The following is a 144,179-nucleotide window of genomic DNA, read 5'->3' as shown; positions in this document are numbered from 1 at the left end:
GGAATATTAAGCAATTTAGATTTAGACGTAACATCAGCTGACCAGGATTTTAGCCACAGAGCTCTGCGTGCCTGAATGGCGAATCCTGAATTTTTAGCCGCAAGTTTAGTTAAATGTACTACGGCATCTGAAATAAATGAATTAGCTAACTTAAGGAATTTAAGTTTGTGTGTGATGTCATCTAGTGTGGATGATTGAAGTGTCTCTTCCAGAGACTCAAACCAAAATGCTGCTGCAGCCGTGACAGGCGCAATACATGCAAGAGGTTGCAATATAAACCCTTGTTGAACAAACATTTTCTTAAGGTAACCCTCTAATTTTTTATCCATTGGATCTGAAAAAGCACAGCTATCCTCCACTGGGATAGTGGTACGCTTAGCTAAAGTAGAAACTGCTCCCTCCACCTTAGGGACCATTTGCCATAAGTCCCGTGTGGCGGCGTCTATTGGAAACATTTTTCTGAATATAGGAGGGGGTGAGAAAGGCACACCGGGTCTATCCCACTCCTTAGTAACAATGTCAGTAAGTCTCTTAGGTATAGGAAAAACGTCAGTACTCGTCGGTACCGCAAAATATTTATCCAACCTACACATTTTTTCTGGGATTGCAACTGTGTTACAATCATTCAGAGCCGCTAATACCTCCCCTAGTAACACACGGAGGTTCTCAAGCTTAAATTTAAAATTTGAAATGTCTGAGTCCAGTTTATTTGGATCAGAACCGTCACCCACAGAATGAAGCTCTCCGTCTTCATGTTCTGCAAACTGTGACGCAGTATCAGACATGGCCCTTGCATTATCAGCGCACTCTGTTCTCATCCCAGAGTGATCACGTTTACCTCTTAGTTCTGGTAGTTTAGCCAAAACTTCAGTCATAACAGTAGCCATATCTTGTAATGTGATTTGTAATGGCCGCCCAGATGCACTCGGCGCTACAATATCACGCACCTCCTGAGCGGGAGATGCAGGTACTGACACGTGAGGCGAGTTAGTCGGCATAACTCTCCCCTCGTTGTTTGGTGAAATATGTTCAATTTGTACAGATTGACTATTTTTTAAAGTAGCATCAATACATTTAGTACATAAATTTCTATTGGGCTCCACTTTGGCATTAACACATATAGCACAGATATCTTCCTCTGAATCAGACATGTTTAACACACTAGCAAATAAACAGCAACTTGGAAATACTTTTCAAAGTAATTTACAAATAATATGAAAACGAACTGTGCCTTTAAGAAGCACAGAAAAATATTATAACAGATAAAATAATTAAGTTATAGCATCAATCTTTGTCAGAATATACAGTTTTAGCAAAGGATTGTTCCCCTCAGCAAATGATAACTAACCCAGGCAGCAGAAAAAAAATACACAAATAAACGTTTTTTATATCACAGTCAATACAATCAGCACAGCTCTGCTGTATGATTACTTCCCTCAAAAAAGACTCTTGAGATCCCTGAACTCTGTAGAGATGAACCGGATCATGCAGGAAGAAAATGAACCTCTGACTGAGTTTTTCTGATGCATAGTGAAAGCACCAAAATGGCCCCTCCCCCACACACATAACAGTGAGAGGGATCAGTGAACTGCTCTAATTTAAATCAAAACTATTGCCAAGTGGAAAAAAAGTGCCCAAAACATTTTTTCACCCAGTACCTCAGAGAAAAAAACGTTTTTACATGCCAGCAAAAAAACATTTTACCTCAATAATTAATTGTCATTTAAAACCTATTGCAAGTCCCTGCAAAATAGGTTAAGTCTATGTATACAGTTTAAAAGCCAGAGAAGTACCATTTCCCAGAAAACTGAAGTGTAAAATATACATACATGACAGCCTGATATCAGCTACATCTACTGCATTCAAGGCTGAGTTTACATTATAACGGTATGGCAGGATTTTCTCATCAATTCCATGTCAGAAAATAATAAACTGCTACATACCTCTTTGCAGATTAATCTGCCTGCTGTCCCCTGATCTGAAGTTTACCTCACTCCTCAGATGGCCGAGAAACAGCAATATGATCTTAACTACTCCGGCTAAAATCATAGAAAAACTCAGGTAGATTCTTCTTCAAATTCTACCAGAGAAGGAATAACACACTCCGGTGCTATTATAAAATAACAAACTTTTGATTGAAGATATAAAAACTAAATATATCACCATAGTCCTCTCACACATCCTATCTAGTCGTTGGGTGCAAGAGAATGACTGGAGGTGACGTAGAGGGGAGGAGCTATATAGCAACTCTGCTGGGTGAATCCTCTTGCACTTCCTGTAGGGGAGCAGTTAATATCCCACAAGTAATGATGACCCGTGGACTGATCACACTTAACAGAAGAAAAAGTTACCTCTGGGCCTGAATTAGGGCTATAGTTTGGGTATCTTTGTCTATCCTCCCGCCTGGGATCTTGACTCTCATTTCTGTCCCAGTCCTTATAGCTGCTAATTTGTCTCTGTAATTTATTTATTGCCTGTTCGTATGCTTTTTCAGCCTCATGATATCTAGCTTTTAAAGTTTTATTTTCATCTTGGCACTTTTTATATTCTTCTTCGAAAGCTTTAAAATCAGCCATTAATTCCTGATTATATTTATCTAAGTCAGAAGCCTTTTGGCTAGCATGGAAAACCTCTGTCTTTGCCTGAATAAAGGAACCTTGAAATTCTCGTAATGATTTTCATCCCTTAGCCGCCCTAATTGTCTGTTCTGTCCTGCCATTTGGTTAGACATCTCACAGCTCAAATACATTAGGATCGGCCAAGTTTATAAAATTAATTCATCACGCCCCCTAAGTTCCGTGCATCTATTAAGTTGCAGTAACATTTGGTATAATTCCCCATCTTCAAACCACATATCTTTAACTAAATCTTTGGCCTTATCTTTACACTCATTAATATACCTGGAGACATCGTCCCCAATATCAAGTCTAGTCATGATGCGATTCATGTTGTCTAATTTGAGTGTTTTTTTTCTGAATCACTTCATTGACGGATGACCTTGGGGAGGACACAATTTCATCTTGCACAGAAACGCTAGCATTACTTTTTGCTGAAGACATCGTTATTTTAGTGTTGAACTTAATAAGATAAAACGCTAATACAATTTTGATCAATAAGAGAGAGGGGAAAAAAAATTATATCTTCAAAATATCAATATCAATTTTGAAATATGAAAAATTAATATTTTTATGAATTTTGAAATATGAAAAATTTATATTTTTGATACATTTTTTTATATGAAAAATTAATATTTGTATTAATTTTTCAAAAATAAATTTTTAATAATATTTCAAAATATTGATATTAATCTTGAACACGAAAATCAATATTTCAATTATCAAAAAAAAAACTTTTATATTTTCAAAATATCAATTCGAAATATGAAATTTCTTCTCTCTTCAATAATAATTTCTATTTACCACAAATATACTATATCAATATGATAATTATTTATAATATCTCAGCAGTGCCTCCAAATAATATGTCAGTATATTTATAAAAATCTTAGCAGTATTCTCTAAACAATGTGTGAGCATATGGCAGGGAATATATTTAACAATCTTTCTTTAGACTGAACCCACAATCAATATACTTCTACTAAGACAACAAAATTAATATAAATATCTGAATTCTTTATTATTAGTAAATAACTATGAACATGTTGATACATAAATATTTGTCAATAATTTGTTAAGAATATGAGTCAATATTATATGCGTTAAAACAAAAACTATTTAAAATATGCTATGCAAAGCTCATGCAAATTTACTTTAAAACCAGCTTTTCATTCAGAGCTGCATTTAAAATATTACAATGAGACCTAAAATAGCAGCTACAAACATTCAGCAATATAACTTACAGTTTAATTTTACCCTGTTAATACGAGGTTCCAAAATCTTTAACAGCTCAATACCCCAGCAACACAATTCTAACAGTGCTAATTCAAACAATAGGACAATCTATACCTCTATTAAAACATCAGAAATTATATATATTATTTATGTAAAAACCCAATTCTGAGTTATCACTCTATAGTTGTATAGATAAAACAATTTAGCATCAAGGATATGTATTTAACAATATACAGACTGAATATAAACTACAATATGAAACTGCTCCCCTTAAGTTTTTCCACTATATTTTAAACTACAGCTATTATGCATATATCTGTGTTAAAATATTAATTGCAACCCTCTTTCTTTTTATATATATACGTTACCGCAATGACCGAAATTGATAGTTCAGTTACCAAGGATTCCTGGTTTCATCTCAGAAAATATATAAGTAAATTCTTGCAATCACTGAGAAAAAGGTAGATCAGCTTGCTCAGAATGAATGTATTTTGGACGCCCAGCAGTGGATCATTCAAATCAGCAAAATCTGTCTGTCCTTTCCTCTTTCCTGCATTCACTTAAATAAGTTTTTTACTCATTTATGAAACCATGGAAGTGGCCCTATGAGATCTGACCATCCCATTGGTTAGGTGGGATGTCTATTTGGATTGGCCCTCTGTCACCACGGAAACATATACTTTTTTTTTTTTTTTTTGAACAGCTAAATCCTTTGACTGCTATACCGGTATCGGCCCTTCGGTGGCAGCAGACATACAACATAGCAATGCATTTAAACACATCTCTGAACATTTAAAAAAAAAAAAATGTGTAATAATTGCCATAATTCCCTCATATTAATAAGTTCGCAATACCAATCACAGACAGGTAAGATCACATTACCTCTTTGGTCATTTTGATATGAAACATGTGTCTAACATTATTTATATTGAATAATTTCTATTGCTAACTATTCAATTTTTCGTATTAAATATATTATATTTTACTGCATTAGTAAATTTCTTTTGTTAACATTTATATTTTATTTAGCCTAACAGAAAATTTATATTTCAATATCAGATGTCAATATTTCATAGTCATATCACATCAAAGTAACTGCCATATATCCATCTCACTATATTTCAAGGGATGTATTTAAAACTTTATAAACATTTATTTCACATTCATATGATATGACTTATTTCATCCCATGTATCGTCCTGTGTGTGTCATCGCTTAGTTCCACCTGGAAAACAGGAAAGCATTTTATATATACATATATGGGTTATTTGAATTATTTTAAACATACATGGAAAACTGGCATTGTTCCCTTTGCAAAATGTATTTAATTCTATTTGAGTCACCTTCCCCCCAGCCGTATGTCTGCAATACGTCTTCCTTTGAAATCACAAAGATTTAGGTGACAAATTCCAGAGGGCCCTTGAACACATTCCTTTCTCTCATCACCAAATGTCTTGGAGTTATAGTTCCTTTAGGAAAAAAGTGTTTGTGTGCTTTACACAGCAGGAGGGTGTGCTTCAAAGCTTTGCTAACTTTCAATCATAATAAATGTGTATCCAGCTAACACTATTTGGCAAAGGGTTTTTTTTTTTATAGTAAATAGAATTGTTGTTATCCAAAACTTATGAGACACAAAATACAGATGGTTTTAGGGTAGATATAGGGGTCAGGGATCATCTGATAGAGATTTTAAGTTCACACCTCAGTGGGACATCTCTAGGGAACAGTCTTTGTTCTCAGATGTGGAATACATAGAGTGTAATGAATGAGCAAGTTCAGACTCACTATTTGATAGATTTCATAATTATTATCTTATATTATATATATATATATATATATATATATGTATTTTCCACTGACATTTATAGATGCCCTGACATAGTATAAAAAACAATCTCATTACTGCAATTCTGTATCTCATCTCATGTCACTCTTCCTCTTGCTTTTACTAACTGCTGGTGACATCTCCCCTAATCCTGGTCCCCAACAACTGCCTAGATGTGCACATCCATGTGTACCGTCCCATAGACTCAGAAAATAAAACTCTGCCAACCTGACTCACATTCCTCTTGCATCAAAAGCCACTACCCCTTTCACTTGTGCACTCTGAAACTCTCGCTCTGTTTGCAAAAAGCTCACTTCTATACATGACCCCTTTATCTCTCGCTCCCTCAACCTTCTGGCCCTAACAGAAACTTGGCTCTCTACCCTAGACACAGTATCCACTGCTGCTCTGTCACATGGGGTCTCCACTTCAGTCACACTCCTAGGTCTGGTAATAGACAAGGAGGTGGTGTAGGTATTTTACTTTCCTCTCGTTGCACCTTTCAACAAATACAACCCATCACTTCCCTCACATTTTCCTCATTCAAAACCATGGTTTAAAACAATGGTGTGGGTGAAGCGCTGAATCTTAATCTCCAAAGCCTCACTATAAAACTATCCCCTTCCTGGATAGTAACAATTAGAATAATAGATTTTAAAAAGTGGGCGCTTAAAGCAGGAGATTCAGTAGATATGCACAAGTTACAATTTCCTCTGTAGGGAATAGATCAGACTATGGGGGATGATGTCCAAACTACTGCCGTTCAGAAATCTTAATAAACAAATCTGATATATTTAAATATTTTATTTAATATATTTAAATGTTTCAAGAACAATTCAAAAATTCAAAAACACTAATTAATATTCAAGATTAAAACAATAATTCATATTCAAAATCTAAAACAATATCCATTCACTTCCAACTATAGTTGCTCTTTCAGCCGTACACACACTCCCTCAAACACTCCCTAAAACAATATAGTAAAGATGGTTATAAAAACAATATAAATGCAATAACAACAGTATAAATGCAAGCTTGAATAAGTGTCAAAAACCAGAAGTAGCAATATATTCCCAAAAGGGATCAACAGGTAATATTGTCTATTCCTGATAACAAAGTTGTGCACAGTATTTTTACACAAGTCCGCTACAGCAAGGTGAGGTGCCAGGTCTTAGTATCTTTAAAATTGATTAACCCCAAATGAGAACAGCCGTCGGTCTTTTTTCACCGGCGCTGTATTCAGTTTGCAAAAAAGGGGGGGTAGTCCGTAAGACTTCAGTACTTTACGAAGATCTCCGTTACGGTCCTGTATATTTAGAGGCTATCCGCCTTCTTACCGTTACTCCACTGTATTTCAGCCGTTCTGCTGCAAACAATTGACCGCACACCGGCGGCTTCCAAGACTCCTACGTCACCTGGTATCCGGAACCTCCAGGTGAATCAGACTTGCGCAAGTCTATTACGAGGTGTAGGAAGACCTCTAGTCCTGATTCTGTGACCGCTCTTTAGTACTTACACAGTACGCGGTTGAAAGATCCTCCAGTCTTTGTCTATCAAATAGACTTGTAGCAGAAAAAGACAGTTTGTTTGTGTAGTGACAGGGTAATTTTTCTACGCGTTTCAACCCGTGTGGGTCTTTATCAAGACCCACACGGGTTGAAACGCGTAGAAAAATTACCCTGTCACTACACAAACAAACTGTCTTTTTCTGCTACAAGTCTATTTGATAGACAAAGACTGGAGGATCTCTCAACCGCGTACTGTGTAAGTACTAAAGAGCGGTCACAGAATCAGGACTAGAGGTCTTCCTACACCTCGTAATAGACTTGCGCAAGTCTGATTCACCTGGAGGTTCCGGATACCAGGTGACGTAGGAGTCTTGGAAGCCGCCGGTGTGCGGTCAATTGTTTGCAGCAGAACGGCTGAAATACAGCGGAGTAACGGTAAGAAGGCGGATAGCCTCTAAATATACAGGACCGTAACGGAGATCTTCGTAAAGTACTGAAGTCTTACGGACTACCCCCCCTTTTTTGCAAACTGAATACAGCGCCGGTGAAAAAAGACCGACGGCTGTTCTCATTTGGGGTTAATCAATTTTAAAGATACTAAGACCTGGCACCTCACCTTGCTGTAGCGGACTTGTGTAAAAATACTGTGCACAACTTTGTTATCAGGAATAGACAATATTACCTGTTGATCCCTTTTGGGAATATATTGCTACTTCTGGTTTTTGACACTTATTCAAGCTTGCATTTATACTGTTGTTATTGCATTTATATTGTTTTTATAACCATCTTTACTATATTGTTTTAGGGAGTGTTTGAGGGAGTGTGTGTACGGCTGAAAGAGCAACTATAGTTGGAAGTGAATGGATATTGTTTTAGATTTTGAATATGAATTATTGTTTTAATCTTGAATATTAATTAGTGTTTTTGAATTTTTGAATTGTTCTTGAAACATTTAAATATATTAAATAAAATATTTAAATATATCAGATTTGTTTATTAAGATTTCTGAACGGCAGTAGTTTGGACATCATCCCCCATAGTCTGATCTATTCCCTACAGAGGAAATTGTAACTTGTGCATATCTACTGAATCTCCTGCTTTAAGCGCCCACTTTTTAAAATCTATTATCCTCATTCAAAACCCACATGATTCGCTTATTCTCTCCTCTCTCTATACGTGTTGCAGTCATATACCAACTCCCTGGCTCCTCAACTCAATTTCTAGATCACTTGGCTGCCTGGCTACCTTATTTCCTTTCTTCAGACACCCCTGCCCTCATTCTTGGCGACTTCAACATCCCTCTTGACAATCCCACTGCCTCATCTGCAAAACAACTTCTGCAACTCACTTCCTCTTTCGGTTTGTCACAACGGACTGATTCTCCCACTCACACAGACGGTCACTCCCTTGACCTGATCTTTAGCTATCGATGCACTCTCTCAAACTTCACAAACTCCCCCTTTCCTCTTTCTGACCACCATCTCCTTGCTTGCAACTTATCATCCCTCCCTACAACTCCCCCTCCTTCTACTCCTCACACCAAACTTCACAGAAGAATTATGTCATTAGATCAGCAACAGCTTGCTAATTCCCTCAAACCTCTCCTCTCATCCTTATCCTCCTTTTCCTGCCCTGACCAATCTATCTGCCACTATAATTCCACCCTTACATCCGTCCTTGACAATCTGGCCCCTTTTACCATAGCTCAGAAATCACACACTCATCCTCAGCCTTGGCATACTCCTCTGACACGGTACCTACGCAGATGTTCCCGTACTGCTGAGCGGCATTGGAGAAAATCTCGGAGTTCAGCTGATTTTCTTCAATACAAATTCATCTTCAACTCCTACTATTCTGCCCTTAGTCTCCATAAGCAACACTACTTCTCTACTCTAATCTTTCTTCAAACCCAAAACGTCTGTTCTCCACTTTCAATACTCTTCTCCGCCCTCCCCACCTCCTAATACAACTTCTCTGTCAGCTCAAGACTTTGCCAGCCACTTCATTTACAAAATCGACTCCATCAGAAACTAAATCAGCTCAACATAATTCCATTCTCTCACCCTCTCAAATGCTCTTAATCAACCACAACCCACATAACCTTAAACTTAGCTCATTCTCCCCTGTTACTGAGGAAGAGGTTTTGTCATTTATACTGCGCTCTCACCTCACTACCTGTCCCCTTGACCCTATCCCCTCACAGGTACACCCCTCCCTCTCTGCTACCATTACCCCTATACTCACACACATTTTCAACCTCTCCCTCAGCACCGGTATATTTCCCTCATCTCTGAAACATGCACTAGTCACACCTCTCCTCAAAAAACCTTCCCTTGATCCTACCTCCCCATCCAATTACCGCCCTATTTCCCTCCTCCCTCAAAGCTTCTCGAAAAACTAGTATATGCACGCCTATCCCATTTCCTTACATCAAACTCCCTCCTTGATCCACTGCAATCTGGATTTCGTCCCCATCACTCCACAGAGACAGCAATTGTTAAGGTTACCAACGACCTACTTACAGCAAAATCAAAAGGCCACTTCTCTCTGCTTATCCTCCTTGATCTGTCCGCAGACTTTGACACTGTTGACCACCCTATTTTGCTCCAAACCCTCCAATCCTTCGGCATCTGTGACACAGCCCTCTCGTGGCTCTCTTCCTACCTGTCAAACCGTACCTGGGGCCTCCTCTGCCCCGTCACCACTTTGTCGGAGTACCGCAAGGCTCGGTCCCCTTCTCTTCTCAATCTACACGTCATCACTAGGTTCCCTAATAAAGTCCCACGGTTTCCAATATCATTTGTATGCCTCTACTTCTCTGCACCAGACCTATCTCCTTCCTTGCTAACCCGTGTCACTGTCTTTCTCACATCTCTTCCTGGATGTCCTCTCACTACCTCAAGCTAAATCTCTCCAAAACTGAGCTCCTTATTTTCCCCCCGTCTTCTAAAATCTCTACCCCCAATCTCTCTATAACTGTCCACAACTCCATCATTACCCCTACCCCGCATTCCCTCAGGGTCACATTTGATTACTGCAATTCTGTCTTCTCTGGTCTCCCCACCTGCCGCCTAGCTCCTTTACAATCCATAATGAATGCCTCTGCCAGACTCATCTTCTTTACACGTCGCTCTTCATCTGCTGCACCTTTCTGCCAATCCCTTCACTGGCTTCCTCTTGCCTCTAGGATCAAACACAAAATTCTCACTCTGACATACAAAGCCCTCAACTGCACTGCTTCCCCCTATATCTCAGATCTTGTCTCCAGATACTCTCCCTCCCGTCTCTTGTTACCTCATCACACTCCCATTTACAGGACTTTTCCAGACTGGCTCGCATCTTGTGGAACTCTCTGCCTCGCTCCACAAGACTCTCCCCTAGTTTTGAAAGCTTCAAGTGCTCCCTAAAGACTCTACTGTTCAGGGATGCACGCAACCTATGCTAACCTTTCTTTATACCAGTTCCACTCCTCCATCGCTATCCCCTGAACTCCCTTAGCATGTAAGCCTAAGAGACCAGCTGTTTGTAGATCACCTTCTTAAGAGCTGGCTACAACAGTGCAACTCTTGGCAGGGCCCTCTACCCAATTGATCCATATAATTGTTTTGTTGTACTCCGCCTTTGTTTATAGCGATGTGGAATCTGTTGGCGCTCTACAAATAACTGATAATAATAATAATAATAAAAGGATCAGACAAAGAAGGAAATATTGTAATCTGGCCCCTGGATATGTACTTAGATGAGGCCAATAAACAAGCAAGTGATTCTAACTGATATAAAAGACTTATTTTTAATCCTTCAGCTACATATTTGAAATAATACAATAATCTAATTTTAAAAGCAAAGCATGAAAATATAAACAACAGAGAAGAAAAATATCTGAATCAGACTAACCCCAAAACAGCTACAATATATTTGATTCCTAAAGTTCATAAGAATATCAGAATTCCTTTAGGCCAACCAATCGGATCCGGAAATGGATGTCTTACTGAGAAAGCCAGTCAATACTAGGACAAAAGACTAAGAAAATTTGTGGAACAATTATCCTCGAACGTGAGAGATACAACAGATGATACAACAGATGTTCTACAACGTTTGGATGGCCTTCATGTGTATACAAAAATATCGCTAGTAACCGCAGACGTGAAATCGCTATACACGAGCATAGAGCATTCTTTAGGATTGCACACAACTAAATTATGTTTAAACATGGATGATACAGCATCAAGAGAACATAACTCCTTTATTCTGGATTTACTCCAGTTTGTTTTAAATCACAATTATTTGTCTTCAATGAAAGATTCTACTTATAAATCAGAGGAACGGCAATAGGAACAGCTTGTGTCCCTACTTATGCCAATCTGTTCCTCGGATGGTGGGAGCAGGAATACGTTTTTTTCTTATGATAATGCTCAATATTGTGATCAGATTCCACTCTGGATTCAATATATTGATGATATCTTGTTCATTTGGGAGGGCACTGAAATTGAACTCAAGTCCTATCCAAATAAACTAAATTCCAATCAATTGAACGTCAAACTTACATATGATTTCAGTCAATCTGAAGTAAATTTTTTGGACGTAAAGATACAGAAAAGAGCAATGGGTGAAGTAGAAACAGACTTGTATCGCAAAAGCACAGCCACCAATTAAATTCTACATCATACAAGCTCAGAAGCAGCAAGCACATTAAGATCTCTCCCAACTGGCAAGTTCTAACGAATAAGAAGAAACTGCTCATCTTTGGAAACCTTCAAAACTCGAGCTTCAGAATTGGAATCAAGACTTAGGGAAAGAGGATACAGCAATAGAAGCCTCAAGAAAAGACAACTATAGAGCACTACATACCACAAGAACACAATTGTTACAACCTAAATGTAAACCATCTGATGATACAACCAGACTAATAACTTTTAATCATCAAATGTCAACAATTAAGAGGATTATCCAAGATTGATGGCATATAATAAAATCAGACCCATATTTAGGGCCAATAGAAAGAGACAGTGTATCTATAAGCTACAGAAGATCGCCAAATCTTAAAGATAAACTAGTTAAGAGTAATTTTGTTAAAAGGACTCAACGTACAAATTTTCCTGGAACATATCCATGCAGGAATTGCACTGTACTATCATTGACCGATTTGGAAAAGAACATATTATCAAAGATCATATAACCTGCAATACCAGTGGAATCATATATACACTAATTTATACATGTGGATTATATTATGTATGGATGTCAACTCGCCCCATGAAAAAAAAGACTGGGAGAACATCCCAGTAACATCAATAACGACAAAAGAGATGTTCAACAAGGCAAAAAAAAAATAACAAGTGTAGCCAAACATAACTCTAATACAAAGGACTTATTTTGCTTCGGCTTGGAGAAAATATCTTTAGGAATAATAGGTGGAACCAAGGAAGACTCTCTATTACCAGCAGAATGTAAGTAGATTTACATAATGAACTGTGTTAATCCAAGAGGGCTTAATGAACACAACAACTTCTGTTTTCCTCCCAAAATAACTAACAACAGATAATAAACAATTCCTACTCCAAATAAAACTATGTTTAAAATGATTTACATTACAGTTTAAGAAAGAAGTCAGATGGTATATAATGTAATTTCATACAATCTTAGGATCAAACATGGTCCAATGAATATTCCATCTCATGTAATTATAAATCAAATATAATAACATACTTTAACTGTGTATTATTATTCAGAATAAGACAATAAATCCAATACCAAATAACATAATTGGTATTACATATCTGAAAAATCTAATTGAATATTCCAAAGTGGAGATAATAATTTTGAAACAGATAGATATATCTGCATTATATTTGCCACCATCATAAATAGAATATGTTTTTGAAATGTATAAACAAATCAGAACCAACATTGACACAGTTCCCTACTCACAATCTAAAATTGACTATGTAATTAGTCACAATGACACTTAGCATCACAAGACACTATGCATTTGTTATAATATCATCTCCATAATTTTTATCACTTCATAAATTTAACACAATATTTAACTATTGTAACATACACAGGAATATCTAGACAAATTGTTACACTGAACACAATATGTTATTATTACAATCAAACCAATTGCAACAATTATTTCCTTTATTTCTTCACGTCACTATGATTGACACTTCCCAGACCCAATCACTAATCCCCATTTTCGTTTGAAAGTTTCACTGTTTTATTTCCCATTTTCACTTTTTTTCCACAGATTAGTCACTTCACCTATTAAATGGTTCTGAAGTACACTTATTATTTAAATTCACAATTCTATTAACACTGGCAAGTGAGGATTTCAAGAATAATATTTTTTTCCCAAACCAGTCACATTGCAATTCTGATTGGCTAACATTAAATGAGTGAAAACAGAATTATCCTACAGGAATGGTGAAACAATCAATGAGGGATTTGAACCAAATCGCAGATAGATACTCGGAAATTTACAATTTTAGTACTTATAATGAGATTCAAATCACAATAATACCATTATCATCAATAAAAGAAGCCAATGCACTTTACCAATTTCCTAATAGTATTTCATATATGAGAATAAGTCACTGTACTAATAATGCAGATTTTTAACCAATCGCAATAGTATATGCGTAATTGACAATCCTTTCGACTAATCAGCTTAAGCCAGACCCTATAAATTATTGCAAGAAACGCGGAAACAGCGCCCTATGAAAAAGCCATGATGGCAAAACGCGTTAGTGGCATTTGGGTGTCTTATATGTCATTTTTAAACGCATAACGGGATCAATAGTATAATAACGAGGGTATGGGAAAATGATGGGTTTTCTTTATTAATCGATAAATTATCAGTATTACCCAATCTGGCTATTAAGCGATACAGCAATTAAGTCACCAAATTGGGAAACAGTATATACAAGGGGAATTATAAATCCCAATCTTTATTATAACACCAATTTTGTTATTCTTATTTATATTGATTTAGCCCATCATAACCATCATCCAGATACTGTACTAGATCATCCCATTTTTTTCTTCCCCTCCACAATACTATAGAACTCCCTTGGGTGTTTTTAAACTCGTTATTTTTTGTTCTCTTTTGTTATTAAGGAAATGTAATAAAAGTTAAGTTTTAATTAACCACATTCTTATGACCATACAACGTTGTGAGTGCAAATAAAGTAGTGCCATTGGCCTTCTGCAAAGTTAAAACTGTTTCAAATTTTGTCAGATTGTCCAAGAGACTTTTATATATTTCTTCCTGATTACGATGTTGTGCTGTTTTTTAATTATTTCACCCCTTATATAGCTCTTGTAGACATCGCAAATTAATTACAGCAGATGTTTCCTTGGGATCATTTAGATAGAGTGTAATTCTTTTGGTTATATATTTAAAGGGCCAGTAAACCCACAAAATAATGTTATATAATTCTGCACATAGTGCAGAATTATATAACATCAGCTTAGCGCAAACTTTGTACCTTAAAAGATTAAAGTGAAAAAATGCTACGAAATTTACTTTCACAGTACGCCGCTCCTGGCTCTACTGAGCAGGTGTGTTTGTTTTCCTTAAGCCATCGGGCACGCTTGTCTATTCACAGCCGGCCCGATCGCTCCATTAAACTCAATGTAACTCGCTCCTGCTACCAGACCAGAGCGGGAGCGAGTTACATTAAGTTTAATGGCGCGATCGGGCTGGCTGTGAATAGACAGTGTGCCCAATGCACTTAGAGGAAACAAACAGACCCGCTCAGTAGAGCCAGGAGCGGCGTACTGTGAAAGTAAATTTTGTAGCATTTTTTCACTTTAATCTTTTAAGGTACAAAGTTTGCGCTAAGATGATGTTATATAATTCTGCACTATGTGCAGAACTATAAAACATTATTTTGTGGGTTTACTGGCACTTTAAGTATAAGGGGGTCTGTAAAACTTATATTGTTTAGCTTCCAAGAGTTGATTTCTCCAGGTTTTTGGGGTCAGTTAAAGGAGCTTAGTACCATTGCATGGTCTGACCAGGTAGTTTGGGATATTTTGGTGTCTAATAGAGAAAGTAAAAACTGGTCACATAGGATGTAATCTAAACAAGAGTATACTCTCTGGGGTTTGAGAAGTCTTTTGTTTTTTTGGTCAGTTAGTCTCTGTACATCAAAACATGGTACAGATGGGCAACCACCATGCCCTTAAAGGACTACCCACTGGTAGATGCAGAGAGAGCCCTAGTCCCTGGTTTCTTTTCACTTGTGTTGACAGTAGAATTCAGTCATACTTCCCAGAGTGTTAAGTTTGCTTGCGCAAGCACCAGCGCTGTGTTTAAGGTGCCCTATCTCCCAGCGTCCCTTACCATTGACATAGAACCAACAGCAGCACAACGTGCCACTCTCTTCTATAAGTGGGACGCACAAGCCTATAGTGCCTTTAAGAAGTTACTAGTGGCTCCAAAGGCTTATCCGCCTAAAGGGCGCATTAATTTATCAGAAGAGGCAAGTCTTCACGCTTTCTCGTCTCAGTTTGATGTAGCATCATTCAGCGTTGACATAATCAGTCCAGGCCCGTTAGCAGGTGAACTGCGGCCAAGATGAGTGTTCATCGTACAGATCAGACCTCCAGAGTTCGCTCCTGCATTGTCGCTATTATGGACCAGCGTAGCATCCACCTGGAATGCGGATCCGGACCTGATTCGAAGGGTTAATGAGCACCTGCCTAGTTTATTAAAAAACCAATACCTTATGCAGACTTTAGATAAACATTTTCTTTTGCAGGAGTTGATACTTGCAGTGTCGTATGATGATCTCGAATGCCGAGAGGGACTATTAGGAAATCTTAAGTATGTGATTACAAGATCATTGGTTTTGCTCGCAACACAATCTAACCAAGAGTGCTTAATGACTTACAATCACCTTCTTGCCATTACAGACACCTACCGGTCAAGGGTACACTTTCTCCTAGCTGCTCTAGTGGAGGATATACTACAGAAGTGGGAGATCCCTGTGCTGGACAAAGCAAAAATTTTGATAGAGTCCTTAGACTATGCTGCAAAAACTCTACCTCGTGACACCTTTTTTGACGCACTCAAATCACTTTACCCCCATACTATAGGTAGAGTCATTCAATACCACAACCAGGACCTCACTTCAACATTCCACGAGATTACAATTGGAGCTGTCTCTGTGCTTCCCCATACTCTCACCTCTATGCTTGTCTCCCTTGCTCAATCTCTTCCCCAGTTGTGTCTGGAATTATTCTCCGTGTCTAAATGTTTCGTCTTTCCTGAGATAGATCTTAAAGAGGGTGCCAAGCAACAGTTCCATCGAATGCGGAAAGAAGTTGCCGACTCTTCCCAATTTGACTATCATGGGAAACTCATTGTGAATGTCTTCAGAGCTGAGTACATAAGAGGCTTTATTCGCAAGCACAACCACTGGCCTCCTGTTGAAATGTCGGGGGACTGTAGTAAAATATTAAACAAGGCCCGACTAAGAGGTGAATGGCCCAGGCCGGGCACCTGGAAGTATGCTGATTTTGCCCATGTGACATTAGAGTATATGGGCCACACACTACAATTCGAACCAGATGGACAATAGTATATGCGTAATTATTGAGGACAGGAAAAGATGGACATATGAGTACAATAACGAAGCTTATAAACAGAAGCATAACAGCAGAATGAACCATCTGACGGAGGATAGGGGGCACCAGCGACTGATCCTTTCGCTTTCAAATGGAGATCTGGACGATATTGAGGAGAAGGTATCAGTTTTCCTCAAAGGAGACATCCCCTTTGATGATCTCATCACTGTATTAGTCCCTAAAGAAAAGGAGCTTAAAGTGAAAGGGAGATATTTTGCAAAACAATCCTGTAGGATTAGACTATACCAAGTGCTGGCTGAATTAAACCTCAAGAAATATATCATGCCTTATATCAGGACTCACTCTATGACAACATCAGCTACTCAGCTCAGTCATGTCCTTGACCGAGTCTCTCAGCAGATAGGATGCAAAAACGCATTTGTTGTGAATCTTGATTTCGAATCATGGTGTAACACCTTTCGCCCAGAACTTCAAGACCCACTGTGCAGAGAGCTTGATAGAATGTTTGCTTCGGAGTGCTTTTATCAGGTAGGGTCTTGGATGCCGGTTGCCACCACATTTATAGTGCAGGATCGCTATAATCCTCCGAAGCAGCAAGCAAACGGCCTCCCTGAGGAGGATGGTGAGACATGCCTTCATGGAGCTTTAACAATGGGAGAAGGCATGAGACAAAAACTTTGGACCCTGATCACAGGATGTCTAGAACTTCTGGTCCTGGAGGAGCTAAGCATGACAGGGGATATCCTTGGTCAGGGTGATAATCAGACACTTGTTGTAAAGACTCCTCATTACATGACTAAGGATCAAGCAGTGACAACGCTGCTCAGTACTCTGAAGCGGAGAGCTCTTGACTGTGGCCTAATCTTAAAGCCTGAGGAATGTTGGGCAAGCGATGTCTTGTACGAGTATGGTAAACGACTTTTCATGTTCGGGGTTCCAGTGCCAAACTTTTTGAAAATCTTCTCTAGACTTACAGACAGCATAGAGTGTGTGTACCCGAACGTGTTCTCCAGGCTATCATGTTTGAGCTCTAGCTGCTTAGCTGCATCGCAAGCAGACTACACTCCCTGGCCATCCTTGATTGCTAGCCTTATTGTGTATGCCATCGAAATAGTAGTGCTACTACTTCGGAAAATCAGCTCTGACACTAAGCTCATTGCTGCTCTTGGCCTCATTGGTCCTCACTTAGGCGGTCTTCCCTCCCCTGCAACCCAGCCCTCAGTGATGTTCAGAGGACTGGCTGACCCCCTCACATTCCAACTTACCTTACTTAGGACTGCTATCTCAGTTGGAGTTTCGAAGCAAAAAATTCATCAGATCTGTAAGCTGTTCGTCCCATCGGAACCAAGCGCTCTAGCTCTGTGCTCAGATCCAACATGCCTAAACATACGCCCCCTCCGCAGGCCTGAGGTGGTGCTAAAAAATTGAATAGAAGAATCCATTGGTGACATGACAGGGTCTTCGAAGGTTTTGAGACTTATGCAGATGGACATAACAGGGAAAAGCAACCTACTCGCCAATGACTTGTTCTCAATGAGCCCTCCCTTCCCTCGCCTTATGAGCTACATATTCACTAAATCCAATGCTTCATATGGCTTATCCATGATGGATAAATTCCAGAAGTCCAGCACAGTCATCGCCATAAGTCAGGCAATGACTATGAGATCTCTTGCCCAAGCATCACGGAACTTCTACGACCAAGTAATAAGGAGCATCCTGACTCCCAACGGATCAGGGATCAACATACTTGATTATTTAGAAGGTTGCAGCGTTATTGCCGCTGACAAGTTGAGAACAGACACATGGGGAAAGAAGTTAGGAGTCACGATGCCCTTCCTAGCAGAGCAATTCCACATGAAAGAATCTGCGAGCAGCTCAGAGGTTGGAAGCTCCATCTTGTTTCGTCCTGAATGTCCTCTATCCCCTAGAAGCTGGACAGAGAGGGGCAGCAAGCCCTTGTACATAGGGTCCAGAACCTTCGTTAAAATCAACAGAGGTGCTATATCTGGACTCCCGGAAGGGAAACTCGGGAAGATGGCAGAAGATGTGATCGCAGCTTGCGATTGGATTAAACTGAGAGGCTCTGTGGGTGGGAATCTGGATGCCCTGTTCAAAACCCTTCTCATTGAGAAGTCAGTGGTACCACCTGACTTGCCAGTTGTGATAGGAGGCACTATCACGCACCGACTACCCACATCATCTGATGACAGGGCAGGCTTGGCAGGGTCGCTGAATGCAATCTCAACCAAGATAGCTTTCACAACTGACTACATGTTCAACTATGCCAAGTCTCAGGATGATCATACTCTTCACTTTCAAGCTGCTTTCATACATGGGCTCAATCTCCTGGCATCCAAACTCCACTATGGCTATGTAGAACAAAAGACATACTACCTCACGATCTCATGCTCCAGCTGTACACAGCTCATAGAAGAGAAATCTTTCTCTCTTACAAGAGAACCCCAATATCCGGGCATCCCGATGGACTCACTACCTATAGAAGTCATCAACATGCCGTCGGGGTGGTCTGGAGACCCAGCTCTTACAAATTAGGAGAAGAAATCTTTCTCTTGCTGATGCAGGAAACCCGGGAGTTAGACACCATCCTGGATTCCGGGCAGTCTCCTAAACACTTAGAAAGGCTTTCCTTCAGTCACACCGCCTCCCTCATAGCCACAATAGTTGTCCTATCTATATGGCATTGTGCGTCAAGATACCGAGGAAGAAGCCAGCAGATAGTGGAATACATACATGCTGCAATGTATGTGCAAGCCTCTTCCCCGACGTTAAGATGGTTTGTTCAGTTTTTATTCTCTCTCCAAGACGCGGAGGAGATATTCTGACTTGCAGGACGACTACGTATTATAGATATGGTTCCGTTGCCCACCATGCCCATCAGAGATTGCCTTGCGGTGAGGATTATTCTAGCTGGCCTTAAAACGATCAATGCTGGCCTTAAAACGATCAATCCTGAGACTACAAGGCTCATGAACACGTATAAGATAGACTCCATTGAACGAGCAACGCTAGGAAGTCCAGACCTGGACTCTCTAATCGGGATGCAAAGGCCATTAGCCTCAAAGATAAGGGTTCCTCGTGCCACCAAGGAAACATTTACCTTCATTCGAGAATATGGATGCCAGAACCATAACCCTGTCCACTCCATCCCTTTATCAGGGAATTGGTTGATCGCTGTTCTTCTCAAAGCATATATGGTCCGAGACAACATTCAAGTGCTGGTATGCAGCCGCTCAACACCACCCGAGGTTGTCCTAGATCTATGCCACATCACCAAGGTTGTTCTGCATGCAGAGGGGGACCCAACTACATTAGAGCTTGTAAAAAATATGGATCTTTGTGGTGCAGCAAACCAGAATTTAATGTTTGATCTCTCACTGTCGACACTCTCACATGCTGCATATTACTATGACCACACTGGAACAATGAAAGGCCACATCCACTTTCTCCCTGTTAAGGACTACTCCGTGGAAGGCCCGTGCAGCACTGCGCTAACTATGTGCCTATACCACCATGGCTCTCCTGTGGACCTCAGCGGCCTGGCGTGTGCCCCAGTAACAACTGCCAACCTGTGTAGGTCAGTTTGCCCTATCTTAGAGGGACTTTTTGATACTCTGGTCAATGACTGTACCTTTGCTCTTCACGCATTGGCCAACTATCCCTTTGCAGCAAACAGGGCAAGGAGGGGACAGTCAGAGTGGACCAGAGAACACTCCATGGCTCCAAAAGTCAAGCCCCTTGTGAGCCAGATTCATGCTTATCTTGAACTGATCAGGAACACTCTTGGCAGGAGGTCAAGACCGACCCACACCTACAGTGTCTGCAAAGGAGAAAGAGGCTTCCGGCTTGCTCTGGCGGGGTATGGGGTTAGACTGACTGTGACAGCAGAGACACTTGACCTAGTTGTAGGACGTAGCAACTGTGATTGGACTCATCTTTCTCATTTGTTGTAAACTGTTAATTGTAAAATCTTTGTGATTTACTGTATTAAGGTTTTATTGCCTGTATTTAAGAAAAGAAAAAAAAACATGGTACAGATTGTAGGGCAAGCCAGTTAGCTTTTATATTCTTCATTGTTATATATGATTTCCCTGAAGATGTATCTATCTCACGGTTGAGAGGAAAATTAAATTCTCCAGCTGTGAAGATGGGGCCTTCGTTTATGGCTAATAATTTAGTCATTGCTGTTCTGAAGAAAGTAGGGTTTGGTCGATTGGGGCATATAAGTTCATAAGCGTAATTTTTCTACCATAGTAAAGACCCACCAAAATCAGAAGTCTTCCCTCTTCATATTTTATACTTTTTAATAATTTGAATGGTGTTCCTTATCTCATAAGGATACAAACTCTATTTTTCTTGTGTGGACCTGAGCTAGTAAGTAAAGTGTTGGTCAAAATAATACAATGATTGTTTTGGTTTGTGGTGTTTCCTAAAATATGTCTCTTGAATGAACACCATATCTACTGTATATGCCGCTTGTGGAAGTCATGTAAAGCCATTTATCTTTTCTATTCGGATAGAAATCATTTCACATTTTGGATGGCTATAAGTAAACAACCTGTTTGAGTGGGGTCAGACATACTAGAGAGATAGTGAGGTATATCTCCACTATTGTGTAGCTTAAAGGGGTCTTCAATTTTAGAATCAAGGATGTATGTGGATTACTAAAGAGGGAGGTTTCTCAAGGGGAAAGGAATGAAATGCGAGTGTACGGTTAGTTGTGCAGGTAAAACTGTAGAGGACAACAGAAGTCAAATTATGTATTATAGTAATTATACGTAGTGGCCAAAATTGGGGAAACCTTTTGGAAAAAGTGTATTTTTGATGTTTGATGACTCATAACACCACTTTTGAGTAATACCATAAAATTATATATCAATGGAAAAATAATTTAATCAAGAATGTAATGTTCAATTATCTGTATTCTATGAAAAGTTATAGCCAAATAACCAGAACAAGTAAGCACAACATGCTTATGTTGATATGAAGTAGCTTTCCTTCATTTGGATGTAGCTAATGAGCATGAGTATTAAAAAAGCCAATCAGGTGTCATGTTGTTTTGGCAATGTGCCAATAAGGCCACAGTAGGATTAAGCTATCGATGTCATGTATTGGAGCTTGAGAGGAGGACATTTTGTCAGTGTGTTATGTGATTGCTATCAAGTTGTTTTTTTTTTTTTTGTTGTGTTCTTTCATTTTGTGAGCTTGTAAAACGTAATAAAATTAAAGAAATGGCACAAAGAGTTGACTGGTCACCCAGAAAGCGATGTAAAATAGTACTATTAAGGGAACAAGGCTACAGTTATGAAGAAATATTGGTGGAAACGTAATCAAAGGTGGCATTTCTAAATTTCTGAAACGGTATAAGGAGACTCAGTCACTACAAAACCAGACTGGTAAAGGCAGGAAAAGGTGCACAACAGCAAGTGATGATAGAAGAATTGAGAGACTGTGCCTACGTGACAGAAGAAAATCATCTGGGTGTATACAAGATGAAATGGCGAAATGCAATGTGAAATTGAGTGCAAGGACTGTTTGGTGCAGACTGCAGGAATTTGGTCTAAATGCTAGAATGCCACGAATAAAGCCATTTTTATCTCTCAAACAAAGGTTGAAAAGATTAAACTGGGCTAAAACCCATGTTAACTGGACAGCGAAACAATGGGACAGTGTTATTTGGAGTGATGAGACCAAAATCTCCCTGTTTGGTAGTGATGGCATAAAATACATAAGGAGAAGAATCAGAGAAGATTTGCATCCTGATTGCATTACACGTACCATGAAACACCCAGTTAGTGTTATGTTCTGGGGTTGTATGACATCTAAAAGGTGTGGGCAGAATTTATGTGATTAATGGGAATATAAATGCCCAAAAATACATAAATGAAATACTGAAACTGAAGCCTTCCGTATGTGATCTTTTCCAAGATAATAAAGCATTTATATTTCAACATGTCATGTTGCTGCTGTAAGCAAAAAGTGGTTTCAAGATAATCATATTCCACAGCTGGAATGACCTGGGAATAGCCCAGACCTTAACCCAATCGAAAATCTATGGAGCCGACTAAAGAAACTTAGTCAGAAGCAACCCAGCAATAAATCCCAATTAATAGAAGCAATAATTCAATCTTGGTTTCACATTATAACAGCTGCAGAATTGAAAATTTGGTTCACTCTATGGGAAGGCGTTGTAAGGCCGTAATTAACGCTAATGGTTACCAAACTAAATCCTTCATAATAGTTATTGCATTACAATCTTGATTAAATTATCTTTCCCTTGATATATAATTTTATAGTATTACTCAAAAACAAAAAATGGTGTTATGAGCCATCAAACATCAAAAATACACTTTTTCCAAAAGGTTTCCCCAATTTTGGCCTCTACTGTAGTTTTACTAAATACTAGGTTTGGGTGTTAGAGAAGGGGTCTTTGAGTGGCTAGGCAAGGCTGCTTGTAGATTATTTCTTGAGTCACTATTTACTACGGGCCCTTTATTTATTAGCTAATCGAACTTAGAATCTTTAAGGTGCATAACCTATAGAAATAAATACTTTGTACTGCATCAACTGTGTTTTAACTTCAACATAGTAAGAAGCTCTGGCATTAAGAAAAGAATAATGATTAATAAACTATTTATATGGTTCAATCCTAAAAAATGGTGAACATCAAAGTCTTTATTTAGACCTCCAAGTATTAAACTCCCTCCCAAGAGTGTAAATCCATTTAATTTCTGTTCTACTGTTATATACTACATAACAATATTATGGGTTACAATATTATTTATTATTTACTTATATAGATTTCAGTAGTAACCTCCAGTAATACTATGTAATTTTGTCTTTTAGAACATCTTAGCGGTATATCCTAATAATATTAATACATCTCAGGAGTGTCCTCCAAACGTGTTAGTATGTTTGATTATGAATATTAATCATTAATATCAGTAAAAATATTGCCATCAATTATCGATATTAATATTTAATAACACTGAAAAATATTTCCTAAGTTCTGACCAGTTAATCTCTATATACACATTGATTATATTTATGTAGAAAATAGGGTATTGATTATGACCAAATATATATGTCTAGTTGCTACAATATTCTATATAAAGCAAGCTATCAAATATTTAGATTAATCAATATTCAATTTTGTCTGGTACCTCAGTATTATGGACACAATATTTCTATAGATAACCTTAACTCAAAATGGATCGCTTATTAAATATCACACATGAATTATACTAGAACAATTTATAAATAGTCAGAAGTTTAACCAATTCAATATATATAGCTTATTTAACGTTTGGACTCACCTATGTCCAAATCTCCCAATGAAATCTTAGCCTAATTCCAACAATCTAATGTGATTTCCAGAGAAATATCATTCACTATTTTAGACACAGATAATCTAATATAATTAAATTAAATAACCAGAGATTTATATATTATATTATCAATTCAATATATATTGAATAATATAGTATTAAATAATTCTAATTTAGCCACAACTAGTGCAATTTCTAAAATATATCACAGTAAATAAAACAAATGTATAAATATTAATGCCTGACCCTTTTCTCAATAATAATTGACTTAGCGCTAGTATATTTAATATATGAAATACACTGGTCTATTTAATACTACTGTTGCAACTATAAAGTACCTCTTTAAATACCAGCTTCAATTAAACTACAGCAATAAAGAATATCTTTGATTTAAAACATTAAAAATACAACAACATCAAACCGCTTAATACATTACCAGTAAACCAATTTGAGAGTTCAATATTCCAGATGTTTCTTATGGTCATATGTGAAGGTATTACTATTTTGCAAGGGTAACAGGTCACAAAGTATCTCTCTTGCCCAAAGAGAGTTTTCCAGTCAGGGTTCAGAGAAAGTAGGCACAAACGGTATGTATCTCTGTTTTACAAAGTGAGTCTGTCTTTCTCTTGCATAGCGTGAAAGCCTATATCAGTGACTCCTCCTTCATTCTCTAATCATTCCAATGGAAATTCTCTGGGTACGCCCTTTGAGTCTGAGTTTATCTCTCATTGGTTACTGGGAAATGCCTCTCTTGACAACCAAATACCTTTTGGTTGTAGTTCTTGGAACGGACCACGGGGGCAACAGAGATTGTAATGTAGTTTCAATTGTAAAATATTGTAATGTTATCCCAATTCTATATATCTTTTATAGAAATGTACATTTAATAAATTTGTAATTTCATAGTTTTACTAAAATTATCTGGTCAATACATGGCCCATCTAATTTAACTGAGCATCTAATTTTAAGACCAAACATGAGTATATGTTAAATCTGTAGTATATAAAATCTGTAGTATATATATATATATATATATATATATATATATATATATATACATATCCTTAGTGTATGTCTCACTACAATTTCCTACTTATAATATTTGAAGAGTAGTATTTTAAAGTCATATTTCTACGAGGGGACTTAGCAATTGTAATTCAATATTTCCAGTACAATTTTACGTCATATACATAATCTGTAAGTAAAAGTCTGATGTATTTAATCCTATAGCCATATCTATATTTGAGCATCATTCTATTTTAATATAAATACAGTATATTCAATATTAAGTGTACACCACATTTAAAATTGAGTGCATACAACTATATAATTCATAGCACAAATAACATAGGTATTGTTCATTTCAGAATTTGGAACCTTTTGTACAATCTAAATATCAATTGCCAAACATTTCAAACATCTCCAATACATTTAGTAATTTAATTATCAGACACATTTAATATAGGATATTAGGCATTTCTCTGAGACTTATATGTACTTGTACTAGCACATGCATAAGTCTTGGTAGATTGAATATGTTTTCAAATTATGTGGACAATTGATTTAATCTGAACCTTCAACTTCCCCTTTTAATATTAAAACATTTGGAGCTGACATAAGATCTTGGTTTTGTATATTGAAACTCAGTATGTAGTAATCAACTCTTAAATGATAAGGGTTACTTTTGCTGTCCATCCTGAAATCGTGCTAGCTTCAAAGAACTGATCACTTGTAGACTGTCTCTGTCACTACAGGGGTCTGTGATGAACTCTTCAGGCAGGAAACTCCTTATATGGACGTAAAAACCTGAGAATACACAATGTGATAAGGTCCCTTTGAAGTGTGCATATTTGAGACATCCTGGTCTGTGAAGTGTATCTTACTCAGTAAGGGGGTCTGTGTCACACACCTCAGTCATTTACAGATGGTCAAAGCACTTTATATAATACTGAAATATTATGTATATTATATGTTGAAATATATATACTATATATATATATATATATATATATATATATATATATATATATATATATATATACGTTGATTGGAGTAGCCATGTTAGTCCAGAGATTTAGATATCAAAATAACAAGAGTATTGCATTGAGCAATGATACTTTTTTTATTGGACTAACTATACATTTATAAGATGACAAGCTTTCGGAAGAGTTCCTTCCTTTATCAAGTCTGAAGCAGACTTGATAAAGGAAGGAACTCTTCCGAAAGCTTGTCATCTTATAAATGTATAGTTAGTCCAATAAAAAAAGTATCATTGCTCAATGCAATACTCTTGTTATTTTGATATATATATATATATATATATCAATTAAATATCACTCAGCAATACCCTGACACTACCTAACAAGTTAGAAATATCTCCTCCTCTCTAATGAGTTTTATACTTTTCTAATGCCCATAAATGTAGTTATTTATTTAGGGTCTGTGTTATATACTATATTAAAATGGTGAGATAGTGAGTGTTAAGTAAATCAATTTTTTTATGTTCCTAAAATGTTTGTCCATTCTTTTACTGAGCATTCATGATGTACATCCTATGTATTGTAGTTTACAGGAAGATCCTAATAAATATGTTAAAATTTGAGCTACATGTAATTAGCTAGAATTAGCTCGTTTTTTTATCTGTGCATGATTCGAACACTTTTTCTATACTTTCACTCTTTTTAAAGGACCTGCATCCCAAACACACCCAGCAATTTAAATAAACAGTAATTTCCTTATCTAAGTTTTTTGCTGGAAGAAGTTTGTATGAAACTGTATTTTAATTTTAAATGCGATAACTGGATATTCGATATGTTACTATAGTCTATATAATAGAGTTACTTCATAGTAAGAAAGTAATTTTGGGAATGCTATTGATAAATAATTTAGAAAAGTAGAATGTGTGTAATTAAAATAAATCTATATTTGCATTGATTTCTATTAAGAGAGCAGCATCAATAGCATTTTGGATACTATTCAGAGAAATAGTAGGAAGATACTGATATGAACGGATTAGTATTTGTCTAAAATATCTAAAATGTCTGATGTATAATATGAATACGTTTACAGTTTTAATTCTTTTGACATTTGTTTGTTTCATTCATTGTTTATGTATATTGCAACCTTTCTATGATGTATCATCAAGGGAAGCTGGTAAGATCAATCCCTGGTTAGTTTTAACCAATCATGAACAGTTTTAACACATAAGAGGCCTGATTGGCATTTAGACCCTAACTATGATTACTGCTATACAGCTGAAACACGTCAGTGGGTCTAGGGATCACCATACCATACTTTCCGACTTTGCTGTGATAAAGCCTTATATGGATTTTAACATGTCTGGTCAATAAGTTATATTTTATTCATCGTTGGAAGTGCTTCTTAGCTTGTTTTTTGAATGATTGGATACCAAGTGAGCACAGCGTCGTATCACAAACCCTTGCTAAACTATCACCTCCCACTTTTCCACACGTGACCAAAATATCCGCAACGTCACCCACCATAAGAGGGGGGCCAAAAGAAGGAAGCAGAGACGAGCCGGCTGTATAGCATCTGCAAAAAGGAGCAGAACCTCTGGAAGTATCCCGGGAAGCAGCTATAGACATCCGGGACAGAGGTAAAGTTAGCTAGTACAGTGACCGGAGATTCGTTCGTAAGACTCTCTGATGATCAGCTCAGCCCTTCGGTGTGTATGTGGGATGCTGTAAAGCTTGCCATTATATGCGATGCGGAGCAATAGTGGTGGGAGTTATTGCAATCAAAATTTAAGTTTTGCAACCATAAAATTAACAATTAATATTAAAGCTTGTGCCAAACGTGGTTGTTTGAAATACTGCTTAAATGACATAAGATATTCTTGTTTACACTTGGTCCCATTCCCTCTCCAAACTGTCCCATTTTATAGATGCAAATATTCCTAAATCCACACTATCCTGAAATCCAGACCTTTTCCAGTCCCAAGCAGTTTGGATAAATTATTTTATACCTGCGTATGAACACATAAAATACATCAAGGTTGAATTTAACTACAGTACACTATCACAGATATACGGAAATGTTGATTCCTTTAGCACATACGAATTTCAGTAATATATGAACACTTATAAGAGACATCAAGGTTGAATTTAAAATACAGTCCATTGCATTTAAATTATAAGAATATTTTTGCAATGTGTTCACTTGTACAAAAATTCTTCTTTTAAATGCTGCTAATAGTTTGGTAACAACTTTTGCCATACATGCTGCTCACTGCTAATTTTGCAGCAGGTTACCAATTTATATGTGGTGGGTCAAAAAAGGTGTAAAGCATGAGTGGGAAGCTGCTTTGTTGTTCAGCTAACATTTTTTTTCTACTTTGCATTTTCTTACAGATATGAAAGATGCCAACATCCTAATCTACGGCATCCTCCTCACACATTGATTGAATAAGCTCTTCTTCAGGAATATTATTTGGTGGTAGCTCACATATGCACATTCTCCCCTTGAGCATGCTACGAGTAACAGGGCATATGCTATAAAAATGCTTCAACAGAATAAAATACAACCTTTATGTCTGATTAATTGTAAATGCCCGCAACTTTAGCTCTTTCTGGTTATGAAAATCAAAATGAAACTTTCATGCAATTTTAAGACTTTTAACTTGTTCTCTTGCAATCTTTTGTTGAAAATCATACCCATATAAGGTCAGATACAGCAATGCACTACTGGGAGCTAGCTGGTGATTGATGGCTACACTCATGGCATTGTCTTGTCATTGGCTCAACAGCTAGGTACCAGTAGTGCCCCATTTGCAGGTGTATAACACAGTTATATACAAGCAATAGTGCAATATTAAAATGATCTGATTATATTTATTTTGTTAAATATTTGTGCCACTTTATAAGTAAGAACAACAATCTAAACAAAGATAATGGATTAAAAGTAAGCATTTGTGATAGGGTTTTAAGTAAATGATGAAAGTGTTTTTTAAAAAGTAAGACATTTAGTTTACTTCTGAAAATGCACTAACTCTAAATTAGTACACATGGAAATATATCATATATCAAAATGTATGTTTTGGCTGTATTTGACTGCATTTTAATACCTATTAAATATTAAATCTGCTTCAACAAACTTTTGTTTTGGCATAAACATGTGAAGACTGCAAAATCAAGGCTAGTTATCATTTTGCATTGTACTTATAGTTTTGAGGTTGATAGGGATGCTAACCCTCATTATTATTTTTTTTAGTCTCCCTTATTTATCTACTCTTAGAACATTTTCTCCCTTATTTGGATGCATGCAAAATCTTCATTTCAAAGTTTAATATTGTATTATTGTACTCTAATAATTGTAATGTATCTGACAGTTTAGTCTTTACTCCCACTGTGCCTTACATGAGAAATAGTATTCACAAAATTTGCAGAAAGTTGTTGAATGTATTGAGCTAGACCTTGTCAATAAAGAATATGAATTTTGTTGTACCAGTCTGTATCAAATTGTAAAATCAAAGTGTTTTTTTCCCCCAGTAACTTCTAAATAATTTGTAGGTTTCCTATGTAAATGTAATCGAATTCTTATTTTCTAAATAAAAATAAAGTTTGAACCCCCAGTTTTTTAACATACTTATTAGATTTGGAACTACTAAGGTATTAGAAGTTTGTACACATTCCTCACAATATAAAATAATTTAAACTAATGCTGCTGATTACCACATCAGTATCAATTATAGTGCCCTATTATTGCAAATAAATATGTTTATGGCGGACCCCCTTAACTTCCACCCTGATTGCAAGTCACTAAAATAGCATCATCCTCTCTCAAAGTAATTTCCGGAATAACGTTATTACGCAGGCTGTTATAAAATACCATAACATAAGCCATATTATTGTTATTACAAAGCTTCTTTCAGACTAAACCATTACGCTGCCGTGTAACTATATATAAATTAGTCATGGTGGCCACTGGCCATGTTAAAGGGATAACACTATCCTGTCACACTGTCACTGAGCAGCGCTATCAAAGCTTTTGCTGCAACAGGTCTGACATTTAACACGCGGGAAAAAAATAAGCAGGTTGATTGGCTGAACGGAATTGCATGACATTTTTTGATTGGTTCTTTGAGGGGCGGTGCTTTGTAGCGATTGGTTGCGCCATTAGCCTGATTTCTTGGGATACAGTGTGCCAAGGCAAACAAGTTATTGTGTGTGATCAGTAGTCGCCGCTGTGATATTGATAGGTGTTCGGTTGCTGACTACCCGGTGAGTACTGCAGTCTTGCAGAGGACTGGAGAGTGTGGGTTACGGATTACCTTTATTTGGGGCGGGTTTCATAGGCCTTTAAAGATGCACATGGGGGTGTACGAAATGCTAGGAAGCACGTGGGGGAGATGGGTATTGCTGACAGTGGAGTGCAGAGAGTGGGTTGCGTTGCATTTGACTAATGGCATGAATATTAAAGGGACAGTTTACCCCAACATTTTCTCCCCTTAAGTTTGTTCCCAATGATCCATTGTATGTGCTGGATTGTATATTAAGTTGTTTACAAATAGCTCCCTTACCCTTATTTCTGCATGTGAAATAGCTTATTTAACCTGTGGTATCCCCCACCTATACTGAAAGTTTCTGGACTTAAAGGCACATTAAACCCACATTTTTCTTTCATGATTTAGAAAGAGCATGTTATATTAAACAACTTTCCAGTTTACTTATAGTATCTAATTTGCTTCTTTCGGTTGATATCCTTTGTTAAATAGCACATCTAAATAGGCTCACTAGCTGCTGATTGGTGTCTGCAAATAGATGTTGCGTGTGATTGGCTCACCCATGTGCATTGCCATTTCTTCAACAAAGGATATCTAGAGGGTGAAGCAAATTAGATAATAGAAGTAAATTGTTTTCAATCATCAAAGAAAATTTTGTGTTTCATGTCTCTAAGTACAGGCTATTGACAGTCTATGTAAACACAGGCAGCAGAAGAAATTACATTACTGGTGGGGTGTAGAAGAGATAACTAATTAAATGACAATTTCCCATTGTTCTCGCTAAGTATTGGGCTTTGGTTTAGAGACAATTATAAGATAAGGAAGCAATTGTGTGTACACAAAGTGATAATGTGAGATCGTATTTTACCTGCAAGCTCATCCATTGTTTTAGGCTGTGGTTTCAAAGCACAAAGTCAGCTATTTCATATACACAAACCAGAAAATGCACTTTTTTCATACATTTTATACTCCGTAAATGGTATAACAAGTCATTTGAAATACATTAAGGGAAAAACAATTTAACAGTATACTGTCCCTTTAATGATGTAAGTGCAAGGGGGCAGTGGATATACCTGGAGTTAGGTGCCCTATTTTAATGAAGGGTTGGTGTATATTAAGTATGGTTATTGGATATGGCCTTTGTGCATTCTGGGTACTTGGTATTACTATTTTGGGAGTCTGAGTGCTCATGAAGTGGAGTGCTGGGCACTGACTTGGAAAGTTGAGGTTGTTCTGGGCACTTTAAAGTACAATAGGAACATGAAGTGCTTTATTTTGATGACAAGACACATAAGAATCTATGTATGCATTGGCACGGACTGAGATTGCCTCCTGTGATATATAGATAATGGTTATTGAACCCACAATGTTTGGGTTTTTTCCTCTCTGTTTTGGCATTCCCCTGAAGGGGTCTGTGTGAAACCCGAAACGTCAATAAATTTAGTTTTTTTGACACACCAATGAGAAGACCTGACAGTGCATTTGTTTTGCAACCATATTTATTTCATTTCTGCACCCAGGCGGATAATCCGGGAGGGTGGATTCACTTTCAGGAGTTTGCTGACAAATCTGTTAAAAAAATAAATAAAAAAAAATTAGGAGCCCGTAAAAATATTTAGGAGCCAGGCATATTTTTAGGAGCCAGACAGTGGTAGTTGTATATAGATATATGGAGAATAACCAAAAAAGTTAGGAGCCAGTGAGTGGCTTCTGGGTTTGTCGAGCCATGTATATGTGTGTGTATATATAATATATATATATATATATATATATATATATATATATATATATATATATATATATATATATATATATATATTCCAATGGATTGTCCCCACTTGTAGCGCAAAAAATCTCTCTCCAAAGAAAAGTAAAACTTCCTTTATTGTAGTAACAAAAGTAAAAACATGACAGCCTACACACGACTGTAATAAAGCACTTAATGTAAAAACACAGTGTCAGTGATCTGAACCACATGCAGACATGTTTCGTGCAGTTGCGCACGAAACATGTCTGCATGTGGTTCAGATCACTGACACTGTGTTTTTACATTAAGTGCTTTATTACAGTCGTGTGTAGGCTGTCATGTTTTTACTTTTGTTACTACAATAAAGGAAGTTTTACTTTTCTTTGGAGAGAGATTTTTTGCGCTACAAGTGGGGACAATCCATTGGAATATATTCTATTTACTCAGACGCTGACTACAGACCGGCTCAGTCTCCACAGCTGCAGATCTCCATACACCCTGAGCCAATTGCTCCCCAGCGTGTTACCGGACAGTGAGTGGTATACAGGTACCTTTTGAAATTATATTGCTAAAGTCTATGTGTGCGCTACTTACTTACAAAGTGTTCTTTTTTTATATATATATATATATATATATATATATATATATATATATATGGGTTATACCGATACTAGTATCGGTATCGGTACCGATACCAAGTACTTGCATGAGTACTTGTACTCGTGCAAATGCACCGATACTTAAACCGATACCTCCATTTACTACCCATATGTTATCTTGTGGTGTTTTTTTCAAACTGCATGTTCCCATTTCATTTAAAGCTGGAGTGGAGACTAAACTAAAAATTGTTTACTACTGTTCTGCCAATACAAATTGCTCTTATTTGTATTATTGTAGGAGAGATCACTGTACTGCGTTCAGACAAACCCCTGAAGTACTGGGCAGTTAATAAACTGAGATTTCCAGCTCTGGCTAAAATGGCCCAAAAATATCTTTCTGCCCCATGCAGTAATGTGGAAAGTTGAACCTCCTTACTGATAGCAAAAACAGACTTATAGCTGAACATGCAGAGATGCTTCTGTTCTGTTCCTTAATAAGAACTTGCCACTAACTTTTGAAAAATAATTCTAATTACTAGATTGCCTTTTATACTGATAGTTCTCATCTTGCACAATTATGTTCAAAACATACTGTACTCTGAGGAACACCTTAGCTTATATAATTGCAGGAAGAGTACTCATAGGAAAAATTAAGTTAATCCCAATGAACACTCATCCTACAATTATAGGACTAGATTTAGATTACATTTGATTGGTAAGCTTTACCAATGCTCTGTTCACATTTCCAACTCCATAGCCTTTAATGGAGTAGGACGTGTAATGAGAGCATTGGTAACGCTTACCAGTCAAATGTAATCTAGCCCATAGTGTTGTTCACCATGATTAAACAGTATTCTGTTCTATTTTTTACTGTATGGCACTTTTGGTTGGTTGCAATTTTATATTTGTTATTTATTGTTGTTGTTAAAATATTTTATTGTAATATTTTTATTTCTAAACATGTTCTGTGAACTTTGTGACAAATAACACCTGTTTTATTATTTCATAATGTCTTTTGAGCTACAGTCCTTCATAATTATAAAGAAGGAATCTTAAATAATTAGTCTGTATTGTGCTTGGTAAACTGTCACATGACATAAAAAAAAGTATCGGTAATTGGTATCGGCGAGTATTTGAAAACAAGTATCGGTACTTGTACTCGGTCTTAAAAAAATGGTATCGGTGCAACCCTAATAAATATATATACGGTATATATATATATATATATATATATATATATATATATATATATATATATATATATATATATATATATATATATATATATATCTATCATATCTCCTTATCCCTCCTAGCTCTCCTTATCCCAGGGTGTTTTAAAGAACACCCTGGCATATCCCTCTCCCAATGTAGGAGGATATGCACAGATGCCAGCCAAGTCATATGCCAGGGTGTTCTTTAAAATATCCCATGTCAAATTCCAAAGACAACGGTACTCACTGGTCTCATTATAAAAGGTAACATTTATTCAATGCGATTAAAAATGAGCTTAACGTTTCAGTACCATTTTTTTTTTCTCTCCAAACTAAAGTACTTCTGCCAAAACACTCTTGTGTTCATTAAAGGGACACTGAACCTAAATTTTTTCTTTCGTGATTCAGATAGAGCAAAAAAGTTTAAGCAACTTTCTAATTTACTCCTATTATACAATTTTCTTCATTCTCTTGGTATCTTTATTTAAAATGCAAGAATGTAAGTTTAGATGCCGGCCCATTGTTGGTGAACAACCAATAAAAAAAAAAAGTGCCGTCCAGAGGTCTGAACCAAAAAAAGCTTAGATTCATTCTTTTTCAAATAAAGATAGCAAGAGAACGAAGAAAAATTGATAATAAAAGTAAATTAGAAAGTTGCTTAAAATTGCATGCTCTATCTGAATCACGAAAGAAAATTTTTTGGCTTCAGTGTCCCTTTAATCCTAGCCCCAAGATCACATGACCAGAATATCATCTACCTTCAGCATTATATCTGCAGGGTTCTAGATATCTATGCTAAGACTGTTTATCTATTCACCACTTTTAATAATTGAGTTTTTGCACCATCTTCATTGACACTCAGGCCATGGGGTGGATCTTTACTGTCTTTAAAGTTTTCAACTTCTGAAAGCTTTAGGCTGTTAATAGGAGTTGTTAAAGCAATTTTAAAACGCACAAATTCATGAAAAAAAATGTTTTATTTCATGATTGTCCTACAAAAGGGTTAAATATGTGTTCACACACCAGAAGTGTAGTGGGTGGTGATTGGCAGCTATATGCATATGCTTCTTATTTGCACACCAGCCATCTCCTGTTCAAAAGTAGTGCATTGCTGTGCCTGAGCAAAAACTGTGTTTACTACTTTGTAGTTGTTTAAAAACCTAGTTAACTAGGGGCATTATTATAATTATAAAATATTATTGTGACTTAGAGCAGGGCTTGACAAACCTGGGAGCCAGTGGCTCCTAGAATTTTACTCCTGGCTCCTAACCTTTTGGGCTATTCACCATAGATCTACAGCCCTGGACAAAAGTTTTGAGAAAGACACAAATATTAAATATTATCTTTTTGTCAGATGTTACTATGGTATGCTGAAGTATAATTACAAGCATTTCATAAGTGTCAAAGGCTTTTGTTGATAATTACATTAAGTTTATGCAATGAGTCAATATTTGCAGTGTTGACCCTTCTCTTTCAAGACCTCTGCAATTTGCCCTGGCGTGCTGTCAATCAACTTTTAGGCCACATCCTTACTGATGGCAGCCCATTATTGCGTAATCAATGCTCGGATTTTGTCAGAATATGTGTGTTGGGGGGGGGGTATTCACCTGCCTCTTGAGGATTGAGAAATTCTCAATGGGATTAAGGTCTGGGGAGTTTCCTGGCCATGGACCCAAAATGTTGATGTTTTGTTCCCCAAGCCACTTGGTTATCACAAGGTGCTCCATCATGCTGGAAAAGGCATTGTTAGTCACCAAACTGTTCTTAGATGGTTGGGAGAAGTTGCTCTTGGAGGATGTTTTTGTACTATTCTTTATTCATGGCCGTGTTCTTCGGCAAAACTGTGAGTGAGCCCACTCCCTTGGCTGAGACGCAACCCCACACATAGAAACATAGATATTGACGGCAGATAAGAGCCATAGGCCCAGCAAGTCTGCCCGACCTTACCTAACAGTATAAACTTATCTAGTTCGTAGGATAGCCCTATGCTTGTCCCATGCATTTTTAAAGTCCCCCACAGTGTTTGTTGCTACTACCTCTTGAGGAAGTTTATTCCATAAATCAATCACTCTTTCTGTAAAGAAGTGCTTCCTCAAATTACTTCTGAATCTACTACCCTTTAGCTTGAGCTCATGACCCCTTGTTCTTGAATTTTCCATTTTATGTAAAATACCCACAGCCTCAGTTTTACTAAACCCTTTAATGTACTTGAAAGTTGCTATCATATCACCTCTTTCCCTTCTCTCCTCTAAGCTATACATATTTAGGTCAATGAGCCTATCCTGGTAAGTTTTATTTTTTAGACCATGTACCATTTTGGTAGCCCTCCTTTGCACAGATTCAAGTTTGTTAATATCCTTCTGAAGATATGGTCTCCAGAACTGCACACAATACTCAAGATGAGGCCTAACTAATGATAGAAACATTAGACACACATAATTGGTCTCAGGATGCTTTACTGTTGGCATGACACAGGACTCATGGTAGAGCTCACTTTTTTTCTTCTCCGGACAAGGTTTTTTCCGGACACCCCAAACAATCTGAAAGGCCAGTCCTCAGCAGTCCAATCCCCCTGTACCTTTTGCAGAATATCAGTCTGTCCCTGATAATGTTTTTCCTGGAGAAAAGTGGCTTCTTTGCTGTCCTTCTTGACATAAGGCCATCCTCCAAAAGTCTTCGCCTCACTGTGCGTGCAGTTGCACTCACACCTGCCTGCTGCCATTCCTTAGCAAGCTCTGCACTGGTGGTGCCCCAATCCTGCAGCTGAATCAACTTTAGGTGACGCTCCTGGCGCTTGCTGGATTTTCTTGGGCGCCCTGAAGCCTTTTTTAAAAACAATTGAACCTCTCTCCTTGAAGTTCTTGATGATCCGATAAATGGTTGATTTAGGTGCACTCTTAGTAGCAGCAATATCCTTGCCTGTGAATCCCTTTTTGTGCAAAGCAATGATGACTGAACGTGTTTCCTTGCAGGTAACCATGGTTAACGGGGGAAGAACAATGATTTCATGCACCAATCCTCCTTTTAAAGCTTCCAGTCTGTTATTCTAACTCAGTCAGCATGACAGAGTGGTCTCCAGCCTAGTCCTCATCAACACTGACACCTGTGTTAATGAGAGAATCACTGACCTGTCAGCTGGTCCTTTTGTGGCAGGGCTGAAATGCAGTGGAAATGTTTTTTTTGGAGATTGAGAGGGACTTTGCAATTAATTGCAATTGATCTGATCACTCTTCAAAACATTCTGGAGTATATGCAGATTGCCATCATAAAAACTGAGGCAGCAGACTTTGTGAAAATTAATATTTGTCATTCTCAAAACTTTTGGCCAGGACTGTATATACAGATAAAACTGTCTGGCTCCTAAAAGTATACCTGGCTACTAAATATTTTTACTAGCTCCTAAACTTAAACAAATTTGTCGTCCCCTGAATTAGAGCATTGTCTTATGTGTCCTTAACCCATACGCAGCACAGCAGTCATGCATTGTTTTGACAAATACAGAGCTATGATGTTATCCATGGTGCACACATTACTTGCTATTAAACTGAGAACTTTGATACCTTGTTGGACACTCTCATGTTTTTCTGTTTACTGTATTACTGTTGTCCTTGAGAAGTTAATATTTAAGACTGGTGCTTATTATGGCTTCAACTATTACTTTCCCTGGAGAAATATAACTTATTTTGCTTGGATTGTGTCTGAATTGTAAGTGTTCTTTAGGGCACGGAAGAGCCGTTTGTTTCCTTTTTGTGTCTTATGACTATTTCTCACAGTTCTGCTGTTAAAGGGACAGTCTACAACAGAATTTTTATTGTTTTAAAAGACAGTCCCTTTATTACCCATTCCCTAGATTTGCATAACCAACACAGTTATATTAATATACTTTTTACCTCTGTGATTATCTTGTATCTAAGCTTCTGCAAACTGCCCCCTTATTTCAGTTCTTTTGACAGACTTGCATATTAGCCAATCAGTGCTGACTTCTAGGTAAATCCATGTGTGTGTGTGAGCAGTTTTATCTATATGACACACATGAACTAACACCCTCTAGTGGTGGCAACTATCAAAATGCATTTATATAAGAGGCGGCCTTCAATGTCTGAGATATGAACCTCCTAGGTTTAGCTTTCAACTAAGAATACCAAGAGAACAAAGCAAAATTGGTTATAAAAGTAAATTGGGAAGTTGTTTAAAATTACATGCCCTATCTGAATCATGAATGTTTATTTTGGACTAGACTGCCCCTTTAAAATCATCTGCTTATAGAAATGTAGTTTATACATTTGTAGCAATTGTAAACAGGTGTGCCAAGCACACCTTTGACTTTAACCAAGGCCTCCAGAACCTACCTTGAGTGTGTCCTGATTAAATTCAATGGCATGAACAGTACACTTACGATTTGTCACACCGCAGGGGAAAAAACTGCTTGCACAGAGAGTTAGCTTGCAAGTTATGCATTAAAAGGTAGTCTAATAACGGTAAAGAAAAAAGTATTAGACTATGCTGGTCCTTAAATATAAAATGCTGAACTTTAATGTTAAAGTGATAGCACACACTGTGTTTTTATTTTTAAAGGAATAGAAAGGTCAAAAATGAAATTGCATGGGTGCATTTCAATGTGAAATAAAAGCATTTTTGCAATATATTTCCATTATCAAAAGTAAAACTTTGTTTTTCTGTAGCATACGCGCATATCCCGTGAAGTCCTCCTCAGACAGCCTGCGGTGGTACTGTATGTATTGCTTCTGAAGACATAATTTGTGTCATACAAGCCACTTCTGACTCTAAGCAGGTATGGTGTTTAAATACTGGTGCACAGACCTTTACAGGATATGTGCGTATGCCGCAGAAAAACAAACTTTTACTAGAAGCGTTTTTGTTAATGAGTATATTGCAAAAATGCTTTTATTTTATTATGAAATGCACACATACATTTATTTATTTCTCCCGCCCCTTTCTATCCCTTTAATAATGATTCACACAAAAAACATTCAGGCTGGACTTCACATAATACAGTAAAATAAATCACTCATCTACCTTTTAACAAAATACATAAATTCAAGAATATTATAACTAGTATCTAATGTGTAAATAAAATGATTAGTCTTCCCTTACACTTGTCTTACAATATATTTGTCTGAACTTGCTGCTTTTTATTTAAAGGATTAATAAATACATTAGATGTGCATTATCCACAAAAACACAACAAAAAGACAATGCATTAGCACTGGGGTTGACAAATCGGTTTAAACGTTAGGAGGCAGGAACACTATTTAGGAGCCACATAGTGGCATTTGTATGTAGATATGTGGAGAATAACCTAAAAAGTTAGGAGCTGGGGTAAAATTTAAGAGCCAGTGGCTCCCTGGGTTTGTTGAGCCTTGCAAAAGTACTTCCTCTATTTTAAATTAGTGTCAGAGTTCAAAGATTGCTTCCATTTCCCTGCCCACTGTATCATGTGACTGCAATCAACCAATTACAGACTCATATACGTATACACTGTAAATTATTGCACATGCTCAGTAGAAGCTTGTGCCTCAGTGTGCATATTAAAGACTGAAAAGAAAATTGTTTAAAACTGCATGTTCTATCTCATTCAAGAAAGTTTAATTTTGACTTTAGTATAAAGTTTAGTTTAATAATTCGGCGTTGCAAACATTTTGATTACAGCGTTGGAGTATAGAGAATTATTCTAAAATAGCGTCCAATCCATTAAAAAATAAAAATCTAAAATGTAGGATAGTTTATACTTCCACAGGCTCTTTCAGGCTATAAGGTGTCACAGTGCAGTTGGCCATAAGAAATTAGGCCATTTTGACATCCTTCAACATGCAACTGCTATTATTATGTTTGTGAGCTATATGTGTAAATGGTTCTAAGCCATGTGCGAGCTATATGTGTAAATGGTTCTAAGCCATGTGCGAGCTATATGTGTAAATGGTTCTAAGCCATGTGCGAGCTATATGTGTAAATGGTTCTAAGCCATGTGCGAGCTATATGTGTAAATGGTTCTAAGCCATGTGCGAGCTATATGTGTAAATGGTTCTAAGCCATGTGCGAGCTATATGTGTAAATGGTTCTAAGCCATGTGCGAGCTATATGTGTAAATGGTTCTAAGCCATGTGCGAGCTATATGTGTAAATGGTTCTAAGCCATGTGCGAGCTATATGTGTAAATGGTTCTAAGCCATGTGCGAGCTATATGTGTAAATGGTTCTGAGCCATGTGCGAGCTATATGTGTAAATGGTTCTGAGCCATGTGCGAGCTATATGTGTAAATGGTTCTGAGCTATATGTGTAAATGGTTCTGAGCCATGTGCGAGCTATATGTGTAAATGGTTCTGAGCCATGTGCGAGCTATATGTGTAAATGGTTCTGAGCCATGTGCGAGCTATATGTGTAAATGGTTCTGAGCCATGTGCGAGCTATATGTGTAAATGGTTCTGAGCCATGTGCGAGCTATATGTGTAAATGGTTCTGAGCCATGTGCGAGCTATATGTGTAAATGGTTCTGAGCCATGTGCGAGCTATATGTGTAAATGGTTCTGAGCCATGTGCGAGCTATATGTGTAAATGGTTCTGAGCCATGTGCGAGCTATATGTGTAAATGGTTCTGAGCCATGTGCGAGCTATATGTGTAAATGGTTCTAAGCCATGTGCGAGCTATATGTGTAAATGGTTCTGAGCCATGTGCGAGCTATATGTGTAAATGGTTCTGAGCCATGTGCGAGCTATATGTGTAAATGGTTCTGAGCCATGTGCGAGCTATATGTGTAAATGGTTCTGAGCCATGTGCGAGCTATATGTGTAAATGGTTCTGAGCCATGTGCGAGCTATATGTGTAAATGGTTCTGAGCCATGTGCGAGCTATATGTGTAAATGGTTCTGAGCCATGTGCGAGCTATATGTGTAAATGGTTCTAAGCCATGTGCGAGCTATATGTGTAAATGGTTCTAAGCCATGTGCGAGCTATATGTGTAAATGGTTCTGAGCCATGTGCGAGCTATATGTGTAAATGGTTCTAAGCCATGTGCGAGCTATATGTGTAAATGGTTCTAAGCCATGTGCGAGCTATATGTGTAAATGGTTCTAAGCCATGTGCGAGCTATATGTGTAAATGGTTCTAAGCCATGTGCGAGCTATATGTGTAAATGGTTCTAAGCCATGTGCGAGCTATATGTGTAAATGGTTCTAAGCCATGTGCGAGCTATATGTGTAAATGGTTCTGAGCCATGTGCGAGCTATATGTGTAAAAAAAAGTCTTCTGTTAAATAAAATTTTATAAATTAATTTGTAACGTTAGACCCTCTGATGTTGCACTCAAGCTAGTTAAAGGAACATGAAACCCACATTTTTTTATGTTCAGTTTTCTAATTTTACTTATGAAATTTTCTTTGTGCTCTAGGTATCTTTTTTTTTTTTTTTTTTTTTTTTTGTTGAAAAGCAGGCCCATGTCTGGAGCACTATATGGCAGCAGTTTGGAATAATGTTATCCGTTTGCAAGAGCACTAGATAGCAGCACTATTTCCTGCCATGTAGGTCTCCAGACACCTACCTTGTAGGGCTGGGCGATATGGGCAAAAATGAAAATCGCGATTTTGTACCTAAAAAAGCTGCAGTTATGTAAAACATTAGCCATGTTTTGTACTTACTGTGTCAATGTATGAAAATAAAACAAACATTTTATTGGATAAATCTCCAGGTATAAGTATATGCCAGGGCAGTGCCACATCTGTTATTCAGACTGCTTTCACTTCCATGAAGCCTCCCTCCCTGGAGCTTGTTTACTTTATTTATAACCCTACAGACAGTGGCAGTGCAGTCAGATCACTGCCTTACCCAGCCCGTAGTGCAAGTTTCTTGCTTGCTTCCAGCTCGCCTGAGTGAGCAACCCACCCCACCATGACCACGTGTCTCCACTCTTCTATGCCCTGCAGTGCCGCCTCTTCTAACTGCTGTGTGTGCACGGCTTCTCTGCCTAGCTATATGCTCAGTTACCAGTGGTCGGGGACTGGCTCCTCCCATTGTATTCACGTGGCACGATCGACATGATGTGATGGGGCCCCCCCCTAAAAACTGCGGACTCTCGTGTTTTTTTTAATCTCTGTTTAAAACCGCATATGCGGTTAATCGCCCAGCCTTACTACCTTGATATCTCTTCAACACAGAATATCACGGAAAGAAAGCAAATTTGATAACGGAAGTAAATTGGAATTGTATGCTCTGTCTGAATCGCAAAAGAAAATGCTTTGGGTTTTTTATCCTTTTAAAAAAAAAAAACATTCTGCTCTGAAATAAGTTTTCTAGTTTTTCCTTAAATTATCTGATCAAGGAATCATGGGTTTGTATCACTTGTGATTATCCCAGGGATGGACAGGAAGTGCATTGCACACATGTTAATTGGTATAATGGGAATTTGACCTAAAAACATCTGTAATACTATAGGCATGTCTCGTTCTTAAAGAGACATTCTAGTGTAATAATAAAAGCCCTATTTTATCATATCTTATTATTTGTAGCTAGATTGGCGGTAACCCCTGCTAATTTGTTACATTAACTTGTGTACCACGGTACGGCTTATGATTAGCTGCAATGGTTCCATCCTGCGCATGTATGGGGTTAAACACACCAGCAAGAATTTGCATAGTATTAAAATGATTTAATGAACTTTATTACATTTCCTTTTTAAATAACTTTAATTATTTAGCCTTTTTATAGTAAAAACTCGAGATGAATGTTACAAGATGCAGCAACATATAAAACTAACTTAAAGTGACACTGAACCCAAACATTTTTCTTTCGTGATTCATATAGAACATGCCATTTTAAGCAACTTTCTAATTTTACTAGTATCAAAATTTCTTCATTCTCTTGGTATCTTTATCTGAAATGCAAGTTTAGATGCGGACCATTTTTGGCGAACAACCTGGGTTGTTCTTGCTGATTGGTAGATAAATTCACCCACCAATAAACAAGTGCTGTCCAGGGTGCTGAGCCAAAAATTGGCTGGCTCCTTAGCTTAGATGACTTCTTTTTTAAATAAAGATAGCAAGAGAATGAAGAAAAATTGATAATAGGCGTAAATTAGAATGTTGCTTAAAATTGCATGCGTTATCTGAATCATGAAAGAAAAATTTTAGGTTCAGTGTCCCTTTAAAGGAACATTAAAGTCAAAATTTAACTTCATTCAGATAGAACATACAATTTTAAACAACTTTTATTATCAAACTTGCTTCATTATCTTTGCATTCTTTGTACTGCTGGGAGCAAGCCAAACACATAAGGCAAGCCAATGAAAGAGCCATATATGTGTAGCGACCAATCAGCATTGCTGTTCTTGAGCCTACCAAGATATACTCTTCAACAAAGAATACCAAGATAACAAAGCAAATAAATGTCATGCTCTAACATCATGTTGACTTTACAGTCCCGTAAATGTCTGAGTATTCAGACTCTGTCAGGGGATAATACACTGGGCTTTACATGACGAGCCATAATTACCTGTTAACTGAGTTATATTTGTATTTTTAGGATTAAACAGACTTGAGCATAAGAAAATGTCAGACAGTCTGTTTATTAATAGCAATGGCAGCTCTGATCTCTGGACATCTCACAACAAGATGGTGCTGGAACCTCTTGAGACTAATGATCATGAGGTGAGTGTTGTTACTTTGTTTCCACTTTGTAAAGATAATGTCGCCCTTTACAGGATGCAATATTGGGTATAGTGTACTGGAAAAACATGTTTTCTATTGTGACCACAGGCATTATTTTCTTCTAGGGCTTGACAAACTTGTTTAGGGTCTAGGAGCCAGCACAAAAATAAAAAAAATATTGTTACATGGAAACCATATTTTCTCCAACATAGGTGTGTCCGGTCCACGGCGTCATCCTTACTTGTGGGATATTCTCTTCCCCAACAGGAAATGGCAAAGAGCCCAGCAAAGCTGGTCACATGATCCCTCCTAGGCTCCGCCTTCCCCAGTCATTCTCTTTGCCGTTGTACAGGCAACATCTCCACGGAGATGGCTTAGAGTTTTTTGGTGTTTAAATGTAGTTTTTATTATTCAATCAAGAGTTTGTTATTTTAAAATAGTGCTGGTATGTACTATTTACTCTGAAACAGATAAGAGATGAAGATTTCTGTTTGTAAGAGGAAAATGATTTTAGCAACCGTTACTAAAATCGATGGCTGTTTCCACACAGGACTGTTGAGAGGAATTAACTTCAGTTGGGGGAAACAGTGAGCAGACTTTTGCTGCTTGAGGTATGACACATTTCTAACAAGACGATGTAATGCTGGAAGCTGTCATTTTCCCTATGGGATCCGGTAAGCCATTTTTATTACATAAGAAAAAAAGGGCTTCACAAGGGCTTTCAAGACTGTAGACATTTTCTGGGCTAAAACGATTGATATATAAGCATATTTTATACTTCATAGCTTTGAGGAATTATTTTATTCTTGGGAATTATGTAAAATAACCGGCAGGCACTGTATTGGACACCTTATTCTCTAGGGGCTTTCCCTAATCATAGGCAGAGCCTCATTTTCGCGCCTCTATTGCGCACTTGTTTTTGGGAAGCATGACATGCAGATGCATGTGTGAGGAGCTCTGATACATAGAAAAGACTTTCTGAAGGCGTCATTTGGTATCGTATTCCCCTTTGGGCTTGGTTGGGTCTCAGCAAAGCAGATACCAGGGACTGTAAAGGGGTTAATTATAAAAACGGCTCCGGTTCCGTTATTTTAAGAGTTAAAGCTTTCAAATTTGGTGTGCAATACTTTTAAGGCTTTAAGACACTGTGGTGAAATTTTGGTGAATTTTGAACAATTCCTTCATACTTTTTCACATTTGCAGTAATAAAGTGTGTTCAGTTTAAAATTTAAAGTGACAGTAACGGTTTTATTTTAAAACGTTTTTTTGTACTTTGTTATCAAGTTTATGCCTGTTTAACATGTCTGAACTACCAGATAGACTGTGTTCTGTATGTGGGGAAGCCAAGGTTCCTTCTCATTTAAATAGATGTGATTTATGTGACACAAAATTTAGAGAAAATGATGCCCAAGATGATTCCTCAAGTGAGGGGAGTAAGCATGGTACTGCATCATCCCCTCCTTCGTCTACACCAGTCTTGCCCACACAGGAGGCCCCTAGTACATCTAGTGCGCCAATACTCCTTACTATGCAACAATTAACGGCTGTAATGGATAATTCTATCAAAAACATTTTAGCCAAAATGCCCACTTATCAGCGAAAGCGCGACTGCTCTGTTTTAGAAAATACTGAAGAGCATGAGGACGCTGATGATATTGGTTCTGAAGTGCCCCTACACCAGTCTGAGGGGGCCAGGGAGGTTTTGTCTGAGGGAGAAATTTCAGATTCAGGGAAAATTTCTCAACAAGCTGAACCTGATGTGATTACATTTAAATTTAAATTGGAACATCTCCGCGCCCTGCTTAAGGAGGTGTTATCTACTCTGGATGATTGTGAGAATTTGGTCATTCCAGAGAAATTATGTAAAATGGACAAGTTCCTAGAGGTCCCGGGGCCCCCCGAAGCTTTTCCTATACCCAAGCGGGTGGCGGGCATTGTAAATAAAGAATGGGAAAGGCCCGGCATACCTTTCGTCCCTCCCCCTATATTTAAGAAATTGTTTCCTATGGTCGACCCCAGAAAGGACTTATGGCAGACAGTCCCCAAGGTCGAGGGGGCGGTTTCTACTCTAAACAAACGCACCACTATACCCATAGAAGATAGTTGTGCTTTCAAAGATCCTATGGATAAAAAATTAGAGGGTTTGCTTAAAAAGATGTTTGTTCAGCAAGGTTACCTTCTACAACCAATTTCATGCATTGTTCCTGTCACTACAGCAGCGTGTTAATGGTTCGATGAACTAGAAAAGGCGCTCAATAAAGATTCTTCTTATGAGGAGATTTTGGACAGAATTCATGCTCTCAAATTGGCTAACTCTTTCACCCTAGACGCCACTTTGCAATTGGCTAGATTAGCGGCGAAAAATTCTGGGTTTGCTATTGTGGCGCTCAGAGCGCTTTGGCTAAAATCTTGGTCAGCGGATGCGTCTTCCAAGAACAAATTGCTTAACATTCCTTTCAAGGGGAAAACGCTGTTTGGCCCTGACTTGAAAGAGATTATTTCTGATATCACTGGGGGCAAGGGCCACGCCCTTCCTCAGGATAGGTCTTTCAAGGCCAAAAATAAACCTAATTTTCGTCCCTTTCGCAGAAATGGACCAGCCCCAAGTGCTACGTCCTCTAAGCAAGAGGGTAATACTTCTCAAGCCAAGCCAGCCTGGAGGCCAATGCAAGGCTGGAACAAAGGTAAGCAGGCCAAGAAACCTGCCACTGCTACCAAGACAGCATGAGATGTTGGCCCCCGATCCGGGACCGGATCTGGTGGGGGGCAGACTCTCTCTCTTCGCTCAGGCTTGGGCAAGAGATGTTCTGGATCCTTGGGCGCTAGAAATAGTCTCCCAAGGTTATCTTCTGGAATTCAAGGGGCTTCCCCCAAGGGGGAGGTTCCACAGGTCTCAATTGTCTTCAGACCACATAAAAAAACAGGCATTCTTACATTGTGTAGAAGACCTGTTAAAAATGGGAGTGATTCATCCTGTTCCATTAGGAGAACAAGGGATGGGGTTCTACTCCAATCTGTTCGTAGTTCCCAAAAAAGAGGGAACATTCAGACCAATCTTAGATCTCAAGATCCTAAACAAGTTTCTCAAGGTTCCATCGTTCAAAATGGAAACCATTCGAACAATTCTTCCTTCCATCCAGGAAGGTCAATTCATGACCACGGTGGATTTAAAGGATGCGTATCTACATATTCCTATCCACAAGGAACATCATCGGTTCCTAAGGTTCGCATTTCTGGACAAGCATTACCAGTTTGTGGCACTTCCGTTCGGATTAGCCACTGCTCCAAGAATTTTCACAAAGGTACTAGGGTCCCTTCTAGCGGTGCTAAGACCAAGGGGCATTGCAGTAGTACCTTACTTGGACGACATACTGATTCAAGCGTCGTCCCTTCCACAAGCAAAGGCTCACACGGACATTGTCCTGGCCTTTCTCAGATCTCACGGGTGGAAAGTGAACGTAGAAAAAAGTTCTCTATCTCCGTCAACAAGGGTTCCCTTCTTGGGAACAATAATAGACTCCTTAGAAATGAGGATTTTTCTGACAGAGGCCAGAAAATCAAAACTTCTAAACTCTTGTCAAATACTTCATTCTGTTCCTCTTCCTTCCATAGCGCAGTGCATGGAAGTAATAGGTTTGATGGTAGCGGCTATGGACATAGTTCCTTTTGCGCGAATTCATCTAAGACCATTACAACTGTGCATGCTCAGTCAGTGGAATGGGGATTATACAGACTTGTCTCCGACGATACAAGTAGATCAGAGGACCAGAGATTCACTCCGTTGGTGGCTGTCCCTGGACAACCTGTCACAGGGAATGAGCTTCCGCAGACCAGAGTGGGTCATTGTCACGACCGACGCCAGTCTGGTGGGCTGGGGCGCGGTCTGGGGACCCCTGAAAGCTCAGGGTCTTTGGTCTCGGGAAGAATCTCTTCTCCCGATAAATATTCTGGAACTGAGAGCGATATTCAATACTCTCAAGGCTTGGCCTCAGCTAGCAAAGGCCAAATTCATACGGTTTCAATCAGACAACATGACGACTGTTGCGTACATCAACCATCAGGGGGGAACAAGGAGTTCCCTGGCGATGGAAGAAGTGACCAAAATCATTCAATGGGCGGAGACTCACTCCTGCCACTTGTCTGCAATCCACATCCCAGGAGTGGAAAATTGGGAAGCGGATTTTCTGAGTCGTCAGACATTTCATCCGGGGGAGTGGGAACTCCATCCGGAAATCTTTGCCCAAATTACTCAATTGTGGGGCATTCCAGACATGGATCTGATGGCCTCTCGTCAGAACTTCAAGGTTCCTTGCTACGGGTCCAGATCCAGGGATCCCAAGGCGACTCTAGTAGATGCACTAGTAGCACCTTGGACCTTTAAACTAGCTTATGTATTCCCGCCATTTCCTCTCATCCCCAGGCTGGTAGCCAGGATCAATCAGGAGAGGGCATCGGTGATCTTGATAGCTCCTGCGTGGCCACGCAGGACTTGGTATGCAGACCTGGTGAATATGTCATCGGCTCCACCATGGAAGCTACCTTTGAGACGAGACCTTCTTGTTCAAGGTCCGTTCGAACATCCGAATCTAGTCTCACTCCAACTGACTGCTTGGAGATTGAACGCTTGATCTTATCAAAGCGAGGGTTCTCAGATTCTGTCATTGATACCCTTGTTCAGGCCAGAAAGCCTGTAACTAGAAAAATCTACCACAAAATATGGAAAAAATATATCTGTTGGTGTGAATCTAAAGGATTCCCTTGGGACAAGATAAAAATTCCTAAGATTCTATCCTTTCTTCAAGAAGGTTTGGAGAAAGGATTATCTGCAAGTTCTTTGAAGGGACAGATTTCTGCCTTGTCTGTATTACTTCACAAAAAGCTGGCAGCTGTGCCAGATGTTCAAGCCTTTGTTCAGGCTCTGGTTAGAATCAAGCCTGTTTACAAGCCTTTGACTCCTCCTTGGAGTCTCAATTTAGTTCTTTCAGTTCTTCAGGGGGTTCCGTTTGAACCCTTACATTCCGTTGATATTAAGTTATTATCTTGGAAAGTTTTGTTTTTGGTTGCAATTTCTTCTGCTAGAAGAGTTTCAGAGTTATCTGCTCTGCAGTGTTCTCCTCCTTATCTGGTGTTCCATGCAGATAAGGTGGTTTTGCGTACTAAACCTGGTTTTCTTCCGAAAGTTGTTTCTAACAAAAACATTAACCAGGAGATAGTCGTGCCTTCTTTGTGTCCGAATCCAGTTTCAAAGAAGGAACGTTTGTTGCACAATTTGGATGTAGTTCGTGCTCTAAAATTCTATTTAGATGCTACAAAGGATTTTAGACAAACATCTTCCTTGTTTGTTGTTTATTCTGGTAAAAGGAGAGGTCAAAAAGCAACTTCTACCTCTCTCTCTTTTTGGCTTAAAAGCATCATCAGATTGACTTACGAGACTGCCGGACGGCAGCCTCCTGAAAGAATCACAGCTCATTCCACTAGGGCTGTGGCTTCCACATGGGCCTTCAAGAACGAGGCTTCTGTTGATCAGATATGTAAGGCAGCGACTTGGTCTTCAATGCACACTTTTACTAAATTTTACAAATTTGATACTTTTGCTTCTTCTGAGGCTATTTTTGGGAGAAAGGTTTTGCAAGCCGTGGTGCCTTCCATCTAGGTGACCTGATTTGCTCCCTCCCTTCATCCGTGTCCTAAAGCTTTGGTATTGGTTCCCACAAGTAAGGATGACGCCGTGGACCGGACACACCTATGTTGGAGAAAACAGAATTTATGTTTACCTGATAAATTACTTTCTCCAACGGTGTGTCCGGTCCGCGGCCCGCCCTGGTTTTTTAATCAGGTCTGATAATTTATTTTCTTTAACTACAGTCACCACGGTATCATATGATTTCTCCTATGCAAATATTCCTCCTTTACGTCGGTCGAATGACTGGGGAAGGCGGAGCCTAGGAGGGATCATGTGACCAGCTTTGCTGGGCTCTTTGCCATTTCCTGTTGGGGAAGAGAATATCCCACAAGTAAGGATGACGCCGTGGACCGGACACACCGTTGGAGAAAGTAATTTATCAGGTAAACATAAATTCTGTTATTTAATCTGCACATACACATGAATCTGCACATATACATGGGGAAATGCCTATTTTCTGATGTTTTTGTTTCTTGCATAACTGTCTAGATATTCTAAATTATGATTTATTTATTTTAAACAAGATTTTTTTTGGGTAGTTCATTTTTCTGTAAAAACCTGTGTAATAGATCTTTGTTGCCAATAAGCAAGATGGAACGGCAAGGTGTTAAACCCTGGTTACAAATATGTGATTGCTAATAGCCTGTTTAAGAGGAGGAAAGTACTGTAAATTGCAACCATACAAAATTCTAAATGCTCACACATTTTGTTTTTGTTATCTCATACTATCGACAAAAGCTACAGGAAAACCATATTACTACCAACGGGCTATACTTTAGTGAGGAATACAGGTTTCATGAATCAAAACCATTTTTTCATATATATACATCTAAAATGGTGTCTGTGGCCCTTTCAGAGTGTTTTGCACATGTTAAACATAATAAAACTATTTCAAATAGTCTTGGAATACTCGCAAACAAATGGTGTTATCGTTTACATTGTGATTGTGCCAATATTGGAAAAACTTGGGCCGGAAGCAGCAACAAAGCCGAAAAACACCATCCTCAAGCATGGAATGGACCTAGATTGGGCTAATTTATAGCACACCTGTAAACTGCAAATTCGCCTGTTTTGCGGGCACGCAACAAATAACCAGCCATTACAAGTGGCTGGTTATTGCTATCGTGAACTCGAGGTAGCAATTAGCGATCCAAAAATTAACCAGAGATCAGATCTCTGGTTAATTTTCTAAATGTGCCCCAATTGCTCCCAAATTTAAGGTGGTTTGTTTTTAAATGTAGCTTGCTTTATTTTTTTTTTATTATTTTTTTTTTTCACCCCAACAAGGTGTATGAGATTATACGAAAGGAGAAGCACAGACAGCGGTATGGCCTAGAGCTGATTGCGTCAGAGAACTTTGCAAGCTGTGCGGTTTTACAGGCTCTGGGGTCATGCTTGAATAACAAGTACTCAGAAGGCTACCCAGGTCAAAGGTGAGCGAGACTTAACTATTTAAATTAGTGTTGTTGAAATGTTCTTTTTTTAAAAAAAAAAATAAAGCCTAGCAGTGTGTTCATTTCTAACCAGGCCTCTTCTCTGTATAGGTAAAGCAGAAATGAGTTGCCTTATTTTAGTTATGGGAACACAAAAAATAATAAAAACACTTCAGGAATCTTCTGAAGAATGCGGAATAGATAGATAGATTCACATTGCTCAAGGCACTTTGCATTTTAAAGACTGTCCCAGCTACTCTGTCTGAAATCATTATAAAGCCACAAGTAACTCAACTCTTGAGTGTTTTAAACCAACATTAAAAGCTTCTCTCTAAATCCTGTTTCACTAAGACCTAGTTAGGGCTGCTTTAAAACACCATCTACACCAAATGAATTCAAAACACAGATATAGAGGTAATGGAGACTTCATTTTGTTAGCGTACAAATAGTGTTAAATTGGCAATAGCAAATAAGTGTTTTTGAGCTTATATTTTGGTCTATGGAAGTTTTTTTGCTACTGCCGAATGAACACTTTTTGTATTTAAAGTGAAGTCTCCATTACCTCTGTTAATGTTTTAATAAAGAGGTGACCTGTGAGTAAAATAATCAGTTGTGAAATATCTCTATTTTCACTCTCATAAATCATTGAAGTGGTATATATTTTTTTTTATTTTTTTTTTACTCTGATTACACATTGTACGCACATAGCATATCATGCATGCATGCACTTCAGAACTGTTGCTGTCAGGGTAAATTTGATTTAAATCCAATTGATTTAAATCACTAGTCAGTAAGACCAATTTAAAGGGACAGTCTAGTCAAAAATAAACTTTCATGATTCAGATAGGGCATGTCATTTTAAACAACTTTCCAATTTACAATATTCTTAGTTGAAAGCTAAACCTATTAGGCTCATATGATGATTTCTAAGACATTGAAGGCCGCCTCTTATCACATGCTTTTTTTATTTGCTTTTCACAATAGAGGAGTGGGCCATATAGATAACAACATTGTGATCACACCCATAGCTTGTGGCAGACACTGCACTAATTGGCTAAAATATAAGTCAATAGATAGTCATGTGATCAGGGGGCTGTCAGAAGATGCTTAGATAAAAGTTAATCACGGAGGTAAAAAGTATATTAGTATAATTGTGTTGGTTATGTAAAATTGGGGAATGGGTAATAAAAAGATTATCTATTTTATAAAACAATAAAAAAAATCTGGTGTAGACTGTCCCTTTAAATTGATTTAAATCATGTTTTTTGTTTTATTTTTAGAAGAATACCTTTTCAGATTATCTTTCCAGATATATCAGACTATTACTGATTTGTTTATTATTAGATATGCATAGATAGATTATTAAAATAAATGAAATTATTGGGAGGTGAACTATCTCCGGTTTAATAGGTTTTATCATTCATTCGTATTTGATCAACTTTTCAACTGCTCGTTAATGGAAGGAGAAAAATATTACCTTAATAATAATAACAATGTAAATAGATTAACTAAAGAAAAATAACCAATAACTTAATAATTGAATTAGTTTTATTTAACAAAAACATCAAATTTCATTTTAATATTTGCCCCGCCCTGCTCACACTTTTGTCCTTTTGCAGATCTATTCCACTCCAAACAATCTTCTATTCAATTAGCTTCTTGAAACAGCGTTGGTTGATTCTGTGTACATAGATTTGCAGAGGAGCAATGGCACTAACAGGATAGTAAAGTCTCTAAATTTAAACTTTCATGCTTCAGATAGAGCATACCATTTTCTAATTTTACTTCTCTTATCTAATTTGCTTTGTTCTTTTGGTATCCATTGTTGAAAGGCATACATCGGTAGGCTCAGAAGCAATGCACTACTGTAAGCTAGCTGCTTGTCACTGTCTCACCCAATGTGTTCAACTAGGCTCTAGTAGAGCATTACTCTCCAACAAAGGATACCAAGAGAATGAAGTAAATCTGAAAATTGTATGCTCTATCTGAAACCCAAGTTTTCTTTCATGACCCTTTTAAGGTCTATTTCTCAACTCTGTTTTTATTTTATAATGTTTTTGCTATGAAGAAAAGGGGCATGTTATTTCTGCAGACACAAATTCACAGTTTTGAGAACTACAAAACCAATAATATGTGACAAATATCTTCTAGATAGAAAAATAATCTGACACAAACATCTGGGAGAGCGTGACATTGTGATTGGATTAATAGAATTAATTTACCAAAAAAAACGTAAACATTACAGCCACAAATAGACAGCATCTTGCTATATAATTTAAAACCTTTAGATTATAGTGTAAGTTTAAGTAGAAACTATCATTTTAGATGATTTTTCCTCAAAAAGCATTTTCTTTAAAAAAATAATTTATTTCTTCTGTTAAGTGTGATCAGTCCACGGGTCATCATTACTTCTGGGATATTACTCCTCCCCAACAGGAAGTGCAAGAGGATTCACCCAGCAGAGCTGCATATAGCTCCTCCCCTCTACGTCACTCCCAGTCATTCTCTTGCACCCAACGACTAGATAGGATGTGTGAGAGGACTATGGTGATTATACTTAGTTTTATATCTTCAATCAAAAGTTTGTTATTTTAAAATAGCACCGGAGTGTGTTATTATCTCTCTGGCAGAGTTTGAAGAAGAATCTACCAGAGTTTTTGTTATGATTTTAGCCGGAGTAGTTAAGATCATATTGCTGTTTCTCGGCCATCTGAGGAGAGGTAAACTTCAGATCAGGGGACAGCGGGCAGATGAATCTGCATAGAGGTATGTAGCAGTTTTTTATTTTCTGACAATGGAATTGATGAGAAAATCCTGCCATACCGATATAATGTCATGTATGTATACTTTACACTTCAGTATTCTGGGGAATGGTACTTCACTAGAATTACACTGTAAGAAATACATAAAGCTGTTTAATAACTAGAGATTATGTTTAACGTTTTTGCTGGAATGTAAAATCGTTTTCATTTACTGAGGTACTGAGTGAATAAATGTTTGGGCACTATTTTTCCACTTGGCAGTTGCTTAATCTGTTTTCTGACAGTTTCTGTTCTCCCTCACTGCTGTGTGTGAGGGGGAGGGGCCGTTTTTTGGCGCTTTTACTACGCATCAAATATTTCAGTCAGCAACTCATTGTATTCCCTGCATGATCCGGTTCATCTCTACAGAGCTCAGGGGTCTTCAAAACTTATTTTGAGGGAGGTAATTTCTCTCAGCAGAGCTGTGAGAATTATAGTTTGACTGAGATAAAAAACGTTTATTCTGTAATTTGTTTCCTGCTTTCAGAATTTGTTATCTTTGCTAATGGGATTAAACCTTTGCTAAAGTTGTGTTGTTTACAAGGATTGAGGCTATAACTGTTTCAATTTATTAATTTTCAACTGTCATAGATCTTCTGTGCTTCTTAAAGGCACAGTACGTTTTAATATTCTAATTGAATTGTATTTCCAAGTTACAAGTTTATTTGCTAGTGTGTTAAACATGTCTGATTCAGAGGATGATACCTGTGTCATTTGTTGCAATGCCAAAGTGGAGCCCAATAGAAATTTATGTACTAACTGTATTGATGCTACTTTAAATAAAAGTCAATCTGTACAAATTGAACAAATTTCACCAAACAACGAGGGGAGAGTTATGCCGACTAACTCGCCTCACGTGTCAGTACCTACATCTCCCGCTCAGAGGGAGGTGCGTGATATTGTAGCGCCGAGTACATCTGGGCGGCCATTACAAATCACATTACAGGATATGGCTACTGTTATGACTGAGGTTTTGGCTAAATTACCAGAACTAAGAGGTAAGCGTGATCACTCTGGGGTGAGAACAGAGTGCGCTGATAATATTAGGGCCATGTCAGACACTGCGTCACAGGTGGCAGAACATGAGGACGGAGAACTTCATTCTGTGGGTGACGGTTCTGATCCAAACAGACTGGATTCAGATATTTCAAATTTTAAATTTAAACTGGAAAACCTCCGTGTATTACTAGGGGAGGTGTTAGCGGCTCTGAATGATTGTAACACAGTTGCAATACCAGAGAAAATGTGTAGGTTGGATAAATATTTTGCGGTACCGACGAGTACTGAGGTTTTTCCTATACCTAAGAGACTTACTGAAATTGTTACTAAGGAGTGGGATAGACCCGGTGTGCCGTTCTCACCCCCTCCGATATTTAGAAAAATGTTTCCAATAGACGCCACCACAAGGGACTTATGGCAAACGGTCCCTAAGGTGGAGGGAGCAGTTTCTACCTTAGCTAAGCGTACCACTATCCCGGTGGAGGATAGCTGTGCTTTTTCAGATCCAATGGATAAAAAGTTAGAGGGTTACCTTAAGAAAATGTTTGTTCAACAAGGTTTTATATTGCAACCCCTTACATGCATTGCGCCGATCACGGCTGCAGCGGCATTCTGGATTGAGTCTCTGGAAGAGAACATTGGTTCAGCTACTCTGGACGACATTTCGGACAGGCTTAGAGTCCTTAAACTAGCTAATTCATTCATTTCGGAGGCCGTAGTACATCTTACTAAACTTACGGCGAAGAATTCAGGATTCGCCATTCAGGCACGCAGGGCGCTGTGGCTAAAATCCTGGTCAGCTGATGTTACTTCTAAGTCTAAATTGCTTAATATACCTTTCAAAGGGCAGACCTTATTCGGGTCCGGGTTGAAAGAGATTATCGCTGACATTACAGGAGGTAAAGGCCATGCCCTGCCTCAGGACAAAGCCAAGACTAGACAGTCTAATTTTCGTTCCTTTCGTAATTTCAAAGCAGGAGCAGCATCAACTTCCTCTGCACCAAAACAGGAAGGAGCTGTTGCTCTCTACAGACAAGGCTGGAAACCTAACCAGTCCTGGAACAAGGGCAAGCAGACTAGGAAACCTGCTGCTGCCCCTAAAACAGCATGAATTGAGGGCCCCCGATCCGGGATCGGATCTAGTGGGGGGCAGACTTTCTCTCTTCGCCCAGGCTTGGGCAAGAGATGTTCAGGATCCCTGGGCGCTAGAGATAATATCTCAGGGATACCTTCTGGACTTCAAATACTCTCCTCCAAGAGAGAGATTTCATCTGTCAAGATTGTCAACAATCCAGACAAAGAAAGAGGCGTTTCTACGCTGTGTACAAGAGCTCTTGTTAATGGGAGTAATCCATCCAGTTCCACGATCGGAACAGGGACAGGGGTTTTACTCAAATCTGTTTGTGGTTCCCAAAAAAGAGGGAACTTTCAGACCAATCCTGGACTTAAAGATCCTAAACAAATTCCTAAGAGTTCCATCGTTCAAGATGGAGACTATTCGGACAATTTTACCTATGATCCAAGAGGGTCAGTACATGACCACTGTAGATTTAAAAGATGCTTACCTTCACATACCGATTCACAAAGATCATTATCGGTACCTAAGGTTTGCCTTCCTAGACAGGCATTACCAGTTTGTGGCTCTTCCATTCGGATTGGCTACAGCTCCAAGAATCTTCACAAAGGTTCTGGGTGCTCTTCTGGCGGTACTAAGACCGCGGGGAATCTCGGTAGCTCCATACCTAGACGACATTCTGATACAAGCTTCAAGCTTTCAAACTGCCAAGTCTCATACAGAGTTAGTGCTGGCATTTCTAAGGTCACATGGATGGAAGGTGAACGAAAAGAAAAGTTCACTCGTTCCACTCACAAGAGTTCCCTTCCTGGGGACTCTTATAGATTCTGTAGAAATGAAGATTTACCTGACAGAGGACAGGCTAACAAGACTTCAAAGTGCTTGCCGCACCCTTCATTCCATTCAACACCCGTCAGTGGCTCAATGCATGGAGGTAATCGGCTTAATGGTAGCGGCAATGGACATAGTACCCTTTGCACGCTTACACCTCAGACCACTGCAACTGTGCATGCTAAGTCAGTGGAATGGGGATTACTCAGACTTATCCCCTTCTCTGAATCTGGATCAAGAGACCAGAAATTCTCTTCTATGGTGGCTTTCTCGGCCACATCTGTCCAGGGGGATGCCATTCAGCAGACCAGACTGGACAATTGTAACAACAGACGCCAGCCTTCTAGGTTGGGGTGCCGTCTGGAATTCTCTGAAGGCTCAGGGACAATGGAGTCAGGAGGAGAGTCTCCTGCCAATAAACATTCTGGAATTGAGAGCAGTTCTCAATGCCCTCCTGGCTTGGCCCCAGTTGACAACTCGGGGGTTCATCAGGTTTCAGTCGGACAACATCACGACTGTAGCTTACATCAACCATCAGGGAGGGACAAGAAGCTCCCTAGCTATGATGGAAGTATCAAAGATAATTCGCTGGGCAGAGTCTCACTCTTGCCACCTGTCAGCAATCCACATCCCGGGAGTGGAGAACTGGGAGGCGGATTTCTTAAGTCGTCAGACTTTTCATCCGGGGGAGTGGGAACTTCATCCGGAGGTCTTTGCCCAAATACTTCGACGTTGGGGCAAACCAGAGATAGATCTCATGGCGTCTCGACAGAACGCCAAGCTTCCTCGTTACGGGTCCAGATCCAGGGATCCAGGAGCAGTCCTGATAGATGCTCTGACAGCACCTTGGGACTTCAGGATGGCTTACGTGTTTCCACCCTTCCCGTTGCTTCCTCGATTGATTGCCAGAATCAAACAAGAGAGAGCATCAGTGATTCTAATAGCACCTGCGTGGCCACGCAGGACTTGGTATGCAGACCTAGTGGACATGTCATCCTGTCCACCTTGGTCTCTACCTCTGAAACAGGACCTTCTGATACAGGGTCCCTTCAAACATCAAAATCTAACTTCTCTGAAGCTGACTGCTTGGAAATTGAACGCTTGATTTTATCAAGACGTGGGTTTTCTGAGTCAGTTATTGATACCTTAATACAGGCTAGGAAACCTGTTACCAGAAAGATTTACCATAAGATATGGCGTAAATACCTATATTGGTGTGAATCCAAAGGTTACTCTTGGAGTAAGGTTAGGATTCCTAGGATATTGTCTTTTCTACAAGAAGGTTTAGAAAAGGGTTTATCTGCTAGTTCATTAAAGGGACAGATCTCAGCTCTGTCCATTCTGTTACACAAACGTCTGTCAGAAGTTCCTGACGTCCAGGCTTTTTGTCAGGCTTTGGCCAGGATTAAGCCTGTGTTTAAAACTGTTGTTCCACCATGGAGTTTAAACCTTGTTCTTAATGTTTTACAGGGCGTTCCGTTTGAACCCCTTCATTCCATTGATATAAAGTTGTTGTCTTGGAAAGTTCTATTTTTAATGGCTATTTCCTCGGCTCGAAGAGTCTCTGAATTATCAGCCTTACATTGTGATTCTCCTTATTTGATTTTTCATTCGGATAAGGTAGTCCTGCGTACTAAACCTGGGTTCTTACCTAAGGTAGTTACTAACAGGAATATCAATCAAGAGATTGTTGTTCCTTCTTTATGCCCAAATCCTTCTTCAAAGAAGGAACGTCTACTGCACAACCTGGATGTAGTCCGTGCTCTAAAATTTTACTTACAGGCAACTAAGGAATTTCGACAAACGTCTTCTCTGTTTGTCATTTACTCTGGGCAGAGGAGAGGTCAAAAAGCTTCCGCTACCTCTCTTTCTTTTTGGCTTCGTAGCATAATTCGTTTAGCTTATGAGACTGCTGGACAGCAGCCTCCTGAAAGAATTACAGCTCATTCCACTAGAGCTGTGGCTTCCACTTGGGCCTTTAAGAATGAGGCCTCTGTTGAACAGATTTGCAAGGCTGCAACTTGGTCTTCGCTTCATACTTTTTCCAAATTTTACAAATTTGACACTTTTGCTTCATCGGAGGCTATTTTTGGGAGAAAGGTTCTTCAGGCAGTGGTTCCTTCTGTATAAAGAGCCTGCCTATCCCTCCCGTCATCCGTGTACTTTTGCTTTGGTATTGGTATCCCAGAAGTAATGATGACCCGTGGACTGATCACACTTAACAGAAGAAAACATAATTTATGCTTACCTGATAAATTCCTTTCTTCTGTAGTGTGATCAGTCCACGGCCCGCCCTGTTTTTAAGGCAGGTAAATATTTTTTAATTTATACTCCAGTCACCACTTCACCCTTGGCTTTTCCTTTCTCGTTGGTCCTTGGTCGAATGACTGGGAGTGACGTAGAGGGGAGGAGCTATATGCAGCTCTGCTGGGTGAATCCTCTTGCACTTCCTGTTGGGGAGGAGTAATATCCCAGAAGTAATGATGACCCGTGGACTGATCACACTACAGAAGAAAGGAATTTATCAGGTAAGCATAAATTATGTTTTTTATCCACCCTGGTTGCTGCAGAGCTCATTGCTCCGTGTCTTAGGCAATTCATAGTGCAGTTTTAGCCACACAGGTGTCCTAGTCCAGAACGTTGTCTTGCAAGTCTATACACTGCCTATATATGTGACTTGTGCTTCTGGATTGTTTTTGTGTCCTGGCAGGTACTATGGCGGCACAGAGTTTGTGGATGAGTTGGAAAGGCTTTGCCAAAAGAGAGCTCTGGAGGTGTATGGGTTGGACCCACAGAAATGGGGCGTTAATGTACAGCCATACTCGGGTAAGAGACGTCCCTCTGACATACGAGGAGATTAGTCAAATGTGATTAGTAAGCAGCAAGTCCAGTGTTCAGTGGCCTCTAGAAATATTACCTTTCCTATAGAGGTTATGGCAGTGAGAGGTGGTCCGATCATCAGGATCAGCCCGTCACTGTTGGTAAAAAGTGACCTACTAATCTCCTTAAAGGAGATCATTTGGACCTTTCCCTTTCCTCAGGTCACATTAGAAGTTACACTGCTGGAGTGTAATTGGTTGCAGAAAATATTTGGAAAAAGTACAATTAACAGTTTGAACTGGTGGTGGTTTTTAAGCTTTTACATTGTTCTATGACTATAAGAACATACCACCACTCTCTCACAATGTAAAGGGACATTAAAATATGCAATTATAAACCACTTCTATTATCTAATTTACTTTGCATTTAGTATCCTTTTGTTGAACAACATACCTAGGTCGGCTCAGGCGCAGCAATACACTACTGGTAGCTAGCTGATGATTGGTGGTTGCACTTGTCATTGGTTCATCCAATGTGTTCTGCTAGCTCCCAGTAGTGCATTATTCCTCCTTCAACAAAGGAATGCTCTATCTGAATCATGAAAGAAAAAAACAAATCTCTTTCATGACCCTTTTAATATTTAAAGTTTGGATAATGTATCCTGCCAGACAGAGAATTGATTATTCCGTTCAGTCAGCCACATACAGAGCAGTTTTAACCCTTTGAGTGTTGCCTATTTAGGAGTTGCATATAGATCAGTATAAAGACATTCCAGAATTAACACCATATAAAGCATTAAAGGGACATGAAACCCAATTTTTTTCTTTTTCTTTCATGATTTTAGGAAGACAATACAATTTTAAACAATTTCCCAATTTACTTCTGCAATCTAATTTTCTTCATTCTTTTCATATCCTTTGTTGAAAAGCAGATCTAAATAGGCTCAGCTGCTGATTGATGGCTGCACATAGATGCATAGTGTGGTTGGCTCACCCATGATTATTACTGTTTCTTAAACAAAGGATATCTAAAGAATGAATCAAGTTAGATAATCAACGCAAATTGGAATGTTGTTTAAAATTGTATTCTACATCTGAATCATGAGAAATATTTTGGGATTCATGTCCCTATAAACCCTTCAGGGGTCTCTCTAACATCTTAGCTTTGTCCAGCCCAATAAGTTAATTGCATGCTGGAGAGCAGTATTGACAAATCTACAGAGACCATTTCTACCAGGGAGACCAGACATTAAATGGGCATGAAAGTACACAATTAAAATGCTTAAATGTTTTAGTGCAGACATCCTCAAACTTGACCCTCCGGAGGTTTTGGAACTACATTTCCCATGATGCTCAGCCAGCATATCAGCTGGCTGAGCATCATGGGAAATGTAGTTCCAAATCCTTGGGAGGGTCAAGTTTAAGGATGTCTGTTTTAGAACATTTTATTATTGCTTGTGTATTTAACCCCCGCAAAGGAGTTAAACACAAAGTTAAAGTGCGCTCCAGGGCAGCAATGCACTGCTGGGACCTAGCTGAACACATCTTGTGAGCCAGTGACAAGAGCTAGCTCCCCGTAGTGCATTGCTGATCTTGAGCCTACCTAGATATGCTTTTCAGGATACAGACAGAGAAGTAAATTTGACAATATAAATAAACTAAAAAATGCATCTTCTATCTGAATTGTGACATTTAAATTAGACTTTCGTGTATTTCAAGTGGCTTGATGCAATTTCGCTGAAATCTACTTAAAATAATATTGAAATATCACCACCCTAAATGGACATAAAGCCGGAAAAAAAAATTTCGACTTTGCTTCTGTTGTCTAATTAGGTTCATTTTCTTCGTATCATTTGTTGAAAATAATACGTAGGTAGGTTTAGGAGCAGCAATGCATTACTGTGAGCTAGTTGCTGATTGGTAGCGGTTTATATATGCCTCTTGTCATGGGTTCACTAGTTGTGTTCACCTAGCTCCCATTAGTGCATTGCTGCTCCTTCAAACAAAGGATACTAAGAGAACAAAGCAATTGTAATATGAGAAATTAATTAGAAAGTGGTCTAAAATTTTATATGCTGTCTGAAACCTTTAAATACATTTTTGGGTTGCATTTTCCTTTAAATGATGCTCCCCTTGTAACGAACATTTTTATTCTTACATCATTCACCCCTGCTTTAAAACTTAATAATATTTTGAAACCTCTACATCTGATTAGTGGATTATGTGCTTGAATACACCTAGGAGAGTAACTGAAAAATAAGTTTGAGATTCTCAGATTTTAATTTGTTTCTCTTATAATCAGTCTATCCACAAATCGTACATTCTTGACTATATTTTGGTCATTGCTTTAGGTTCCCCTGCTAACTTTGCTGTATACACGGCCCTTGTTGAGCCACATGGAAGAATTATGGGACTGGACCTGCCAGATGGTGGTCACCTGACCCATGGGTTTATGACTGACAAGAAGAAAATATCTGCCACATCTATCTTTTTTGAGTCCATGCCATACAAGGTGAGAATATTTGTTGTTAAAAGGAGAGCGATTGACTGATACCTTTTTCTCTTGTTAAGTGTATCCAGTCCACGGATCATCCATTACTTATGGGATATTCTCCTTCCCAACAGGAAGTTGCAAGAGGATCACCCACAGCAGAGCTGCTATATAGCTCCTCCCCTCACTGCCATACCCAGTCATTCTCTTGCAACTCTCAACTAAGATGGAGGTCGTAAGAGGACTGTGGTGTTTTATACTTAGTTTATTTCTTCAATCAAAAGTTTATTTTTAAATGGTACCGGAGCGTACTGTTTATCTCAGGCAGTATTTGGAAGAAGAATCTGCCTGCGTTTTCTATGATCTTAGCAGAAGTAACTAAGATCCTTTGCTGTTCTCACACATTCTGAGGAGTGAGGTAACTTCAGAGGGGGAATAGCGTGCAGGTTTTCCTGCAATAAGGTATGTGCAGTTAAAATATTTTTCTAGGGATGGAATTTGCTAGAAAATGCTGCTGATACCGAAGTAATGTAAGTAAAGCCTTAAATGCAGTGATAGCGACTGGTATCAGGCTTATTAATAGAGATACATACTCTTATAAAAGTGTATTTTAAAACGTTTGCTGGCATGTTTAATCGTTTTTTTAGATATGTTTGGTGATAAAACTTATTGGGGCCTAGTTTTTTCCACATGGCTGGCTTGAATTTTGCCTAGAAACAGTTCCTTGAGGCTTTCCACTGTTGTAATGAGTGGGAGGGGCCTATTTTAGCGCTTTTTTGCGCAGAAAAAATTACAGACACAGACATCCATTCGGACCATCCTACCCATGATCCAAGAGGGTCAGTACATGACCACAGTGGACCTAAAGGATGCCTACCTTCACATACCGATTCACAAAGATCATCATCGGTTCCTAAGGTTTGCCTTTCTAGACAGGCATTACCAATTTGTAGCTCTTCCCTTCGGGTTGGCCACAGCCCCGAGAATCTTTACAAAGGTTCTGGGCTCACTTCTGGCGGTTCTAAGACCGCGAGGCATAGCGGTGGCTCTGTATCTAGACGACATCCTGATACAGGCGTCAAGCTTTCAAATTGCCAAGTCTCATACAGAGATAGTTCTGGCATTTCTGAGGTCGCATGGGTGGAAAGTGAACGTGGAAAAGAGTTCTCTATCCCCACTCACAAGAGTCACCTTCCTAGGGACTCTTATAGATTCTGTAGAGATGAAAATTTACCTGACGGAGTCCAGGTTATCAAAACTTCTAAATGCTTGCCGTGTCCTTCATTCCATTCCACGTCCGTCAGTGGCTCAGTGCATGGAAGTAATCGGCTTAATGGTAGCGGCAATGGACATAGTGCCATTTGCGCGCCTGCATCTCAGACCGCTGCAATTATGCATGCTAAGTCAATGGAATGGGGATTAGTCAGATTTGTCCCCTCTACTAAATCTGGACCAAGAGACCAGAGATTCTCTTCTCTGGTGGCTATCTCGGGTCCATCTGTCCAAGGGTATGACCTTTCACAGGCCAGATTGGACGATTGTAACAGATGCCAGCCTTCTAGGTTGGGGCGCAGTCTGGAACTCCCTGAAGGCTCAGGGATCGTGGACTCAGGAGGAGAAACTCCTCCCAATAAATATTCTGGAGTTAAGAGCAATATTCAATGCTCTTCTAGCTTGGCCTCAGTTAGCAACCCTGAGGTTCATCAGATTTCAGTCGGACAACATCACAACTGTGGCTTACATCAACCATCAAGGGGGAACCAGGAGTTCCCTAGCGATGTCAGAAGTCTCAAAGATAATTCGCTGGGCAGAGTCTCACTCTTGCCATCTGTCAGCGATCCACATCCCAGGCGTAGAGAACTGGGAGGCGGATTTTCTAAGTCGTCAGACTTTTCATCCGGGGGAGTGGGAACTCCATCCGGAGGTGTTTGCTCAACTGATCCATCGTTGGGGCAAATCAGAACCGGATCTCATGGCGTCTCGCCAGAACGCCAAGCTTCCTTGTTATGGATCCAGGTCCAGGGACCCGGGAGCAACGCTGATAGATGCTCTAGCAGCTCCTTGGTTCTTCAACCTGGCTTATGTGTTTCCACCGTTTCCTCTGCTCCCTCGACTGATTGCCAAAATCAAGCAGGAGAGAGCATCAGTGATTCTGATAGCGCCTGCGTGGCCACGCAGGACCTGGTATGCAGACCTAGTGGACATGTCATCCTTTCCACCATGGACTCTGCCTCTGAGGCAGGACCTTCTAATACAAGGTCCTTTCAATCATCCAAATCTAATTTCTCTGAGACTGACTGCATGGAGATTGAACGCTTGATTCTATCAAGGCGTGGCTTCTCCGAGTCAGTCATTGATACCTTAATACAGGCACGAAAGCCTGTCACCAGGAAAATCTACCATAAGATATGGCGTAAATATCTTTCTTGGTGTGAATCCAAGAATTACTCATGGAGTAAGGTTAGGATTCCTAGGATATTGTCCTTTCTCCAAGAGGGTTTGGACAAAGGATTATCAGCTAGTTCTTTAAAAGGACAGATTTCTGCTCTGTCTATTCTTTTGCACAAGCGTCTGGCAGAGATTCCAGACGTACAGGCATTTTGTCAGGCTTTGGTTAGAATTAAGCCTGTGTTTAAAACTGTTGCTACCCCGTAGAGCTTAAACTTGGTTCTTAAAGTTCTTCAAGGAGTTCCGTTTGAACCCCTTCATTCCGTTGATATTAAACTTTTATCTTGGAAAGTTCTGTTTTTGATGGCTATTTCCTCGGCTCGAAGAGTCTCTGAGCTATCTGCCTTACAATGTAATTCTCCTTATCTGATTTTTCATGCAGATAAGGTAGTTCTGCGTACCACACCTGGGTTTTTACCTAAGGTGGTTTCTAACAGGAATATCAATCAAGAGATTGTTGTTCCATCATTGTGTCCTAATCCTTCTTCAAAGAAGGAACGTCTCTTACATAATCTGGACGTAGTCCTTGCCTTGAAGTTTTACTTACAAGCTACTAAAGATTTTCGCCAAACATCTTCCCTGTTTGTCGTTTACTCTGGACAGAGGAGAGGTCAAAAAGCTTCGCAACCTCTCTTTCCTTTTGGCTTCGGAGCATAATTCGCTTAGCCTATGAGACTGCTGGACAGCAGCCCCCTGAAAGGATTACAGCTCATTCTACTAGAGCTGTGGCTTCCACCTGGGCCTTTAAAAATGAGGCCTCTGTTGAACAGATTTGCAAGGCTGCGACTTGGTCTTCGCTTCACACCTTTTCAAAATTTGACAAATTTGATACTTTTGCTTCTTCGGAGGCTGTTTTTGGGAGAAAGGTTCTTCAGGCAGTGGTTCCTTCTGTTTAATCCTGCCTTGTCCCTCCCATCATCCGTGTACTTTAGCTTTGGTATTGGTATCCCATAAGTAATGGATGATCCGTGGACTGGATACACTTAACAAGAGAAAACATAATTTATGCTTACCTGATAAATTTATTTCTCTTGTAGTGTATCCAGTCCACGGCCCCCCTGTCCTTTTAAGGCAGGTCTAAATTTTAATTAATCTACAGTCACCACTGCACCCTATGGTTTCTCCTTTCTCGTCTTGTTTCGGTCGAATGACTGGATATGGCAGTGAGGGGAGGAGCTATATAGCAGCTCTGCTGTGGGTGATCCTCTTGCAACTTCCTGTTGGGAAGGAGAATATCCCACAAGTAATGGATGATCCGTGGACTGGATACACTACAAGAGAAATAAATTTATCAGGTAAGCATAAATTATGTTTTTTTCTCATGTCTTGTTACTTTTTCTTATCAGGTGAACCCTGATACCGGTTACATTGATTATGACAGACTAGAGGAAAATGCTCGCTTATTTCACCCAAAGTTGATAATTGCTGGTAAGTAAAGACACTGAAAACCCTTAAAAGCTTTTCGTTGCAGATTAAATATTCATAGCCTTGACATTTTGCTAACAGTACTAGCCTCCTGTTCCACCAAACGCTGTTTAATTATCTCATTAGATGTGAAGTCGATCTATTTGTAAATCATCTCAATCAACAAATTAGATGTTCAGAAAAGTCTGATCCAGAAGAGCCTATTGTAACTAACACTTGAAGCTTAATTTTCAATTTTGTTCTTCCCCTTTATCATTAACTTCCAGGTGTAAGCTGCTATTCCCGTAATTTGGACTATGCACGGATGCGCCGTATTGCCGATGAGAATAACGCAATCCTTATGGCAGACATGGCTCACATCAGTGGACTAGTGGCAGCTGGTGTGGTTCCCTCTCCCTTTGATCACTGCGATGTTGTTTCTACCACAACACACAAAACACTTCGTGGCTGTCGAGCTGGAATGATCTTCTATCGTAAAGGTAGGATCAGCGGGAGGCTGGATGATAATGATTTTAACTGGCAACACTAGACAAACCATTAAGTGGACCGTTTACAAAGTGGTTTTTAAAGGGACACTGGCATTAGAGCAGTAATCTGTAAGAGTTAGAGGTAGCACTTTAATATGACTATATGTGGTGTTTCATTGGCCAGAGATAGTTAACATACTACTGTTTGTTTTCTGTACTTAAGTTGCTATTTTTTGAATAATAAAACTTGTTTATCAAAGTGGACACCAACGATACTTGATCCATATTCAGGAGATCAAAAAGTCAACTCCAAGTATTAAAACATCAATTTTTACCCAATCACCCCACATAACGTTCAACAAGCCTTTTATATCCGTTTTCTTACCTTTTGCTTCAATCCTACCAGAATGGATTTTTTTTCTAGTTTTAGACTCCTCTGTCTCTGCCTTTACATTTTTTTTTTTTAATTTTTTTTTTTTTTAGTTGTACCCTTTTGGGATTCATTGCTTAGATGTTCTCAGGGGTTGATGCAGCATATATGTAAAATGCTGACTGGAAAATATAACCTAAACATCTCTATGTAAAAAAAAAAAATAATGCAGATATTTTACCTCAAAATTTCCTCAGTGGCCATAAGCATCCAATCAGATTGCTAGTCCTGCGATTTACAAGGGAGCGTCCATCTGGCATGTGCAGGCACAATCATGTTGTTTCTCCCCACAGCTTACTATGAGATTTTGGTAAAATCCCATGAGATCGTAGAAAAGCAAAATGTGAATTCAGCATTAATAAAGCGGATAGGCTGATTTTTATTTATTTCTTAACCATTCAGATGACGGTAAAAAGAGTAGCTCTGAATCGCAAAGCACTTACTCTGGTGATCTAAAGAAATTTTAAAGTAAAATATTTGTTTTGTTTTCTTAAATAGAGATGTTCATGGGATATTTTCTTGCCAGCTTTTTTCAGTTGTATGAAAGTTTCCTGTGGTGAAGTATTTTATATAAAACATCACACACTATATAATATAACTTCTTAATTCACATCATGGACATCTGAATATGATGCAGTGATAAATCCTTTAAAGGGACACTAAACCCAATTGTTTTCTTTCATGATTCAGAGAGAGCATGCAATTTGTTTTTTGTTTTTTAAATCTTTCATTTATAATCAATGAAATGAGTACCATAAAAGACAGAAGACAAACAATAAATATAACCCCTGTCTGGGGTAAAAAGAAAAGAAAGATACAAATTTATATATATATCTCTTTCACATGAAATCTAAAATACAAAGCTTTGTCATTTTTGCTTTCCTTTTCTCATAAGCACAAGATACTCCACCACATTATATAACTTCACATTATAAGTGCCTATCAGAGAAAGCATAAATTTATATCCCAGCTGGGCCACAAGAAGATAAAAGAAAATTATACTGTCTGTATATAGTATAGAGGTAGCCCTCAGTTTACACCGGGGTTAGGTTCCAGAAGGAATGGTTGTAAATCGAAACCGTTGTAAATTGAAACCCAGTTTATAATGTAAGTCAATGGGAAGTGAGGGAGTTAGGTTCCAGGCCCCTCTCAAAATTGTCATAAGTAACACCTAATACATTATTTTTAAAGCTTTGAAATGAATACTTTAAATGCTAAACAGCATTATAAACCTAATAAAATAATCACACAACACATAATATATAATTAAAGGGACACTGTACCCAAAAATTTTCTTTCATAATTCAGATAGAGCATGCAATTTTAAGCAACTTTCTAATTTACTCCTATTATCAAATCTTCTTTATTCTCTTGGTATCTTTATTTGAAAGGCAAGAATGTAAGTTTAGATGCCGGCCCATTTTTGGTGAACAACCTAGGTTGTCCTTGCTGATTGGTGGATAAATTCATCCACCAATCAAAAACTGCTGTCCAGAGTGCTGAACCAAGAAAAAAGCTTAGATGCCTTCTTTTTCATATAAAGATAGCAAGAGAACAAAGAAAAATTGATAATAGGAGTAAATTAGAAAGTTGCTTAAAATTGCATGCTCTATCTGAATCACAAAATAATTTTTTTGGGTACAGTGTCCCTTTAAACTATATTAAATGAACAAAAATATTTGCTAAACAGCATTATAAACCTAATAAAATAATCACACAACGCAGACTTCACTTGCATTTTTCTGCAAACAGTTCTTTCTATGCATTCCAATCTGGACTGATTTATAGACGAGAAGATCTTGTTCCTTTGAAATCTGCTCAATAGCTCAGGTTTGGTTAAACTGATTAATTTCAGCTTGCTTGGCTTTGTTGCAACACAAGCGGACAGCTCCACCTACTGGCTATTTTAATAAATTCACTGCTTCTCAATGCTTTTCAATAGCAGTCACATGACTGGTAAAATAGGTTGTTATTCTGAAACGGTGTAAATTGAACCGTTGTAAAACGAGGGCCACCTGTATTAACCTAATTATATGGAGAAGGAGGATGAAACATGTATCTTTACATTGTTTAATTATACATCATCAATTTCCCTTTTCTTTTTCTACCCTCTCTTCCTCCTCCCCTTCCCCACCCATTCCCTACCTCTTACTTCTAACCCTTCCCTCTTTAACCTATATCAGAGATAATACAAAGGAAAAGGAAGAAGGGGGGGGGGGAAGGAAGGAAAGGGGGAAAACCACGCATTTACCATATCCCCATCAAAACCATTTTGGTATTCCTTAGCAGATGTAGTAGGTATTCACTTTCAGTTAAGGGAATGCTTTTATAAACAGTGACCATTTAATGAAGAACCTAGCGATATCTTCATCATTGTCTATATTCATATTAAATTGTTCAAGGATACATTGTTTTTTTTAACGCAATTTTTAATTTCCTGAATACTGGGGACCATGCACATTTTCCACTTTTTAAAAATAAGGTATCTAACTGCCAATATAGTTATATTAATGATTTTAGCATTGAGCCGCTCGTCTTCTGAGTCAAAATTAAGAAAAACTATGTTCATCACAGACAGATTTAGAGGGGAGACCTTCAATATTTTGCAGAGCCAAAATTGAACTCTGGACCAGACATTCCTGATTTTCGGGCAACTCCAAATCATATGCAAAAGGTCTGCAGAGGGAAATGAACATTTAGGGCAAGCACCAAAATTGGTGTTTCCACATTTAGTTCCTTTTTCCGGAGTAAAGTAGGTCATATATAATAACTTCAAATGGGATTCCCTCCATGTAGAAGAGAGAGTTAGTCGAGCGGCCTCTTGAATTGAAAGGTGAGGTGACACAGAATCCAGTTCTTGATTCAAGAGTGTAGCCCAATTAACAGAGATTTTATCCAAGTTAATTGTACCTCTATCAGATACCAAGATCGTGTACAGAGGAGAGTGACATAAATCCATTCTTGGCCAGAGTAAGCTATTTTTCTATATGTCCTAAAGACCAATTCCATCCATAGTCATTCGCAAGTTTGAAGGCATAATGTCTCACCTGAAGATATGCAAAGAAATTTCTATGCAAAAGATTAAATTCCAGTCCAAGGGCCTCAAATGATTTAACGCAGTTTTTCTCTATATCGAGAATCTAAAGAACCTTGGAGAGTCCCTCAGCCTTCCATTTTAAAAACAAAGTTGATGGTATTCCTGCTTGAAAATGGGTGTTTCCAACAAATGGAATATATCTTGATATATGATATTCTATACCTAACATGTTACACATCTTTCTCCAAGCTAAAATTACACTATATATAGACCTGAGCTTTTTTATTTGAGGTGGAATATAAGCGAGATCTGAATGAATAAGCTACGAGAGAGAGGATTCGTGATACTGTTTTCCAGTTCGTTGTTCGTAACATAATTACGTAAAAATAGGCAGTCCGCCACTATACGAGCAAGGAATTAGGGGTGTCAAAAATAATCGCCATTGTGATGCATCGCGATGCAGCCATTAACGATGCTGCATCGATGCGGTGCAAGATCAGAATCGACTCAGGGTCAGTGACGTCATCGCACAATGTCACGTGACTGACTGATGTGAGGGCTTAAAGTAATGGCAGACAGAGTAAATATTGATTGATTCTATGTTTTTGAACATCAGCACGCTCAGTGCAGTTATCTGACAAGCGGACAGCAGCCTCGTGTAACACAGTGAATATTTCCTTGTATTATCGCTTCCCTGTTAACTGTTGCGGTCTCTGCTGCATGTTTCCTCTTTGTCAGACCCCTAGCCCAGCACCAAACGAGCATTTGAGTGTTGCTATTAGATATAGAAAAAGTCAAGTTTTACTAAAGTATCTAATAGCAACACTCAAATGCTCGTTTGGTGCTGGGCTAGGGGTCTGACAAAGAGGAAACATGCAGCAGAGACCGCAACAGTTAACAGGGAAGCGATAATACAAGGAAATAGTCACTGTGTTACACGAGGCTGCTGTCAGTTGGTCAGACTGCTTCTGCCCTGTCAGATCTCTCCTAGTCTTGAAGCAGGCGACACAGCAGGAGGGCTTAATTAATCACATTCACCCGGCCAGCACCGTTACCTCTAGGACAACTTATTGAAGCCGTTCAGTAAGTGGTTGGTGCAGCTGTTAATAAAGGTTCCGGTAAGAGGAAATTACATAGCATTCCTTCCCAGCTTCAGATCATCACAGAGCCGTAATAAACATGTTTAGAGAGCCTACATGATTGATTAGGTGACCCTTTATGTCAGTTAAGAGCCCTAATCATTAACGGTGACACTGCACTGCTCACACATACCATGCATTCCTTTCAAAGCTCTCCAATACCCAGAATACTAGTCTCATATGAGCTTAGGGAGCAAAATAACAGCCCATCTATGATCTAAGTCTAATATGTGACAGGGTATTGTATTGTATTATAGTTGTGCTTTGTATGTGTATATAAATAAATGTATATGTTACATATAAACCTATAGCCTTTTAAAAGCATATCTATTACCTTAAATCTGAATCCATTATTTTTATTTAAAAAAAAAAATCTATATCACACATATCCTATGTTAGTTATGTATTTGGGACCTGCTCTGCTAAAAGGCAATCATTTATACACCTTGGTTCATAAACTGCATTATTCCCTGACAAAAGAGGCAAGTCCAGAATTATTATTTAACATGCCAGGACCATAATACCTTATATCCTAGAAACATCCCCTTAGCAATCCCCTTTTTTTTTTTTTTTTTTATAGCAGATAAAATAAAAAAGGGAGTTCTGACTGCTTGAATTTGTTAATGAAAATCATGGGCAGTAATCGTGATGCATCGTAGAATCGAATCGTTACGATGATAATCGTAATCGAATCGTGAGACAAGTGAAGATGCGCAGCTCTACAAGGAATACATAATTATATGCCCGAAGGTCAGGTAAAGCCAGTCCTCCATATCTAATCGGCAGAGAGAGTTTTGCAAGTGAAATCCTAGACCTCCTATACTGCCATAAAAAAGATTGGAGTTGCGAATTGAAAAAAGTAAGATCCTTTTTTTTTTTTTAAGAGCAAGGGAATATTCTGAAGAACAATAGAGTATTTTAGGCAAAAGGATCATCTTGTATGCTGCTATACGACCGGACAATGAAAGGGGTAAATTCTGCCAATTTTTAAACATATCCCGAGTTTTTTATTTAAGATCTGAGTTATGTTAAGGGAGTACCAGGCGTCAGGATTAATAGAGACATTTATGCCTAAATACTTAAAAGAATCATATACTATGGCAAAAGGTATATTTGTACATGAGCTATCTGTCTGCCTAATCCAGAGAAGTTGTGATTTAGTTATATTTACTTTGTACCCCTTGAAAGAACCAAACTGTTGTATTATTGAAAGAAGTATGGGTACATTCATAGCTTTATTAGTCAAATATAAAAGAATGTCGTCAGCATAGAGTGCTATCTTTAATTCCTGCCTTCCGATTTTAATTCCTTCAAGTTGCTGTCTAATTGATATGGCAAGAGGTTCAATAGCAATGTTAAACAAAAGCGGCGATAGAGGACAGCCTTGCCTGGTTCCCCTAAGTAATCTTATATCTTGAGAGAGATGGTCGTTGACTATCATTCGTGTAGAGGCCGTATGGTATAGCCTTGCAATAAATTTAATAAAATTACCTTTTCAGGCCGAATGTTCTAAGGTGAATAGAAGATGATCATGATGGACTGAGTCAAACGCTTTTTCGGCGTCTATGGCTAGGATTGCCAGGTCTGCAGTAGACCCTTCAATTATCTGAGCAGAGGCCGAGGTATTCGAAAAATAATCTAACGTTAATAGAAGTTCCCGTATTTTAGCCGCAGAGTTCCTAGCCTTCATAAAACCCGCCTGGTCTGAATTGATAATAGAAGGAAGGAGGGATTGAAGCCGTTGAGCAAGAATTGTAGCTAATAGTTTATAGTCCGTGTTCATAAGGGCAATAGGTCTATAGGATTCCATCACTGTTGGGTTTTTCCTTTTTTTAAAATCAGTCATATAGGAGGCTGTGAAATTACTTGTAGGTTCATTCCCTTCTATATATATATAGAATTAAATAAAGAGGTAAGATAAGGTACAATATTAGAGGATAGTAGTTTATAAAATTTGTTAGGAAGCGCATCTGGGCCAATTGCTTTGTTATGGGCCATGTTTTTAATTGCAGCGGCTACTTCTAGATCATTAATAGGGGAGTCAAGTGCCTCAAGTGAGGCAGATGGTAGTGACGAAAAAGAAATCTTTCTCCAAAAATCCTCACATTCCTTAATATTAGATGATCTAACCGAATATATATCTTTATAATAATTAAAGATTGAACTAAGTCTTGTGGTGAGCTAAAAGTTTGCCCTTCTGTATTTATACTATCTATGAGCTGAGAGCCCATATCTTGTTTGACTAAATTAGCTAAAAGTTTCCCAGTTTTGTTCCCATGCCTATATAGTTTTGCAGAGAACCGAATCTCCTTTTGGGTAGTTTTATATAATAATAGAGAATCTCTTGCTTCTAGTGCAGAAATATATTTAGCCCATTTTTGCGGCTTCTTTTCCAATAAGTATGCATTATACGCATTTGTAACCACGCGCAGTAGTTCATTCTCACGTTTTTTAAATTTCTTAGTACGCGTAATAGTATATGCTAATATTTCCCCCCTTAGCACTGCTTTAGCAGTTTCCCAAAATAGAGCGGGAAGGCTTTAAGCTTCAGAATTAAGAGAAGCGAATTCCACAATCCTAGTTTCCAGCCAATTTTAAAATTTAAGATCAGAGAGCAGGAACTTGGGGGGGAAAAAAACGATTATTTGAAAATGGAGGAATACTCGCCTGAAACTCGACACAAATAGGAGCATGGTCAGAGACCACAATAGGTAATATTTGGGCCAAAACTTTATATTTACAAAGTCTTTCGTCAATCAAAAATAAATCTATACGTGACAAGGATTTATGTGCTTTTGAAAGGCATGTGAAATCACGTATGTCTGGATTTTGTACTCTCCATATATCTCTTACTCTTAGGTTAGAAAAAATTCTAGAAAACTTTTTGGACTCAAGATTATCCCTTTAAGACTTTTTAAAAGAAGTAGGCTGCCTCAACCTGTCAATGGGATATTGAGGCGCCATATTGAAATCACCGCCCATTATTAGGAACCCTTCTACACAGGTCATAAGCTTAGCTTGCAGTGTATCCCAGAATAATGCATTGAAAATATTCGGAGCATAGATATTACATAGAGTATATGTTAAATTAGCAATCTTAATTTTCATTATGATATATCTCCCCTCTTCATCTGATTCGGTGTATAATATCTCATAGTTAAGGTTTTTGCCCAGAAGAATAGCGACTGCACCTTTACGACTCAAACTAGGGGAAGAGAATACCTCTTTAACCCAAAGAGATTTAAGCTTGAGAACCTCTTGGGTCTTCAAGTGGGTTTCTTGTAAGAAAGCGATGGACGTACCAGCTTTCCCCAGATGAGATATTATTGTTTTCCTTTTAATAGGAGATGTAAGACCTCCTATATTCCAGGAGGTAAATTTAATTCCTGTGGACATGAGAATTATCTATACATAGAAGAGGGAGGAAAAAAAAAAAAAAGAGGGAAGAGTGGAGGGGGGGAAGGAAGAGACACAAGCATCTACCACCAAGCAGACGACAACACCACCTATGCCGTCTGACCCCATACTGAAAGAGCCCAAGCATAATTATGCAGAAAAAATGTCTATATGATTACTCCTATTCATTAAATATCCAGCTAATCAGGGGAGCAGTTTTTAATAAAGAAAGATTATGCCGCTGAGGCAGTATCAAAAAAGTGTGTGGTATTATTATACACTAACCTAAGCCTAGCCGGGTGCACAATGGTTGCACGCAGCCCTTGTTGTATAAATTTTGTGCATGCAGGAGCTAATTCCCTCCTTTTCAAGGCTGTTGCTGCTGCGTAGTCCTGAAACAGTAGAATTTTTATTTCCCCCAGATATATGGGTTGGTGTTTACAAAAGGCTTGTAAAAAAGTGACTTTATCTTGGTAATTCAGGAATTTGGCTATATAATTGGTCTTGGCCTTAAATTATTTTTAGAAGAAAGAAATGTTGGTCCTATCCTATGTGCCCGTTCTATGATATTAGGGTAGGTCTCGGGAAATTTTAGTAAACCTGGAAGTATATTTGTCATCAATTTATTCAGATCTTCAAATTGTTTTTCCTCAGGGACCCCAATTACTCTTAAGTTATTTCGCCTTGAGCGATTCTCCAAATCTTCTACTTTATTCTGTAGTTTAAGCAAAGCCATAGACGTAGCTTCCAATTTGGTATTATGCCTTAAAGGGACAGTATACTGTAAAATAGTTTTTCCCTTAATGTGTTTACAATTGCTTTTTTTACCAACTGCAGAGTAAAAAATGTATGAAAATTAGCTTTCTCCAACATAGGTGTGTCCGGTCCACGGCGTCATCCTTACTTGTGGGATATTCTCTTCCCCAACAGGAAATGGCAAAGAGCCCAGCAAAGCTGGTCACATGATCCCTCCTAGGCTCCGCCTACCCCAGTCATTCTCTTTGCCGTTGTACAGGCAACATCTCCACGGAGATGGCTTAGAGTTTTTTAGTGTTTAACTGTAGTTTTTATTATTCAATCAAGAGTTTGTTATTTTCAAATAGTGCTGGTACGTACTATTTACTCAGAAACAGAAAAGAGATGAAGAATTCTGTTTGTATGAGGAAAATGATTTTAGCAACCGTAACTAAAATCCATGGCTGTTCCACACAGGACTGTTGAGAGCAATTAACTTCAGTTGGGGGAACAGAGTGCAGTCTCTTACTGCTTGAGGTATGACACATTCTAACAAGACGATGTAATGCTGGAAGCTGTCATTTTCCCTATGGGATCCGGTAAGCCATGTTTATTACGATTGTAAATAAGGGCTTCACAAGGGCTTATTTAAACTGTAGACTTTTTCTGGGCTAAATCGATTGATTATTAACACATATTTAGCCTTGAGGAATCATTTTATCTGGGTATTTTGATATAATAATATCGGCAGGCACTGTTTTAGACACCTTATTCTTTAGGGGCTTTCCCAAAGCATAGGCAGAGTCTCATTTTCGCGCCGGTGTTGCGCACTTGTTTTTGAGAGGCATGGCATGCAGTCGCATGTGAGAGGAGCTCTGATACTTATAAAGGACTTCTGAAGGCGTCATTTGGTATCGTATTCCCCTTTGGGTTTGGTTGGGTCTCAGCAAAGCAGATACCAGGGACTGTAAAGGGGTTAAAGCTTAAAACGGCTCCGGTTCCGTTATTTTAAGGGTTAAAGCTTCCAAAATTGGTGTGCAATATTTTCAAAGCTTTAAGACGCTGCGGTGAAAATTTGGTGAATTTTGAACAATTCCTTCATGTTTTTTCGCAATTGCAGTAATAAAGTGTGTTCAGTTTAAAATTTAAAGTGACAGTAACGGTTTTATTTTAAAACGTTTTTTGTACTTTCTGATCAAGTTTATGCCTGTTTAACATGTCTGAGCTACCAGATAGACTGTGTTCTGAATGTGGGGAAGCCAGAATTCCTATTCATTTAAATAAATGTGATTTATGTGATAATGACAATGATGCCCAAGATGATTCCTCAAGTGAGGGGAGTAAGCATGGTACTGCATCATTCCCTCCTTCGTCTACACGAGTCTTGCCCACTCAGGAGGCCCCTAGTACATCTAGCGCGCCAATACTCCTTACTATGCAACAATTAACGGCTGTAATGGATAATTCTGTCAAAAACATTTTAGCCAAAATGAACCCTTGTCAGCGTAAGCGTGGCTGCTCTGTTTTAGTTACTGAAGAGCATGACGACGCTGATATTAATATCTCTGAAGGGCCCCTAACCCAATCTGAGGGGGCCAGGGAGGTTTTGTCTGAGGGAGAAATTACTGATTTAGGGAACATTTCTCAGCAGGCTGAATCTGATGTGATTACATTTAAATTTAAATTGGAACATCTCCGCATTTTGCTTAAGGAGGTATTATCCACTCTGGATGATTGTGAAAATTTAGTCATCCCAGAGAAACTATGTAAAATGGACAAGTTCTTAGAGGTGCCGGGGCTCCCAGAAGCTTTTCCTATACCCAAGCGGGTGGCGGACATTGTTAATAAAGAATGGGAAAGGCCCGGTATTCCTTTCGTCCCTCCCCCCATATTTAAAAAATTGTTTCCTATGGTCGACCCTAGAAAGGACTTATGGCAGTCAGTCCCCAAGGTCGAGGGAGCGGTTTCTACTTTAAACAAACGCACCACTATTCCCATAGAGGATAGTTGTGCTTTCAAAGATCCTATGGATAAAAAATTAGAAGGTTTGCTTAAAAAGATGTTTGTTCAGCAGGGTTACCTTCTACAACCCATTTCATGCATTGTCCCTGTCACTACTGCCGCATATTTCTGGTTTGATGAACTGCTTAAGGTGCTCGATAGTGACTCTCCTCCTTATGAGGAGATTATGGACAGAATCAATGCTCTCAAATTGGCTAATTCTTTCACTCTAGACGCCTCTTTGCAATTGGCTAAGTTAGCGGCTAAGAACTCTGGGTTTGCTATTGTGGCGCGCAGAGCGCTTTGGTTGAAATCTTGGTCGGCTGATGCGTCTTCCAAGAACAAGCTACTAAACATTCCTTTCAAGGGGAAAACGTTGTTTGGTCCTGACTTGAAAGAGATTATCTCTGATATCACTGGGGGTAAGGGCCACGCCCTTCCTCAGGATCGGCCTTTCAAGGCAAAAAATAGACCTAATTTTCGTCCCTTTCGTAAAAACGGACCAGCCCAAGGTGCTACGTCCTCTAAGCAAGAGGGTAATTCTTCTCAGGCCAAGCCAGCTTGGAGACCAATGCAAGGCTGGAACAAGGGAAAGCAGGCCAAGAAACCTGCCACTGCTACCAAGACAGCATGAAATATTGGCCCCCGATCCGGGACCGGATCTGGTGGGGGGCAGACTCTCTCTCTTCGCTCAGGCTTGGGCAAGAGATGTTCTGGATCCTTGGGCGCTAGAAATAGTCTCCCAGGGTTATCTTCTGGAATTCAAGGGACTTCCCCCAAGGGGGAGGTTCCACAGGTCGCAGTTGTCTTCAGACCACATAAAAAGACAGGCGTTCTTACATTGTGTAGAAGACCTGTTAAAAATGGGAGTGATTCATCCTGTTCCATTAAGAGAACAAGGGATGGGGTTCTACTCCAATCTGTTCATAGTTCCCAAAAAAGAGGGAACGTTCAGACCAATCCTAGATCTCAAGATCTTAAACAAATTTCTCAAGGTCCCATCGTTCAAGATGGAAACCATTCGAACTATCCTTCCTTCCATCCAGGTAGGTCAATTCATGACCACGGTGGATTTAAAGGATGCGTATCTACATATTCCTATCCACAAGGAACATCATCGGTTCCTAAGGTTTGCATTCCTGGACAAACATTACCAGTTCGTGGCGCTTCCTTTCGGATTAGCCACTGCTCCAAGGATTTTCACAAAGGTACTAGGGTCCCTTCTAGCGGTGCTAAGACCAAGGGGCATTGCAGTAGTACCTTACCTGGACGACATTCTGATTCAAGCGTCGTCCCTTCCTCAAGCAAAGGCTCACACGGACATTGTCCTGGCCTTTCTCAGATCTCACGGCTGGAAAGTGAACGTGGAAAAGAGTTCTCTATCCCCGTCAACAAGGGTTCCCTTCTTGGGAACAATTATAGACTCCTTAGAAATGAGGATCTTTCTAACAGAGGCCAGAAAAACAAAGCTTCTGGACTCTTGTCGGATACTTCATTCCGTTCCTCTTCCTTCCATAGCTCAGTGCATGGAAGTGATCGGGTTGATGGTGGCGGCGATGGACATAGTTCCTTTTGCGCGCATTCATCTAAGACCATTACAACTGTGCATGCTCAGTCAGTGGAATGGGGACTATACAGACTTGTCTCCGAAGATACAAGTAAATCAGAGGACCAGAGACTCACTCCGTTGGTGGCTGTCCCTGGACAATCTGTCTCAAGGGATGATGTTCCACAGACCAGAGTGGGTCATTGTCACGACCGACGCCAGTCTGATAGGCTGGGGCGCGGTCTGGGGATCCCTGAAAGCTCAGGGTCTTTGGTCTCGGGAAGAATCTCTTCTACCGATAAATATTCTGGAACTGAGAGCGATATTCAATGCGCTCCAGGCCTGGCCCCAGCTTGCGAGGACCAGGTTCATTCGGTTTCAATCAGACAACATGACGACTGTTGCGTACATCAACCATCAGGGGGGAACAAGGAGTTCCCTAGCGATGGAAGAAGTAACCAAAATTATTCTTTGGGCGGAGTCTCACTCCTGTCACCTGTCTGCTATCCACATCCCAGGAGTGGAAAATTGGGAAGCGGATTTTCTGAGTCGTCAGACATTGCATCCGGGGGAGTGGGAACTCCATCCGGAAATCTTTGCCCAAGTCACTCACCTGTGGGGCATTCCAGACATGGATCTGATGGCCTCTCGTCAGAACTTCAAAGTTCCTTGCTACGGGGCCAGATCCAGGGATCCCAAGGCGGCTCTAGTGGATGCACTAGTAGCACCTTGGACCTTCAAACTAGCTTATGTGTTCCCGCCATTTCCTCTCATCCCCAGGCTGATAGCCAGGATCAAGCAGGAGAGGGCGTCGGTGATTTTGATAGCTCCTGCGTGGCCACGCAGGACTTGGTATGCAGATCTGGTGAATATGTCATCGGCTCCACCTTGGAAGCTACCTTTGAGACGAGACCTTCTTGTTCAGGGTCCATTCGAACATCCGAATCTGGTTTCACTCCAGCTGACTGCGTGGAGATTGAACGCTTGATTTTATCGAAGCGAGGGTTCTCAGATTCTGTGATCGATACTCTTGTTCAGGCCAGAAAGCCTGTGACTAGAAAGATTTACCACAAAATTTGGAAAAAATATATCTGTTGGTGTGAATCTAAAGGATTCCCTTGGGACAAGGTTAAGATTCCTAGGATTCTATCCTTCCTTCAAGAAGGATTGGAAAAAGGATTATCGGCAAGTTCCCTGAAGGGACAGATTTCTGCCTTGTCGGTATTACTTCACAAAAAGCTGGCAGCTGTGCCAGATGTTCAAGCCTTTGTTCAGGCTCTGGTTAGAATCAAGCCTGTTTACAAACCTTTGACTCCTCCTTGGAGTCTCAATTTAGTTCTTTCAGTTCTTCAGGGGGTTCCGTTTGAACCCTTACATTCCGTTGATATTAAGTTATTATCTTGGAAAGTTTTGTTTTTAGTTGCGATTTCTTCTGCTAGAAGAGTCTCAGAATTATCTGCTCTGCAGTGTTCTCCTCCTTATCTGGTGTTCCATGCAGATAAGGTGGTTTTACGTACTAAACCTGGTTTTCTTCCAAAAGTTGTTTCTAACAAAAACATTAACCAGGAGATTATCGTACCTTCTCTGTGTCCAAAACCAGTTTCAAAGAAGGAACGTTTGTTGCACAATTTGGATGTTGTTCGCGCTCTAAAATTCTATTTAGATGCTACAAAGGATTTTAGACAAACATCTTCCTTGTTTGTTGTTTATTCAGGTAAAAGGAGAGGTCAAAAAGCAACTTCTACCTCTCTCTCTTTTTGGATTAAAAGCATCATCAGATTGGCTTACGAGACTGCCGGACGGCAGCCTCCCGAAAGAATCACAGCTCATTCCACTAGGGCTGTGGCTTCCACATGGGCCTTCAAGAACGAGGCTTCTGTTGATCAGATATGTAGGGCAGCGACTTGGTCTTCACTGCACACTTTTACCAAATTTTACAAGTTTGATACTTTTGCTTCTTCTGAGGCTATTTTTGGGAGAAAGGTTTTGCAAGCCGTGGTGCCTTCCATTTAGGTGACCTGATTTGCTCCCTCCCTTCATCCGTGTCCTAAAGCTTTGGTATTGGTTCCCACAAGTAAGGATGACGCCGTGGACCGGACACACCTATGTTGGAGAAAACAGAATTTATGTTTACCTGATAAATTTCTTTCTCCAACGGTGTGTCCGGTCCACGGCCCGCCCTGGTTTTTTTAATCAGGTCTGATATTTTATTTTCTTTAACTACAGTCACCACGGTACCATATGGTTTCTCCTATGCAAATATTCCTCCTTAACGTCGGTCGAATGACTGGGGTAGGCGGAGCCTAGGAGGGATCATGTGACCAGCTTTGCTGGGCTCTTTGCCATTTCCTGTTGGGGAAGAGAATATCCCACAAGTAAGGATGACGCCGTGGACCGGACACACCGTTGGAGAAAGAAATTTATCAGGTAAACATAAATTCTGTTTTTTAAGGTTTACTTCTGTATATTAAAGCTCTGATTTTGTGTTTTGAAGCCACAGCCTAATAAAATAGGTTGAGCTTGTAGGTATAATCAGATCTCATTACTGTATCACATTGTGCACATATACCTGCTTCTTTATCTTATATCTGTCCTTAAAACAATCACCAATACTTTGAGAGAACAATGGAAAATCAACATTTTATTACCTTATCTCTGCTTTATCACACTGGGAGTGTAATTTCTTCTGCTGGCTGTGTTTACAAAGCTTATCTATAGCTGGTACGCGCGGCCACAAACTTTCAGAATAGGTGGGGATACCACATGCTAAATTAACAATTTCAAATGCCAATATAAGGGTAAAGGAGCTACTTGTAAACAATTTAATACACTCCAGCAGGTAAAGTGGATCATTGGGAACAAATTAAAGGGGAGAAAATTTTTGAGTAAACTGTCCCTTTAAGGTGAGATCCTCAAGATCTGATACTCTTTGTTCTATTTCAGAGAACCTTTCAGAAAATTGCTTAATTTCTGTAGCTAATTGGGCAATGTCTTGTTTAATCTCTACTTTAAGAGAATCAAACTTAGGTGTAAGGGCCGTGGAAATATTAAGAACCAAAGACTGCACGTCATAGGGTTCATGAGGATTAAGAACGCCACATGGAGGCGTCTGTACCTCTACTGGAGCCTCTGCAACTGTTTTATGTTTTTTATCCCTTTGTCTGACCGACATGACTGAAGGTGGAGTTTTAGAATATGGATGTAAAAATGTATCCATATACTTTGAAAAATATGTGAGTGTGATAGCAGGGAACTAGCAGTCAGTTCCAAAGAGTGTTAAGGGGGGAGAGAGCCCCAGATGAAGAAAGAGAGAGAAAAACAAAAGAGGAAGGCTGAAAGTGCCAAGAATTATAAGTGTTGTGAAGTGAACCAATGTGAGTTAAAGAAAAAAGACAAAAAAAGTGAATTACGTGAATCAAAGACAGTCATGCTGGCGACAATGGGACCTGTATATAATTAGTTTGTGAGACCAATATTGCAAAGAACCATCTACGTCTTACAATTAGCCCTTTTTACAAAAGCGAAAGGGAGAAGGGAAAAAAAACTTTTCTTTCTCTCCCTTTTCTTTCTTCAGTATATTAGTTGAATAGACTTTATATGCCTGACATTTTTATGGCCAGTAATGCTAGCTTTTAATCTAAGAGAAAGGGAAAAAAAAAAAAAAAGAATTTCATTTATAGAGATAATACGTTCTAATAGTAATAACTTAATATGTGCAATGCCAGAGTGATGCCTTAGAAAAAGCAATGCATTAATGTATAAATAAATGTATGTTCAGGAGAAAATAGGTCTAGGATTAGGAGTGTTTTACAGACTCTAGAGTCTGAATTTTAACATTTAAAACTCCATAAGTCCCATTTAAAGAGATGTAAATATGCAGAATACAATGGCTATATCAGTCAAAATATTAGCCCAAAGTGCAGCTTGTTACCAACTATTACTATTACACATAGCAGTTAATATGCAGCTGCTGATATATATTGTATCTATCTTGTGTAAGTAGATGGGTTTTATACGTCTAAGATTTTTATAACCAGTAATGCTGGCTTTTCAACTAGAGAGGATTTGTAGTACTTTAAAATGTGGTAACCCAGGGTAGTACTCTAGGAAAAGCAATACATTAATACATAGATGCTTATATATTCTAGAAAAAAAATAGGTCTAGGATTAGACAAATTTATACACTAGAAGACTTACATTTTCATATGAAGCCCCTAAACCATAGTAGAAAGACCTAAATATATAAAGTACTATAGCTGTATCAACAGAGATATTAACCCAAAGTAGAACTCTTATTTGATTTAATGTGAACTTATTTCTAATAATAGGGCCACCTGAGAGCTAAAACCAGCAGCTATAATAATCTTAGTCTAATAAGGCTTTTATGCTAATGCACACACTTATGATGACAGATAATTGTTGAATATCTTTCCCTTCCCGTAGCTGCAATAGGCAACATTTTCAAATATTAACAACATCTAGAGAACACAACTTATCCCAAGCTAAGTTGAGTTATAAGAATGAGAGGATATAGTATTTTAACAATATTAGTGCCTCTATATAGAATAATATACATATGAATTTGATTTAGAAGGAAACAAAAAAAAAAATTGAAGGTTCAGTAGTTATGCCATTCGTAGCAAAAAATATTGTTGCAGTTCTTAGGGCAAGATCTTTTATAGCCCCAACATCTAGCAGTTCTATTCTTGGCTTATACTTCTGCGGTGATCTGTCTTATCTGTAAATTAAGTGAAATAAGTATATGTCCAGCAAATATCTGAGCGCATCAGAGCACATCAGAAAAGAGACAGTCATTGACTCCGTGGACCAGTGATTTATTTAGGGAGGGGAGCCCCCTCAAAGTTACCTGCGTTGTACCAGAAATTCCAATAGTCACCTCGACTTGTGGTAATCCCCCCTCACGCAACACCGGTGGGAGGGGGGGGGGCGTCTTTCAAGGAGGCTGAGCGGAGGAGCACAGCTCAGCCTCTGCGGGAAGGAACCTGGCCGTGGAGCAGTGTAAAGAGACAGGCGGGGGACCAAGAGAGCGCACCAGGGTGCAACAGCAAACCTCACCCCTGATCACTGCAGGAAAACGCCCAGCCGTAAAATTGTAAGGCAAAACAACCAGGGAGACCACAGAAGCGCACCAAGGTGCGGCAGCATCACTCACCCCTCTCGCAGCACCGGTGGAAGGGGGCAGCAGGAGAACAAAGAATGAGGTCTCCCAGTGTCTCCAGGTAGATAAATTGTGCTCACACTCGAAGCTAGAGCAGGTAGTGCAGGGCCGACGATGTTCAAAGTAGAGGCAGTTCCATGTCGGTGAAACAGCACGGGAAAGCAGGTAATCAGCACAGGTGCATGCTAATCATAAGTCGGCTCCAGATACTCACCCAGCACCACGGAGCCAGCCGAAACATTTATCAAGCAGAATTTATTGCAATAACGGCAGAAGTTCAGCGGCTTAGACAAGGTCACTTAGCATTAATTTTGAAGCCACAGCGTACAGTCACTTAACTGGGATCCACATCAGGGCTCCGTCCCAGGAGTGCTTCCCACAATGCAAGGATAGTATAGTGAAATGTTAGCTAATAGCAGACTCTATCAGTAGCTGCAGCACACAGCTTTTAGTGCGAAGTTGTGACACTATGGAGGTTCCAGTAGCAGTACTTGCTTGCTAGCCAAGCCGCTCAAGGTCAGAGGGTTTAGGCGCGAGTCTCGCCAACAGCCTGAAGGGAAGGTAAATCAGAGCAGGTGCATAACCTGACCACACACCTGAACTCCTACTCCAGAAGCCTCCGGAGATCATGCAATTTTAAGCAACTTTTTTTTTTTTTTTTAACTCCCTATTATAAATTTTTGGATCCTGCACCAGAGTGTGAAAGGGGGCGCGCATACTATTAAATAATATGTTATAGTCTCTGAGAGGGGGAGGAATAAGGTATACAATCAATGTTTGGAAAGGGATCTGGGAGGGTGTAGGGTATTGAGGGTGGGCAGCTACACTACCGAAAATTGGGGTATTTATAATAAAAATAAAGCACACATTTTGAACAAACGGTATTGGCAGAAAGCTGCTAGTACCCAAGATGGCAGCATATAGGTAGAGGGGGAGGGTTAGAGAGCTGTTGGGGGTGGGGGGGGGAGTCAGGGAGATTAGGGGCTAAGGGGGAATCCAACACTACAGAATAAATATAAATTAAAAATATTTTTTCTTTTTAATGACACAATGAGTCCATGGATCATCTAATTACTATTGGGAATACCACTCCTGCCCAGCAGGAGGCAGCAAAGAGCACCACAGAAAAGCTGTTAAATATCACCTCCCTTCCCTCCCAACTCAGTCATTCTCTTTGCCTACGTTAAGAGCAAGGAGGTGGTAAAGTAGGTGTTAGAAAAGATTCTTCAATCAAGATTGTGCTGCTTTGTCCTAGTGTGTAGCCGTAGTCCATATCAGTCTCTTCAGTAGAGCAGTGGTGGCTTTAAAGCAATGGGAACTTGTGGGACATAATTCTCACTGCGCTTCCCATATATTGATGCTGCCCTAACCCTGAAAACCTGAGTGATATTTACTCAGGACTTTCTTTTACTTCACAGGTCCATGTGAGGGAGAGGACCTCTCAAACCTGGAAACTGCCTTGCTGTCAGGCAGAATATGAGGTAAGTGCTGTTTTTTTTTCTGGGGGTAAGAGTGACTCAGAAAAAGGTTGGGCACTTTATTTATTAAAATGGGACAGAGCTCATCATAATTGGCTCTTTATAAAGACATAGATTCTCCTAGGAACATAGGGGACACTATGGGCAGCTTAGACGCAGGCACTGGAGCTGGTTGTAATTAGAACGGTGGTTTCACATCTCCCGGCAGTTTTATAACTTATTAGCCGACCGGGAGATTCCTTATTGGCACGCCCACCATGGGAGGTACTTCAGGAAGCGGCAAGTGATTGCGCGCCCTTTCTGTTCACTCCGCTCCATTGTAGATCATTTAATAATAGATGCGTGTGTTACATCGGAGACAGACTGTTGCGACTGCTGCCAGGTTACGTGACGAAACGGCTCCTGCTCAGAGGAGGTAGGCACCTCAGCAAAGTGTTGCTGAGGTGTAGAGGTGTTTTGCTTGGGTTATTTTAGCGTTTTAAGCCTGTCTACACAAAAATTTATTAAACAAAGTAAAAAAGTTAGTTTATTATTTAAAGGGACAGTAACGTTTTTTTATGTCTGAATTTTATTAATAAAATTTAATCCTTTTAGGTTAAATTGTTTAATTGTGAGTTAGAATGGACCAAGAGGCCTTACAAAGTTTCACTTGTTCTTTATGTTTGGATGCCAATGTGGAACCACCAATCCCTTTCTGTTCCTTTAAGCTACAGGGATAGACTTTTTTCTGAGCCAACATTTTCGAAAGAGGATGCTGTTCAGGAATCTAATGACAATGTTCAATATATGCCGCAGCTTTCTCCTCAAGCGTCCCAAATTTTACCTCCCTCACATGCAGTGCCCTGCGCTTCCTCTCTAGCTCCTGCTGGGGTTACTTTAAAAGACATCGCTTCTCTCATGTCTTCTGCAGTTTCAGATGCGTTGTCTGCTTTCCCAATGTTGCAGGGAAAGCGTAAGAGGAAAATCAGACATTCAGTAAGCAAGGTTTCTGACGCAGTTGTTGCTATTTCAGATGTCCCCTCACAGTAGCCTGAGGAAGAGATAACGTAGTAGCATCTGAAGGTGAAATTTCAGATTCTGACAGTGTAATTCCTCTTGCTGATACTGAAGTATTCTTCAAGTTTAAGCTAGAACACCTCCGTCTGTTACTTTTAAGGAGGTTTTAGCTACATTGGACGACAGCGACTCCACGGTCGTTGTTAATACTAAGAAATCCAGAAAGCTGAACAAATATTTTGAGGTACCTTCCTCGATTAGAGGTTTTTCCGGTACCAGACCAAGCTTCTGAGATCATTGCTAAGGATTTGGAGAGGCCGGGGTATACCTTTTTTTTTTTTTTTTTTTTTTTTTTTTTTTTTTTTCCTCCATCTCCTATATTTACAAAGAGGTTTCCCATAGCCGACTCGGTTAAGGAGGCTTGGCAAACAGTCCCCAAGATGGAAGGAGCTGTTTCCACCTTAGCTAAGAGAACTATTATACCCATAGAGGATAGTTGTGCTTTCAAAGATCCTATGGACAAAAAATTAGAGGGGTTACTCAAAAAGATGTATGTATACCAGGGCTTACAATGGCAGCCAGCTGTGTGCATTGCTACCGTCACTAGTGCTGCAGCATATTGGTTTGATGCGTTGTCTGATGCTATTAGGACAGAAACTCCCCTGGATGAAATCCAGGATAGGATAAAAGCTCTTAAAATGGCTAATTCCTTTATTATGGATGCTTCCCTTCAAGTTATCAAACTGGGAGCAAAGGTTTCTCTGATCTAGCTCGCAGAGCCTTATGGTTAAAACCTTGGTCTGCGGATGTATCCTCTAAGTCTAAGCTTTTAGCGATTCCTTACAAGTGGAAGACCTTGTTTGGACCTGGCTTGACGTAAATTATCCCTGATATTACGGGAGGTAAGGGTCGTCATCTCGCTCAGGATAAGAGAAACAAACAAAAGGGACAACAGAGTAATTTTCGTTCCTTTCGAAATTTCAAGGGAAATTCTTCCTCTTCCTCCTCCAAGCAGGGTTAGTCTAAACCTTCCTGGAGACGCAATCTGTCTTGGAATAAGGGAAAACAATCCAAGAAGCCTGCTATTGAATCAAAGACAGCATGAAGGGCCTGCCCCCGATCCGGGACTGGGTCTTGTAGGGGGCAGACTTTCCTCCACTCAGGCTTGGGTTTGAAATGTTCAGATACCCTGGGCAGTAGAAAGAGTGTCCCAGGGATACAAACTAGAGTTCAAAAGTTTTCCTCCCAGAGGCAGGTTTCTGCTTTCAAGATTATCTGTAGACCTGACAAAAAGAGAGGCGTTCTTACACTGTGTAAGAGACCTCTCCGACCTGGGAATGATAGTTCCTGTTCCAATTCAGGAACAAGGTCTGGGATTTTATTCCAATCTGTTTGTGGTTCCCAAAAGAGGGAACCTTCAGGCCTATTTTAGCTCTCAAGAGTCTAAACAAATTCCTGAGAGTACCATCCTTCAAGATGGAAACTATTCATTCCTTTCTCCCTTTGGTCCAAGAGGGTCAATTTATGACAACTGTGGATTTAAAGGACGCGTACTTGCATGTTCCCATTCACAGGGATCACAAGTTTCTAAGGTTTGCCTTTCTAGACAAACACTTCCAATTCGTGGCTCTTCCCTTCGGTCTTGCCACAGCTCCCAGATTTTTTTTTTAAAGGTTCTGGGATCGCTGTTGGCGGTGCTTCGGTAAGGGGCATTGCAGTGGTGCCCTATCTGGTCAACATCCTAGTCCAGGCGCCATCCTTACAACAAGCAAGATCCCACATGGAAATGTTGTTATCCTTCCTGCAATCTCACAAATGGAAGGTAAATTTGGAAAAGAGTTCCAAAGACAAGGGTAACTTTCTTAGGAACCATAATAGATTCCCTATCAATGAAGAGTTTTCTGACAGATGTCAGGAAATCAAAGATTTTCAATACTTGTCTAGCTCTTCAGTCCACTCCTCGGCCATCAGTGGCTCAGTGAATGGAGGTAATCGGGCTGATGGTGGTGGCAATGGACAATGGTTCCACCTCAGACCTCTGCAGTTAAACATGCTCAGGCAATGGAACGGAGATTATGCGGACTTGTCAACTCGAATATTTCTGGAGCAGGAGACAAGGGATTCTCTTCAATGGTGGTTGTCTCTGGATCACCTTTCCCAGGGAACCTGCTTTCGCAGACCATCTTGGGTGATTGTGACTACAGACGGCAGCCTTCTAGGATGGGTAGCAGTCTGGGGTTACCTAAAGGCTCAGGGAGTTTGGACTCAGTCTGTTCTTCCTATGAACATTCTGGAGCTAAGAGCGATCTTCAATGCTCTTCTGGCCTGGCCCCATTAGCCTCGGTCCAGTTTATCAGGTTCCAGTCGGACAACATAACATCAGTGGCTTACATCAATCATCAGGGAGGAACGAGGAGTTCCTTAGCGATGACAGAGGTAACCAAAATAATTCAGTGGGCGGAAACCCACTCTTACTGTCTGTCGGCGATCCACATCCCAGGGGTGGACAACTGGGAGGTGGACTTCCTGAGCAGGCAGACCTTTCATCCGGGGGAGTGGGAACTCCATCCGGAAGTGTTTTCCAGCCTGATTCTCAAATGGGGCCAGCCGGAATTCGATCTCATGGCATCTCGGCAGAATGCCTAGTTTCCGAGGTACGGGTTCAGGGACCCTCAGGCGGTTCCTTGGACCTTCAGTATAGCATACCTTTTTCCTCTGTTTGCTCTTCTTCCTCAGGTCGTTGCTCGACTCAAACAGGAGAGGGCATAATTGATCCTCATTGCATCGTCTTGGCCTCGCAGGATTTGGTATGCAGATCTGGTGGACAGGTCGTCTCTTCCACCTTGGAGACTTCTGTTGAGGAAGGACCTTCTAATTCAAGGACCCTTCCTTCACCACCCAAATCTAGTTTCTCTGAAGCTGACTGCTTGGAGATTGAACGCTTAATTTTATCCAAGCGGGGGTTTTCAGAATCGGTCATAGAGACCATGATTCAGGCTCGTAAACCTGTAACTAGAAGGATTTACTAAAAGATATGGCGTAAATATCTCTATTGTTGTGAATCCAAGGGCTACTCTTGGAGTAGAGTTAGGATTCCTAGAATTTTTCTTTTTCTCCAAGAGGGTTTGGAGAAAGGGTTATCGACAAGTTCCTTAAAGGGTCAAATTTCTGCCTTGTCTATTTTGTTACGTAAACATCTGGCAGATGTTCCAGATGTGCAATCGTTTTATCAGGCCTTGGTCAGGATCAGGCCTGTGTTCAAACCAGTTACTCCTCCATGGAGTCTTAATTTGGTTCTTAAGGTTCTTCAAGGGGCTCCGTTTGAGCCTATGCATTCCTTAGATATTAAGTTATCTTGGAAAGTTTTGTTTCTTGTTGTTATTTCTTCTGCTCGTAGAGTGTCATAGCTCTCGGCATTGCAGTATGAGTCTCCTTACCTTATTTTTCATTCGGATAAGGTAGTTTTACGTACTAAGTTAGGATTTCCTCCTAAAGTAGTTTCTGACCGGAACATTAATCAGGAGATTGTTGTTCCTTCCTTGTGTCCTAATCTTACCTCTCAGAAGGAAAGGCTTCTGCACAATTTGGACGTGGTTCGTGTTTTAAAGTTTTACCTGCAGGCTACTAAAAATTTCGACAGTCGTCTGCCTTGTTTGTGGTTTTCTCAGGAAAACGTAAGGAGAGAAAGCTATGGCTACTTCTTTCTTTTTGGCTGAAGAGTATCATACGTTTTTGCATATGAAACTGCTGGACAGCGTCCTCCAGAAAGAGTTACAGCTCATTCCACGAGGGCTGTTGCTTCCTCATGGGCATTCAAATATGAAGCTTCAGTGGAACAGATTTGCAAGGCTGCAACTTGGTCCTCTTCACACTTTTTCAAAGTTGTACAAATTTGACACTTTTGCCTCGGCTGAGGCCGCTTTTGGGTTAAAAGGTTCTTCAAGCAGTGGTACCTTCCGTTTAAGTTACCTGTCTTGTCCCTCCCTTATCATCCGTGTACTCAAGCTTGGGTATTGATTCCCAATAGTAATTAGATGATCCGTGGACTCTTGTCATTAAAAAGAAAGGAGATTTTATGCTTACCTGATAAATTTATTTCTCTTGTAAGGTGTATCCAGTCCACGGGTTCATCCATTACTTGTGGGATATTCTCCTTCCCAACAGGAAGTTGCAAGAGGACACCCACAACAGAGCTGTCTATATAGCTTCTCCCCTAACTGCCACCCCCAGTCATTCTCTTGCAACTCTTGACAAGAAAGGAAGTATCAAGAGATATGTGGTGACTTAGTGTAGTTTTACCTTCAATCAAGAGTTTATTTTTAAACGGTACCGGCGTTGTACTTTTTTTCCCTCAGGCAGAAATTAGAAGATGAATTCTGCCTGGAGATTTGATGATATTAGCGGTTTGTAACTAAGGTCCATTGCTGTTCTCACACATAACTGATGAATATGGGAAAACTTCAGTTGGGGGAACGGCCTGCAGATTACCTGCTTTGAGGTATGTTCAGTATTTTTATTTCTAGAGAGAGGAATAAGTTCTAGAAAATGCTGACAGAGCCTTGTGTATTTGAGGTAAGCCTGATGCAGTGATTTAACAGCGACTGAGATCATGCTTACATAACAGGGTAATACTCATGTTAATATTCATATTGCTTAGTGACAAAACGTTTACATGATTTCATAAATAGGACGTTTTTTCTCTGAGGGAGGTAAGTCTTTATTTGGGGCCTAGTTTCCACATGGCTAGTCAGATACTCCTAGGAGTATTTTCTTAAGGCCCCTCTGACATCCAGTACATGGTGGGAGGAGCCTATTTTAGCACTCTAACTGTGCCGTTTTAATTCAGACTGAGACATCCAGCTTCCCTAGAGGAGTCCTCTGGCATCCAAGGACCATTTCAAAGGGGTTATTTCTGCACAAAATCGTATTTAAGGGCAGGTAGGAGCCTCAGCAGAGCTTGTGGCATGGTGCTCAATTGATTTTTAACGTTTTTTTAACGTTTTTCAATCCGGTTTGGGGCCTAAGGGGTTAATCGTCCATTTGCAAGTGGGTGCAATGTTGCTTTAGTCCCTTACACATACTGTAAAAATTTCAAAGATTTTACTGTATTTTTCACTGTTTTGCAGTTTAAGTGCTATTTTTTTTCTCTTAAAGGCACAGTAACGTTTTTGTTTAATTGATGTTTCACCTTTATTAAAGTGTTTTCCAAGCTTGCTTGTCTCATTACTAGTCTGTTAAACATGTCTGACATAGAGGAAACTCCTTGTTCAATATTTTTGGGAACCAATTGTGGAACCCGCTCTTAGAATGTGTACCAAATGTACTGAAATTTCTATAAACTATAAAGACCATATTATGGCGCTTAAAGATTTATCTCCAGGGGATTCTCTGACTGAAAAGAGGGAGATTATGCCATCTAACTCTCTCCATGTGTCAGAACCTATAACTCCGGCTCAAGTGACGCCAAGTACATCTAGCGCGTCTAATTCTTTTACCTTACAGGACATGGCGGCAGTTATGAATGCTACCCTCACAGAGGTATTCTCCAAACTGCCAGGGCTACAAGGAAAGCGAGACAGCTCTGGGGCTAGAATTAATACAGAGCTTTCTGACGCTTTATTGCCTGTGTCCGATATACCCTCACAATGCTCAGAAGCCGAGGCAGGTGAGCTTCTATCTGTGGGTGACATTTCAGACTCAGGGAAGGCGTTACTTCAGTCTGATTCTGAGATGACAGCATTAAAATTTAAGCTTCAACACCTCTGCTTATTGCTTAGGGAGGTTTTAGCAACTCTGGATGACTGTGACCCCATTGTGGTTCCAGAGAAATTGTGTAAAATGGACAAATACTTTGCAGTACTTGTTTACACCAATGTTTTTCCAGTCCCTAAGAGGTTTTCGGAAATTATTACTAAGGAATGGGATAGACCAGGTGTGCCGTTCTCTCCCCCTCCTGCTTTTAAAAAGATGTTTCCCATAGATGCCACCATACGGGACTCGTGGCAGATGGTTCCTAAGGTGGAGGGAGCAGTCTCCACCCTAGCTAAGCGTACAACTATCCCCGTCGAGGTCAGTTGTGCTTTTCTAGATCCTATGGATAAAAAATTGGAGGGTCTCCTTAAGAAAATTTTTATCCATCAAGGTTTTATTCTCCAGCCTCTTGCATGCATTGCCCCAGTTACTGCTGCAGCGGCTTTTTGGTTTGAGTCTCTTGAGGAGGCTCTACAGGTGGAGACCCTGCTAGACGATATTCTAGACAGGATTAAAGCTCTTAAATTGGCTAACTCCTTTATTTCTGACACCATTTTTCATTTAGCCAAGCTAACGGCGAAGAATTCAGGTTTTGCCATTTTGGCGGGTAGGGCGCTATGTCTTAAGTCCTGGTCAGCAGACGTTACTTCAAAGTCTAAGCTACTTAACATCCCCTTCAAGGGACAGATCATTTCTGATATTACTGGAGGAAAAGGTCACGCCCTTCCTCAGGATAGGTCCAATAAGTTAAGGACCAAACTGAATAATTTTTGTTCCTTTCGAAACTTCAAGAGTGGCTCCGCTTCAGCTTCCTCTAATGCAAAACAAGAGGGAAATATTGCCCAGTCCAAACCAGTCTGGAGACCTAACCAGGCTTGGAACAAGGGGAAGCAGGCCAAGAAACCTGCGGCTGCCTCTAAGACAGCATGAAGGAGTAGCCCCCGATCCGGGATCGGATCTAGTGGGGGGCAGACTCTCTCTCTTCGCCCAGGCTTGGGCAAGAGACGTCCAGGATCCCTGGGCATTAGAGATGTTTCCCAGGGATATCTTCTGGACTTCAAAGCTTCATCTCCAAAGGGGAGATTTCATCTCTCACAATTATCTGTAAACCAGATAAAGAGAGAGGCATTCTTACGTTGTGTTCAAGACCTGCTGGTTATGGGAGTGATCCACCCAGTACCAAGGGAGGAACAGGGGCAGGGCTTCTATTCAAATCTGTTTATAGTTCCCAAGAAAGAGGGAACTTTCAGACCAATCTTGGATCTCAAGATCCTAAACAAATTTCTCAGGGTCCCATCCTTCAAGATGGAAACTATCCGAACCATCCTCCCTATGATCCAGGAGGGTCAATATATGACTACCGTGGACTTAAAGGATGCTTATCTCCACATTCCGATTCACAGAGATCATCGTCAGTTCCTCAGGTTCGCCTTCTTAGACAGGCATTACCAGTTTGTGGCTCTTCCCTTCGGGTTAGCCACGGCACCAAGAATCTTTACGAAGGTTCTAGGGTCCCTACTGGCGGTTCTACGGCCACGGGGCATAGCGGTGGCTCCTTACCTAGACTACATTCTGATACAGGCGTCGACATTTCAAATCGCCGAGTCCCATACGGACATTGTTCTGGCTTTTCTGAGGTCTCACGGGTGGAAGGTGAACGAAGAAGAGTTCTCTCTCTCCCCTCTCACAAGATTTTCCTTCCTAGGAACACTGATAGATTCAGTAGAAATGAGAATTTTTCTGACAGAGGTCAGGTTATCAAAGCTTCTAACGTCCTGCCGTGCTCTTCATTCCACTTCTCGGCCGTCAGTGGCTCAGTGTATGGAAGTAATCGGCCTAATGGTAGCGGCAATGGACATAGTTCTGTTTGCCCGCCTACATCTCAGACCACTGCAACTTTGCATGCTCAATCAGTGGAATGGGGATTACACAGATTTGTCCCCTCTGCTAAATCTGGATCAAGAGACCAGGGATTCTCTTCTCTGGTGGTTCTCTCGGGTCCATCTGTCCAGGGGAATGAGTTTCCGCAGGCCAGAGTGGACTATAGTCACGACAGATGCCAGCCTTCTGGGCTGGGGCGCAGTCTGGAACTCCCTGAAGGCTCAGGGTTCGTGGACTCGATAAAGCTACTGGAACTGAGAGCGATATTCAATGCTCTTCAGGCTTGGCCTCAACTAGCTGCGGTCAGGTTCATAAGATTTCAGTCGGACAATATCACGACTGTAGCCTATATCAACCATCGGGGGGGGACAAGAAGCCCCCTGGCAATGTTGGAGGTTTCAAAGATAATTCTTTGGGCAGAGGTTCACTCTTGCCATCTCTCAGCTATCCATATCCCAGGAGTAGAGAACTGGGAGGCGGATTTTTTAAGTCGGCAGACTTTTCATCCGGGAGAGTGGGAGCTCCATCCGGAGGTATTTGCCCAGCTGATTCAACTATGGGGCAAACCAGAAGTGGATCTGATGGCGTCTCGTCAGAACGCCAAGCTTCCCTGTTACGGGTCCAGGTCAAGGGATCCCCAGGCAGCGCTGATAGATGCTCTAGCAGTGCCCTGGTCCTTCAGCCTGGCTTATGTGTTCCCACCATTTCCTCTCCTCCCTCGTCTGATTGCCAAGATCAAGCAGGAGAGAGCTTCGGTGATTTTGATAGCACCTGTGTGGCCACGCAGGACTTGGTATGCAGATCTGGTGGACATGTCATCCCTTCCACCATGGACTCTGCCGCTGAGGCAGGACCTTCTACTCCAAGGTCCATTCAAATATCCAAATCTAATTTCTCTGCGCTTGGAGATTGAATGCTTGATTTTATCAAAACGTGGTTTCTCCGAGTCGGTCATTGATACCTTAATTCAGGCTCGAAAGCCTGTCACCAGGAAAATCTATCATAAGATATGGTGTAAATATCTTCATTGGTGTGAATCCAAGGGTTACTCATGGAGTAAAGTCAGGATTCCTAGGATATTATCCTTTCTCCAAGAAGGATTGGAGAAGGGATTGTCAGCTAATTCCTTAAAGGGACAGATTTCTGCTCTGTCTTTTCTTCTGCACAAGCGTCTGGCAGATGTCCCAGACGTTCAGGTGTTTTGTCAGGCTTTAGTTAGAATCAAGCCTGTGTTTAAACCTGTTTCTCCGCCATGGAGTTTAAATTTAGTTCTTCAAGGGGTTCCGTTTGAACCTCTGCATTCCATAGATATCAAGCTTTTATCTTGGAAAGTTCTGTTTTTGGTAGCAATCTCTTCGGCTCGAAGAGTTTCAGAGTTATCTGCCTTACAGTGTGATTCCCCTTATCTGATATTCCATACAGATAAGGTAGTGTTGCGTACCAAACCTGGATTTCTTCCTAAGGTGGTATCTAATAAGAATATCAATCAGGAGATTGTAGTTCCATCACTGTGTCCTAATCCTTCTTCAAAGAAGGAACGTCTATTACACAATCTTGACGTGGTTCGTGCTTTAAAGTTTTATTTACAAGCTACTAAGGATTTTCGTCAAACATCTGCATTGTTTGTTGTCTACTCTGGACAGAGGAGAGGCCAAAAGGCTTCGGCATCTTCTCTTTCTTTTTGGCTGAGAAGTATAATCCGTTTAGCTTATGAGACTGCTGGCCAGCAGCCTCCTGAAAGAATTACAGCTCATTCCACTAGAGCGGTAGCTTCCACATGGGCTTTTAAAAATGAGCCCTCTGTTGAACAGATTTGTAAGGCGGCGACTTGGTCTTCGCTTCATACTTTTTCTAAACTCTACAAATTTGATACTTTTGCTTCCTCGGAGGCTATTTTTGGGAGAAAGGTCTTGCAGGCAGTGGTGCCTTCCGTTTAAGTTCCTGCCTTGTCCCTCCCTTCATCCGTGTCCTAAAGCTTTGGTATTGGTATCCCACAAGTAATGGAGGAACCCGTGGACTGGATACACCGTACAAGAGAAAACAAAATTTATGCTTAACTGATAAATTTCTTTCTCTTGTGGTGTATCCAGTCCACGGCCCACCCTGTCACTTTAAGGCAGGTGTTTTTTATTTTTAAACTACAGTCACCACTGCACCTTATAGTTTCTCCTTTTTCTTGCTTGTCTTCGGTCGAATGACTGGGGGTGGCAGTTAGGGGAGGAGCTATATAGACAGCTCTGCTGTGGGTGTCCTCTTGCAACTTCCAGTTGGGAAGGAGAATATCCCACAAGTAATGGATGAACCAGTGGACTGGATACACCACAAGAGAGAATCAGGTAAGCATAAATTTTGTTTTCTTTTTTAACACGATGAGTCCACGGCCTGCCCTGTTTTTGTTAGACAGTTTGTTGTTTTTTAATAAACTTCAGAAACCTCTGCAACTTGTTGCTTCCTTTCTCTCCTTTACTTCGGTCAAATGACTGGGTTGTGAGGGAAGGGAGGTTATATTTAACAGCTTTGCTGTGGTGCTCTTTGCCGCCTCCTGCTGGGCAGGAGTGGTATTCCCAATAGTAATTAGATGATCAGTGGACTCATTGTGTCAAAAAACAAATACATTTATCAGGTAAGCATAAATTTTCTTTTTATTTTTTTAAATGACTTATTTTAGTACTGGCAGACTTTCTACTTAAGATGGTGGTGACAATTTTGAGGTGGGAGAGGGAAGAGAGCTATTTGAGAGGGGTCAGGGAGGGATTGGGGTGGGTTGTGTCAGGTGGGAGGCTGATCTCTACACTAAAGCTAAAATGAATCCTACAAGCTACCTAAATTAACTCCTTCACTGCTGGGCATAATACAAGTGTGGTGCATAGCGGCCTTCTATTTACCAAAAATCAATGCCAAAGCCATATATATCTATTTCTGAACAAAGGGGATCACAGAGAAGCATTTACAACCATTTGTACCATAATTACACAAGCTGTTTGTAAATAATTTCAGTGAGAAACCTAAAGTTAGTGAAAAAGTGAACTATTTTTTTTTTTATTTGATCACATTTGGCGGTAAAATGGTGGCATGAAATATACCAAAATGGGCCTAGATCAATACTTTGGGTTGTCTACTACACTAAATCTAAAATTAACCCTACAAGCTACCTAATTAACCCCTTCACCGCTGGGCATAATAAGTGTGGTGTGCAGCAGCATTTAGCGGCCTAATTGCCAAAAAGTTATGCCAAAGCCATAAATGTCTATTTCTGAACAAAGGGGATCCCAGAGAAGCATTTACAACCATTTTTGCCATAATTGCACAAGCTGTTTGTAAATAATTTCAGTTAGAAATCTAAAGTTCGTGAAAAAGTGAGCGTGTTTTTTAAAAAATTTTTTTTTATTTGATCACATTTGGCGGTAAAATGGTGGCATGAAATATACCAAAATGGGCCTAGATCAATGCTTTGGATTGTCTACTAAAAATGTATATGTCAAGGGATATTGAGGGATTCCTGACAGATATCAGTGTTACAATGTAACTATCGCTGATTTTGAAAAAAAAAATGGTTTTGAAATAGCAAAGTGCTACTTGTACTTAAAGGGACATTAAACACTAAATAAATGCTAGATAGAATGATGCATTCAAAGAAAAGATTAGTCCATGACTAACATGTATTTTTTAAAGTTTCATTAGTTGTTTAAAAAGTGACAACATAAGTGTAAAGTTTTAGTGTCTATAAAACACTGGGAGCTGCCATGTTGTAACTTTAGTGACCTATTTATAACTGACCCTAATTGGCCACAGCAGAGAAGGTAACCTGAGTGTGCAGCCAATGGTTGTGCTGGATTTAACAGTGTTCTGCACTTCCATTTCTAACAGGAACTGAAAAGCTCACAATTTCAGAATGGAATTACAGTCAAAGAGGACAAAATAAATAATGAAAATATATTGCAGAGTTGTTTTATATATACAATTTATCTTTTTATGTTACCATCTCAAAGTGTTTAATGTCCCTTTAATGCCCTATAACTTGCAAAGAACATGTAAACATTGGGTATTTCTAAACTCAGGAGAAAATTTAGAAACTATTTAGCATGGGTGTTTTTTGGTGGTTGTAGATGTGTAACAGATTTTGGGGGTCAAAGTTAGAAAAAGTGTTTTATTTCATCATATTTTATATTAATTTTTTTTTTTTATAGTTCATTATAAGATGTGATGAAAATAAATGTATCTTTAGAAAGTCCATTTAATGGCGAGAAAAACGGTATATAATATGTGTGGGTACAGTAAATGAGTGTGAGGAAAATTGCAGCTAAACACAAACACCACAGAAACGTAAAAAATAGCCCTGGTCCTTAAGGGTAAGAAATTGAAAAATAGTCTGGTCCTTTTTAAAGTGAATGTCAATTTTGATGCTAAAGTGCCTGTTTTTTAAAAATTCTATTAAAAACGGGCACTTTAATTCATCAAAATTTACATTTCACTCCTGTTGAGAAAAAAAATAATTACCTTTTAATCTTCACAGCAGCTCCAGCTTTCTCCGCCCGTTGCAAAGCCTCTTCCTGGGTCTAAAATGAGGAATCTGGCTTCCTCCAATCACGGTGTTAAATCAGACACTGATTCCCCCGGGGGGGAAGCCGTGATTGGAGGATGACCTATCCATCATTTCTGACGTCATACATGGCTTGGAAGCTGGAGCTGCTGTGAAGATTCAAAGGTAATTTTGGGGGGGGGTTCTCAACAGGAGTGAAATGTAAATTTTGATGAATTAAAGTGCCCCTGTTTTTAATCGAATTTTTACAAAGCAGGCACTTTAAGCATCAAAATTGACATTCACTTTAATGGGCTAATGACTTGGAACAAGGATTAAATAGCAACATCTCTATTTTGACAGATGATACAAAGTTGTGTAAGGTCATTAGGTCAAAGCAGGATGAACTAGCATTACAAGGGGTTCTACAAAAATTAGAAGTATGGGCAAGTAAATGGAAAATTAGATTTAATACGGGAAAATGCAAGGTTCTACATTTTGAAAGTAAAAATAAGCAGCCAATGTATTATTTCAATGGGACAAGACTTAGCCAGAGGAGGAAAGGGATTTGGGAGTAGTAAGCTAAAGATGGGCGCACAATGTAGGGCAGCGGCTTCTAAGGCTAATAAGATACTAGCATGTATTAAAAGAGGCATTGATTCAAGGGAGGAAAGCATAATTCTGTCACTATTTAAATCCCTGGTAAGATCTCCCCTTGAGTATGGAGTGCAGTTCTGGGGACCGATCTCAAAAAGACATTGCAGACCTTGAAAAAGTTCAGAGAAGGGCCAGAAAGCTAATAAGGGGAATGTAGAATTTAAGCTATGAGGAGAGGCTAGCCAAACTGGGCCTATTCTCTCTAGGAAAAAAAGCTGTTTGAGAGGTGACATGATTACTTTATATAAATATATTCAAGGCCCATATACTGAGATGGCAGAAGCTCTGTTTATTCCAAGAAAATTGTTTGTGACAAGAGGTCACAATTTAAGGCTGGAGGAAGGAAGATTTAAACTCCTGCAACGGAAACGTTTTTTCACTGTAAGAGCAATAAAATTGTGGAACTCATTACCAAAGGAGTTAGTGAATGCCAGTACCTTAAATACATTTAAAAATAGTTTGGATACATTTCTGGCTAGAAACAGAATTCAGGGATATAATTGCTTGTGTTAAATTGGTCACCTTAATGGGATTAATTTAAGCTCAACTGGAGCTTTTTTGTAAGTATATTAGATTTGTATAGGTTGAACTTGATGGACTTTTGTCTTTTTTTCAACCTCATCTAATGTGTTGCTGTGTATGTAAATAATGGAGCTAAAAAAAAGTGTGACCACTTTCTTTTCTTTTTTCTTTAAATTTTTTATTACATAAACACTTCAGGGGTCAGAAGTGTGGATCCAAAGTCCGGGAAGGAAATACTTTACAACCTGGAGAGCCTAATTAACCATGCTGTGTTTCCTGGTCTGCAGGGTGGTCCGCATAACCATGCCATTGCAGGTAAAGACAATTAGAGAAGATCTAGAAACAGATTGAAGTGGCCAAATATTATTTTGTTTTGTTTTTTTCAGATCACATTTAACTTTGGTTTTGTGTTCTTGCAGGTGTTGCTGTTGCACTGAAGCAGGCCCTGAGTCCAGAATTTAAGATCTACCAGAAACAGGTTCTTGCCAACTGCCAAGCATTATCTGCAGAACTAGAGGCACTTGGGTACCACGTTGTTACAGGTCAGAATATTGCAAATGAAAGGGTTCATTACATAATTTCAGTGTAAAAGATATATCTTCCCTTGGTGGTATCCTTTTGTTAAATGTTACTTTAGTAGGCTCAGGGGAAGCAATGCACTGCTGGGATTGGTAGATGTATGTGTATAATCATAATAATATATATATATATGCCTTTTGTCATTGGCTCACCATGTGTTCATCTAGCTCCCAGTAATACATTTCTATTTTTGAGCCTACCTAGGTTTTACTCTTCAGCAAATCAAACTTGATTATAGAATTAAACTCTAAAGTTGCTTAATATTAAATGCTCTGTCTGAATTGTGCAAGTTTTTTTTTTTAAATTTGACTTTACTGCCCCTTTTAAACAGCCACAACAAAAATATTTTCTCCAGTTAATCTGTATTGCTGGTTTTCTTAGGAGACTTGGAACAATGTTGCATGTGAATTTTAGATTTACAGCAAATGTATTTTAACTGCCACCTTGTGCACTCGTGCCATGAGTTTGACACCCATCTTCAGCTGTATGCTGGGGGTGTTCTTTCTTTTTTTTCTATGGTGTTAGTTGTCCTAAAGAAAATATTGTCTCCCTGTTTGTGTATTAAACATACTTTTACCAAGGGAACCCGATTTAAAAATATGATCTAATTAGATAAGTGTATTGAGAATGTCCCCCTATGAGCCCTAGACAATGTCACAAACTGACTTGTATGCAGAACATTGGTGGTTATATTATTACTTTGTTACTTGAAAGTAGGAACATGGAAGAAAAATTAAACTTTCATGATGGGGGGGAGGATAACAAATTTTCATTACAGCATACTAAAGTAGGCTCAGGAGCATGCACGTGTCTGGAGCACTATATGTATAACATTGCTACAAACAAAGCTGCCATAAAGTGCTGCAGACACTTGGATTCTCCTGGACAGGTCATGAACAGAAGTTCCAAGTGTTAGACACGAAACCCCAATTTTTTTCTTTCGTGATTCAGATAGCGAGTACAATTTTAAACAACATTCCAATTTACTTCCATTATCTAATTTGCTTAATTCTTTAGGTATCCTTTGTTGAAGAAATAGCCATGCACATGGGTGAGCGAATAACATGAGGCATCTATATGCAGCCACCAATCCGCATCTACTGAGTATATTTCAATATGCTTTTCAACAAATTATATCAAGAGAATGAAGAACATTAGATAATAGAAGTAAATTTAAAATCACATTCTCTTTCTGAATCAGGAAAGAAAAAAATTGTGTTTTAATGTCTTGATGTCCTTTTTAAACTTAGATTGCTGTTGCAGTCTAACTAGGTCTGATACAGGTAGAGGAATTGAAAGGATTTTTTCTTCTTCCATGTGCAATATTCAACGTGCATTTGTATTTGATCCAATAATGGACACTGCCATACTTTAAATGAATAGTGAAGTTAGTCTGCTTCCTGCTCTCTTGAATATTCAAGTATTGTGGCATTTGCAATTTGTGCTTTGGAATGAATGGCAAATTTTAATATAAATTGATTTCTTAATAATTTGTGCAAGACAAATTGAAAATATTAATTTGATATTTACTTAACAGGACAGGAAACAATTTTTTTTTCTTTCATGTTTCAGATAGGGCATACAGTTGTAAATAACTTTCCAATTTTTTATATTCTCTAATTTTGTTGTGCCGGACAGACTTACACAGCAATAGCTAGGTAAATAAAACGCTTTCTATTTGTCATTAATGGGTTTTAATGCCCCTTTAAAGGGACAGTCTACTCCACAATTGTTGATGATTAAAAAGATAGATTTATTACTCATTCGCCTGTTTTGCATAAACAACACTGTTAAATTTAATTTACTTTTTACCTCTACCTTGTATCTAAGCCTCTGCAGACTGCCCTCTTATTTCAGTTCTTTTGACAGACTTGCATTTAATAAAAACTGTCCAATGCACTGAGATAAGAGGTGGCCTTCAAGGGCTTAAACATTAGCATATGAGACTACCTAGGTTTAGCTTTCAACTAAGAATACTAAGAGAACAAAGCAAATTTTATTATAAAAGTAAATTGGAAAGTTGTTTAAAATGGCATGCCCTATCTGAATCATGAAAGTTTAATTTTGACTAGACTTCCCTTTAAAGTGAATGTCAACTTTCAAGATAGTGCCTGTTAAAAACAGGGGCACTTTCATTCATGAAAGTTTAGATTGCACCAGATTTTACAAATACTTGCCTTCTCCTGAAATGACTGATCTGCGATTTTCCACCGCAATACCCCCGCCCACCCCCCGCATGTTTCTTCCCGCTGTACTTACACAGCAATGATGAAACCGGCTTCCTCCAATCACGGCGTGGCCTCCCCATATGGACGCTCCTGGGGGGAAGCCGTGATTGGAAGAAGTCGCTTTCATCATTACTGACAGTACAGAGGACCTGCAGGCAGGGGATCGGCGATCCTGCGTTTCAGGAGAAGAAGGTAAGTATTTGTAAAATCCGGTGCAATGTATGCTTTCATGAATGAAAGTGCCCATGTTTTTAATAACCGGGCACTTTATCATGAAAGTTGACATTCTCCACAGCTTCATTCCTTACTGTTGGGAATTACTGAACTTGGCCACCAGGAGGAGGCAAAGACACCCCAGCCAAAGGTTTAAATACCTTTCCCACTTCCCCCATCCCCCAGTCATTCTTTGACTTTCATCACAGGAGGATGGCAGAGAAGTGTCAGAAGATTTTGGAGTTGTTTCTTAGGAGTGGTATTTGCCCTTCGATATAGGACTGGAGTTTTAAGTAGTCTTGTCAGCCTCTCAGTGAGAGCATTGACAAAAGTTAGTCTGGAGATGCATGGAGTCTTTCTGCGAACCCATCCAGACTGCCTCCTAACAGATCCTTAAAGGGCCACTGTAAGTAAATATTTTCTATGCCTGTTACTAACTAACTACCCCAAATACGCTTTTTATCAATAGCATTTCATTAACATATCTCTACCGTATATCAGAAATCTTGTCTGCAAATTTAATTGTTTTCCAAACCCACTCCGTGGGTATCCTTTGCTCTGTACCAATCCGTTTACAATACCTAGGTTTCAAAATGGAGCTTTAAACACAAAGTTATTGGTTTAAGTATTTTGAACATGCAGTGCTGAAAATAGTGGGCAGGATAACGTGATATCATCGGCGAATAAAAGATATAACTTTTAGAACGTTATGAAACTTCGTTTTGGAGAAAATATAGGTCAGTAGGTTTTAATTAATAACATAGTAACATAGTAACATAGTAGATAAGGTTGAAAAAAGACTGAAGTCCATCGAGTTCAACCTATACAAATCTAAAATACTTACAAAAAGCTCCAGTTAAGCTTAAATAACCCCATTAAAATGTGACCCATTTAATACTAGCAATCATATCCATGAATTTTGTTTATATACAGAAATTTATCCAGACTATTTTTAAATGTATCTATGGTATTGGCATTCACTACCTCCTTTGGTAATGAGTTCCACAATTTTATTGCTCTTACAGTGAAAAAACGTTTCCGTTGCAGGAGATTAAATCTCCTTTCCTCCAACCTTAAATTATGACCTCTTGTCAGAACCAATTTTCTTGGAATAAAAAGAGCTTCTGCCATCTCTGTATATGGGCCTTGAATATATTTATATAAAGTAATCATGTCACAATCCAAGTCAGTCTGGAGACCTAACCAGACCTGGAATAAAGGTAAACAGGTCAAGAAGCCCGCTTCTGCTACTCAGACAGCATGAAGGGGCAGCCCCCGATCCGGGACCGGATCTAGTAGGGGGCAGACTTTCTCTCTTCGCTCAGGCTTGGGCAAGGGACGTTCAGGATCCCTGGGCATTAGAAATCGTGACCCAGGGGTATCAACTATAGAGTTCAAGGATTTTCTCCCAAGGGGAAGATTTCATCTTTCACGTTTGTCTGTAGACCAGACAAAAAGAGGCGTTTTTACGCTGTGTAGAAGACCTATATACCATTGGTGTAATCTGCCCAGTTCTAAAACTTGGGCAGGAGACCGATTTTAGATCTCAAATGCCTAAACAAATTTCTCAGAGTCCCATCGTTCAAGATGGAGACCATACAAACTATTTTTTTTATTTATTCATTTTTATTATCATTATTTAGCAGCATGGTACAAAAGGATGTCATTGTTGATACAAAAGTTTAAACAGAAACAAAAGAGGGAGAAACCATCAGTCTCCAAAAGAAAGGAGAATGAACTCCCATATAGTAAAGACCATACAAACTATTTTACCAATGATCCAGGAGGGTCAATATATGACAACCGTGGACTTAAAGGATGCGTATCTTCACATTCCTATCCACAAAGATCATCACCAGTTCCTCAGGTTCGCCTTCCTTGACAAACACTACCAGTTTGTGGCCCTCTCTTTCGGGTTGGCCACAGCTCCGAGAATCTTCACAAAGGTGCTAGGGTCCCTTCTGGCTGTTCTAAGGCCATGGGGCATAGCAGTGGCGCCCTATCTGGACGACATTTTGATTCAGGCGTCAACTTACCATCTAGCCAAATCTCACACGGACATCGTGTTGGCTTTTCTAAGAACTCACGGGTGGAAGGTGAATATACAAAAGAGTTCACTAGTTCCCCTGACAAGAGTTCCATTCTTAGGAACTCGGTAGACATGAAAATATTTCTGACGGAGGTCAGAAAGTCAAAAATCCTAACTACTTCCCGAGCACTTCAGTCTATTCCTCGGCCATCAGTGGCACGGTGTATGGAGGTCATTGGATTAATAGTAGCGGCAATGGACATTGTTCCGTTTGCTCGCTTACATCTCAGACCACTGCAGCTGTGCATGCTCAGACAGTGGAATGGGGATTATGTGGATTTATCTCCTCAGATAAATCTGGATCTAGAGACCAGAGACTCTCTTCTTTGGTGGTTGTCACATTATTATCTTTCCCAGGGAATGGGCTTCCGCAGGCCAGCATGGGTCATAGTGACGACGGACGCCAGCCTCATAGGCTGGGGTGCAGTCTGGAATTCCCTGAAGGCTCAGGGTGTTTGGACTCAGGAGGAGTCCCTACTTCCAATCAATATTCTGGAACTTAGAGCAATATTCAACGCGCTTCAAGCGTGGCCTCAGCTGTCCTTGGCCAAATTCATAAGATTCAAGTCGGACAATATCACGACTGTAGCGTATATCAATCATCAAGGGGGAACAAAGAGTTCTCTAGCGATGATGGAGGTTTCCAAGATAATTCGATGGGCGGAGAATCACTTTTGCCATCTATCAGCAATCTATATCCCAGGAGTAGAGAACTGGGAAGCGGATTTTCTAAGTCGTCAGACTTTTCATCCGGGGGAGTGGGAGCTCCATCCGGAGGTGTTTGCGGCATTGATCCGTCAATGGGGCACACCGGAATTGGATTTGATGGCATCTCGTCAGAATGCCAAACTTCCTCGTTACGGGTCCAGATCAAGGGATCCCCAAGCAGTACTGGTAGATGCTTTAGCAGTACCTTGGTCGTTCAACCTGGCTTATGTGTTTCCTCTTTTTCCTCTCCTACCTCGACTGATTGCCAGAATCAAACAGGAGAGGGCTTTGGTAATCTTGATAGCGCCTGCGTGGCCATGCAGGACTTGGTATGCAGATCTAGTGGAAATGTCATCTCTGCCACCGTGGAAACTGCCACTGAGACAGGACCTTCTCATTCAAGGTCCGTTCCAACATCTAAACCTAAATTCTCTGCAGCTGACTGCCTGGAGATTGAACGCTTGATTTCTCCAACATAGGTGTGTCCGGTCCACGGCGTCATCCTTACTTGTGGGATATTCTCTTCCCCAACAGGAAATGGCAAAGAGCCCAGCAAAGCTGGTCACATGATCCCTCCTAGGCTCCGCCTACCCCAGTCATTCTCTTTGCCGTTGTACAGGCAACATCTCCACGGAGATGGCTTAGAGTTTTTTAGTGTTTAACTGTAGTTTTTATTATTCAATCAAGAGTTTGTTATTTTAAAATAGTGCTGGTATGTACTATTTACTCTGAAACAGAAAAGAGATGAAGATTTCTGTTTGTAAGAGGAAAATGATTTTAGCAACCGTTACTAAAATCGATGGCTGTTCCACACAGGACTGTTGAGAGGAATTAACTTCAGTTGGGGGAACAGTGAGCAGACTTTTGCTGCTTGAGGTATGACACATTCTAACAAGACGATGTAATGCTGGAAGCTGTCATTTTCCCTATGGGATCCGGTAAGCCATTTTTATTACAGAGTAAATAAGGGCTTCACAAGGGCTTGTTAAGACTGTAGACATTTTCTGGGCTAAATCGATTCATATATAAACATATTTAGCCTTGAGGAATCATTTAATCTGGGTATTTTTGTAAAATAATATCGGCAGGCACTGTTTTAGACACCTTATTCTCTAGGGGCTTTCCCTAATCATAGGCAGAGCCTCATTTTCGCGCCGGTATTGCGCACTTGTTTTTGAGAAGCATGACATGCAGTCGCATGTGTGAGGAGCTCTGATACATAAAAAAGACTTTCTGAAGGCGTCATTTGGTATCGTATTCCCCTTTGGGCTTGGTTGGGTCTCAGCAAAGCAGATACCAGGGACTGTAAAGGGGTTAAAGATAAAAACGGCTCCGGTTCCGTTATTTTAAGGGTTAAAGCTTCCAAATTTGGTGTGCAATACTTTTAAGGATTTAAGACACTGTGGTGAAATTTTGGTGAATTTTGAACAATTCCTTCATACTTTTTCGCAATTGCAGTAATAAAGTGTGTTCAGTTTAAAATTTAAAGTGACAGTAACGGTTTTATTTTAAAACGTTTTTTGTACTTTGTTATCAAGTTTATGCCTGTTTAACATGTCTGAACTACCAGATAGACTGTGTTCTGAATGTGGGGAAGCCAAGGTTCCTTCTCATTTAAATAGATGTGATTTATGTGACACTGAAAATGATGCCCAAGATGATTCCTCAAGTGAGGGGAGTAAGCATGGTACTGCATCATTCCCTCCTTCGTCTACACCAGTCTTGCCCACTCAGGAGGCCCCTAGTACATCTAGCGCGCCAATACTCCTTACTATGCAACAATTAACGGCTGTAATGGATAATTCTATCAAAAACATTTTAGCCAAAATGCCCACTTATCAGCGTAAGCGCGACTGCTCTGTTTTAGATACTGAAGAGCATGAGGACGCTGATGATAATGGTTCTGATATGCCCCTACACCAGTCTGAGGGGGCCAGGGAGGTTTTGTCTGAGGGAGAAATTTCAGAGCTGAACCCGATGTGATTACATTTAAATTTAAGTTGGAACATCTCCGCGCTCTGCTTAAGGAGGTGCTATCCACTCTGGATGATTGTGAGAATTTGATCATCCCAGAGAAACTATGTAAAATGGACAAGTTCCTAGAGGTCCCAGGGCCCCCAGAAGCTTTTCCTATACCCAAGCGGGTGGCGGACATTGTAAATAAAGAATGGGAAAGGCCCGGTATACCTTTCGTCCCTCCCCCATATTTAAAAAATTGTTTCCCATGGTCGACCCCAGAAAGGACTTATGGCAGACAGTCCCCAAGGTCGAGGGGGCGGTTTCTACTTTAAACAAACGCACCACTATACCCATAGAAGATAGTTGTGCTTTCAAAGATCCTATGGATAAAAAATTAGAAGGTTTGCTTAAAAAGATGTTTGTTCAGCAAGGTTACCTTCTACAACCAATTTCATGCATTGTCCCAGTCACTACAGCCGCGTGTTTCTGGTTCGATGAGCTAGAAAAGGCGATCGATAGTGATTCTCCTCCTTATGAGGAGATTATGGACAGAATCCGTGCTCTCAAATTGGCTAATTCTTTCACCCTAGACGCCACTTTGCAATTGGCTAGGTTAGCGGCGAAAAATTCTGGGTTTGCTATTGTGGCGCGCAGAGCGCTTTGGTTGAAATCTTGGTCAGCGGATGCGTCTTCCAAGAACAAATTGCTTAACATTCCTTTCAAGGGGAAAACGCTGTTTGGCCCTGACTTGAAAGAGATTATCTCTGATATCACTGGGGGTAAGGGCCACGCCCTTCCTCAGGATAGGTCTTTCAAGGCCAAAAATAAACCTAATTTTCGTCCCTTTCGTAGAAACGGACCAGCCCCAAGTGCTACGTCCTCTAAGCAAGAGGGTAATACTTCTCAAGCCAAGCCAGCCTGGAGACCAATGCAAGGCTGGAACAAGGGAAAGCAGGCCAAGAAGCCTGCCACTGCTACCAAGACAGCATGAAATGTTGGCCCCCGATCCGGGACCGGATCTGGTGGGGGGCAGACTCTCTCTCTTCGCTCAGGCTTGGGCAAGAGATGTTCTGGATCCTTGGGCACTAGAAATAGTCTCCCAAGGTTATCTTCTGGAATTCAAGGGGCTTCCCCCAAGGGGGAGGTTCCACAGGTCTCAATTGTCTTCAGACCACATAAAGAGACAGGCATTTTTACATTGTGTAGAAGACCTGTTAAAAATGGGAGTGATTCATCCTGTTCCATTAGGAGAACAAGGGATGGGGTTCTACTCCAATCTGTTCGTAGTTCCCAAAAAAGAGGGAACGTTCAGACCAATCTTGGATCTCAAGATCCTAAACAAGTTTCTCAAGGTTCCATCGTTCAAAATGGAAACTATTCGAACAATTCTTCCTTCCATCCAGGAAGGTCAATTCATGACCACGGTGGATTTAAAGGATGCGTATCTACATATTCCTATCCACAAGGAACATCATCGGTTCCTAAGGTTCGCATTCCTGGACAAGCATTACCAGTTCGTGGCACTTCCTTTCGGATTAGCCACTGCTCCAAGGATTTTCACAAAGGTACTAGGGTCCCTTCTAGCGGTACTAAGACCAAGGGGCATTGCAGTAGTACCTTACTTGGACGACATTCTGATTCAAGCGTCGTCCCTTCCTCAAGCAAAGGCTCACACGGACATAGTCCTGGCCTTTCTCAGATCTCACGGATGGAAAGTGAACGTAGAAAAGAGTTCTCTATCTCCGTCAACAAGGGTTCCCTTCTTGGGAACAATAATAGACTCCTTAGAAATGAGGATTTTTCTGACAGAGGCCAGAAAAACAAAACTTCTAAACTCTTGTCAAACACTTCATTCCGTTCCTCTTCCTTCCATAGCGCAGTGCATGGAAGTAATAGGTTTGATGGTAGCGGCAATGGACATAGTTCCTTTTGCGCGCATTCATCTAAGACCATTACAACTGTGCATGCTCAGTCAGTGGAATGGGGACTATACAGACTTGTCTCCGACGATTCAAGTAAATCAGAGGACCAGAGACTCACTCCGTTGGTGGCTGTCCCTGGACAACCTGTCACAAGGGATGACCTTCCGCAGACCAGAGTGGGTCATTGTCACGACCGACGCCAGTCTGATGGGCTGGGGCGCGGTCTGGGGACCCCTGAAAGCTCAGGGTCTTTGGTCTCGGGAAGAATCTCTTCTACCGATAAATATTCTGGAACTGAGAGCGATATTCAATGCTCTCAAGGCTTGGCCTCAGCTAGCAAAGGCCAAGTTCATACGGTTTCAATCAGACAACATGACGACTGTTGCGTACATCAACCATCAGGGGGGAACAAGGAGTTCCCTGGCGATGGAAGAAGTGACCAAAATCATTCAATGGGCGGAGACTCACTCCTGCCACCTGTCTGCAATCCACATTCCAGGAGTGGAAAATTGGGAAGCGGATTTTCTGAGTCGTCGGACATTACATCCGGGGGAGTGGGAACTCCATCCGGAAATCTTTGCCCAAATTACTCAATTGTGGGGCATTCCAGACATGGATCTGATGGCCTCTCGTCAGAACTTCAAGGTTCCTTGCTACGGGTCCAGATCCAGGGATCCCAAGGCGACTCTAATAGATGCACTAGTAGCACCTTGGACCTTCAAACTAGCTTATGTATTCCCGCCGTTTCCTCTCATCCCCAGGCTGGTAGCCAGGATCAATCAGGAGAGGGCGTCGGTGATCTTGATAGCTCCTGCGTGGCCACGCAGGACTTGGTATGCAGATCTGGTGAATATGTCATCGGCTCCACCATGGAAGCTACCTTTGAGACGAGACCTTCTTGTTCAAGGTCCGTTCGAACATCCGAATCTGGTCTCACTCCAACTGACTGCTTGGAGATTGAACGCTTGATCTTATCAAAACGAGGGTTCTCAGATTCTGTTATTGATACTCTTGTTCAGGCCAGAAAGCCTGTAACTAGAAAAATTTACCACAAAATATGGAAAAAATATATCTGTTGGTGTGAATCTAAAGGATTCCCTTGGAACAAGGTAAAGATTCCTAAGATTCTATCCTTTCTTCAAGAAGGATTGGAGAAAGGATTATCGGCAAGTTCCTTGAAGGGACAGATTTCTGCCTTGTCTGTGTTACTTCACAAAAAGCTGGCAGCTGTGCCAGATGTTCAAGCCTTTGTTCAGGCTCTGGTTAGTATCAAGCCTGTTTACAAACCTTTGACTCCTCCTTGGAGTCTCAACTTAGTTCTTTCAGTTCTTCAGGGGGTTCCGTTTGAACCCTTGCATTCCGTTGATATTAAGTTATTATCTTGGAAAGTTTTGTTTTTGGTTGCAATTTCTTCTGCTAGAAGAGTTTCAGAATTATCTGCTCTGCAGTGTTCTCCTCCTTATCTGGTTTTCCATGCAGATAAGGTGGTTTTACGTACTAAACCTGGTTTTCTTCCGAAAGTTGTTTCTAACAAAAACATTAACCAGGAGATAGTCGTGCCTTCTTTGTGTCCGAATCCAGTTTCAAAGAAGGAACGTTTGTTGCACAATTTGGATGTTGTTCGCGCTCTAAAATTCTATTTAGATGCTACAAAGGATTTTAGACAAACATCTTCCTTGTTTGTTGTTTATTCTGGTAAAAGGAGAGGTCAAAAAGCAACTTCTACCACTCTCTCTTTTTGGATTAAAAGCATCATCAGATTGGCTTATGAGACTGCCGGACGGCAGCCTCCTGAAAGAATCACAGCTCATTCCACTAGGGCTGTGGCTTCCACATGGGCCTTCAAGAACGAGGCTTCTGTTGATCAGATATGTAGGGCAGCGACTTGGTCTTCACTGCACACTTTTACCAAATTTTACAAGTTTGATACTTTTGCTTCTTCTGAGGCTATTTTTGGGAGAAAGGTTTTGCAAACCGTGGTGCCTTCCATTTAGGTGACCTGATTTGCTCCCTCCCTTCATCCGTGTCCTAAAGCTTTGGTGTTGGTTCCCACAAGTAAGGATGACGCCGTGGACCGGACACACCTATGTTGGAGAAAACAGAATTTATGTTTACCTGATAAATTACTTTCTCCAACGGTGTGTCCGGTCCACGGCCCGCCCTGGTTTTTTAATCAGGTCTGATAATTTATTTTCTTTAACTACAGTCACCACGGTATCATATGGTTTCTCCTATGCAAATATTCCTCCTTTACGTCGGTCGAATGACTGGGGTAGGCGGAGCCTAGGAGGGATCATGTGACCAGCTTTGCTGGGCTCTTTGCCATTTCCTGTTGGGGAAGAGAATATCCCACAAGTAAGGATGACGCCGTGGACCGGACACACCGTTGGAGAAAGTAATTTATCAGGTAAACATAAATTCTGTTTTTATCTAAGCAGGGATTCTCTGAGTCGGTCATTGATACCTTGATTCAGGCTCGGAAGCCTGTCACTAGGAAAATTTACCATAAGATATGGCGTAAATATCTTTATTGGTGCGAATCTAAGGGCTACTCATGGAGTAGGGTTAGGATTCCCAGGCTCTTGTCCTTTCTCCAAGAAGGATTGGAGAAGGGATTATCGGCTAGTTCCTTAAAGGGACAAATTTCTGCTTTGTCAATTTTACTACATAAGCGTCTGGCGGATGTCCCACGCGTTCAGTCTTTTTGTCAGGCTTTAGTCAGAATCAAGCCTGTGTTTAAACCTGTTGCTCCGCCATGGAGTTTGAATTTAGTTCTCAGTGTTCTTCAAGGGGTTCCGTTTGAACTCATGCATTCCATAGATATTAAGCTTTTATCTTGGAAAGTTTTGTTTTTAGTTGCTATCTCTTCTGCTCGAAGAGTTTCTGAGCTTTCTGCGTTACAATGTGACTCGCCTTATCTTATATTCCATTCTGATAAGGTGGTTTTGCGTACTAAACCTGGATTCCTTCCTAAGGTTGTTTCAAATAAGAATATTAATCAGAAAATTGTTGTTCCTCCTCTGTGTCCTAATCCTTCTTCCAAGAAGGAGCGTCTGTTGCATAACTTGGACGTGGTTCGTGCCTTGAAGTTTTACTTGCAAGCGACCAAGGATTTCTGTCAAACATCTTCTCTATTTGTTGTTTATTCTGGAAAGCGTAGGGGTCAAAAAGCTACGGCTACCTCTTTCTTTTTGGCTGAAAAGCATCATCCGTTTGGCATACGAGACTGCTGGACAGCAGCCTCCTGAAAAAAATTACAGCTCATTCTACTAGAGCGGTGGCTTCCACATGGGCTTTTAAAAACAATTCTTCTGTTTAACAGATTTGTAAGGCTGCGACTTGGTCTTCCCTTCATACCTTTTTCTAAATTTTACAAATTTGATACTTTTGCTTCTTCTGGGGCTATTTTTGGGAGAAAAGTTCTTCAAGCAGTGGTGCCTTCTGTTTAGGTATCTGTCTTGTCCCTCCCGTTCATCCGTGTCCTGTTGCTTTGGTATTGTATCCCACAAGTAAGCGTGAATCTGTGGACTCGTCGTATCTAGTAGAAGAAAAGGAAATTTATGCTTACCTGATAAATTGATTTCTTCTACGATACGAGTCCACGGCCCACCCTGTCATATTAGACAGATTACTTCAGTCACCTCTGCACCTTTTAGATTTTCTTTTCTCTTCCTATACCTTCGGTCGAATGACTGGGAGCAGTTATATATACAGCTCTGCTGTGGTGCTCTTTGCCAGTTCCTGTTAGCAGGAGGATAATATCCCACAAGTAATGATGAATCCGTGGACTTGGCGTATCGTAGAAGAAATCAATTTATCAGGTAAGCATAAATTTCCTTTTTAGTACCGCTGTCCCGTGAGGTGCATACTCATCAGTCATCTCCCTCATCACATGCAGGTTCCCATAGCACGCCTGATCCTCCATCTGGAGGGAGCCTTTTACCGCGCAGTTAAAAACAGCGGTGTCTGAGGCTCTTAGTGCTTGCCCTGCCAAGCGAAAGTTTAAACATAGCTCTCCGGTCCAGGGGTCTTCAAGTGATTTTTTTTTAGCAGGAGGATAATATCCCACAAGTAATGATGAATCCGTGGACTTGGCGTATCGTAGAAGAAATCAATTTATCAGGTAAGCATAAATTTCCTTTTTAGTACCGCTGTCCCGTGAGGTGCATACTCATCAGTCATCTCCCTCATCACATGCAGGTTCCCATAGCACGCCTGATCCTCCATCTGGAGGGAGCCTTTTACCGCGCAGTTAAAAACAGCGGTGTCTGAGGCTCTTAGTGCTTGCCCTGCCAAGCGAAAGTTTAAACATAGCTCTCCGGTCCAGGGGTCTTCAAGTGATTTTTTTTTTTTTTTAACATTTATCTGTTTTTCAATTATCCAAGGATGGGTCACACTCTGAGTCTTCAGAGGGTGAAATTTTTGGATCAGAGTCTACCTCTAGACCTCCTTGCTGCGGAAGAACCAGCCTTTAGATTTAAGATTGAACACTTAAGTTTTCTTCTTAAGGAGGTTCTGTCTACATTAGAGGTTCCAGATGCCAAGCTACCTGATGAACCTTTGATTTCCTAAATTAGACAGAGTTTAAGGACAGGGTAGTGCCGTTAACTTTTTCTGTACCTGTAAAAATGACGAACAAGTGAGATAGTATTGGATCTTCCTTTTCCCGGACTCTCAATTGGAGTTGTGGGGTTCCATCCCTAAGGTGGATGGTGCTATCTCCACACTGGCTAAGCGTACTACTATCCCTCTTGAGAATAATTTGACGTTCAGAGAGCTGATGGAAACTTTTCTCAGCAAAATGTTTCAGCATACGGGATACTTGTTTCAACCGGCAGCGGCTGTTGCCTCGGTTGCTGGAGCTGCGGCCTACTGGTGTGACTCCTTATCGGATTTGGTCGAAGTGGAGGGTCCCTTCGACGTTATCCAAGAAAGAATTAAGGCCTTGAGAATTGCTAATTCTTTTATCTGTGATGCAAACATGCAGATCATTTGCCTAAATGCTAAGATTTCTGGTTTTTCAGTGCAGACCTGTCGGGCGCTCTGGCTGAAATCCTGGTCTGCGGATATGACTTCTAAGTCTAGACTCCTTTCCCTTCCTTTTAAGGGAAACATTTTATTTAGTCTAGGCCTGGACTCCATTATCTCCATGGTTACAGGGGGCAAAGGTGCCTTCCTAAAAAGGAATAAAAAGATAAAGTCTAAGGGACAAGGCTCTAATTTTCATTCTGAGAAATCCCAATGACAGCAGTCCTCCTCTAAGCCCGAGCAAACTGAGTACTTGGAAGCCGACTCAATCCTGGAATAAATCCAAGCAGAGCAAGAAGCCCACCAAGACCAAATCGGCATGAAGGGGCGGTCCCCGATCCGACCCTGGATCGTGTAGGGGGCAGACTGTCGCCGTTTTCAGATGCTTGGTTCAGGGACGTGCAGGATCCATGGGTCCTGCAGGTCATAGCTCAGGGATACAAGAGAGGTTTCAAATCTCAACCACCCAAGGGCAGATTTCTCCTTTAAAGCCTGTCTTCAAAGCCAGAAAAGAGGAAAGCCTTTCTGGGGTGCATGCGGGATCTGTCCTCCTTAGGGGTCATTGTCCCGGTTCCTATCAAAGAAAGAGGTCTGGGATACTATTCAAACCTGTTTGTTGTCCCAAAGAAGAAGGGAACTTTCCGCCCAATTCTGGACCTCAAATGCTTAAAACAAGTTTCTAAATGTCCCCTCGTTCAAGATGGAGACAATAAGGTCCATCCTTCCTCTAGTTCAGGAAGGACAGTTCATGACCACTATAGATCTGAAGGATGCTTACCTTAATGTGCCAAAACCTCAAGGATCCCTACCAGTTCCTAAGGTTTACGTTCCTGGACCAACACTTCCAGTTTATTGCCCTCCCGTTCGGTCTAGCTACTGCTCTAAGAATCTTTACGAAGGTTCTAGGGGCTCTTCTGGCTGTTGCCAGAACCCATGGATGGAAGATAAACTTAGAAAATAGTTCTCTGATTCCAAGCACCAGGGTGGAACTCCTGGGTACTATAATAGACTCCATATTCACGAGGATATTTCTAACGGACCAGAGATGTTGCAAGCTAGCTTCGGCATGTCTTGCCCTCCGGACCTCCTTAAGGCCATCTGTGGATCAGTGTATGGAGGTAATTGGTTTCATGGTGTCCAGCATGGACATAATTCCCTATGCCAGGTTCTGTCTCAAACCGTTACAGCTGTGCATGCTAAGGCAGTGGAACGGCGATCATTCGGATCTGTCTCAACAGATTTCCGTGGACAACCTGTCGAGAGAATCGCTCTCTTGGTGGCTCTGTCCCGATGGACATCCTTTCTAAGACCATCCTGGGAGATTGTGACTACGGATGCAAGTCTATCAGATGGGGAGCTGTTTGGGGTGCCAGGAAGGCACAGGGCCTGTGGTCTCAGGAGGAACGCTTCCTCTCGATCAACATTCTGAAACTTCGACCAGTCTTCAGTGCTCTGAATGCTTGGCCTCTTCTGGGGTCGTCCTGGTTTATCAGATTCCATATAACCTCGGTGGCTTACATCAACCATGAAGGTGGAACGAGAAGCTCCCTAGCAATGAGGGAAGTATCTCGGATTCTAGACTGGGCGGAAGCACACAGCTGTTCGCTGTTATCGATCCACATTCCGGGTGTGGACAACTGGGAAGCGGATTTTCTCAGCAGACAATCCTTTCATCCAGGGGAATGGTCTCTCAATTACAAAGTGTTTGCGGAGATATGCTACAGCTGGGGGACGCCGGAGATAGACCTCATGGCGCCTTGTCTCAATATCAAGCTACCCAGATATGGGTCGAGGTCCAGGGATCCTCAGGCGGAGCTAATAGATGCATTAGTGGTGCATTGGAGGTTCAATCTAATCTACCTTTTCCCGCCGTTACCACTCCTTCCTTGTGTAGTGGCCCGCATCAAGCAGGAGCAGGCACCAGTGATACGGATTGCTTCATCGTGGCCGTGAAGGACGTGGTTCGCGGATCTGGTGGGGATGTCATCTTCTCCTCCATGGTGACTGCATGGAGATTGAACGCTTAGTCGTAGCCAAAAGAGTTTTTTTCTGAGAGAGTTATTCTCGTTCAAGCTTGTAAGCCGGTTACTCGTCGCATCTATCATAAGGTGTGGAGAACCTATTTATTCTGGTATGAAGAGCGTGGATTCCCCTGGCATAAAGTTTATGGTTGCCAGGATCATATAGTTTCTCCAGGATGGACTGGAGAAAGGTCTTTCTGCCAGTTCCCTGAGGGGACAGTTTTCGGCCCTGTCTGTTTTACTGCACAAGAGGCTCTCAGAGCTTCCAGATGTACAGTCTTTTGTTAAGGCTCTGATTAGGATCAGGCCCATGTTCAGACCTAAGGCACCTCCCTGGAGTTTGGATCTTGTTCTTAAAGGGACACTGAACCCAATTTTTTTTCTTTTGTGATTCAGATAGAGCATGCAACTTTCTAATTTACTCCTAGTATCAATTTTTCTTCATTCTCTTGCCATCTTTATTTGAAAAAGAAGGCACCTAAGCTGTCGTTTTTTGGTTCAGTACTCTGGACAGCACTTTTTTTATTGGTGCATGAAGTTACACACCAATCAGCAAGAACAACCCAGGTTGTTCACCAAAAACGGACCGGCATCTAAACTTACATTCTTGCATTTCAAATAAAGATACAAAGAGAATGAAGAAAATTTGATAATAGGAGTAAATTAGAAAGTTGCTTAAAATGTCATGCTCTGAAATGCGAAAGAAAAAATTTGGCTTCAGTGTCCCTTTTAAGGTTTTGCAGCGGGCTCCGTTTGAGCCTATGGGGCCTATTTTACTATGGTGCGAGCGGACATGATCCGATATAGCGGATCATGTCCGCTGCACATCGATAAATACCCAATTGTATTCAATCGGGTTGATTTCTGTCCGCCGCCTCAGAGCAGGCAGACAGGTTATGGAGCTTGATAAATATGCACCTATGCATGAAATTGACATTAAATTGTTATCCTGGAAGGTTCTTTTTCTACTGGCTATTGCTTCTGCGCGCAGAGTATCTGAGATTGGTGCCTTGCAATGTGAGTCTCCTTATCTGGTGTTCCATTTTGATGAGGCTGTTTTACGTACTAAGTTAGGGCTTCTCCCCAAGGTCGTGTCAGACCGCAACATCAATCGAGAGATTGTGGTTCCTTCCTTGTGTCCTAATCCTGCTTCTTTGAAGGAACGTTTGCTTCATAATTTGTACGTGATTCGAGCCTTGAAGTTCTATCTTCAGGCTACTAAGGATTTTAGACAATCTCCTTCCTTGTTTGTTGCCTATTCTGGGAAGCGTAAGGGGCAGAGGGTCTCTGCGACTTCCTTATCCTTTGGGAGAAAGGTGTTTTGCAGGCTGTGGTGCCCTCAGATTAGGGTCCTCCTCTTTTTGTCCCTCCTGTTTTTCATTCAGTGTCTAGAGCTTGGGTATAAGTTTCCCCAACTGCAGGGAGTGAAGCCGTGGACTCTCCTTATATTAAGAAGGAAAATCTAAATTATGCTTACCAGATAATTTAATTTCCTTCTGTATAAGGGGAGTCCACGGCCCCCGCCCGTATTCTCCAATGGGCGGCCCACTAAATTATATTTCTCTTGTTAAGTGTAGTCAGTCCACGGGTCATCCATTACTTATGGGATTATATCTCCTTCCCAACAGGAAGTTGCAAGAGGATCACCCAAGCAGAGCTGCTACATAGCTCCTCCCCTCACATGTCATATCCAGTCATTCTCTTGCAACTCAACTAGATAGGTCGTTGTGAGAGGTCTGTGGTGTTTTTTAAACTTAGTTTATTTCTTCAATCAAAAGTTTGTTATTTTAAATGGCACCGGAGTGTGCTGTTTGTTCAGTATTGGAAGAAGAATCTGCCTGCGTTTTCTATGATCTTAGCAGAAGTAACTAAGATCCACTGGCTGTTCTCGCACATTCTGAGGAGTGAGGTAACTTCAGAAAAGGGAATAGCATGCGGGACCCCCCTGCAAACGAGGTATGTGCAGTAAATTATTTTTCTAAGGAATGGAATTGACTAAGAAAATACTGCTGATACCAATGTAATGTAAGTACAGCCTTAAATGCAGTGGTAGCGACTGGTATTAGGCTGATGAGTGTATGTGCACTGAAGTAATTTTCTAGGTAATGGAATTTGACTAAGAAAATACTGTTAATACTGAAGTAATGTATGAGCCTTAACTGCAGTAAAAGCGACTGGTAGCAGGCTTATTAATAACACTTCATAACCTTTAAAATGTATGTTCAAAACGTTTACTGGCATGTTAATCGTTTTTTGTGAGGTACTTGGTGATAAAACTTATTGGGGCATGATTTTTACCACATGGCTAACGTTTATTTCTGCATAGAAACAGTAAACTAAGGTTTCCCACTGTTGTAATATGAGTGGGAGGGTCCTATTTTAGCGCTTTTTTGCGCAGTAAAAATTCAGTCAGTCTTCCTACTTCATCCTCCATGATCCAGGACGTCTCTAGAGAGCTCAGGGGTCTTAAAAATTCATTTTGAGGGAGGTAATTAGTCACAGCAGACCTGTGACAGTGTGTTTGACTGTGATAAAAACGTTAATTGTTAAATTGATTATCCGTTTTTGGGTATTAAGGGGTTAATCATCCATTTGCTGGTGGGTGCAATCCTTTGCTAACTTAATACATTTACTGTGAAAATTTGGTTGCTATAACTAATTTGGTTCATTATTTCAACTGTGACAGCTTTTTGCGCTTCTTAAAGGTGCAGTAGCGTTTTTTATATTGCTTGTAAATTTATTTGAAAGTATTTTCCAAGCTTGCTAGTCTCATTGCTAGTCTGTTTAAACATGTCTGACACAGATGAATCTGTTTGTTCACTATGTTTGAAGGCCAATGTGGAGCCCCATAGAAATATGTGTACTAAATGCATTGATGTCACTTTAAATAAAAGTCAATCTTTACATGTAAAGAAATTATCACCAGACAACGAGGGGGAAGTTATGCCGACTAACTCTCCTCACGTGTCAGTACCTTCGCCTCCCGCTCAGGAGGCGCGTGATATTGTGGCGCCAAGTACATCAGAGAGGCCCATACAAATCACTTTGCAAGACATGGCTACTGTTATGACAGAAGTATTATCTAAATTGCCAGAATTAAGAGGCAAGCGCGATAGCTCTGGGTTAAGGACAGGGCGTGCTGATGATGTGAGAGCAATGTCCGATACTGCGTCACAATTTGCAGAACATGAGGACGGAGAGCTTCATTCTGTGGGTGACGGATCTGATCCAGGGAGACTGGATTCAGAGATTTCTAATTTTAAATTTAAGCTTGAGAACTTCCGCGTATTGCTAGGGGAGGTATTAGCGGCTCTGAATGATTGTAACACGGTTGCAATTCCAGAGAAATTATGTAGGCTGGATAGATACTATGCGGTACCGGTGTGTACTAACGTTTTTCCTATACCTAAAAGGCTTACAGAGATTATTAGCAAGGAGTGGGATAGACCCGGTGTGCCCTTTTCCCCTCCTCCTATATTTAGGAAAATGTTTCCAATAGACGCCACCACACGAGACTTATGGCAGACGGTCCCTAAGGTGGAGGGAGCAGTTTCTACTTTGGCTAAGCGTACCACTATCCCGGTGGAGGATAGTTGTGCTTTCTTCTGTTATGTGTGATCAGTCCACGGGTCATCATTACTTCTGGGATATAACTCCTCCCCAACAGGAAATGCAAGAGGATTCACCCAGCAGAGCTGCATATAGCTCCCCCCCTCTACGTCAGTCCCAGTCATTCTCTTGCACCCAACGACTAGATAGGATGTGTGAGAGGACTATGGTGATTATACTTAGTTTTTATGACTTCAATCAAAAGTTTGTTATTTTAAAATAGCACCGGAGCGTGTTATTACTTCTCTGGCAGAGTTTGAGGAAGAATCTGTCAGAGTTTTTTACTATGATTTTAACCGGAGTAGTTAAGATCATATTGCTGTTCTCGGCCATCTGAGGGAGGTAAAGGCTTCAGATCAGGGGACAGCGGGCAGATGAATCTGCATTGAGGTATGTAGCAGTTTTTATTTTCTGAATGGAATTGATGAGAAAATCCTGCCATACCGTTAAAATGACATGTATGTATACACTTCAGTATTCTGGGGATGGTATTTCACCGGAACTACTCTGTTAAAGGTCACTAATCCTTTTTAATAACTATTTATCATGTTAAACGTTTTTGCTGGAATGTAGAATCGTTTACATTGCTGAGGTACTGTGTGAATAAATATTTGGGCATTATTTTCCACTTGGCAGTTTTTTTGCTTTAATTGTGACAGTTTCGTTTCTCTTCACTGCTGTGTGGGAGAGGGAGGGGCCGTTTTTGGCGCTCTTTGCTACGCATCAAAAAATACCAGTCAGTTACTTTTATATTTCCTGCATGATCCGGTTCATCTCTGATAGATCTCAGGGGTCTTCAAACTTCTTTGAAGGGAGGTAAATTCTCTCAGCAGAGCTGTGAGAATTCTTATAGTGACTGTGAATAAAAACGTTGCTTTGTATTTTTTATGTCAAATTTAATTATTGTTATTTTACTAATGGGAACAAACCTTTGCTAAAAGTTTTGTTGTTTTAAAGTTTGATGCTATAACTGTTTTTCAGTTCATTATTTCAACTGTCATTTAATCGTTAGTACCTCTTTGAGGCACAGTACGTTTTTTGCTAAAAAAGATTATAACCAAGTTGTAAGTTTTTTGCTAGTGTGTTAAACATGTCTGACTCAGAGGAAGATATCTGTGTCATTTGTTCCAATGCCAAGGTGGAGCCCAATAGAAATTTATGTACTAACTGTATTGATGCTACTTTAAATAAAAGTCAATCTGTACAATGTGAACAAATTTCACCAAACAGCGAGGGGAGAGTTATGCCGACTAACTCGCCTCACGCGGCAGTACCTGCATCTCCCGCCCGGGAGGTGCGTGATATTTTGGCGCCTAGTACATCTGGGCGGCCATTACAGATAACATTACAAGATATGGCTACTGTTATGACTGAAGTTTTGTCTAAATTACCAGAACTAAGAGGCAAGCGTGATCACTCTGGGGTGAGAACAGAGTGCGCTGACAATGCTAGGGCCATGTCTGATACTGCGTCACAGCTCGCAGAGCATGAGGACGGAGAGCTTCATTCTGTGGGTGACGGTTCTGATCCAAACAGATTGGACTCAGATATTTCAAATTTTAAATTTAAATTGGAGAACCTCCGTGTATTACTAGGGGAGGTCTTAGCAGCTCTCAACGATTGTAACACCGTTGCAATACCAGAGAAACTGTGTAGGTTGGATACATACTTTGCGGTACCGGCGAGTACTGACGTTTTTCCTATACCTAAGAGACTAACTGAAATTGTTACTAAGGAGTGGGATAGACCCGGTGTGCCGTTCTCACCCCCTCCAATATTTAGAAAGATGTTTCCAATAGACGCCACCACTCGGGACTTATGGCAAACGGTCCCCAAGGTGGAGGGAGCAGTTTCTACTTTAGCTAAGCGTACCACTATCCCGGTGGAGGATAGCTGTGCTTTCTCAGATCCAATGGATAAAAAATTAGAGGGTTACCTTAAGAAAATGTTTGTTCAACAAGGTTTTATATTACAACCCCTTGCATGTATCGCGCCGATTACGGCTGCGGCAGCATTTTGGATTGAGTCGCTTGAAGAGAACCTTAGTTCATCTACGCTAGACGACATTACGGACAGGCTTAGAGTCCTTAAACTAGCTAATTCCTTCATTTCGGAGGCCGTAGTACATTTAACCAAACTTACGGCTAAGAACTCAGGATTCGCCATACAGGCACGTAGGGCGCTGTGGCTAAAATCCTGGTCAGCTGATGTTACTTCTAAGTCCAAATTACTTAATATACCTTTCAAGGGGCAGTCTTTATTTGGGCCCGGTTTGAAAGAGATTATCGCTGACATTACAGGAGGTAAGGGCCACGCCCTACCTCAAGACAAAGCCAAAGCTAAGGCTAGACAGTCTAATTTTCGTCCCTTTCGGAACTTCAAAACAGGAGCAGCATCAACCTCCACTGCACCAAAACAGGAAGGAGCTGTTGCTCGTTACAGGCAAGGCTGGAAGCCTAACCAGTCCTGGAACAAGAGCAAGCAGGCCAGGAAACCTGCTGCTGCCCCAAAGACAGCATGAACCGAGAGCCCCCGATCCGGGACCGGATCTAGTGGGGGGCAGACTCTCTCTCTTCGCCCAGGCCTGGGCAAGAGATGTTCAGGATCCCTGGGCACTAGAGATCATATCTCAGGGATACCTTCTAGACTTCAAATTATCTCCCCCAAGAGGGAGATTTCATCTGTCAAGGTTGTCAACAAACCAGATAAAGAAAGAAGCGTTTCTACGCTGCGTACAAGATCTGTTAATAATGGGAGTGATCCATCCGGTTCCGCGGTCGGAACAAGGACAAGGGTTCTACTCAAACCTGTTTGTGGTTCCCAAAAAAGAGGGAACTTTCAGGCCAATCTTAGATTTAAAGATTCTAAACAAATTCCTAAGAGTTCCATCGTTCAAAATGGAAACTATTCGGACAATCTTACCCATGATCCAAGAGGGTCAGTACATGACCACAGTGGATTTAAAGGATGCTTACCTTCACATACCGATCCACAAAGATCATCACCGGTATCTAAGGTTTGCCTTCTTAGACAGGCACTACCAGTTTGTAGCTCTTCCATTCGGATTGGCTACGGCTCCAAGAATCTTCACAAAGGTTCTGGGTGCCCTTCTGGCGGTACTAAGACCGCGAGGGATTTCGGTAGCTCCATACCTAGACGACATTCTAATACAAGCTTCAAGCTTTCAAACTGCCAAGTCTCATACAGAGTTAGTTCTGGCATTTCTAAGGTCGCATGGATGGAAAGTGAACGAAAAGAAGAGTTCTCTTTTTCCTCTCACAAGAGTTCCATTCTTGGGGACTCTTATAGATTCTGTAGAAATGAAGATTTACCTGACAGAGGACAGGTTAACAAAGCTTCAAAATGCATGCCGTGTCCTTCATTCCATTCAACACCCGTCAGTAGCTCAATGCATGGAGGTGATCGGCTTAATGGTAGCGGCAATGGACATAGTACCTTTTGCACGCCTACACCTCAGACCTCTGCAATTATGCATGCTAAGTCAGTGGAATGGGGATTACTCAGATTTGTCCCCTACTCTGAATCTGAATCAAGAGACCAGAAATTCTCTTCTATGGTGGCTTCATCGGCCACACCTGTCCAGGGGGATGCCATTCAGCAGGCCAGACTGGACAATTGTAACAACAGACGCCAGCCTACTAGGTTGGGGCGCTGTCTGGAATTCTCTGAAGGCTCAGGGACTATGGAATCAGGAGGAGAGTCTCCTTCCAATAAACATTCTGGAATTGAGGGCAGTTCTCAATGCCCTTCTAGCTTGGCCCCAATTAACAACTCGGGGGTTCATCAGGTTTCAGTCGGACAACATCACGACTGTAGCTTACATCAACCATCAGGGAGGGACAAGAAGCTCCCTAGCAATGGTGGAAGTATCAAAGATAATTCGCTGGGCAGAGTCTCACTCTTGCCACCTGTCAGCAATCCACATCCCGGGAGTGGAGAACTGGGAGGCGGATTTCTTGAGTCGCCAGACTTTTCATCCGGGGGAGTGGGAACTTCATCCGGAGGTCTTTGCCCAAATACTTCGACGTTGGGGCAAACCAGAGATAGATCTCATGGCGTCTCGCCAGAACGCCAAACTTCCTCGCTACGGGTCCAGATCCAGGGATCCGGGAGCGGTTCTGATAGATGCTTTGACAGCACCTTGGAACTTCGGGATGGCTTATGTGTTTCCACCCTTTCCGCTGCTTCCTCGATTGATTGCCAAAATCAAGCAGGAGAGAGCATCAGTGATTCTAATAGCGCCTGCATGGCCACGCAGGACTTGGTATGCAGATCTAGTGGACATGTCATCCTGTCCGCCTTGGTCTCTACCTCTAAGACAGGACCTTCTGATACAGGGTCCATTCAAACATCAAAATCTAACTTCTCTGAAGCTGACTGCTTGGAAATTGAACGTTTGATTTTATCAAAACGTGGTTTTTCTGAGTCGGTTATTGATACCCTGATACAGGCTAGGAAGCCTGTTACCAGAAAGATTTACCATAAAATATGGCGTAAATACCTATACTGGTGCGAATCCAAACATTACTCCTGGAGTAAGGTTAGGATCTCTAGGATATTGTCTTTTCTACAAGAAGGGTTAGAAAAGGGTTTATCAGCTAGTTCATTAAAGGGACAGATTTCAGCTCTGTCCATCTTGTTACACAGGCGTCTGTCAGAAAATCCAGACGTCCAGGCTTTTTGTCAGGCTTTAGCTAGGATCAAGCCTGTGTTTAAAGCTGTTGCTCCGCCATGGAGTTTAAACTTAGTTCTTAACGTTTTACAGGGTGTTCCATTTGAACCCCTTCATTCCATTGATATAAAATTGTTATCTTGGAAAGTTCTGTTTTTAATGGCTATTTCCTCGGCTCGAAGAGTCTCTGAGTTATCAGCCTTACATTGTGATTCTCCTTATCTGATTTTTCACTCAGACAAGGTAGTTCTGCGTACTAAACCTGGGTTCTTACCTAAGGTGGTCACTAACAGGAATATCAATCAAGAGATTGTTGTTCCATCCTTGTGTCCAAATCCTTCTTCAAAGAAGGAACGTCTTCTACACAATCTGGATGTAGTTCGTGCCCTCAAGTTCTACTTGCAGGCAACTAAAGATTTTCGCCAAACTTCTTCCCTGTTTGTCGTTTATTCTGGACAGAGGAGAGGTCAAAAAGCTTCTGCTACCTCTCTCTCTTTTTGGCTTCGTAGCATAATACGTTTAGCCTATGAGACTGCTGGTCAGCAGCCTCCTGAAAGAATTACAGCTCACTCCACTAGAGCTGTGGCTTCCACTTGGGCCTTTAAGAATGAGGCCTCTGTTGAACAGATTTGCAAGGCTGCAACTTGGTCTTCGCTTCATACTTTTTCCAAATTTTACAAATTTGACACTTTTGCTTCTTCGGAGGCTATTTTTGGGAGAAAGGTTCTTCAGGCAGTGGTTCCTTCTATATAATGAGCCTGCCTATCCCTCCCGTCATCCGTGTACTTTTGCTTTGGTATTGGTATCCCAGAAGTAATGATGACCCGTGGACTGATCACACATAACAGAAGAAAACATAATTTATGCTTACCTGATAAATTCCTTTCTTCTGTTGTGTGATCAGTCCACGGCCCGCCCTGTTTTAAGGCAGGTAAATATCTTTTAAATTATACTCCAGTCACCACTTCACCCTTGGTTACTCCTTTCTCGTTGATTCTTGGTCGAATGACTGGGACTGACGTAGAGGGGGGGAGCTATATGCAGCTCTGCTGGGTGAATCCTCTTGCATTTCCTGTTGGGGAGGAGTTATATCCCAGAAGTAATGATGACCCGTGGACTGATCACACAACAGAAGAAAGGAATTTATCAGGTAAGCATAAATTATGTTTTTTCGGATCCAATGGATAAAAAATTAGGTTACCTTAAGAAAATGTTTGTTCAACAAGGTTTTATCTTACAGCCCCTTGCATGCATTGCGCCTGTCACTGCTGCTGCGGCATTCTGGTTTGAGTCTCTGGAAGAGGCCATTCGCACAGCTCCATTGGATGAGATTATGAACAAGCTTAAAGCACTTAAGCTAGCTAACGCATTTGTTTCTGATGCCGTTGTACATTTAACCAAACTAACGGCTAAGAACTCTGGATTCGCCATCCAAGCGCGCAGAGCGCTATGGCTTAAATCCTGGTCAGCTGATGTGACTTCTAAATCTAAATTACTTAATATTCCTTTCAAGGGGCAGACCTTATTCGGGCCCGGCTTGAAAGAAATTATTGCTGATATTACTGGAGGTAAGGGTCATACTCTTCCTCAGGACAAGGCCAAATCAAAGGCCAAACAGTCTAATTTTCGTGCCTTTCGTAACTTCAAGGCAGGAGCAGCATCAACTTCCTCCGCTCCAAAACAGGAAGGAACTGTTGCTCGTTACAGACAGGGCTGGAAAGCTAACCAGTCCTGGAACAAGGGCAAGCAGGCCAGAAAACCTGCTTCTGCCCCTAAGACAGCATGAAGAGAGGGCCCCCTATCCAGAAACGGATCTAGTGGGGGGCAGACTATCTCTCTTCGCCCAGGCTTGGGCAAGAGATGTCCAGGATCCCTGGGCGTTGGAGATCATATCTCAGGGATACCTTCTGGACTTCAAAGCTTCTCCTCCACAAGGGAGATTTCATCTTTCAAGGTTATCAGCAAACCAAATAAAGAAAGAGGCGTTTCTACGCTGTGTACAAGACCTCTTATTAATGGGGGTGATCCACCCGGTTCCGCGGACGGAACAAGGGCAAGGATTTTACTCAAATCTGTTTGTGGTCCCCAAGAAAGAGGGAACCTTCAGACCAATCTTGGACCTAAAAATCTTAAACAAATTCCTAAGAGTTCCATCATTCAAAATGGAAACTATTCGAACCATCCTACCCATGATCCAAGAGGGTCAATACATTACCACAGTGGACTTAAAGGATGCCTTCCTTCACATACCGATTCACAAAGATCATTATCGGTACCTAAGATTTACCTTTCTAGACAGGCATTACCAGTTTGTAGCTCTTCCCTTCGGGTTAGCTACGGCCCCGAGAATTTTTACAAAGGTTCTGGGCTCTCTTCTGGCGGTACTAAGACCGCGAGGCATAGCGGTGGCTCCGTACCTAGACGACATTCTGATACAAGCGTCAAGTTTTCAAATTGCCAAGTCTCATACAGAGATAGTTCTGGCATTTCTGAGGTCGCATGGGTGGAAGGTGAACGTGGAAAAGAGTTCTCTATTACCACTCACAAGGGTTCCCTTCCTAGGGACTCTTATAGATTCTATAGAGATGAAAATTTACCTGACGGAGTCCAGGTTATTAAAGCTTCAAAATGCTTGCCGTGCCCTTCATTCCATTCCACACCCGTCAGTAGCTCAGTGCATGGAAGTAATCGGCTTAATGGTAGCGGCAATGGACATAGTACCATTTGCGTGCCTGCATCTCAGACCGCTGCAATTGTGCATGCTAAATCAGTGGAATGGGGATTACTCAGATTTGTCCCCTCTACTAAATCTGGATCAAGAGACCAGAGATTCTCTTCTATGGTGGCTTTCTCGGCCCCATCTGTCCAAGGGGATGACCTTTCGCAGGCCAGATTGGATGATTGTAACAACAGACGCCAGCCTTCTAGGTTGGGGCGCAGTCTGGAATTCCCTGAAGGCTCAGGGATCATGGACTCAGGAGGAGAAACTCCTCCCAATAAATATTCTGGAGTTAAGAGCAATATTCAATGCTCTTCTAGCTTGGCCTCAGTTAGCAACTCTGAGGTTCATCAGATTTCAGTCGGACAACATCACGACTGTGGCTTACATCAACCATCAAGGGGGAACCAGGAGTTCCCTAGCGATGTTGGAAGTCTCAAAGATAATTTGCTGGGCAGAGTCTCACTCTTGCCACCTGTCAGCGATCTACATCCCAGGCGTGGAGAACTGGGAGGCGGATTTTCTAAGTCGCCAGACTTTTCATCCGGGGGAGTGGGAACTTCATCCGGAGGTCTTCGCTCAACTGATTCATCGTTGGGGCAAACCAGATCTGGATCTCATGGCGTCTCGCCAGAACGCCAAGCTTCCTTGTTACGGATCCAGGTCCAGGGACCTGGGAGCGGTGCTGATAGATGCTCTGACAGCCCCTTGGGTCTTCAACATGGCTTATGTGTTTCCACCATTTTCGATGCTTCCTCGACTGATTGCCAAGATCAAACAGGAGAGAGCATCGGTGATTCTGATAGCGCCTGCGTGGCCATGCAGGACCTGGTATGCAGACCTAGTGGACATGTCGTCCTGTCCACCATGGTCTCTACCTCTGAGGCAGGACCTTCTAATTCAGGGTCCTTTCAACCATCCAAATCTAATTTCTCTGAGGCTGACTGCATGGAGATTGAACGCTTGATTCTATCAAAGCGTGGCTTCTCGGAGTCGGTTATTGATACCTTAATACAGGCTAGGAAACCTGTTACCAGAAAAATTTACCATAAGATATGGCGTAAATATTTATATTGGTGCGAATCCAAGAGTTACTCATGGAGTAAGGTTAGGATTCCTAGGATATTGTCTTTTCTACAAGAGGGTTTAGAAAAGGGCTTATCTGCTAGTTCGTTAAAGGGACAGATTTCTGCTCTGTCTATTCTTCTACACAAACGTCTGGCAGAAGTTCCAGACGTTCAGGCTTTTTGTCAGGCTTTGGCTAGGATTAAGCCTGTGTTTAAGACTGTTGCTCCGCCGTGGAGCTTAAACTTAGTTCTTATCGTTCTGCAAGGCGTTCCATTTGAACCCCTTCATTCCATTGATATCAAGCTGTTATCTTGGAAAGTTCTGTTTTTGATGGCTATTTCCTCGGCTCGAAGAGTCTCTGAGTTATCTGCCTTACATTGTGATTCTCCTTATCTGATTTTTCATTCAGACAAGGTAGTTCTGCGTACTAAACCTGGGTTCTTACCTAAGGTAGTTTCTAACAGGAATATCAATCAAGAGATTGTTGTTCCATCATTGTGTCCTAACCCTTCTTCTAAGAAGGAACGACTTTTGCATAATCTGGACGTAGTCCGTGCCCTGAAGTTCTATTTGCAGGCAACTAAAGATTTTCGTCAAACTTCTTCCCTGTTTGTTGTTTACTCTGGACAGAGGAGAGGTCAAAAGGCTTCGGCTACCTCTCTCTCCTTTTTGGCTTCGTAGCATAATACGTTTAGCCTATGAGACTGCTGGACAGCAGCCTCCTGAAAGAATTACAGCTCATTCCACTAGAGCTGTGGCTTCCACCTGGGCCTTTAAGAATGAGGCCTCTGTTGAACAGATTTTCAAGGCTGCAACTTGGTCTTCACTTCACACTTTTTCAAAATTTTACAAATTTGACACTTTTGCTTCTTCGGAGGCTATTTTTGGGAGAAAGGTTCTTCAGGCAGTGGTTCCTTCCGTTTAAAGTTCCTGCCTTGTCCCTCCCATCATCCGTGTACTTTAGCTTTGGTATTGGTATCCCATAAGTCAGTGTTTTTCAACCAGTGTGCCGTGGCACACTAGTGTGCCGTGAGAGATCCTCAGGTGTGCCACGGCAGACTGACAACAGTGTGACATATTTTTTAAACTTTGCTTGTTTTTTATTCCCAGTGCAGGGGTAGTTTGTAGGAGGCATGGCATAACAGCACAATACATACAGTATGTGTGTGTTTGTGTGTATGTGTATATATATATATATATGCTGTATTAGGCTACAATGTGTGATTTTTTTTAAATTTTGGGATGGTGGTGTGCCACAGGATTTTTTAATGTAAAAAAGTGTGCCACGGCAAAAAAAAGGTTAAAAATCACTGCCATAAGTAATGGATGACCCGTGGACTGACTACACTTAACAAGACAAAACATAATTTATGCTTACCTGATAAATTTATTTCTCTTGTAGCGTAGTCAGTCCACGGCCCGCCCTGTCTTTTAAGGCAGATCTAAATTTTAATTAAAACTCCAGTCACCACTGCACCCTATGGTTTCTCCTTTCTCGTCTTGTTTCGGTCGAATGACTGGATATGACATGTGAGGGGAGGAGCTATGTAGCAGCTCTGCTTGGGTGATCCTTTTGCAACTTCCTGTTGGTAAGGAGATATAATCCCATAAGTAATGGATGACCCGTGGACTGACTACACTACAAGAGAAATACATTTATCAGGTAAGCATAAATTATGTTTTTTCGTCTGGCACCTTTCATACCCTGATATTTCTCCTATTGCTCCTTGTTCCCTCTACAGAATGACTGGGGGAACTGGGAGAGGTATTTAAGCCTTTGGCTGGGGTGTCTTTGCTTCCCCCTGGTGGCCAGGTTCAGTATTTCCCAACAGTAAGGAATGAAGCCGTGGTGGACTCTCCTTATACAGAAGAAAATGAAATCTGGTAAGCATAATTTGTTTTTGTTGATGATCCTATTCCTGGGAACCTGTTTCTGACTATCTAATAATTACAGGAGGTTCAGACAATCACCTGATTCTTGTTGATCTTCGGTCAAAGAGCACAGATGGAGGCCGAGCTGAGAAGGTGCTTGAAGCTTGTTCTATTGCTTGCAACAAGAACACCTGTCCAGGTCAGTGTTCAGAAGTACACGTTTTACTACCTTCTTGATAACTTGATGATTTAGGTCTAGTGGTGTGAAGTGATGACTCCTGTTTAGGAAAACCATGTTGTTTGTGTGTGGGTTTTTTCCACCCTCTTATTGCATACATTTCTGTGGGTAATAAGGACCTGGCTTTTAACAAAGGTGGTCATTGGTCTCAAAATATACATACATACATACATACATACATACATACATACATACATACATACATACATACATACATACAGCCCTCAGTTTACAACGGCTCAATTTGCACCGTTTCAGAATAACAACCTTTTTTTTCAGACATGTGACTGCTATTGAAAGCATTGAGAAGCAGTGCATTGATTAAAATAGCCAGTAGGTGGAGCTGTCCGCTTGTGTTGCAGCAAAGATATGCAAGCCAAGCAAGCTGAAATTAATCAGTTTAACCAGACCTGCGCTATCGAGCAGCTTGCAAAGGAACACAATCTTCCTGTCTATAAATCAGTCCAGATTGGAATGCATAGAAAGAACTGTTTGCAGAAAAATGCAAGTAAAGTATGTAATGTGATCATTAGGTTTATAATGCTGTTTAGCAAATGTTTTTGTTCATTTAACTTCGTTTTTATTAGATTTATAATGCTGTTTAGCATTTAAAGTCTTCATTTCAAAGCTTTAAAAATAATGTATTAGGTGTTACTTATGCCAATTTTGAGAGGGGCCTGGAACCTAGCTCCCTCACTTCCCATTGACTTACATTATAAACTGGGCTTCAATTTACAACGGTTTCGATTTACAACCATTCCTTCTGGAACCTAACCCCGGCGTAAACTGAGGGCTTCCTGTTTATGTATGTATGTATATATATTACACACACACACACACACAGGCTGGAAATGTCCCTATCCGAGAACAAACAATGTGTAGGTACAACTACAAACAATGATATAGATAGGTATAGATTGACGTAACAAAGTACATAAGATAGAATCAAAGTCCCAAAAAATGGACACGACTGCACTCCTGTAGATGGTCCTGGGTCATCAAAGCTGGATAGGAAAAAAAAAAAAAGAAAGGAGGCGCCTCATAGGGTAAGTATGTTTAATATAACCAGGCATATATAAAGACAGGGGGCAACTCACAGATTGCAGGGTACTACACGTAGTGCGTGTGGTGTGTACTTGTGAACATCGGTCCATCCCCACCCCCAGTAGGTTAGCTTGTTATCATCCATGGGGTTATTATGCAATTCTACTGTATTTAAACTTGCTGTAAGGGATGAGCATGACAGATATGTCATAGTACCTCTCTTGCTTTTATGACACTGTGCTACTTGATGCAAATGTAAATTAAAGGGACTTGAACCCCCAAATGTTTCTTTTGTGATTCAGACAGAGAATACAATTTTAACCCCTTAGCAAAAGCCACCATACATCATATGTCATTAAGCCGATAGACGACTGTACCAGCTTCTTCAAATTTGCTTAATTTATTTAGTATTGTTTGTTGAAAGAGCAGCAATGCACTACATAGATACATACAGAAAGAGAAGCTAATAGTAGCTACTCCCAGAGTCCCAGGGGGTAACCGGGCCATAAAACAAGCTATTGTTTGTTCCTAGCAGACTGCTTCCCTTTCTGTATGTATTTGTATTATTACCCTGGGGAAAGTCTCACTTAGGGTGATGGGGGAAATTAGACGTTGACTCCTTGCCCAATGTGCTTATAGAGATATAGCTGCACCTCAATGAAGAGGCCCAAAGGAGGTAGAAACCATTGTCTGGGGTAGCCAACTTCCCATGTTCAGAGGAGCATTGATTGGTATTTTGGGGCTGGACTGAACTTGTTGGGTGGGATCAGACTATTCTACTTCTGGGAAGTTTTCTCTGTGAAAGAGCACAATTAGGCTATAATAAGTTTCTCCCAGGTGGTAACCGGGCCATAGAACAAGCCACTGACCTGTTCATTCCTGGCCAGACTGCTTCTCTTTCGGATTGTATTTGTACTATGACTACTGTGAGATGGCTGAACACATCAGGTGAGCCACTGACAAGAGGCATATTTGTCTAGCCACCAATCAGCAGCTAGCTCCCAGTAGTGCATTGCTACTCCTGAGCCTACCTAGGTATGCTTTTCAACAAAGGATAAAATGAAAACAAAGCAAATAATATAATTAAGTTAAGTTGTTTACATTTGCAACCTGTATCAGAATCATGAAAGATTCATTTTGACTTTACTGTCATCTCTTTAGGCAAACTTTTACTCATTAATACAGTTGACTGATGAGATATCGCATTTACAGCACATACTTTAAAGTTAATGTCATTATCTTTTTAAGAACCCCAGTGGTGTCTAGCTAACACAGTAAACCTTTGTGTTCTAAGAGATGATTAGGCCATATGAACAGTAAACCCACCTTAAATAAAGTGAATTTATAAATTTATTATCGGTAAACTCTTATCTAGAGCCTGTTTGTTTATATAGATTGAATCTTTATAGAGAATTGTTTTCTTTGTTCAAAGAAACAGCCTCCATGTTTATATGTGCACAGGACAAATTGTAACAGAACATTGTAAGATAATTGTATGATCTCTCAGACTCTGTCAGTGTTACAGACCTTTTAATCAGGTCCTTGTTTATTTGCAAACCAAACTCATTATATGCGTTTTTTTCTTTAATTCAGGGGACAAGAGTGCCTTGCGACCTAGTGGCCTCCGCTTTGGAACTCCAGCTCTTACTTCTCGAGGATTCATGGAAGACGACTTCAAGAAAGTAGCACAGTATATTCACAGGGGTTAGTATATTGATCTGTTCTATTTTTTAACAAGAACAGCAGAAATTCTAGCTAGTTATAAATGTTATCTTTAATGGATATTATACTACTGTGAACCAAGATCAATATCACAAGTCATTATCTTAGTTCCTTCAACATCTGTTTCTGAGAACCAGATGCTTAACATTGTACAAAACTTTCCAATTAACTTGTATTATAAATGTATCTCCTTGTCTCTTTTGTTAATGCTTGTCTATTTTCTATGAGCATACTGAGGGTAGTCTCACTAGTGTGTACGTGTCATGAGCGTTATGAGCCCTATTTATCAAGTGGTCGGAGCACTTATGCGAACCTGTACCAGAGATTTAAGAAGCAGCAGTCATCAGACCGCTGCGTCTTAAACCACTTTGCCACTTGTTATGTGGACTTTTCCGACCAGGAAGGTTTGACAGTTCTTGCTCACACGCGAGTAGCCATAGTGCGCAATGTTTAATGCGAGCAGCGTATTGCTGGCCACTAGACTCAAAGCCAGACGGGCCAAGATTTAGCCCCTGTCCGCTTTACATTCTTAAATCTATCCATATATGACAGTTTTTGTAAAGTGTTTATTGATCAATGTTTTATACACAGTGCTCATGATATGTGCATACTCAAGAGATGCTGCTGAAAAACTACCCCTGAACTTGCTATCCTCCTCATTCAGATCATGACAACTAGTTCTGGTATTTCATGTCCTCTTCTTTTTTTTTTCCAGGTATTGAGCTTACTTTGGAGATTCAGAATGATATGAACCCAAAAGCCACACTGAAAGAATTCAAGGACAAGCTGGCTTCTGATGACAAACACCAAGAGAAGATAAAAGCCTTGCGAGAAGAAGTTGAACAATTTGCTGGCGCTTTCCCTATACCAGGGCTGCCTGACCTGTAACTGTCATTAGATTATCTGTTTGTTAGTACTGCTGTGTTCTTTTCAGTTCTCAAACTGTAACTCTAGTAACAATGTTTAGCTTTAAAGGGAATTTTATAGTGTAAAAATGAAAATCCTCTATTTCATCAGAGCATTTAAAAAAAAATGTTTTTAGTTTACTAAGTGTTAAAATGCTCCTTTTGCCTCTTCACATAATATAGATGGTCAGCAAATAAGAATCAAGCAGACATTTGTACGTCCAATCACTGGCTGTGTCCTGGAGTAGAATTAGAATTGTTACAAATTTGAGTGTGGTTAACCTTTTTGAAGGAACAAAAAGAAAGGAACCTGTTTAAAAACAAAATAGAGCATTTTATATTTGTATTTTTACATTAGAATACCCCTTTAAGTGTTTTTAAACCTGGCACTTTCATCTGATACTGACATTTTGGCTATTTTACAACGGTTAGGGCATAGTCCCGTTTTTCTTTGCTTAAGCATGATCAACTTATTTCTATGTGCCTCAAATTTTAAGCAAGCACTTAATGAGACACTAAACTCAAAATGTAATCGCGGATAAAATGTTTAAGTAAAACATCCTTGAAATATAAATTTATTTATTGTCTGTTTTGCTGTGCATAACCTCTGATAATTGTGCTTGTTCCACTTCTCCCAAAGAGAAACTTGACTTCCTCTATTAAGCTTCGGTATGCTAAAATTTACCTGAACTTGCAACATTCTACATAGTGATTGCTTAGATCAGAGCACAAGTTGTTTTACACCTGTGCCTAAATGTCCATAGCAATAGAGTCCAGGAATATGGAATCCACCAGGATTTCCAAGGGCATGTTTGCTGGAAATTTACCAGATTTTGTTAATTGTGGTAACACAATTGTTTTAAATGCTTTATAATGTATATTTTGTGTTCAGATTTTTGCAATTCTGTTCTTAATTGCTGATGTATACTTTCGATATATAAAAACTGTTGATTTTATGTCCCTTTTAACTGGTGTACAATAACCGCTCAAAAAAAAAAAAAAGACTCTTTGTAAACTGCTTTGGAAATTTAGTCTGGAAATTTTTCTTTTCTTAAAATACTAAACATTTTATAGATGAAGAAAACATTTAATATACAAATCTCAAGGTATTAACTGTCCCTTTAAATGCTACAATGTTTGGAATAAACCTATTTAATTTTGGATCAAATATTTTGATCCCTAACAGACACAACCAAGTTATAATTTCTTCTTGCAACACTTTTCATCTTCCACAAAACACTGAAAGGGGATATTTTAAAATTGGCTTAACTATCATTTTTTAAAGTAACATTTAACACTTGGAAATTGTAATTTAAAATGTCTAATTATATGTGGTTAAAAACTTTGTAATATACTTTCATTTCTCCAACATAGGTGTGTCTGGTCCACGGCGTCATCCTTACTTGTGGGATATTCTCTTCCCCAACAGGAAATGGCAAAGAGCCCAGCAAAGCTGGTCACATGATCCCTCCTAGGCTCCGCCTACCCCAGTCATTCTCTTTGCCGTTGCACCAGCAACATCTCCACGGAGATGGTTAAGAGTTTTTTGGTGTTTAAATGTAGTTTTTATCCTTCAATCAAGTGTTTGTTATTTTAAAATAGTGCTGGTATGTACTATTTACTCTGAAACAGAAAAGAGATGAAGATTTCTGTTTGTAAGAGGAAGATGATTTTAGCAAACGTTACTAAAATCGATTGCTGTTTCCACACAGGACTGTTGAGATGAAGTAACTTCAGTTGGGGGAAACAGTTGGCAGACTTTTCTGCTTGAGGTATGACTGGCCACATTTCTAACAAGACTTTGTAATGCTGGAAGGCTGTCATTTCCCCTATGGGGACCGGTAAGCCATTTTCTTAGATTAAGTAAAAGAATAAAGGGCTTCATAAGGGCTTAAAAAACGGGTAGACATTTTTCTGGGCTAAAACGATTACTTTACTAAGCATATTTGGCAGATTATAACTCTTAATAGTTATTATAATCTTGGGGATTGTTTTAAAAAAAAAAAAAACGGCAGGCACTGTATTGGATACCTTTTTCAGATGGGGGCCTTTTCTAGTCATAGGCAGAGCCTCATTTTCGCGCCACTAATGCGCAGTTGTTTTTGGAGAGCAAGGCATGCAGATGCATGTGTGAGGAGCTAAGAACCACTGAAAAAGCTTATAGAAGGCGTCATTTGGTATCGTATTCCCCTCTGGGCTTGTTTGGGGAACAATTCCTTCATACTTTTTCACATATTCAGTAATAAAGTGTGTTCAGTTTAAAATTTAAAGTGACAGTAACGGTTTTATTTTAAAACGTTTTTTGTGCCTTGTTGACAAGTTTAAGCCTGTTTAACATGTCTGAACCATCAGATAAGCGATGTTCTATATGTATGAAAGCCAAGGTTTCTCCCCATTTAAATTTATGTGATGATTGTGCCATAGTGTCCAAACAAAGTAGGGACAATGATGCCACAGATAATGATATTGCCCAAGATGATTCCTCAAATGAGGGGAGTAAGCATGATACTGCATCATCCCCTTCTGTGTCTACACCAGTTTTGCCCACACAAGAGGCCCCTAGTACATCTAGTGCGCCAATACTTATTACCATGCAACAATTAACGGCTGTAATGGATAATTCTATTGCAAACATTTTATCCAAAATGCCTACTTATCAGAGAAAGCGCGATTGCTCTGTTTTAAACACTGAAGAGCAAGAGGACGCTGATGATAACTGTTCTGACATACCCTCACACCAATCTGAAGGGGCCAGGAGGGAGGTTTTGTCTGAGGGAGAAATTTCGGATTCAGGAAAAATTTCTCAACAAGCTGAACCTGATGTTGTAACATTTAAATTTAAATTAGAACATCTCCGCGCACTGCTTAAGGAGGTATTATCTACTCTGGATGATTGTGACAATTTGGTCATTCCAGAGAAATTATGTAAGATGGACAAGTTCCTAGAGGTTCCGGTGCCCCCCGATGCTTTTCCTATACCCAAGCGGGTGGCGGACATAGTAAATAAGGAGTGGGAAAGGCCCGGCATACCTTTTGTTCCTCCCCCTATATTTAAGAAATTATTTCCTATAGTCGACCCCAGAAAGGACTTATGGCAGACAGTCCCCAAGGTCAAGGGGGCGGTTTCTACTCTAAACAAACGCACTACTATTCCTATAGAAGACAGTTGTGCTTTCAAAGATCCTATGGATAAAAAATTAGAGGGTTTGCTTAAAAAGATGTTTGTTCAGCAAGGTTACCTTCTACAACCAATTTCATGCATTGTTCCTGTCACTACAGCAGCGTGTTTCTGGTTCGAAGAACTAGAAAAGTCGCTCAATAAAGAATCTTCGTATGAGGAGGTTATGGACAGAGTTCAAGCACTTAAATTGGCTAACTCTCTTATTTTAGATGCCGCTTTGCAATTAGCTAGATTAGCGGCGAAAAATTCAGGGTTTGCTATCGTGGCGCGCAGAGCGCTTTGGCTAAAGTCTTGGTCAGCGGATGTGTCTTCCAAGACAAAATTGCTTAACATCCCTTTCAAGGGTAAAACACTGTTTGGTCCTGATTTGAAAGAGATTATTTCAGACATCACCGGGGGAAAGGGCCACGCCCTTCCTCAGGATAGGTCTTTTAAGGCTAAAAATAAGCCTAATTTTCGTCCCTTTCGCAGAAACGGACCAGCCTCTAATTCTACATCCTCTAAGCAAGAGGGTAATACTTCTCAACCCAAACCAGCCTGGAGACCGATGCAAGGCTGGAACAAGGGTAAGCAGGCCAAGAAGCCTGCCACTGCTACCAAAACAGCATGAAGGGATGGCCCCCGATCCGGGACCAGATCTGGTGGGGGGCAGACTTTCTCTCTTTGCTCAGGCTTGGGAAAGAGATGTTCAGGATCCTTGGGCACTAGAAATAGTTTCTCAGGGTTATCTCCTGGAATTCAAGGAACTACCCCCAAGGGGAAGGTTCCACAGGTCTGAATTATCTTCAAACCAAATAAAAAGACAGGCATTCTTACATTGTGTAGAAGACCTGTTAAAGATGGGAGTAATTCATCCAGTTCCAATAGGAGAACAAGGGATGGGGTTTTACTCCAACCTGTTCATAGTTCCCAAAAAAGAGGGAACATTCAGACCAATTTTAGATCTCAAGATCCTAAACAAATTTCTCAGGGTTCCATTGTTCAAAATGGAAACCATTCGAACGATCCTTCCTACCATCCAGGAAGGTCAATTTATGACCACGGTGGATTTAAAGGATGCGTACCTACATATTCCTATCCACAAGGAGCATCATCAGTTCCTAAGGTTCGCTTTTCTGGACAAGCATTACCAGTTTGTGGCACTTCCATTCGGATTAGCCACTGCTCCGAGAATTTTCACAAAGGTACTAGGGTCCCTTCTAGCGGTTCTAAGACCAAGGGGCATTGCAGTAGTACCTTACTTGGACGACATCCTGATTCAAGCGTCGTCTCTGTCAAAAGCAAAGGCTCATACGGACATCGTCCTAGCCTTTCTCAGATCTCACGGATGGAAAGTGAACAAAGAAAAAAGTTCTCTGTCCCCGTCAACAAGAGTTCCCTTCTTGGGAACAATAATAGATTCCTTAGAAATGAGGATTTTTCTGACAGAGGTCAGAAAATCAAAACTTCTAAGCTCTTGTCAAGTACTTCATTCTGTTCTTCATCCTTCCATAGCGCAGTGCATGGAAGTAATAGGATTGATGGTTGCAGCAATGGACATAGTTCCTTTTGCACGAATTCATCTAAGACCATTACAACTGTGCATGCTCAGACAGTGGAATGGGGATTATACAGACTTGTCTCCGACGATTCAAGTAGATCAGAGGACCAGAGATTCACTCCGTTGGTGGCTGATCCTGGACAACCTGTCACAGGGAATGAGCTTCCGCAGACCAGAGTGGGTCATTGTCACGACCGACGCCAGTCTGGTGGGCTGGGGCGCGGTCTGGGAACCCCTGAAAGCTCAGGGTCTATGGTCTCGGGAAGAATCTCTTCTCCCGATAAACATTCTGGAACTGAGAGCGATATTCAAAGCTTGGCCTCATCTAGCAAAGGCCAAATTCATAAGGTTTCAATCAGACAACATGACGACTGTTGCATACATCAACCATCAGGGGGGAACAAGGAGTTCCCTGGCGATGGAGGAAGTGACCAAGATAATTCAATGGGCGGAGGATCACTCCTGCCACTTGTCTGCAATCCACATCCCAGGAGTGGAAAATTGGGAAGCGGATTTTCTGAGTCGTCAGACATTCCATCCGGGGGAGTGGGAACTCCATCCGGAAATCTTTGCCCAAATAACTCGATTATGGGGCATTCCAGACATGGATTTCATGGCCTCCCGTCAGAACTTCAAGGTTCCTTGTTACGGGTCCAGATCCAGGGATCCCAAGGCGACTCTAGTAGATGCACTAGTAGCACCTTGGACCTTCAACCTAGCTTATGTATTCCCACCGTTTCCTCTCATTCCCAGGCTGGTAGCCAGGATCAATCAGGAGAGGGCTTCGGTGATCTTGATAGCTCCTGCGTGGCCACGCAGGACTTGGTATGCAGACCTGGTGAATATGTCATCGGCTCCACCATGGAAGCTACCTTTGAGACAGGACCTTCTTGTTCAAGGTCCATTCGAACATCCGAATCTGGTTTCCCTCCAACTGACTGCTTGGAGATTGAACGCTTGATTTTATCAAAGCGTGGGTTTTCAGATTCTGTAATAGATACTCTGATTCAGGCTAGAAAGCCTGTAACTAGAAAAATTTACCATAAAATATGGAAAAAATATATCTGTTGGTGTGAATCTAAAGGATTCCCATGGAACAAGATAAAAATTCCTAAGATTCTATCCTTTCTACAAGAAGGTTTGGAGAAAGGATTATCTGCAAGTTCTCTGAAGGGACAGATCTCTGCTTTATCTGTTTTACTTCACAAAAGGCTGGCAGCTGTGCCAGACGTTCAAGCGTTTGTTCAGGCTCTGGTTAGAATCAAGCCTGTTTACAGACCTTTGACTCCTCCCTGGAGTCTTAATCTAGTTCTTTCAGTTCTTCAAGGGGTTCCGTTTGAACCCTTACATTCCGTAGATATTAAGTTATTATCTTGGAAAGTTTTGTTTTTGGTTGCAATTTCTTCTGCTAGAAGAGTTTCTGAGTTATCTGCTCTGCAGTGTTCTCCGCCCTATCTGGTGTTCCATGCAGATAAGGTGGTTTTGCGTACTAAGCCTGGTTTTCTTCCGAAAGTTGTTTCCAACAAAAATATTAACCAGGAGATAGTTGTACCTTCTTTGTGTCCGAATCCAGTTTCAAAGAAGGAACGTTTGTTACACAATTTGGACGTAGTCTGTGCTCTAAAATTCTATTTAGAGGCCACTAAAGATTTCAGACAAACATCTTCTTTGTTTGTTGTTTATTCTGGTAAAAGGAGAGGTCAAAAAGCAACTTCTACCTCTCTTTCTTTTTGGCTTAAAAGCATTATCCGATTGGCTTATGAGACTGCCGGACGGCAGCCTCCTGAAAGAATCACAGCTCACTCCACTAGGGCTGTGGCTTCCACATGGGCCTTCAAGAACGAGGCTTCTGTTGACCAGATATGTAAGGCAGCGACTTGGTCTTCACTGCACACTTTTGCCAAATTTTACAAATTTGATACTTTTGCTTCTTCAGAGGCTATTTTTGGGAGAAAGGTTTTGCAAGCCGTGGTGCCTTCCATTTAGGTGACCTGATTTGCTCCCTCCCTTCATCCGTGTCCTAAAGCTTTGGTATTGGTTCCCACAAGTAAGGATGACGCCGTGGACCGGACACACCTATGTTGGAGAAAACAGAATTTATGCTTACCTGATAAATTACTTTCTCCAACGGTGTGTCTGGTCCACGGCCCGCCCTGGTTTTTTTAATCAGGTCTGATGAATTATTTTCTCTAACTACAGTCACCACGGTATCATATGGTTTCTCCTATGCATATTTCCTCCTGTACGTCGGTCGAATGACTGGGGTAGGCGGAGCCTAGGAGGGATCATGTGACCAGCTTTGCTGGGCTCTTTGCCATTTCCTGTTGGGGAAGAGAATATCCCACAAGTAAGGATGACGCCGTGGACCGGACACACCGTTGGAGAAAGTAATTTATCAGGTAAGCATAAATTCTGTTTTTCTCCCCTTTTAATTTAATTCTAAAAACGGTGGCATTTCTGTTATAAAGTGGAAGACTCCAAATTTAAAGTGATGGCAAATCCTAGCGTTTGTGAAACGCTAGGATTTATCATCGTAGCAAATAAAGGGGACTTTCATTCATGAAGTATAAAAATACTTCATTCTGAAAGCCCCTTTATCACTTTAACTCTGCTATATTCCACACAGTCATTGGCTGCATACTCTAGCGACCCATTTATAGCTATCCCTGATTGGGTTCAGCAAACAAGGAAACACTGTAGTACCCATTATTTCACAGCTAATCTTTGCTTTGTATATATCCTTCTAACATATCATTTGTGTTTAATGTCACTTTAATCGACGGTAAAAGGAGTTAATTTTTTATTAAAATCTTACTTTCTCCAACATAGGTGTGTCCGGTCCACGGCGTCATCCTTACTTGTGGGATATTCTCCTCCCCAACAGGAAATGGCAAAGAGCCCAGCAAAGCTGGTCACATGATCCCTCCTAGGCTCCGCCTTCCCCAGTCATTCTCTTTGCCGTTGTACAGGCAACATCTCCACGGAGATGGCTTAGAGTTTTTTAGTGTTTAACTGTAGTTTTTATTATTCAATCAAGAGTTTGTTATTTTAAAATAGTGCTGGTATGTACTATTTACTCTGAAACAGAAAAGAGATGAAGATTTCTGTTTGTAAGAGGAAAATGATTTTAGCAACCGTTACTAAAATCGATGGCTGTTCCACACAGGACTGTTGAGAGGAATTAACTTCAGTTGGGGGAACAGTGAGCAGACTTTTGCTGCTTGAGGTATGACACATTCTAACAAGACAATGTAATGCTGGAAGCTGTCATTTTCCCTATGGGATCCGGTAAGCCATTTTTATTACAGACAGTAAATAAGGGCTTCACAAGGGCTTTTTAAGACTGTAGACATTTTCTGGGCTAAATCGATTTATATATAAACATATTTTATACTCCATAGCCTTGAGGAATTATTTTAATCTTGGGAATTTTGTAAAATAACCGGCAGGCACTGTATTGGACACCTTATTCTCTAGGGGCTTTCCCTAATCATAGGCAGAGTCTCATTTTCGCGCCTGTATTGCGCACTTGTTTTTGAGAAGCATGACATGCAGATGCATGTGTGAGGAGCTCTGATACATAGAAAAGACTTTCTGAAGGCGTCATTTGGTATCGTATTCCCCTTTGGGCTTGGTTGGGTCTCAGCAAAGCAGATACCAGGGACTGTAAAGGGGTTAAATATAAAAACGGCTCCGGTTCCGTTATTTTAAGGGTGTGCAATACTTTTAAGGCTTTAAGACACTGTGGTGAAATTTTGGTGAATTTTGAACAATTCCTTCATACTTTTTCGCAATTGCAGTAATAAAGTGTGTTCAGTTTAAAATTTAAAGTGACAGTAACGGTTTTATTTTAAAACGTTTTTTGTACTTTGTTATCAAGTTTATGCCTGTTTAACATGTCTGAACTGCCAGATAGACTGTGTTCTGAATGTGGGGAAGCCAAGGTTCCTTCTCATTTAAATAGATGTGATTTATGTGACACAAAATTTAGAGAAAATGATGCCCAAGATGATTCCTCAAGTGAGGGGAGTAAGCATGGTACTGTATCATCCCCTCCTTCGTCTACACCAGTCTTGCCCACACAGGAGGCCCCTAGTACATCTAGCGCGCCAATACTCCTTACTATGCAACAATTAACGGCTGTAATGGATAATTCTATCAAAAACATTTTAGCCAAAATGCCCACTTATCAGCGAAAGCGCGACTGCTCTGTTTTAGAAAATACTGAAGAGCATGAGGACGCTGATGATATTGTTTCTGAAGGGCCCCTACACCAGTCTGAGGGGGCCAGGGAGGTTTTGTCTGAGGGAGAAATTTCAGATTCAGGGAAAATTTCTCAACAAGCTGAACCTGATGTGATTACATTTAAATTTAAGTTGGAACATCTCCGCGCTCTGCTTAAGGAGGTGTTATCCACTCTGGATGATTGTGAGAATTTGGTCATCCCAGAGAAACTATGTAAAATGGACAAGTTCCTAGAGGTCCCGGGGCCCCCCGAAGCTTTTCCTATACCCAAGCGGGTGGCGGACATTGTAAATAAAGAATGGGAAAGGCCCGGTATACCTTTCGTCCTTCCCCCCATATTTAAAAAATTGTTTCCTATGGTCGACCCCAGAAAGGACTTATGGCAGACAGTCCCCAAGGTCGAGGGGGCGGTTTCTACTCTAAACAAACGCACCACTATACCCATAGAAGATAGTTGTGCTTTCAAAGATCCTATGGATAAAAAATTAGAAGGTTTGCTTAAAAAGATGTTTGTTCAGCAAGGTTACCTTCTACAACCAATTTCATGCATTGTCCCTGTCACTACAGCCGCGTGTTTCTGGTTCGATGAGCTAGAAAAGGCGATCACTAGTAATTCTCCTTCTTATGAGGAGATTATGGACAGAATCCGTGCTCTCAAATTGGCTAATTCTTTCACCCTAGACGCCACTTTGCAATTGGCTAGGTTAGCGGCGAAAAATTCTGGGTTTGCTATTGTGGCGCGCAGAGCGCTTTGGTTAAAATCTTGGTCAGCGGATGCGTCTTCCAAGAACAAATTGCTTAACATTCCTTTCAAGGGGAAAACGCTGTTTGGCCCTGACTTGAAAGAGATTATCTCTGATATCACTGGGGGCAAGGGCCACGCCCTTCCTCAGGATAGGTCTTTCAAGGCCAAAAATAAACCTAATTTCTCCAACATAGGTGTGTCCGGTCCACGGCGTCATCCTTACTTGTGGGATATTCTCTTCCCCAACAGGAAATGGCAAAGAGCCCAGCAAAGCTGGTCACATGATCCCTCCTAGGCTCCGCCTACCCCAGTCATTCTCTTTGCCGTTGTACAGGCAACATCTCCACGGAGATGGCTTAGAGTTTTTTAGTGTTTAACTGTAGTTTTTATTATTCAATCAAGAGTTTGTTATTTTAAAATAGTGCTGGTATGTACTATTTACTCAGAAACAGAAAAGAGATGAAGATTTCTGTTTGTATGAGGAAAATGATTTTAGCACCGTAACTAAAATCCATGGCTGTTCCACACA

At 40.5% G+C, this 144,179-nt stretch overlaps 1 protein-coding gene across 2 annotated transcripts; it reads left to right on the top strand.

Annotated features, from left to right (window-relative positions):
• Nucleotides 1-30,247: 30,247 nt before the first annotated feature.
• Nucleotides 30,248-134,966, top strand: SHMT1 (serine hydroxymethyltransferase 1). 2 transcript variants are annotated; one of them, XM_053694843.1, is made up of 12 exons: nt 30,248-30,366; nt 43,459-43,583; nt 50,554-50,699; nt 59,116-59,231; nt 61,576-61,736; nt 65,510-65,591; nt 65,855-66,067; nt 99,521-99,637; nt 99,742-99,864; nt 130,113-130,229; nt 132,906-133,016; nt 133,750-134,966. In XM_053694843.1, exons 2-12 carry the CDS (start codon nt 43,485-43,487, stop codon nt 133,920-133,922), a joined length of 1,458 nt encoding a protein of 485 aa, XP_053550818.1. In that variant the 5' UTR covers nt 30,248-30,366; nt 43,459-43,484; the 3' UTR covers nt 133,923-134,966. The 2 variants fall into 2 exon arrangements, with proteins under 2 accessions (XP_053550818.1, XP_053550819.1); XM_053694844.1 differs by lacking the exon at nt 30,248-30,366 and adding an exon at nt 38,617-38,720.
• Nucleotides 134,967-144,179: the final 9,213 nt, after the last annotated feature.

Source organism: Bombina bombina, chromosome 11 (genome assembly GCF_027579735.1).
Source record: "Bombina bombina isolate aBomBom1 chromosome 11, aBomBom1.pri, whole genome shotgun sequence".
NCBI classification, from domain to species: domain Eukaryota; kingdom Metazoa; phylum Chordata; class Amphibia; order Anura; family Bombinatoridae; genus Bombina; species Bombina bombina.
Note: the sequence above shows the minus strand (reverse complement) of the source record. Positions and strands in the feature narration are given on the sequence as shown.

What these genes read in the sequence shown, in the direction of transcription:
- SHMT1 (XM_053694843.1), top strand. Translation starts at nt 43,485, where the DNA reads ATGTCAGACAGTCTGTTTATTAATAGCAATGGCAGCTCTGATCTCTGG. An exon ending in TTGAGACTAATGATCATGAG is followed by an intron (nt 43,584 to 50,553) that starts GTGAGTGTTGTT and finishes CACCCCAACAAG; the next exon opens with GTGTATGAGATTATACGAAA. An exon ending in GCATAACCATGCCATTGCAG is followed by an intron (nt 99,638 to 99,741) that starts GTAAAGACAATT and finishes GTGTTCTTGCAG; the next exon opens with GTGTTGCTGTTGCACTGAAG.